Source organism: Rutidosis leptorrhynchoides, chromosome 5 (assembly GCF_046630445.1).
Source record: "Rutidosis leptorrhynchoides isolate AG116_Rl617_1_P2 chromosome 5, CSIRO_AGI_Rlap_v1, whole genome shotgun sequence".
Taxonomy (NCBI): Eukaryota; Viridiplantae; Streptophyta; class Magnoliopsida; order Asterales; family Asteraceae; genus Rutidosis; species Rutidosis leptorrhynchoides.
Window position 1 is genome coordinate 19,070,344 of NC_092337.1, and position 144,179 is coordinate 19,214,522.

Genomic DNA, 144,179 nt, shown 5'->3' on the forward strand with positions numbered 1-144,179 from the left:
TTAGTTTATCAAAATCAATCATTTCCGTTATAATAATAGGCCACAAGATTTTAGTTTCATAAATATCCGTACACTAGCAAGTGTATAAAAGCATTCTATAAGTTGTAGGCACCCGGTAACAAGCCTTAACGTTCATGTTTTACCCTCTGAAAGTACACCGAATCATGTGTGTTATATAAACCTCGAAGTACTAAAGCATCCCATAGTCAGGATGGGGTTGTCAGGCCCAATAGATCTATCTTTAGGATTCGCGCCTACCGTACATAGACAAGTAGTTTAATGTTACCAAGCTAAGGGTATATTTCTGGTTTAAACCCACATAGAATTAGTTTTAGTACTTGTGCCTATTTCGTAAAACATTTACAAAAACAGCGCATGTATTCTCAGTCCCAAAAATATATAAAAGGGAGCAAATGAAACTCACCTTAAATAGCAGTTGAAGTATTCCACGCAAGAAAGGAAAGTAAAGCAAGTAAGTGACCGAGATATCAACTAGAAGTAGTTCTTTAAGAGAGAAATGAGAGATTAAGGTGTAAGTTTGAAATGAGAAATGTATGTGGTATTTATAGTTGAAAATGTTAGGTAAAAAAAATTAAAATAAAATAAGTAAATCTTAAAAGTTAAAATAAGAAAAATTATTTTGTATTTTTATTAAAAGTAAATCTTAAAAGTTAAAATAAGAAAAAGTAGTTTGTATTTTTATTAAAAGTAAAATCTAAAAGTTAAAATAAGAAAAAGTATTTTGTATTTTTATTAAAAGTAAATTTTAAAAGTTAAAATAAGAAAAAGTAGTTTGTATTTTTATTAAAAGTAAAATCTTAAAAGTTAAAATAAGAAAAAGTAGTTTGTATTTTTATTAAAAGTAAAATCTTAAAAGTTAAAATAAGAAAAAGTATTTTGTATTTTTATTAAAAGTAAATCTTAAAAGTTAAAATAAGAAAAAGTAGTTTGTATTTTTATTAAAAGTAAAATCATAAAAGTTAAAATAAGAAAAAGTAGTTTGTATTTTTATTAAAAGTAAAATCTTAAAAGTTAAAATAAGAAAAAGTATTTTGTATTTTTATTAAAAGTAAATCTTAAAAGTTAAAATAAGAAAAAGTAGTTTGTATTTTTATTAAAAGTAAATCTTAAAAGTTAAAATAAGAAAAAGTAGTTTGTATTTTTATTAAAAGTAAATCTTAAAAGTTAAAATAAGAAAAAGTAGTTTGTATTTTTATTAAAAGTAAATCTTAAAAGTTAAAATAAGAAAAAGTAGTTTGTATTTTTATTAAAAGTAAATCTTAAAAGAAAAGTAGTTTGTATTTTTATTAAAAGTAAATCTTAAAAGAAAAAGTAGTTTGTATTTTTGTATTTATTTATTAAAAGTACATATAGTTTTTATTTTTATTTTGTATAAAATTCTAAAAAAAAAGTTGTTTAATATATTTCTAAACATTTTATTTCTATATTTGTTTAATTATTAAATACGAATTTTATATAAAAATTATTATTATATTTAGTTTTTATAAAAATTAAAATTTATGATTATTATTTTATAGTTTTTATTAGTTTTATAAATGTTATAATATTATTTATTATTTATTATTTAGTTAATTATATATTCTATTAACTAAATAACAAAAGTAATATAAATATTATATATATATTCATTGATGTAATTATGTTATATTATATATCATAATCTTATTTATAATATTTATAATTATATTATTTATTTTAAGCGTACATTTATTCGCTCAACGTTAAATTTATTCGTATATAACAACTCTAGGTATTTTAGTAAAATCGGAAGTCAAAAAGTGAGGGTTGTTATAGTACCTACCCGTTAAAATAAATTTCGTCCCGAAATTTAGTTTTTGCCATCAATCGGCGTTGTTCGTACCTAGACGAGGATATTTACGTTTTATCTGGTCTTCACGTTCCCAGGTAGGTTCGGGGCCTTTCGTGAATTCCAACGGATAGAATATTGTTCTGTTTCATGCATTTAAATAATACGAACCCTAATTTCTTACAGGTTCTTCTATAAAGTGCATTTTATCATTAATGCGGAGGTTATCTAAAGGATTAATAAGAGTGTCATTTGACTAGGTTATTCTCAAAAGGGATGATGGTGTTATACGAGCATTTTAGTAAACTGAACACATGAAATGTGTTATGAATAGTATTGAGCTTATTTAAAACTTTGAGTGTTTATGTCACAATATTAGGGTAGACAAAACATAGAGTAGTTCATGAAAATTATAGTCATGAAGTTTGATAGAGATCATCATTGTTTACAACAAGAATATTGTAATGATGAATATAAGTTGAAAAAATAAAGTTTTATCACTACCGAATAATATGGATAAAACGATTTGATTATAGGAAGCGTATAAACGAAGCTATTGTAAAAGAGTGAATGAGAAATTAAATGTTCGCCTTAACTTTTGACGTAGTCACGATTGATTTTCGGAATTCAAGGGATTAAAGGAAATCTTCGTAATCCATAAGATTTGATTCTCCGGTAATTAAGGAATTTGAAATTTTCTTTGATTAAATGAGGTGAATTGCTTCAATTGCTGTGTTTGGAATTTTGCTATAAATTAGCTTCTTCCTTTTCATTATTTTCACCACTTCTATACTTTCTTCCTCAATTCATACTTCCAAAGATTGTGAGAATGCTCCATCCAGTTCTTATCCTGGATATTTTTATGACTATCATTTCAGTCATTCTTCTTTTTCATTTACCACTAGAGGAATTTGTTTTCTTCTACTATTACCTTGGGGTTATAGTGTTTTTAATTCTCCCATGTCTTTACGTTGCAATACGTATTGATATACACGGTTTGTAATTTCGGTATTGTTATCGGGCTACATATTTTCCCTTATATGTCGGAGCTCTTTGCCTTTTTATTCTCCTCTCGACTCTAAGTAAAGCGAGTAATGGTCCAGAATTTGTAGGTATGAAGTTTCGAATGGACCTACTGTTCTAAGCGTAATATCACGATTTGATTTGGTAAATTACCAGAATTACTGAGGATAGAACTATCAAGAATATATTTTCTTGATATGTTTAGAGATTAAGTAGAATGTAAGAGTCGTGTAACATGGCAAATGATGATTATAAAGTCTATGAATCATCATCTTTCATTAAAAATTTAGCATGACTTACTGTAATATAATCATGTTGGCCTGACGTCATTATATTATACTAACTCATGCTTCAATTCTCAACACTACTTCAAATCATTCAAAATTTGAATTTAAATTTTACGGAATATAGAAACTTAAACAGTTTTCCTTTATGATGTAATAAAGATATTGCAAAGAGATAATTAATTGCGGACAAGAATCGTTATGAAGATATCTTTAGAAATATCGAGGATATTTATAACGAAATATATGATGATATTTTAGAATTTCTAAAATCGATGGATAATGAAGAAATTCTTCTGTAAGGATTTAGAATGCGTAAAAAGATCTTCTGTGATTTCCTTCAGAAATCGAATCATCTAGATTCTTTGGTTATAGGTTTAGTCCTTGGGATTTGTCCTTGGTCTCCTTCATGTTTTGCTCAATCCGTCTTTCAATACCAGATATTCTTTTGAGCTTTTCCAACACACAATTCTTTATTATCAAGCTTCTGGTCATTAAGGCCATCTACAGCTTTTGCTGCTTCATCAGCATTCTCAAGGTTAACTGATCTGAATCATTGATTATCAATCCGATATGTTTTCAAGGATTTTGAAGAATGTACAATGTAATATATTAATGTGAATGTTAGATATTTCTTGGGTATTACCTACCCGTTAAAATATTTTCACAATCAACAGTTTGTACAAAAGAATTTTTAAATACAATCTTTATGAAAATATACATACATATATATTTTCTTCAGATGTAATTATGGATTTAATAAGTTAATATAATATTAAACTCATTTGATTTACGGTTGAAACGAGAATAAATAATCTCCAAAACTTTAGAGATTACATAATCGTCGCGGAATATTTCTTTAATGAAGTTATGAATCAATACTTCATCGTTCATTGTTATTAATATACCTCAGTAAATGATGTTGATGCTCGTGGATTTCTTGTGAAATTCATAAGGCACAAATGATGTTTTCGAGAAATTTTTGAGTACATCGAAAAATAGGAGTGTAAAATCACACATGAATTTGAATAATACACTTAGTTTATTATGAAATGGAGTTTATTGTACTGAAACAGTGATTAATGATTGTTAAGTCATTAACGAAGGATGTACATCATAGCGTATTAGTGATATGAATTAACCAAGTAGTACATACTAGTTAAGATTCACACGTAATAGTTTAGTACGAAAAGATTTATTATTGTTCCAAACCATATATATATAAAGTATACATATATAATTCTTCAGGAAGAATGAGTCAATACATCTTAACTCATTATTACTAATATTCCTTAGTATCTATGGGCGTATGATGTCGATGTTTGAGGTACCGATTATGATGTTGAGACGTGGGATGCTGATGTTGTTGTTGGTGAAGCTGATGCTGTTGGTGGTGATGCTGATAGTACTGGTGGTGCTGGTGCTGCTGCTGGTGCTGCTGTTGGTGATGCTTGTGGTACTTGGTTAGTAAGTGTGAGCCTAGCTACCAAATCGCGCACTATTTCCTCCAGGGTTTCTACTTTACGCTCGAGTCTATGGATTTGTTCTACCCATTCCTCTGTAAGGTTTGTCAATTCTTGATATTTAGTTCGAAGTCTTCTAACTTCTTCTAATAACCCTTTCTGGTTAGAATTCGGGAGTAGAGGACGAATATTGTCGTTGGTTACATCGAGTCGACCTTCGAGGCGGAAAATCCTTGCGAAAAGAGTGAAAACGGTATTGCGAACAGGTTCGCCGGTAAGCGAATCGAGTACTCCGACGTTTGGTGGTAAGTTTGGCTCGTGATAAGGAGTACCTTCTTCATTTCTCCATAGGGTGAGTATTTCGCGAACCCATCCCCATTTTCTAAAGAAATCACGGTAATTGATCGGTGGGTGTGCTCCTGTCACGCTATCTTTGGAGCTAGAAGAACTTGAGGAATTAGGTGAGAAATCCATATTATGTGTTTGGAATAGGGTTTGATATGAAATGGGTGTTGAATATTGAATGATATATTCGTCTCCTTGAATACGTATATATAGCAGAAAGATTTCCGTAATTTACGGAGGAAATTTAGAAAAAGTGTTAGACAAGGTCTATTGGGAATAGATATGCTAAGATATGATTTGTCTATACTCCAATAATGGCAGTATGACGTGTCGAGATTATAAAATGATAAGTATGTAATCTAATAATCTTTCGATTAAAGACTTTCAATTCGTATACTGTGATAACCCAATGACATTTCCCGGTTCGCAAACCGATGCATAAAGGCATAAGGCATATAGGTTCGTGATATAACAGGGAGTTATATACGTTTGAGTATGAATTATAGGATTTCAAAAATCTTGGATAATATTTCATGTAATACATATGTAATACACAAAACCAGGATAGATGACTAAGTGAGTTGTTCTTAATAAGTTCACCACTTATTAAGTGCGTAAGTGACTAAGTGTTGTATGATCACTATAGTCAGGTTTGATATTGTGCACCATACCCAAACATCTATGCCACTGCCGAGTCACTTGAATGATCAATTGTTACCGGTTGGCCCAGGAATTCTCGACCAAAATCTAAGTTTGGCATTCGAAATCCACAAGCGTCCCATAGTGGTACCAAGGATCACCCTAGGCCTTAAGTAGCGTTGACGTTCGAGTAATTTCACATTATCGTGTATGTTATAATCTTAAGATTTAAGTATAGTTTCTAAGGTATAGTGTAGCATTTATCAATTAAAGGCAACAATTAAAGGCACTATGGTCAAGGAAAGTTGTAGTCCTACATTGCTAAGGTACCTAATTGTATAAGGCACACATAAAATACAATCCTGGTTCTCTACAACAACCTGCTCTGATACCAATCTGTCACACCTCCAAAATAGGGCCTAGGGTATTTGTGACAAATTATATCAAATCACAGTTGCATAAACGAGAACGACTCTATATGAGACGTTTTGAATAAAACATTTATTAATAAAACAGCGGAAGCATTAAAAGTTTTACATCAAATTTAAACTGAAATAATAATAATAGTCTTAATGCAAAGTAAATGTAATGAAATGAAGACTCCATGTAGCAGCATTCAATTCATCAGGTAGCAATCATGGCAATCATCTTATTCGTCACCTGAGACAAAACATGCTTAAAGTGTCAACCAAAAAGGTTGGTGAGTTCATTAGTTTATCAAAATCAATCATTTCCGTTATAATAATAGGCCACAAGATTTTAGTTTCATAAATATCCGTACACTAGCAAGTGTATAAAAGCATTCTATAAGTTGTAGGCACCCGGTAACAAGCCTTAACGTTCATGTTTTACCCTCTGAAAGTACACCGAATCATGTGTGTTATATAAACCTCGAAGTACTAAAGCATCCCATAGTCAGGATGGGGTTGTCAGGCCCAATAGATCTATCTTTAGGATTCGCGCCTACCGTACATAGACAAGTAGTTTAATGTTACCAAGCTAAGGGTATATTTCTGGTTTAAACCCACATAGAATTAGTTTTAGTACTTGTGCCTATTTCGTAAAACATTTACAAAAACAGCGCATGTATTCTCAGTCCCAAAAATATATAAAAGGGAGCAAATGAAACTCACCTTAAATAGCAGTTGAAGTATTCCACGCAAGAAAGGAAAGTAAAGCAAGTAAGTGACCTAGATATCAACTAGAAGTAGTTCTTTAAGAGAGAAATGAGAGATTAAGGTGTAAGTTTGAAATGAGAAATGTATGTGGTATTTATAGTTGAAAATGTTAGGTAAAAAAAAATTAAAATAAAATAAGTAAATCTTAAAAGTTAAAATAAGAAAAATTATTTTGTATTTTTATTAAAAGTAAATCTTAAAAGTTAAAATAAGAAAAAGTAGTTTGTATTTTTATTAAAAGTAAAATCTAAAAGTTAAAATAAGAAAAAGTATTTTGTATTTTTATTAAAAGTAAATTTTAAAAGTTAAAATAAGAAAAAGTAGTTTGTATTTTTATTAAAAGTAAAATCTTAAAAGTTAAAATAAGAAAAAGTAGTTTGTATTTTTATTAAAAGTAAAATCTTAAAAGTTAAAATAAGAAAAAGTATTTTGTATTTTTATTAAAAGTAAATCTTAAAAGTTAAAATAAGAAAAAGTAGTTTGTATTTTTATTAAAAGTAAAATCATAAAAGTTAAAATAAGAAAAAGTAGTTTGTATTTTTATTAAAAGTAAAATCTTAAAAGTTAAAATAAGAAAAAGTATTTTGTATTTTTATTAAAAGTAAATCTTAAAAGTTAAAATAAGAAAAAGTAGTTTGTATTTTTATTAAAAGTAAATCTTAAAAGTTAAAATAAGAAAAAGTAGTTTGTATTTTTATTAAAAGTAAATCTTAAAAGTTAAAATAAGAAAAAGTAGTTTGTATTTTTATTAAAAGTAAATCTTAAAAGTTAAAATAAGAAAAAGTAGTTTGTATTTTTATTAAAAGTAAATCTTAAAAGTTAAAATAAGAAAAAGTAGTTTGTATTTTTATTAAAAGTAAATCTTAAAAGAAAAGTAGTTTGTATTTTTATTAAAAGTAAATCTTAAAAGAAAAAGTAGTTTGTATTTTTGTATTTATTTATTAAAAGTACATATAGTTTTTATTTTTATTTTGTATAAAATTCTAAAAAAAAAAGTTGTTTAATATATTTCTAAACATTTTATTTCTATATTTGTTTAATTATTAAATACGAATTTTATATAAAAATTATTATTATATTTAGTTTTTATAAAAATTAAAATTTATGATTATTATTTTATAGTTTTTATTAGTTTTATAAATGTTATAATATTATTTATTATTTATTATTTAGTTAATTATATATTCTATTAACTAAATAACAAAAGTAATATAAATATTATATATATATTCATTGATGTAATTATGTTATATTATATATCATAATCTTATTTATAATATTTATAATTATATTATTTATTTTAAGCGTACATTTATTCGCTCAACGTTAAATTTATTCGTATATAACAACTCTAGGTATTTTAGTAAAATCGGAAGTCAAAAAGTGAGGGTTGTTATACAAGTGATATTCGTTTAAAAAATAAAAGGTGAAGACAAAAGACAGATTCGACGAATTGAAGACGCAAACGACCAAAAAGCTCAAAAGTACAAAATACAATCAAAGAGGTTCCAATTATTGATAAGAAACGTCTCGAAATTACAAGAGTACAAGATTCAAAACGCAAAGTACAAGATATTAAATTGTACGCAAGGACGTTCGAAAATCCGGAACCGGGACCAGAGTCAACTCTCAACGCTCGACACAACGGACTAAAAATTACAAGTCAACTATGCACATAAATATAATATAATATTTAAATAATTCTTATAATTATTTATATATTATAATAAATAATAAAAACCGTCGGCAAGAAAGACTCCAAACTGGTCTGAGCTGTAATTTCAATCTTCACGACTCGCGGAGTTTGAAGGCCAAAAATGCCGCGAGTCGCGGAGCCCCAAGTTTTGAAACTCCCTATAAAGCCAACCGAATTCTGAGCATTTTATCATCATCTTTTTCTTCTCCTCATTCATACGTAAAATATATATATATATTTATAATTTATATTTTAATTATAATTATAATAATAAGGGTATGTTAGCGAATGTTGTAACGGTATAAGTCGAAATTCTGTCCGTGTAACGCTACGCTATTTTTAATCATTGCAAGTTATGTTCAACCTTTTTACATTAATGTCTCGTAGCTAAGTTATTATTATGCTTATTTAATCCGAAGTAATCATGATGTTGGGCTAATTACTAAAATTGGGTAATTGGGCTTTGTACCATAATTTGGGTTTGGATAAAAGAACGACACTTGTGGAAATTAGACTATGGGCTATTAATGGGCTTTATATTTGTTTAACTAAATGATAGTTTGTTAATGTTAAAATAAAGATTTACAATTGGGCGTCCCTATAAATTACCATATACACTCAATCGGACACGATGGGCGGGGTATTTATATATACGAATAATCGTTCATTTAACAGGACACGGGAATGGATTAATAGCCACTAGAATAATTAAAACAGGGGTGAAATTATATGCAAGGACACTTGGTATAATTGATAACAAAATATTAAAACCTTGGATTACACTCAGTCGACATCCTGGTGTAATTATTAAACAAAGTATTAAAATCTTGTTACAGTTTAAGTCCCCAATTAGTGGAATATTTAACTTCGGGTATAAGGATAATTTGACGAGGATACTCGCACTTTATATTTATGACTGATGGACTGTTATGGACAAAAACCAGACGGACATATTAAATAATCCAGGACAAAGGACAATTAACCCATGGGCATAAAACTAAAATCAACACGTCAAACATCATGATTACGGAAGTTTAAATAAGCATAATTCTTTTATTTCATATTTAATTTCCTTTATTTTATATTTAATTGCACTTCTAATTATCGCATTTTTATTTTTATTGTATTTAATTGCACTTTTAATTATCGTACTTTTTAATTATCGCAAGTTTATTTTATCGCACTTTTATTATTCGCAATTTCATTATCGTTATTTACTTTACGCTTTAAATTAAGTCTTTTATTTATTATTTTACATTTGGTTTTAACTGCGACTAAAGTTTTAAAATCGACAAACCGATCATTAAACGGTAAAACCCCCATTTTTAATAATAATATTACTTATATATATATTTGTATTTTTATAAAAGTAAACTAATATAGTGTTAAGCTTTGTTTAAATATTTCCATGTGGAACGAACCGGACTTACTAAAAACTACACTACTTTACGATTAGGTACACTGCCTATAAGTGTTGTAGCAAGGTTTAAGTATATCCATTCTATAAATAAATAAATATCTTGTGTAAAATTGTATCGTATTTAATAAGTATTTCCTTGTAAAATTTAATAGTATTTTATATACACCTCGCGAAACATCACCACTCGTGGGAGAGGGTACTGTTTTAAATTTATATTTAGCGGGGCCTAAATCTTACTACTCCTTATAAGTAAGGGAAGTATGACCTAGAGTCGTATTTTTGAGATATCAGTAACATCGAACCTATATTGTAACCTAAGATAGTTAGGGAGTAGTGAATATTTATTTTGGGATTTTCTAATTTATAAGATAGATAAAGTAAATGCGATAAAATTTGTAATTCAGATAAGGTTAAAGTAAGTGCATACTATGACTTCATCAGTTATTATGCCGATATTATGGAATGCTGACTCATGAATAGGCAGAGGCCTTGTATTCATTACACTGGTCCTAAAAGCCCCTGTCATAAGACATGTCACTGGGTACTGCGTTAGGCTTGAAGATTCTGAATAGACAGCAACGTCCCTTACCCCCGACGCCCGTGCAGTCTGACTACAGGCATACACGTTTAGACGGCTCATCCAATTGAGCGACTCGGTTGGGTGACGTATTAACATTCCAAAATGGTCTAAACTTTCTTAAGCATAATAGAATACATGGTGTACCATATCCGAGAGATGTGATGTGTTTCAGTACTTTCGTTAATGATTGGTAAAAGATAGTTAGGCCCTTAAAAAGAGTTCAACCATAAAGAACACCATGGCCAAGTCAAGATGACTTCCATGAACACGTTCGGTTATCCTAACGGTCCAATCCTTTATGTGTCTAAACAAACAGTTCCTTAATTAACTAAGAATCCCTCAAGCGGGGTGCAATGCTTGAGATCGCGTTATGGTGCAGTGTACTGGTCAACACTAACCGTGTTCCATGGCCTTACTTAGTAGAGGTACAGCTTACAACAATCGTTGTGCTTCAGCGTGTACGTACGAAGTTTATATGCTTGGTGACTACACTAGCATGGTCTAGGACCGACAATGTACAAAGGGTCTAGTCAGATGTTTCACTACGAAAGAGTCCTCAGTCGGAATCCAAAGCTCGGTAGACTTACTACAACCGGTGTGCCTCGGTCGATCTTACGTTGTATCCGATAGACTTCTCTTACCAAGGGGTGACACAGATAGTGTACTCTGAATTGGGGTTCACGACTTCCCAATAACAGAGCCTATAACTACGTTCTATTAGTTGGAAAAGCGATTGAGTTTAAAGCATAATCGGCAATCACTTCGACAGCATACACAGACCATATTATTATTTCGGCATTATAACTGCTTACATCATAGCATACACTAAAGATAACTACTCGCTAATCATGGCAATAATATCATAAAACATTATATAAGATAAAGGATAGAAGTACCAGTAGATTAAACGAGTTCTGAATACAAAAGTGACAACTTCAAGACTCCAGACCGCTCCTAATACAATCTTCAACGTTCTTCTCCGGGTACTAGGTTTCCCGCACGGAGTCGAAGGCCTTGAGAGTATGACTAATATTGTACAAGAGAGAGAAAGAAGTGAATTGAAGTGTGTGTTGGAATGAATGACAAAGATCTTTTAAATAGACTTGGAATTTGCCAGCATACGCCTGGCAGGGCGTATGGCAGGGCGTATGGCAGCCCATTTTTGGCAGGCCGTATGCAAGGCAAGCCATATGGTGGCTCGTGTGGTGGCACATATATGGCAGGCCGTTTCCATACTGGCAGGCCGTATGGCAGGCCGTATGGCTTGCTGGTCAGCCTTGATTTCCTGGATCGTAACTTGATTTCTTGTCTTTCACCGTTTTCGCTCTAGAATCTTCGTTTTAGCTCCGATTCTCTTGATTCTTTTTGCACCGCCTTCATAATTACTTGTTCTTCAATTCTAACCGATGAAGTGGGTATTTTGCTGACAAAGTTCGAATCTTTCTTGTTTTTGGGCCTTAATACCGGGGTGAAAACGTGACTTTTTAGCCGATATCAACGGCCCGTGATCGTCAAAAGAGCTATGCCGACCTTAAACGTAAAGATCTCGAATTTCAAGTGGGAGACCGCGTAATGTTAAAAGTCGCACCTTGGAAAGGTGTAATCCGTTTCGAAAAGCGTGGAAAGTTAAATCCGCAATATATTGGCCCTTTTGAAATTTTGGAGCGTGTTGGACCCGTTGCTTACCGTTTGGATCTTCCGACTCAATTGAGCTCCGTTCATCCTACCTTCCATGTATCGAATCTGAAGAAGTGTTTTGCTGAACCAGAACTTGTCATACCACTAGAAGAGCTTACGATTGATGACAAAATCCACTTCGTGGAAGAACTTGTTGAGGTCATGGACCGCGAGGTTAAGACTTTAAAGCACAACAAGATTCCAATTGTCCGAGTCCGTTGGAATGCTAAACGAGGACCTGAGTTTACTTGGAAACGAGAGGATCAAATGATGCAGAAGTATCCTCACCTCTTCATGACTCTACTGTCTACCTCAGCTTAAATTTCGGGATGAAATTTTCTTTAACAGGTGGGTAATGTAACGACCTGACTTTTTTGACTTTTAATTATATTTATTACTTTCACGAAACTGCGTATTTGTGCGTACTGATTTGGATTATATTCTGGGATCATTAATTATGTTAATTACTTTCGTAATGCCTTACAACATGTTATTAAGTACTTAGTTACTTAACTTGATCCTCGAATGCATTTATGACCGTTAGTGTCACTTATCGTTTAAAACAAACTACGTACTTGGTACACGTTAAACTTTTGTCATAATTGGAATACTATGACTACGTAAACATAATTGTTATTTATTAATGACAATTACTTGGCTTGATGGTTTATTAATTACGCTTAGTGTTTACTAATGCTCACTAGTTAGCCTTAATGGACTTTTACTTTAATGGACTTCCATGGCCCAATCTTCTCAAGTAATGGACTAGTTAGTGGATTAATTAGTGGATAAATTAGCCCATTTAATTAATGAGTAACCCATGTAAGTAATAAAACAATGTTGGTGCATGCTTATGTACTAATACTTTCACTTTGTTGCATACCACCCAACATACCAACATTACCTTGTACTACCACCATGGACCACACCATGCCACCACCACATGAGGCTAAATGGTCCCCCCCTTTGCACCCCAAACCGTCGGCCAAGAGTGCCCATTACCACCATTTCATTTTTTTTAACTCTCATTTCATTTCACAAACACACACTCATTTCCTCTCAAGTTATTCTCTCTAGTTTTCTCTCTAAAAACTTTGAAGAACTTGTAAGTTCTTGGCTTCTTTTCTTTCTTTTTCTTCCTTTAATTCGTGATTCATCATCATTCTTGTTAAGGATTCAAGTTTTATAACTTGAATCTTGTTAAATCTTGTAGATTCAAACTTTGATTTGAAAGTCTTCAAGAACATGAAGGATTCAAGCTTTTTAGCTTTGAATCTTCATTATCTTGTTACATCTAAGTTTTATAACTTAAGATCTCTTTATTTATGATTAAAGATCAAAACCTATGTTTATGATCTTCATGTAACTTGTAGATCTAACTTTTTACTTTAAGGATCTTCAAGAACACTAGAAATCCAAGCTTACTAACTTGAGGTTTCTACAAAAAGTTAGTTAAGATCAAAGTTTATTAACTTATGATCTTCTTTAATTTGTTGTACTTTAGATTTGTGACTTGTGTTTTCATTAAACAAAAGATACAAGCTTACTAGCTTGAAATCTCATAAGTGTTGTAGGAATCCAAGCTTCCTAGCTTAGGGTTTCATTATTGTGTTTGATCTAAGTTATGTAACTTATTGTCATCTATCTTGTTAAAACAAAAGCTCATTAGCTTATGTTCATTTTACTTTACAAAATCTAAGTTTCATAACTTATGGTTGTGTAAAAGTTGAAAGTATAAGTTCTATGATTTAGGGTTTCACCAAGAACATAAGATCTAGACTTTTTAGTCTAAGGTCTTTAATATTTAGCTAAGATCTAAGTTCTATAACTTAATGTCTTGCTTATTTAGTTTAAATCAAAGTTTATAGCTTAATAAAACTTGTACTTGTGTCGAAACTAAGAATTTGATGTAACTTTGGTTCATCATCTTGCTCAAACTCTTAAATGAGTTGTATGTTATTTCTTAGTCTTGACTTTGTGTGTTGATGGTTAAACCTTGATTAAAGTGATGCTAAAATATCAAGAGTTGTACACTTGAGGCTTATACGCATCAAGGATGAGAACCGTGATGAGCATCAAACACCAAAAAACCCACCGGAGCACTTGTCTTTTGTTTTTCAGGGTCTGAACAGACTCCTGGGCTTCTGGAAAAGTTGATTTCCAGATAGTTCGGTTCGAGTAGATGATTTTTCGTTTAAGACTCGCCTAAATTCGATATACGGTTTAGGATTTATAGCCTTCCGAAAATCACTACGCCTTCGTAACGACGTGCTGAAAATTCTGACCTACTCGCGCTTGAACCGTCGCCACGGTCAAACGACATCGAGTTAGGATCTGAAAATTGGACAGCAGTAAGAGGACTCACATACGGAGCCTTGACCACTGACCACGTATCATTTCAGTTTGTATAGAGGTCGTAGCAGCTGAACAAATTCAGCCCTTTGTTTCGATCTCTATTCTTGTTGAAAACTTACTTTACTTTTTACGTATGATGATGATGATGATACTTAAGACTTAACTTATTTACTTTTAAACCTTTTGGAACGATTTACTGACTTAGTAACCTTTGACTTAGGTTGAGGACCTTTCGGACCGACTTACAACTTGCTTACTTATTCGTATCGACTTTACCGCACATTCACTGTGAGTTATAGCTCCTTTTTTACTTCAAGTATTTTTGGGACTGAGAATGCATGCGTTTTTTATGTTTTAACATACTAGACACGATTACTTTAACTTTATATATGTGTGGGTGACATAACGGCATAAACTTTCCCCTTAACTCGGTAACGTTTAGTCATTGGTTTATGAACCGGTGAACGCGAATCTTAGATATGGATCCATAGGGTTTGACATCCCCACTCAGGCTAGTCGCGCTAGCATTTAAAGGGTGTTCAATACTTCGTCTGTTTTAACGCACCTGCCAAGTGTACTTTTAGGGGGTGATATATTATTTTACGTTAAGTTAGTTACCAAGTGCTCACGATTAAGCATATACTTTTCATAATGTTTTGAATACGAAATCTCGTGGTCTACATTACATTGTTGATTACAATAAAACTATAGCTCACCAGCATTCGTGTTGACATTTTAAAGCATGTTATTTCTCAGGTGCTTAGACGCTGTATTAGACTCGCTGTTATAGACTTGCTGTGTTAGACTTCCGCTGCATTGTTTAGAGATGTCTCAATCATGAAACTTTTACTTTGCATTCACAACTTATGTTACATTTGAACAATGGCTTTGTAATGACCTTTGTGTCACGTACTTATGTTAATCCTTTCTATTCGTAGAAGCACATTATCTTTTGTAAAACATTTGACGTTGGTAAATACGTTATCTTTTTATGAATGCAAAACTTGTTTTTAAACAACATATAGAGTTGTAACCGTGTAATGATTATGTTGTTGATGATCCGTACACGTTGATTTTGTACGGGGCGTCACATGCTTCATCTTGTTCATCCGAAGAAGTTCGTTCTCAAATCATGCTCGCCCAACAAGAAATTGCTTTCACTCAAAAACAAAAACGTGAGTCGTCTTTAATGAAAGTAATGAATCGCGCCTTTCGGATTTTCAACACAACCATCAACCCTAGCTTGCCAAAGAAAAACCAAAAAATTCTTCAAAAGTATCGACAAAAAATGAAGACGATCATGTTATCCGACTAAGATGAAGAAAACGAAGACGAACAACACAACGAAGACGACGGCCTGACACCTCTCGAGTAATTTCATTTTTATAATAATAAGTTTGGTTTTTTTAATTTAATTATGTAATGTTTTTATTTAAATATGTAATGTCTTTTATTTTTAATTATGTAATGTTTTTATTTTTAATAATGTAATGTTTTTATTTTATTTAATAAAATGTTATTTAATAATTTTAAATTGGTTAAAGTTTGAAATGGAGTGTAAGATAGTGAGAGTTTAGTGAAATGAATGCGAAAGAAATGTTAAAGTGTTAGTGATGATGTGACGCTGATGTAGAGGAGGGAAGTTCAGTGAAAATGGGGAAGCATAGTAAGTGGCCTACGGAGTATGTTTTTTTGGCTGGCCTTTGGTTAGACGTCGTTATCGGTATTTGGTCATTTGTTAAAATAGAATGGTGACGTATGAATCGAGCTTCTCCTGTTCTCCACAAAACCTAACCGCCTTCATTGACGCTCGACTTGTTTTAGATTATTACTACTCCACTAATTTAACCAAATATATCCACTATCTTGAATGAATATCGTTTTGTGACAATAGATTTTGTTGTGCTCATTATAACTTATACTCTATAGTATATTTATATCAAACACTTATCTTTAATATATACTTTTTTTAAGCATACTTTTTAAATATAAATATTTGTATTACCATAGTAAATTATATAAAAAGACATCATCACTTGGCTTCTCGTATTATACACCATATGCCTAGAGAAATTTTTTTTATCTTACTATTTATTTATATGTATTACTCAGTATAAAATAATTGTCTACTTATAACAAAAAGTCACTTTTAAATTTCATTATATTCACTGTTTTACTCTCTCTCTCTCTCTCTCTCTTTTTTCGGCTCTCCGTTTTACTCTTATTTATTATCACTCCTAGTCATTTATTGTTTAAATAAACACAGTCAAAGCAAAACTCGATTTTATGAAATATATGTCAAATCTAATAATAAAAATCGTTACGAGGCAATATTTTTAAAAGGGATAGCATATTTATCCAGGATTAGGATATAATGGGGTCGATATTATTTGAGAGAAATGCTAAATTCGTAGAAGGAAAACTTTGTTGGGTACAGGTTTGTAAGGCCTATGGCCCATTTGACTCTTAATGATTAAAAGCCTGCTTCGAGTGATTAGTCTTCATATTAAAACATATAATCATATCAATCATTATCATATTAGTAGTAAGATTTATGGTGTATTCATCAAACTAGTAGTGTAACCATCATCGTCTATTACTATTATGTGTTTCCAAATATTTCTTCCAAAATGCAAATCGTATCTATTATTTTAGATTAAGTCGTATGATGGTAGTCTTGTTTTGGTATATTGACATTCTCACCGTTGAAAGAAATAAAGAAAGTTGTGATCCAATTTGAGTTGTATGGAATGGAATTCTAATTTCTTCGAATTGAGCATATCGTATGATGACGTGATGACCTGATTTAACACTTTTTGATATCGTAATCCTTTTTGGGCTTTAATTTTTTTTTTGAGCATATGAAAAAGTTATATTACATTTATTAAAAAAATATGATAACCATTCATCAATTATCATTCTATTAAGACTTTAACACGTTAAAAATTGAGTAAGTGCAAGACAGTTGTCACATACTATAAATGCTAACAAAATATAAATTAAAATGATACAAAAACTTTGAAAAGTGAACAAAAAATAAAAATCGTAATAAGTATATCATCATACAAAGTAGTAAATTTAAATATGCCTTCTATTTATAACTATTTCGTGCACCAACTCCAGATTAAAAAAGCAATAACTTATGGACAGTATACAAATTACGGTACTAATATTATGACGTTTGTTAAATTTGTTCTAACAAATTTAAAGAAAAGCAATTACATTTGTCATTGTAATCATGCATGTAATAGAATTATAAAAAAAAAAAAAAAAAAAAAAACAAAGAAACGAGATCCCATCATGTGTGAAATACCATCCGTCCCATTATATATACTTTTGCTATCACATAACATAATCCAAATACTAGCACGCACAATACTAAACGGGATATCGATGTCTCCTGTCATAAACAATATATAAATCAAATCAACCATCAAGTATATATATAGGATGAATAATATAGAGGTTGTGTAATGCATGCACCAAATTGAAGTATAAACTAAGGGTGATGATCCATTTACTACTAATTTTTGGCCATACACACCACCAAACATGTTTTACAGCCGGTGTTGTACAATATAACATTATAACGCATGTTTGGTGGTGATGTACAAATCACTCCCCATAAACTAACCCGTTAATCTCAAATTGACCCATTTAACCCACAAGGACTTGTTTATAATAATACTTACATCGTCGGGAAAGATATCTTTATCATTAGCTCCTCCTTGTTGGCCAACCTTGCCCGATTGGTCGGGCTTATCTTTATGAGTATGATTTAAATTCGTCTCTTGAGGTATGGTTATGTGCAACTCGCATTGTGGGATGGGAAACATGTAATTATCAACTGATATGGAAACATGTGCACCATCTTCAACTGGTATATATGGAAACATGTGCACCATCTTCAACTGATATGGAAACATGTTCACCATCTTCAACTGGTATGGCAACCGGCCCATTACCTTCTTTTTCCATTACTACTCTAATGAATAATATGACCCAACTCAAACCTGTTAAAATCAATCAATACAGTGTAATAAAAGTTACAGTAGTAGTTAAATAGTGTACTCATTCTAAAATCCACAACTATAAAAAAGCAATTTTCTACCACAGTTATGATCATGATCTTAACAGACAACAAGACACAACCAACTATAACCATTCAGTAATCAAAACTCAACCAAAATCCGATATGTTTATATCTAAAATACAATTTTAACTAAACATTTAAGTCTAAGTAAAATCAAGTTATACCTGTGTAAATCAGAAGCTACAATGCACTTTTTTTTTTTACAATAATAATGACTATGGAAACTTATTAAGCATAAACTCTAGTTATATTGATAACTGTTCAAAGTCATGGGGTGTACTCGTTTAAACATACAGTCACTTCAATACAGTGTTATATTAGGCCACCTATTACTAAAAATATTCCCAACCCAATTATTGTTTTATCTTCTTGAAAAGTTTTAAACTTTTCATGTTGTCTTGAAAACCAGTTTTTCTATGATCAAAAACTTCTTCTTTAATCAATCAATACAGTGTTATATTAGGCCACCTATTACTAAAAATATTCCCAACCTAATTATTGTTTTATCTTCTTCAAAAGTTTTAAACTTTTCATTGTCTTGAAAACCAGTGTTTCTATATATATATATGTATTAATGTTTTGAATGATACAAGAAAGTTTGTATCTTTATTGGATCATGATTTGACTGTGATAAAACAAATAATGTTTGTCCCATTGGTATGGATGGATACACTTATAGTATTAACAAGTGAACAACCATAACATACATATATAGACTATATTAATCAATTAAAATTAAATCGAAGAAAATATTGAAACAATAATACTAAAATCTAGTAGCTGATCCATAGAAAGGAATTAAAAACCCTAGAATCAGATAGATTGTATCAAGTCCCAAAAATTGAGCATTGTAAAGCTGTTTATGCTCGCAATTCCAAACCCTAACTTCATTATATTACAAATACAGAAAGCATACATTCTTTATCATGAATGTATACATATACATATACATATACATATACATATACATATACATATACATATACATATACATATACATATACATATACATATACATATATAGACAATATTAATCAATTAAAATAAAATCGAAGAAAATATTAAAACAATAAAACTATAACTACAGCAATAACAAACTTAATTATGATGATAAACAGAACCACGTTAGAGTTGAGGTTTAGATAAACGTACCGGCTAAAGGTTGAAATTCAAGCGTGGGGATTATACGATTTGATTACTGAGCGGAAAAGCAATAAAATTAGAGATGTTGAGAAGGAGGGAATACAGGTATTACGAATTTTTATACTGTTCTGGTGGTTTCGACTATCGTGATTTGTGAGATCTGTATGAACCAATTCGGCCCAATTCCAAAACAATTTAAAGATGAAACAATTTTCTAAACCGGCCCAATTCCAAAACAATACGAAGATAAAAGAGTGGGAGTATCGTTAATTTTTTGATACTGTTCTACTTAAAAAAGTAATGATACTCTTTTTTTTTAATTAACATTTAGTAAAATAATTTTTAAAACGTCAAAATAAAATAGATTATCCAAAATAGAAAATTGAGTTAAAAAGATTACCTTTTAATGAAATTTGCCATAAGCTTAAATCTAATCTAATTGGTTAATATTAATTTTAAAATTCACGTCTTTAAATTCGCTTTCTATATATATAATAAAAATATATTTGCGCCGATTACAAAATTAAAAAAAAAAAAAAAAAAAAAAAAAACTTATCGTGTCACTTCACTCTCAGTTTCTCTCTGAGACCCATTCCAGCTCATATAAAAAGACTTCGTCTTTAAGTTGAACTTGGCGAAGCCAGCATTTCAAATCGTTGGTGTCACAAAACAATTATGTTTTTTAGTTTCATCTTTTTAAAATGTAAATAATCACGTAATCTACAAGACGTTCTTTATAAATAAAGTTTCCTCATATCCACTTTAATCAGAGTAATAGTCCAATATTTTTTTATATAAATTTTGCTAACGTTTGAGATGTTGTTAATACACTTTAATTAATGTATTATACACACCAGTTACTTATTATTTTTAAAAGGCGGTTATTAAATTATACAACACATTAATAGATGTTAAGGCTATCATTAATAAAAAAAACTTATTTGTGAAATCATTTATATAAATAGGTCATCTAAAAGCATTTAAATATTAACATCCTTTCACGATAAATATTCTTTCTACAAATTTTCAAAAATATTCGTAATGTAGAGAATTTAGTTGTTAAGTAGTACTATTCCTATACGTGTAGAATTTAGATGTTAAATTAAATTAAATAAATCTTGGGTACGTTGTTACAGAGGAAAGAGTGAAGAGTAGGTTAAGATTATAAGGGTGAGGGGCATTTTTTGAGATTTCACGTTGCTGTTAGACAAATAGACCCATACCATTGGCTGCTAATAAATTTTAAGGAAATAAAAAAGGTAAAAGGACAACGAAGGACAAAGGAAACAGTAGAGTCACAGGGGGTAGAAGTAAGTTTAAGGATTGTATATAGGAGTAATGTATTATTATACAGACATAACCTAAAACCTTATTAGACTTCAACTCTGCTGTTCAATACAAGTATATCACAGTTTATAGCAAAGTGTAAATCTTTTTGGTGTTTAAGAATGATACGTATATGTTAGCAACGAAAAGTCAAACCCAATGGTTTAGCAACGTCAACCACTAAAAAACTAGATTAAACAAGGACCCATAACACTTTATACTTCACTTGAAAGGATTGAATACTAAAGACAAAAATAATATAAATCTTTAAGTATAAACCATCAAACAAACAGAAACAAATGTTTTGGACACTTTCTTCAACAAGATTCAGGTACTTGAATAAAAAAACTAATAAACCACAAAGGCAAATTTTCCAAGCGATCAAAAGTAAGACCAACATATCACAAAATGACAAAACGCTCAACCACTTCTAGCTTGACAAGCCAAAGCTCAAAACACAAATCCACAATCAAGTGTTTACTGAAACGGTTCAAAGATATGTCACAAAATGCTCGCTCAACCGCTTATAGTTGGGGGAGATAAGGCATGATTTATCATCCTTGTTTATTCCACCTGATATACATATACCACAACATTATAAAACACGAAAGAAATCAAATTAACACAAATTAAATTATAATAACAACACTATGAAGAAATCTGTTGCCACTAACCTTAAAATTTAGAACTCCTTGAAGCTGGATACGATTCTTGTAGAGTGCCTTGGCGCTAGCGCTGGACCCCATCCCCCTGCACCGCCAGCTGGTCATAAGTGATTGATTGCTAGTCCAAAAGTTCATCAAAAATTTCATCCTCATCAGAAAGCTCATCAAACGACCGAATATCAAGCTGGTATCGAAGTATGCCACCAATTCCACCAAACCCCTACAAAACTGTGAACCCTCTTGAGATTTGTTTGTAACAAACTCAAGTGTGCACCCAAACTTTTTATACTCGTTAACAATCCACTCGAGCAAACACAACTTTTCCTCAACTTCCAGCTCAGCATTCGTGGCCCCATCTCTAAAGTTACTCTGATCAGCTTCCTGGTCCTTGTTCAAGTGCTTTATGATAATTTCACCAGTGGAGCTATTTTTTAGCACAAAATGATTGATATCCAGATTTTCCCACACGATTAGAATTTCAACCGCACCCATCTCTAAAGCTTTCAATGTGTCTTCAACACCGAATACATATTTCCCAGTGTCCCGATTAACATGTTCAAGATACTTCCCAATCAAACGTAACTCTTGAGTAAACCTCACATTAGCCAGAATTTTGGAAGGAAGGTTAATAGCCTGATGATGTGCGTAGAGGTGTATACGAAATAGTTATATTTTTATTGCGAAATACTATTAAATACGATACATTTTTACACAAGTTATTTATTTATTTATTTATACAGTGGATATACCTAAACCTTGCTACAACACTTATAGGCATTGTACCTAATCGTACAGTAGTGTAGTTTTTAGTAAGTCCGGTTCGTTCCACAGGGAGCTAGCCAAGTTTAACGCTATATTTTTAAAACTAAATTTGTATATAAATATATATATAAATATAAGTAGTATTATTATTATAAAAGGGGGTTTTTACCGTTTAATGACCGGTTTGTCGATTTTAAAACTTTAGTCGCAGTTAAAATCTAATGTAAAATATTAAAAATAAATATAACTTAATTTAAAGCGTAAAGTAAATAACAATAATTAAAGTGCGATAAATAAAATGACAATAAATAAAATTGCGATAATTAAAAAGTACGATAATTAAAAGTGCAATTAAATAAAATGACAGTAAATAAAAGTGCGATGAAATATGAAATAAAGGAATTATGCTTATTTAAACTTCTGTAATCATGATGTTTGACGTGTTGATTTTAGTTTATTACCATGGGTTAATTGTCCTTTGTCCTGGATTATTCAATATGTCCATCTGGTTTTTGTCCATAACAGTCCATCAGTCATAAATATAAAGTGCGAGTGTCCTCGTCAAATTATCCTTATATCCGAAATCAAATATTCCAACTAATTGGGGACTTAAACTATAATTACACCAATTTTCCTTGTATATAATTCACCCCTGTTTTAATAAGTCCATTGACTATTAATCCATTCCCGTGTCCGGTTAAATTAACGATTATTAGTACTTATAAATATCCCGCCCATCGTGTCCGATCGAGTGGATATGGTTATTTATAGATACGTCCAATTGTAAATCTTTATATTAAATTAACGAACTATCATTCAATTAAACAAATATAAAGCCCATTAATAGCCCATAGTCTAATTTCCACAAGTGTCGTTCTTTTATTCAAACCCCAATTATGGTACAAAGTGAAATGTCCCGTTCTTATTGATTAAAAATGTTCCATATTAATTGATTTCGTTGCGAGGTTTTGACCTCTATATGAGACGTTTTTCAAAGACTGCATTCATTTTAAAACAAACCATAACCTTTATTTCATCAATAAAGGTTTAAAAAGCTTTACGTAGATTATCAAATAATGATAATCTAAAATATCCTGTTTACACACGACCATTACATAATGGTTTACAATACAAATATGTTACAACAAAATAAGTTTCTTGAATGCAGTTTTTACACAATATCATACAAGCATGGACTCCAAATCTCGTCCTTATTTAAGTATGCGACAGCGGAAGCTCTTAATAATCACCTGAGAATAACCATGCTTAAAACGTCAACAAAAATGTTGGTGAGTTATAGGTTTAACCTATATATATCAAATCATAATAATAGACCACAAGATTTCATATTTCAATACACATCCCATACATAGAGATAAAAATCATTCATATGGTGAACACCTGGTAACCGACATTAACAAAATGCATATATAAGAATATCCCCATCATTCCGGGACACCCTTCGGATATGATATAAATTTCGAAGTACTAAAGCATCCGGTACTTTGGATGGGGCTTGTTGGGCCCGATAGATATATCTTTAGGATTCGCGTCAATTAGGGTGTCTGTTCCCTAATTCTTAGATTACCAGACTTAATAAAAAGGGGCATATTCGATTTCGATAATTCAACCATAGAATGTAGTTTCACGTACTTGTGTCTATTTTGTAAATCATTTATAAAACCTGCATGTATTCTCATCCCAAAAATATTAGATTTTAAAAGTGGGACTATAACTCACTTTCACAGATTTTTACTTCGTCGGGAAGTAAGACTTGGCCACTGGTTGATTCACGAACCTATAACAATATATACATATATATCAAAGTATGTTCAAAATATATTTACAACACTTTTAATATATTTTGATGTTTTAAGTTTATTAAGTCAGCTGTCCTCGTTAGTAACCTACAACTAGTTGTCCACAGTTAGATGTACAGAAATAAATCGATAAATATTATCTTGAATCAATCCACGACCCAGTGTATACGTATCTCAGTATTGATCACAACTCAAACTATATATATTTTGGAATCAACCTCAACCCTGTATAGCTAACTCCAACATTCACATATAGAGTGTCTATGGTTGTTCCGAAATATATATAGATGTGTCGACATGATAGGTCGAAACATTGTATACGTGTCTATGGTATCTCAAGATTACATAATATACAATACAATTTGATTAAGTTATGGTTGGAATAGATTTGTTACCAATTTTCACGTAGCTAAAATGAGAAAAATTATCCAATCTTGTTTTACCCATAACTTCTTCATTTTAAATCCGTTTTGAGTGAATCAAATTGCTATGGTTTCATATTGAACTCTATTTTATGAATCTAAACAGAAAAAGTATAGGTTTATAGTCGAAAAAATAAGTTACAAGTCGTTTTTGTAAATGTAGTCATTTCAGTCGAAAGAACGACGTCTAGATGACCATTTTAGAAAACATACTTCCACTTTGAGTTTAACCATAATTTTTGGATATAGTTTCATGTTCATAATAAAAATCATTTTCTCAGAATAACAACTTTTAAATCAAAGTTTATCATAGTTTTTAATTAACTAACCCAAAACAGCCCGCGGTGTTACTACGACGGCGTAAATCCGGTTTTACGGTATTTTTCGTGTTTTCAGGTTTTAAATCATTAAGTTAGCATATCATATAGATATAGAACATGTGTTTAGTTGATTTTAAAAGTCAAGTTAGAAGGATTAACTTTTGTTTGCGAACAAGTTTAGAATTAACTAAACTATGTTCTAGTGATTACAAGTTTAAACCTTCGAATAAGATAGCTTTATATGTATGAATCGAATGATGTTATGAACATCATTACTACCTTAAGTTCCTTGGATGAACCTACTGGAAAAGAGAAAAATGGATCTAGCTTCAATGGATCCTTGGATGGCTCAAAGTTCTTGAAGCAAAATCATGACACGAAAACAAGTTCAAGTAAGATCATCACTTGAAATAAGATTGTTATAGTTATAGAAATTGAACCAAAGTTTGAATATGATTATTACCTTGTATTAGAATGATAACCTACTGTAAGAAACAAAGATTTCTTGAGGTTGGATGATCACCTTACAAGATTGGAAGTGAGCTAGCAATCTTGAAAGTATTCTTGATTTTATGAAACTAGAACTTTTGGAATTTATGAAGAACACTTAGAACTTGAAGATAGAACTTGAGAGAGATCAATTAGATGAAGAAAATTGAAGAATGAAAGTGTTTTTAGGTGTTTTTGGTCATTGGTGTATGGATTAGATATAAAGGATATGTAATTTTGTTTTCATGTAAATAAGTCATGAATGATTACTCATATTTTTGTAATTTTATGAGATATTTCATGCTAGTTGCCAAATGATGGTTCCCACATGTGTTAGGTGACTCACATGGGCTGCTAAGAGCTGATCATTGGAGTGTATATACCAATAGTACATACATCTAAAAGCTGTGTATTGTACGAGTACGAATACGGGTGCATACGAGTAGAATTGTTGATGAAACTGAACGAGGATGTAATTGTAAGCATTTTTGTTAAGTAGAAGTATTTTGATAAGTGTCTTGAAGTCTTTCAAAAGTGTATGAATACATATTAAAACACTACATGTATATACATTTTAACTGAGTCGTTAAGTCATCGTTAGTCGTTACATGTAAATGTTGTTTTGAAACCTTTAGGTTAACGATCTTGTTAAATGTTGTTAACCCAATGTTTATAATATCAAAAGAGATTTTAAATTATTATATTATCATGATATTATGATGTACGAATATCTCTTAATATGATATATATACATTAAATGTCGTTACAACGATAATCGTTACATATATGTCTCGTTTCAAAATCATTAAGTTAGTAGTCTTGTTTTTACATATGTAGTTCATTGTTAATATACTTAATGATATGTTTACATATCATAATATCATGTTAACTATATATATAACCATATATATGTCATCATATAGTTTTTACAAGTTTTAACGTTCGTGAATCACCGGTCAACTTGGGTGGTCAATTGTCTATATGAAACCTATTTCAATTAATCAAGTCTTAACAAGTTTGATTGCTTAACATGTTGGAAACATTTAATCATGTAAATATCAATCTCAATTAATATATATAAACATGGAAAAGTTCGGGTCACTACAGTACCTACCCGTTAAATAAATTTCGTCCCGAAATTTTAAGCTGTTGAAGGTGTTGACGAATCTTCTGGAAATAGATGCGGGTATTTCTTCTTCATCTGATCTTCACGCTCCCAGGTGAACTCGGGTCCTCTACGAGCATTCCATTGAACCTTAACAATTGGTATCTTGTTTTGCTTAAGTCTTTTAACCTCACGATCCATTATTTCGACGGGTTCTTCGATGAATTGGAGTTTTTCGTTGATTTGGATTTCATCTAACGGAATAGTGAGATCTTCTTTAGCAAAACATTTCTTCAAATTCGAGACGTGGAAAGTGTTATGTACAGCCGCGAGTTGTTGAGGTAACTCAAGTCGGTAAGCTACTGGTCCGACACGATCAATAATCTTGAATGGTCCAATATACCTTGGATTTAATTTCCCTCGTTTACCAAATCGAACAACGCCTTTCCAAGGTGCAACTTTAAGCATGACCATCTATCCAATTTCAAATTCTATATCTTTTCTTTTAATGTCAGCGTAGCTCTTTTGTCGACTTTGGGCGGTTTTCAACCGTTGTTGAATTTGGATGATCTTCTCGGTAGTTTCTTGTATAATCTCCGGACCCGTAATCTGTCTATCCCCCACTTCACTCCAACAAATCGGAGACCTGCACTTTCTACCATAAAGTGCTTTAAACGGCGCCATCTCAATGCTTAAATGGTAGCTGTTGTTGTAGGAAAATTCTGCTAACGGTAGATGTCGATCCCAACTGTTTCCGAAATCAATAACACATGCTCGTAGCATGTCTTCAAGCGTTTGTATCATCCTTTCGCTCTGCCCATCAGTTTGTGGATGATAGGCAGTACTCATGTCTAGACGAGTTCCTAATGCTTGATGTAATGTCTGCCAGAATCTTGAAATAAATCTGCCATCCCTATTAGAGATAATAGAGATTGGTATTCCATGTCTGGAGACGACTTCCTTCAAATACAGTCGTGCTAACTTCTCCATCTTGTCATCTTCTCTTATTGGTAGGAAGTGTGCTGATTTGGTGAGACGATCAACTATTACCCAAATAGTATCAAAACCACTTGCAGTCCTTGGCAATTTAGTGATGAAATCCATGGTAATGTTTTCCCATTTCCATTCTGGGATTTCGGGTTGTTGAAGTAGACCTGATGGTTTCTGATGCTCAGCTTTGACCTTAGAACACGTCAAACATTCTCCTACGTATTTAGCAACATCGGCTTTCATACCCGGCCACCAAAAATGTTTCTTGAGATCCTTGTACATCTTTCCCGTTCCAGGATGTATTGAGTATCTGGTTTTATGAGCTTCTCTAAGTTCCATTTCTCTCATATCTCCAAATTTTGGTACCCAAATCCTTTCAGCCCTATACCGGGTTCTGTCTTCCCGAATATTAAGATGCTTCTCCGATCCTTTGGGTATTTCATCCTTTAAATTTCCCTCTTTTAAAACTCCTTGTTGCGCCTCCTTTATTTGAGTAGTAAGGTTATTATGAATCATTATATTCATAGATTTTACTCGAATGGGTTCTCTGTCCTTCCTGCTCAAGGCATCGGCTACCACATTTGCCTTCCCTGGGTGGTAACGAATCTCAAAGTCGTAATCATTCAATAATTCAATCCACCTACGCTGCCTCATATTCAGTTGTTTCTGATTAAATATGTGTTGAAGACTTTTGTGGTCGGTATATATAATACTTTTGACCCCATATAAGTAGTGCCTCCAAGTCTTTAATGCAAAAACAACCGCGCCTAATTCCAAATCATGCGTCATATAATTTTGTTCGTGAATCTTCAATTGTCTAGACGCATAAGCAATCACCTCCGTTCGTTGCATTAATACACAACCGAGACCTTGCTTTGATGCGTCACAATAAATCACAAAATCATCATTCCCTTCAGGCAATGACAATATAGGTGCCGTAGTTAGCTTTTTCTTCAATAACTGAAACGCTTTCTCTTGTTCATCATTCCATTCAAATTTCTTCCCTTTATGCGTTAATGCAGTCAAGGGTTTTGCTATTCTGGAAAAGTCTTGGATGAACCTTCTGTAGTAACCAGCTAGTCCTAAAAACTGGCGTATGTGTTTCGGAGTTTTCGGGGTTTCCCACTTTTCAACAGTTTCTATCTTTGCCGGATCCACCTTAATACCTTCTTTGTTCACTATGTGACCGAGGAATTGAACTTCTTCCAACCAAAATACACACTTTGAAAACTTAGCGTACAATTCTTCCTTCCTCAATACTTCTAACACCTTTCTCAAATGTTCACCGTGTTCTTGGTCATTCTTTGAGTAAATAAGTATGTCATCAATGAAAACAATGATAAACTTGTCAAGGTATGGTCCACACACTCGGTTCATAAGGTCCATGAACACAGCTGGTGCATTAGTTAAACCAAACGGCATGACCATAAACTCATAATGACCGTAACGTGTTCTGAAAGCAGTCTTTGGAATATCATCTTCTTTCACCCGCATTTGATGATACCCGAAACGTAAGTCAATCTTTGAATAAACAGACGAGCCTTGTAGTTGATCAAATAAGTCATCGATTCTCGGTAGTAGGTAGCGGTTCTTGATGGTAAGTTTGTTCAACTCTCGGTAGTCGATACACAACCTGAATGTACCATCTTTCTTCTTGACAAACAAAACAGGAGCTCTCCACGGTGATGTGCTTGGTCGAATGAAACCACGCTCTAAAAGTTCTTGTAATTGGCTTTGCAGTTCTTTCATCTCGCTGGGTGCGAGTCTGTAAGGAGCACGAGCTATTGGTGCAGCTCCTGTTACAAGATCTATTTGAAATTCAACGGATCGATGTGGGGGTAGTCCCGGTAATTCTTTCGGAAATACATCGGGAAATTCTTTTGCGACGGGAACATCATTGATGCTCTTTTCTTCAGTTTGTACTTTCTCGACGTGTGCTAGAACAGCATAGCAACCTTTTCTTATTAGTTTTTGTGCCTTCAAATTACTAATAAGATGTAGCTTCGTGTTGCCCTTTTCTCCGTACACCATTAAGGGTTTTCCTTTTTCTCGTATAATGCGAATTGCATTTTTGTAACAAACGATCTCTGCTTTCACTTCTTTCAACCAGTCCATACCGATTATCACATCAAAACTCCCTAACTCTACTGGTATCAAGTCAATCTTAAATGTTTCGCTAACCAGTTTAATTTCTCGATTCCGACATATATTATCTGCTGAAATTAATTTACCATTTGCTAATTCGAGTAAAAATTTACTATCCAAAGGCGTCAATGGACAACTTAATTTAGCACAAAAATCTCTACTCATATAGCTTCTATCCGCACCCGAATCAAATAAAACGTAAGCAGATTTATTGTCAATAAGAAACGTACCCGTAACAAGCTCCGGGTCTTCTTGTGCCTCTGCCGCATTAATATTGAAAACTCTTCCGCGGCCTTGTCCATTCGTGTTCTCCTGGTTCGGGCAATTTCTAATAATGTGGCCTGGTTTTCCACATTTATAACAAACTACATTGGCATAACTTGCTCCGACACTACTTGCTCCGCCATTACTCGTTCCGACACCATTTGTTCCTTTCGTTCTATTAACCCCTGGTCCGTAGACCTCACACTTCGCCGCGCTATGACCATTTCTTTTACACTTGTTGCAAAATTTGGTGCAGAACCCCGAGTGATTCTTTTCACACCTTTGGCATAGCTGCTTCTGATTGTTGTTGTTGTTGCGGTTATTATTGTTGTTGGGATGATTGTTGTAGTTGCTGTTATTGTTGTTGTTGTTGTTGTTGTTGTTGGGCCATTTGTTGTAGTTGCGATTGATGTTGCGATTGTTGGGATAATTGTTGCGATTATTGTTGTAATTGCTGTTGTTGTTGTATTGGTGATTCTTATCACCGTTTTCCTCCCACTTTCTTTTGACTTGCTTCACATTGGCCTCTTCAGCAGTCTGTTCTTTAATTCTTTCTTCAATCTGGTTCACTAGTTTGTGAGCCATTCTACATGCCTGCTGTATGGAGGCGGGCTCGTGTGAACTTATATCTTCTTGGATTCTTTCCGGTAATCCTTTCACAAACGCGTCGATCTTCTCTTCCTCATCTTCGAATACTCCCGGACACAATAGGCACAATTCTGTGAATCGTCTTTCATACATGGTAATATCAAATCCTTGGGTTCGTAACCCTCTAAGTTCTGTCTTGAGCTTATTGACCTCGGTTCTGGGACGGTACTTCTCGTTCATCAAGTGCTTGAATGCTGACCACGGTAGTGCGTACGCATCGTCTTGTCCCACTTGCTCTAGATAGGTATTCCACCATGTAAACGCAGAACCTGTGAAGGTATGCGTAGCGTACTTCACTTTGTCCTCTTCAGTACACTTACTTATGGCAAATACCGATTCGACCTTCTCGGTCCATCGTTTCAATCCAATCGGTCCTTCGGTTCCATCAAATTCCAAAGGTTTGCAGGCAGTGAATTCTTTGTAGGTGCATCCTACACGATTTCCTGTACTGATAGATCCAAGGTTATTGTTGGTATGTAGCGCAGCCTGTACTGCGGCTATGTTTGAAGCTAGAAAAGTACGGAATTCCTCTTCATTCATATTCACGGTGTGTCGAGTAGTCGGTGCCATTTCCTTCAAAATAGTCAAATGGAACAAGTTAATCATACAGAATATTAAGAGTAGTTAATAGTATTTCGTAGCATAATATGAACTCATTTATAAAAGCTTTTTCTTCATATTAGCATTTTATAAGTTTAAATTCGGGTAGTACCTACCCGTTAAGTTCATACTTAGTAGCTAATATACAATTCAACTACTACAATTCTATATGAAAAACTGATTATAATAATATTTCGCGTTCAAACTTTTATACAATATTTTACAATACCGCTTATTTTACATAAAGCATGAAATATAGCACACAATAACTTTGATACAAGATAGTTGTGAAGATAATTCTAGCTAGTACACAAGTCGTTCAGCAAAGGCAATAAAGACACGTAATTCATACGTCCAGAAACAAGTCATGCATTCTGGTTTTACTAGGATTACTTCCCATCCTTGGTCTTGTGGAACATAACCGTTATGGCCGTTGATAAGACAGCGTGTTGTAATGTCGTCAAAGGGACGAGGGTTACGTAATGTCCAACAGTCCCGTAACAATCTAAAAACCTCATTTCTTACCCCAATTACCGACTCCGTCACTTGTGGAAACGTTTTGTTTAATAGTTGTAGCCCGATGTTCTTGTTCTCACTTTGGTAAGAAGCGAACATTACTAATCTGTAAGCATAACATGCTTCTTTATGTTGCATGTTAGCCGCTTTTTCTAAATCACGAAGTCCAATATTCGGATATATTGAGTCAAAATAATTTCTTAACCCGTTGCGTAAAATAGCATTTGGGTTCCCCGCAATATATGTGTCAAAGTAAACACATCGTAACTTATGGGTTTCCCAATGTGATATTCCCCATCTTTCAAACGAAAGTCTCTTATAAACCAAGACATTCTTGGAACGTTCTTCGAATGTCTTACAAACTGATCTCGCCTTAAATAGTTGTGCCGAGGAATTCTGACCGACTCTAGACAAGATTTCATCAATCATGTCTCCGGGTAGGTCTCTTAAAATATTGGGTTGTCTATCCATTTTGTGTTTTTATACTGTAAAATAGACAAGAGTTAGATTCATAAAAAAATACTTATTAATACAAGCAATTTTTACATATATCATAAAGCATAAGCACACTATATTACATATATTACACCACACGAATACAACTATCTTATTCCGACTCGCTCGTTTCTTCTTCTTCGGTTTTGGTTCGTTTTGCCAGGTTTCTAGGGATATATGATGTTCCCCTAATACGAGCCATAATTTTCCACATTGGTTTAGAAAAACCTGGTGGTTTAGAGGTTCCCGGGTCATTGTTACAACTTAAGGACTTCGGGGGTTGACGATACATATAAAGTTCATCGGGGTCGGAATTAGATTTCTCTATTTTTATGCCCTTTCCCTTATTATTTTCTTTTGCCTTTTTAAATTCAGTTGGGGTAATTTCTATAACATCATCGGAATTCTCGTCGGAATCCGATTCATCGGAGAATTGGTAATCCTCCCAATATTTTGCTTCCTTGGCGGAAACACCATTGACCATAATTAACCTTGGTCGGTTGGTTGAGGATTTTCTTTTACTTAACCGTTTTATTATTTCCCCCACCGGTTCTATTTCTTCATCCGGTTCCGATTCTTCTTCCGGTTCCGATTCTTCTTCCGGTTCCGACTCTTCTTCCGGTTCCTCTTCGAGAACTTGTGAATCAGTCCACGAATCATTCCAATTTACATTTGACTCTTCATTATTATTAGGTGAGTCAATGGGACTTGTTCTAGAGGTAGACATCTATCACATAATATCAAACGCGTTAAGAGATTAATATATCACATAATATTCACATGTTAAAAATATATAGTTTCCAACAAAATTTGTTAAGCAATCATTTTTCAACTAAACACGGTCGAAGTCCAGACTCACTAATGCATCCTAACAAACTCGATAAGACACACTAATGCAAAATTCTGGTTCTCTAAGACCAACGCTCGGATACCAACTGAAATGTCCCGTTCTTATTGATTAAAAACGTTCCATATTAATTGATTTGGTTGCGAGGTTTTGACCTCTATATGAGACATTTTTCAAAGACTGCATTCATTTTAAAACAAACCATAACCTTTATTTCATCAATAAAGGTTTAAAAAGCTTTACGTAGATTATCAAATAATGATAATCTAAATTATCCTGTTTACACACGACCATTACATAATAGTTTACAATACAAATATGTTACAACAAAATAAGTTTCTTGAATGCAGTTTTTACACAATATCATACAAGCATGGACTCCAAATCTCGTCTTTATTTAAGTATGCGACAGCGGAAGCTCTTAATAATCACCTGAGAATAACCATGCTTAAATCGTCAACAAAAATGTTGGTGAGTTATAGGTTTAACCTATATATATCAAATCATAATAATAGACCACAAGATTTCATATTTCAATACACATCCCATACATAGAGATAAAAATCATTCATATGGTGAACACCTGGTAAGCGACATTAACAAAATGCATATATAAGAATATCCCCATCATTCCGGGACACCCTTCGGATATGATATAAATTTCGAAGTACTAAAGCATCCGGTACTTTGGATGGGGCTTGTTGGGCCCGATAGATCTATCTTTAGGATTCGCGTCAATTAGGGTGTCTGTTCCCTAATTCTTAGATTACCAGACTTAATAAAAAGGGGCATATTCGATTTCGATAATTCAACCATAGAATGTAGTTTCACGTACTTGTGTCTATTTTGTAAATCATTTATAAAACCTGCATGTATTCTCATCCCAAAAATATTAGATTTTAAAAGTGGGACTATAACTCACTTTCACAGATTTTTACTTCGTCGGGAAGTAAGACTTGGCCACTGGTTGATTCACGAACCTATAACAATATATACATATATATCAAAGTATGTTCAAAATATATTTACAACACTTTTAATATATTTTGATGTTTTAAGTTTATTAAGTCAGCTGTCCTCGTTAGTAACCTACAACTAGTTGTCCACAGTTAGATGTACAGAAATAAATCGATAAATATTATCTTGAATCAATCCACGACCCAGTGTATACGTATCTCAGTATTGATCACAACTCAAACTATATATATTTTGGAATCAACCTCAACCCTGTATAGCTAACTCCAACATTCACATATAGAGTGTCTATGGTTGTTCCGAAATATATATAGATGTGTCGACATGATAGGTCGAAACATTGTATACGTGTCTATGGTATCTCAAGATTACATAATATACAATACAAGTTGATTAAGTTATGGTTGGAATAGATTTGTTACCAATTTTCACGTAGCTAAAATGAGAAAAATTATCCAATCTTGTTTTACCCATAACTTCTTCATTTTAAATCCGTTTTGAGTGAATCAAATTGCTATGGTTTCATATTGAACTCTATTTTATGAATCTAAACAGAAAAAGTATAGGTTTATAGTCGAAAAAATAAGTTACAAGTCGTTTTTGTAAAGGTAGTCATTTCAGTCGAAAGAACGACGTCTAGATGACCATTTTAGAAAACATACTTCCACTTTGAGTTTAACCATAATTTTTGGATATAGTTTCATGTTCATAATAAAAATCATTTTCTCAGAATAACAACTTTTAAATCAAAGTTTATCATAGTTTTTAATTAACTAACCCAAAACAGCCCGCGGTGTTACTACGATGGCGTAAATCCGGTTTTACGGTGTTTTTCGTGTTTCCAGGTTTTAAATCATTAAGTTAGCATATCATATAGATATAGAACATGTGTTTAGTTGATTTTAAAAGTCAAGTTAGAAGGATTAACTTTTGTTTGCGAACAAGTTTAGAATTAACTAAACTATGTTCTAGTGATTACAAGTTTAAACCTTCGAATAAGATAGCTTTATATGTATGAATCGAATGATGTTATGAACATCATTACTACCTTAAGTTCCTTGGATGAACCTACTGGAAAAGAGAAAAATGGATCTAGCTTCAATGGATCCTTGGATGGCTCAAAGTTCTTGAAGCAAAATCATGACACGAAAACAAGTTCAAGTAAGATCATCACTTGAAATAAGATTGTTATAGTTATAGAAATTGAACCAAAGTTTGAATATGATTATTACCTTGTATTAGAATGATAACCTACTGTAAGAAACAAAGATTTCTTGAGGTTGGATGATCACCTTACAAGATTGGAAGTGAGCTAGCAATCTTGAAAGTATTCTTGATTTTATGAAACTAGAACTTTTGGAATTTATGAAGAACACTTAGAACTTGAAGATAGAACTTGAGAGAGATCAATTAGATGAAGAAAATTGAAGAATGAAAGTGTTTGTAGGTGTTTTTGGTCGTTGGTGTATGGATTAGATATAAAGGATATGTAATTTTGTTTTCATGTAAATAAGTCATGAATGATTACTCATATTTTTGTAATTTTATGAGATATTTCATGCTAGTTGCCAAATGATGGTTCCCACATGTGTTAGGTGACTCACATGGGCTGCTAAGAGCTGATCATTGGAGTGTATATACCAATAGTACATACATCTAAAAGCTGTGTATTGTACGAGTACGAATACGGGTGCATACGAGTAGAATTGTTGATGAAACTGAACGAGGATGTAATTGTAAGCATTTTTGTTAAGTAGAAGTATTTTGATAAGTGTCTTGAAGTCTTTCAAAAGTGTATGAATACATATTAAAACACTACATGTATATACATTTTAACTGAGTCGTTAAGTCATCGTTAGTCGTTACATGTAAATGTTGTTTTGAAACCTTTAGGTTAACGATCTTGTTAAATGTTGTTAACCCAATGTTTATAATATCAAAAGAGATTTTAAATTATTATATTATCATGATATTATGATGTACGAATATCTCTTAATATGATATATATATACATTAAATGTCGTTACAACGATAATCGTTACATATATGTCTCGTTTCAAAATCATTAAGTTAGTAGTCTTGTTTTTACATATGTAGTTCATTGTTAATATACTTAATGATATGTTTACATATCATAATATCATGTTAACTATATATATAACCATATATATGTCATCATATAGTTTTTACAAGTTTTAACGTTCGTGAATCACCGGTCAACTTGGGTGGTCAATTGTCTATATGAAACCTATTTCAATTAATCAAGTCTTAACAAGTTTGATTGCTTAACATGTTGGAAACATTTAATCATGTAAATATCAATCTCAATTAATATATTTAAACATGGAAAAGTTTGGGTCACTACACAAAGCCCAATTACTCCGTTTTTAATATTTAGTCCAACATCACGATTACTTCGGCTTAAATAAGCATAATAATAACTTAGCTACGAGACATTAATTTAAAAAGGTTGAACATAACTTACAATGATTAATAATAGCGTAGCTTTACACGGACAGAATTTCGACTTACACACTTACAACATTCGCTAACATACCCTTATTATTATTAATCTTAAATTAAAATTATAATATATATATATATATATATATATATTATCGTGAGAGATAGAGAGTGAATTAGGTGTAAACCATTCGTCCGAAAATGCTAAAATTTATAGATGTGGCCAGGTATCTGCTGCCATGCGATCGCATGGCATTTGTGCCTTCTGGCCATGCGATCGCATGGCCTGGGAATCCAGCTCACAAATGTTTGTTTGCTAGTTTGCCAACGGTTTTATATATAATATAATATATATATAATTTTAAGAATTAATTATATATTATATTATATTCATGTGCATAGTTGACTTGTAATTTTTAGTCCGTTGCGTCGAGCGTTGAGAGTTGACTCTGGTCCCGGTTTCGAATTTTCGAACGTCCTTGCGTACAATTTAATATCTTGTACTTTGCGTTTCACGTCTTGTACTCTTGTAATTTTGAGACGTTTCTCATCAATAATTTGAACCACTTTGATTGTACTTTGTACTTTTTAGCTTTTTGGTCGTTTGCGTCTTCAATTCGTTGAATCTGTCTTTTGTCTTCACCTTTTATTATTTAAACGAATATCACTTGTAAATAGAACAATTGCAACTAAAAGCTTGTCTTTCTTGAGGGATAATGCTATGAAATATATGTTCGTTTTTAGCATTATCAAATATTCCCACACTTGAGCGTTGCTTGTCCTCAAGCAATATAGTCTTGAAATAAAAATACTAGAATCACTTCTTTATTCTTCACACTTTGTACATCAGTGATTTCTATACGGCGGTATGAACAATGATAGTAACGTTGTGGTTTACAGTCCCACATGACTATGAAAATTTAGATCCTTTTAGGAAATTGGATCTTTATGAAAATATTTGATCTTTTGAAAATTCAATCTAGCTTTTACCCTAGATAAGTATTCCGGAATAACCCTTCACCGGTGTTTGCAAATTGTTTTTGTGGGTTGTGTGGGTTTCATATTTAAAATTTTAGCTCAAAACTTGCTGTTTTGTGTCACCCACTTGCTAACCTTGTATTAGAAAAGCAACACATCCAGTATACTTGCTCCGTATATTACCTTTCGGTAAACTATCATCCGGTTGTAAAGGAAAGCGTTGAACAAGCAACTGTTAAGGCAATGTCCCGTGACATGCTTTTGATTATGGTCTATATCGTGTCGGATGCAATTACTATCCTTTGTAGGAGCAATAGTAAAGATCACCCTATAGTTTTTCGGTCTGACACAAGGTCCTGTCTTTGACCATGCTATGCAACTACCGTTCTTACGGTTGACACCCGATTTGGTTCAGGTGACCTAATGAATTCCAGGTGAATTCCTCGAATTTTACGTTCAATGGTAATGAACGCATTTAAAAATGGGTTTTCAGAAAACAAATCGGTTTGTAATTTGATCAAAATATTTTCTCGTTCAAGCTTGAGTTTAGATATCATCGAATTCCATGAGTTTGTAATTCTCAATCTTTAAAAGTCAATCTCAAGGATTGAGTATTATCAATCTTAAAAGCTGATTTTTGATCTTTAAGGAGATTATCCTTTCTGGGGATCTGATTCATTAGTCTTATAAGCTAATTTCCATGGTGCACCCCCCATTGTACGAGACAGATCCTCTCATGGTTAGGATAAGTCTGACCACTTGGCGACCCTGTTTGATGCTGAGGTCCGTGGATTTTCAGCTAATTTTCGAGAAAACTTTTCAAGGTTTTTCGTAGACTCTACAACTGGTCTGGATGACAACTTCCTGACCTAAATCAAGAAGCGCGTGTCTTTTTCTCGGAAGACTTTACTTCCTTATAAATTCTATTTATATTACAATAAACTGGGTAAAACTGATTAATATCGTCCAAAACAAAAGTATTTTCAATTATTTGTACAAAAATATGTGATATATGTTCTAAATAACTTGGTAAATTTTTCCCACACTTGGCTTTTATTTTCCTTTCTTTGCCTTTTTATTCTCTTCTATTCCATTTTAAATGAATTCAAGCATTTTGGGTTGTTTCTCAATTTATGTCCTTTCCGAGGTAACAATAATTTCGGTGTTAACACCTAGTTTTATCGTTCATAAATATGTATAAACATGATTTTGAATTCATTTATTTGAAAAAAAATTAAAAATTTTACTAGAATTGGGTAGTCAGTTTATAAGACTAGGGCTGTTCTTTATTATCAGAGAGCATTAGATTCTAATACAACTACTGCGTTACTAGTATTTTTAATGGTAACCAAGTGTATAAGTCAAAAATTTTAAAAATCCGAAAGAATTTAACTCCTTCCCACACTTAAGATCTTGCAATGCCCTCATTTGCAAGAAATCAGTAACAATTTAAATTATTGAGGGAAATTAGTGTAGAAACATGATTAAATTTTACCAAAGTTTCCAAACATATTGGCGTTTGTTTGCTTTTTTTTTAAATGTTTTTGGCATAGTTTAGATCAATAAGATTAAAAATAATGATAATAAAATTTCTCGTCCCGCCCTCGGGTAAAGCAATTTCGATTCAATGACCTAGTCTTCAACTCACGACGAATTTTAAAAATCATATTTTTGGCTTAGTGAAATAAAGTAAATTTTTGTTTTTAAATTCACACTAAACTTATATTTAAAATGCATAAAATTAAAAATTCATATTATTAAAATTTTTATACATACAAACTTATATTGAAAATATTAATTTTTTAAAAATACTTAAAAACTTAAATATATTGGTTTTAAAAATTTTACAATATTAATTTAATATTTATATATTAATTAAAAACAAGGTAAAAATTAAATAAAATAAAAAATCTTTTTGGTCTTTTTATCCCACTTTAATCAATCAAAGATTATCAAAAATATACGCCCCTCTTTTCGATAAGTAATTTCGGTTCCATAACCTAGTTTTACTCTTGGCGAATTTTTGAAATATTTTGGGTTGATTGATTAAAGATATTTATACCTTAAGAATAAACGGTAAATTTCGCAGTGATGTAATAAATTTTTGTACGATATCAATAATTTCGGTTACGCATACCTAATTTTATTGAATACCAATTTAATACTTTACAGTGAACGATTCAGCGTTTATTATCAAAATATTAAAAGTAATCAAAATAAAAATAAAAACTGTATATACTTACCAATGAGAAAGAATTCTCAGAGACCTGCTTTAGCCGACTCATAAGAGAGTCATGTGATTTGGTTATCCATAGCTACGTAAGCGTAACCTCGATTCTTCAATATCTTTTCTTCTAAACATATGAACGGTCCTTCTCTGCATAGAGTAACAAATTCGGTATTTGAATATGTTTGATTATTTGAACATTTACCTTCGTGTGACCATTTTCCGCATTTATAACATCTTTCAAGGTGTCATGCTCTTCTCTTTGTTGCGGATTTTGATTTTCCTTTACCAAAATGTATCTTATGATGATCTTTCCTGAGTTCTTTTCTTACTCCGTCCATTTTTTCTCTTATGAATGATACCAGTTCACTCGGAAGTGTGTCATTATTACGTTTAGTAATCATAGCATGTAGCATTAGACCATGGTTCAAATCAAAGGAATTCTTCATCTCGTAAAACCTAAAAAAATAAAAATTCAGAATGGAGGGAGAAGACTAGTTCTTTAGGGTTTGCTAGGGAAAGACCATTCGGACTCCATTCTCGGAAACTACACGAAAATAGAATATCTAACTCTAACAGAAATATATATTACCCTAAAAAGATTCGAACCTTCCCACACTTAGTTAGCTGTGGTATCGAAATTGTGATTAACTTCATCTTCAACTTCCATTGGACTATCTATGTAATGTTTAACTCTGTGACCATTAACCTTAAATTCAATCCCATTTGAATTTATTAATTCTACTGTTCCGTATGGGAAAACTCTTTTGACTATGAATGGTCCAGACCATCTTGATTTCAATTTTCCAAGAAATAGCTTGAATCGTGAATTGAAAAGAAGAACTCTGTCTCCTTCTTTAAATTCTTTTGAACTTCTGATTCTTTTATCATGCCATTTCTTCGTTCTTTCCTTATAGATTAACGAATTTTTGTATGCTTCATGTCTTAATTCTTCTAATTCGTTTAGTTAACTTAACCGTAGACATCTGGCTTCATGTAAATCAAGATTACATGTCTTCAAAGCCCAAAATGCTTTGTGCTCAATTTCTACTGGAAGGTGACATGCTTTTACGTAAACGAGTCTAAAAGATGTGGTTCCAATTGGAGTTTTGTAGGCTATTATAAAAGCCCAGAGTGCATCATCCAATTTCATGGACCATTCCTTCGGATTTGATCCTACGATTTTCTCTAGAATACGTTTTAAAGCTCGGTTGGTATTTTCAACTTGTCCACTTGTTTGTGGATGATAAGCGGTTGAGATTTTATGAGTTACTCCATAACTTTTGAGAACTTTCTCAAGTTGATTATTACAAAAATGAGTACCCCGATCACTTATTAAAGCTTTCGGTGTTCTGAACCTTGCAAAAAGACGTTTTAAGAAGTTGACTACAACTCGTGCATCGTTAGTTGGGAGAGCTTGTGCTTCAGCCCATTTAGATACATAATCAATGGCAACGAGAATGTAGAGATTATTATGAGATTTTGGAAATGGACCCATAAAGTCAATACCTCAAACGTCAAATACTTCACATACTTGAATGACATTTTGTGGCATTTCATCACGTTGACTTATTTTTTCGGCCCTTTGACATGCATCACAGGATTTGCAAAGAAGCTGCGCGTCTTTGAAAATTGTAGGCCAATAGAATCCAGCATCGTAAACTTTTCTTGCTATAAGTTGAGGCCCATAATGCCCTCTTGTTGGTCCTGTGTGACAATGGTTTAAGATTTGACTGGCTTCATCCCCGAATACGCATCGGCGTATTATTCCATCGGGACAACTTTTAAACAAATGTGGATCTTTCCAGAAATAGTGTTTTATATCACTAAAGAATTTCTTTCGTTTTTGGTACGACAACCTTTTTTCAAGGAATCCACATACTAAGTAGTTTGCATAGTCTGCAAACCATGAAATTTCATTATAATCTATCTTCAATAGATATTCAACAGGAAAGTTATCTTGTATGGCCGATTCATTTAGAATTTCTAATTCAGGATTTTCAAGACGAGAAAGATGATCAGTGGCGAGATTTTCTGCTCCCTTTTTATCTCGGATTTCAATATCGAACTCTTGTAAGAGTAAGATCCAACGGATTAATCGTAGTTTAGCATCTTGTTTCGAAAATAGGTATCTAAGAGCAGAATGGTCGGTATAGACCACCTTTTTAGCTAAAACTAGATATGAACGAAATTTGTCAAAAGCAAAGACAATAGCAAGGAGTTCTTTTTCAGTAGTTGTGTAATTCATTTGTACTCCTTGTAACGTCATACTAGCATAATAAATAGGTTGAAATCGTTTTTCAATCCTTTGTCCTAAAACGACTCCCATTGCAAAATCACTTGCATCGCACATAAGTTCAAACGGTAGACTCCAATTTGGAGTTATCATGATTGGCGCATTAGTGAGTTTTTTTTTAAGAATATTAAAAGATTTGATGTATTCATCTGAAAAGATGAATGGACCATCCTTTTCTAGGAGTTTATTCATAGAAGTGGCAATTTTAGAAAAATCTTTTATGAAACGTCGGTAAGAACCGGCATGCCCTAGAAAACTCCTAACTCCTCTAACATTGGTGGGATGTGGAAGTTTAGCAATTACATCTACTTTAGCTCTATCCACTTCAATTCCTTCCTTTGAAATTTTATGACCAAGAACGATGCCTTCTTTAACCATGAAATGGCATTTCTCCCAATTAAGTACTAGATTTGATTGTTCGCATATAATAAGCATTCGTTCAAGATTAACTAGACATGTTTCAAAAGTATCACCGAAGACTGAAAAGTCATCCATGAAAACTTCCATGCATTCTTCTATCATGTCATGAAAAATTGCCATCGTGCACCTTTGAAAGGTTGCAGGGGCGTTGCAAAGTCCAAATGGCATGCGTTTGTAAGTAAAAGTACCATAATGGCACGTGAATGTGATTTTCTCTTGATCTTAGGGTGCTATTGGAATTTGAAAGTATCCGGAGAAACCGTCAAGAAAACAATAGTAACTATTTTCGGCTAATCTTTCCAACATTTGTTCAATGAAAGGTAAGGGAAAGTGATCTTTTCTGGTGGCGTCATTTAATTTTCTATAATCAATACAAACACGCCATCTTGTTACAGTCCTAGTAGGAATAAGCTCATTTTTTTCATTTGTGATGACAGTCATGCCACCCTTCTTAGGTACGCATTGAACTGGGCTTACCCATGGACTATCAGAGATTAGATAAATTAAACCTGCATCAAGCAGTTTAATAATTTCTTTCTTAACAACATCTTGCATATTAGGATTTAGTCTTCGTTGGCGTTGCACATACGTTTTATGACCTTCTTCCATAAGGATTTTATGTGTGCAATACGAAGGACTTATTCCTTTAATATCATGAATCTTCCATGCAATAGCTGGTTTATGAGCTTTTAGCACAGAAATGAGTCAAGATTTTTCATTTTCAGTAAGAGAAGACGATATTATTACAGGTAATTCAGATTTACCATGTAAATAAGCATATTCCAAATGGTTTGGAAGTGGCTTTAACTCTAATGTCGGTAGTTCTTTGTAAGACGCAAATAATTGTTGTATACATAAAGTGTACATAAGAAGCTTGAAGTGGGGGTTTCGTTGTACATTTTAAAATGAAAAAAAATCTGATCTGGGGAAGTGGCGCGCCACGCGACCTTTTGGCGCGCCGCGCCATTTGTCTGTGATAGATTCCTTCTTTCTTTTAAATTAGATATTTTGAGGGCAATTTGGTAAATTCACAAAAGGGCCGACTTTAAGGCCTTAGATCAGTTTATGGAGCCTCATTAACTCCATTTCCATCTACTTCAACCTCATCCATTCAATTCTAGAGAGATAGTGATAACCTAGTGTGAGAAAACTCATTTTGGAGAAGAAGAAGAAGGAGGATTCTTGCTTAAGCTCAAGTTCTAAAGTTGTTCATCTACTTCCTAGCTACGTTTTGGTGGTAGTGGTATGTTCTAATTTTTATTTCTTGATTCAATTTTGTGTAAGGGTTAGATTTAGGGTTTATGGTGAACTTAAAACCCACTTTGTTAGTAAATTGGGTGTTTTGGGTGAATTTGGGTTATGTTGACTCAAAGAGGACTAACTAGGGTTTTTCAAGTATTAATTGTTATTAATGAACCTTAAGTAGTTAGTAAATTGCTAGCACACCTATATATATGTAAGTGGGCGTTGTGTGGGTTAATGGGTGACCCGAAATGGGTGTGTTGACCTTAAATTGGTCAAACGGGTCAAAATGGACCTAGGTTGGTTAATGTTTGTGATTAATGCATAAACTTAGTGTTAAAAGGTGTTTTAAGACCTAACTTGGCTAATGTTAGGGTTTTGGCGAAAGATGACCCAATTTTAGGGTTAAGTGTTCAAATGGGTCAAAATGACCTAGTAGTTGTGAGTGTTGTGGGTTTGACCAACTTGGATGGTTGATTGATTATATGTACTTTGTAATAGGTGCGTTACCTTGAAGTTCAAGCTTGGTTTATCGATTCACCGAAGGCGTAAGGTGAGTGGAATAATTATATGTGTAAGTTGATATTATGCGAGGTGTATATGAAATAGCTTATATTTTACTAGGAAAAACTATTAAATACGATACAATTTTACACAAGATATTTATTTATTTATAGAATGGATATACTTAAACCTTGCTACAACACTTATAGGCAGTGTACCTAATCATACAGTAGTGTAGTTTTTAGTAAGTCCGGTTCGTTCCACAGGGAGATCTTTAAACAAAGCTTAACGCTATATTAGTTTTAATTTATAAAAATACAAATATATATAAGTAATATTATTATTATAAAAAGGGGGGGTTTTACCGTTTAATGACCGGTTTGTCGATTTTTAAAACTTTAGTCGCAGTTAAAACCTAATGTAAAATATTAAATAAATAAAAGACTTAATTTAAAGCGTAAAGTAAATAACGATAATGAAATTGCGATAAATAAAAGTGCGATAAAATAAAATTACGATAATTAAAGAGTACAAAAATTAAAAGTGCAATTAAATACAATGACAATAAATAAAAGTGCAATTAAATACAATAACAATAAATAAAAGTGCAATAATTAGAAGTGCAATTAAATATGAAAATAAAGGAATTATGCTTATTTAAACTTCCGTAATCATGATGTTTGACGTGTTGATTTTAGTTTTATGCCCATGGGTTAATTGTCCTTTGTCCTGGTTTATTTAATATGTCCATCTGGTTTTTGTCCATAACAGTCCATCAGTCATAAATATAAAGTGCGAGTATCCTCGTCAAATTATCCTTATACCCGAAGTCAAATATTCCAACTAATTGGGGACTTAAACTGTAACAAGGTCTTAATACTTTCTTTAATAATTACACCAGGATATCGACTGCGTGTAACCCAAGGTTTTAATACTTTGTTATCAATTATGCCAAGTGTCCTTGTACATAATTTCACCCCTGTTTTAATAATTCCATAAACTATTAATCCATTCCCGTGTCCGGTTAAATGAACGATTATTCGTACATATAAATATCCCTCCCATCGTATCCGATCGAGTGTATGTGGTTATTTATAGGTACATCCAATTGTAAATCTTTATATTAAAATTAACAAACTATCATTTAGTTAAACAAATATAAAGCCCATTAATAGCCCATAGTCTAATTTCCACAAGTGTCGTTCTTTTGTCAAAACCCCAATTATGGTACAAAGCCCAATTACCCAATTTTAGTAATTAGCCCAACATCATGATTACTTCGTTTTAAATAAGCATAATAATAATTTAGCTACGAGACATTAATGTAAAAAGGTTGAACATAACTTACAATGATTAAAAATAGCGTAGTGTTACACGAACAGAACTTCGACTTCAAAACCCGTAAAATAACTTTTACATAACCCAAACTAATCTAATATAAAACTACCCTATACTATATATATATATATATATATATATATATATATATATATATATATATATATATATATATATATATATATATATATATATATATATATATATATATATATATATATATATATATTATATATTACAGAGGGATATTGATATATATATATTTTTTTCTGGCCAAAACTCGTTGCCTTTTATAGATGTGGTCTGATCCTGAGGCTCATGCGATCGCATGAGTTCTCAGTGTTAATCTCATGCGATCGTATGGCCAGCCTGGCCATGCTCAATTGCTTTGTTTGCTAGCTTGTCGACGTTATATTTAATTAAATATATAATAAATAAATAATTTATATAATTATTTAAATATTATATTATATTCTTGTGCATAGTAGACTCATAATTTTTGGTCCGTTGCATCGGGCGTTGATAGTTGGCTCAGGTCCCGGTTCCGGATTTTCGAACGTCCTTTCATATAATTTAATATCTTGTACTTTGCGTTCCGCGTCTTGTACTCTTGTAATTTTGAGACGTTTCTCATCAATAATTGGAACCTCTTTGATTGTACTTTGTACTTTTGAGCTTTTTGGTCGTTTGCGTCTTCAATTCGTCGAATCTGTCTTTTGTCTTCACCTTTTATTATTTAAACGAATATCACTTGTAAATAGAACAATTGCAACTAAAAGCTTGTCTTTCTTGAGGGATAATGCTATGAAATATATGTTCGTTTTTAGCATTATCAAATATTCCCACACTTGAGCGTTGCTTGTCCTCAAGCAATATAGTCTTGAAATATACTAGAATCACTTCTTTATTCTTCACACTTTGTACATCAGTGATTTCTATACAGCGGTATAAACAATGGTAGTAACGATGTGGTTTACAGTCCCATATGACTATAAAATTTAGATCCATTAGGGAAATTGGATCTTTATGAAAACATTTGATCTTTTTGAAAATTAAATCTAGCTTTTACCCTAGATAAGTTTTCTGGAATAACCCTTCACCGGTGTTTGCAAATTCTTTTTGTGGGTTTGGTGGGTTTTAGATTTGAAAATTTTAGTTCAAAACTTGCGGTTTTGTGTCACCCACTTGCTAACCTTGTATTAGGAAAGCAACACGTCCAGTATACTTGCTCCGTATATTACCTTTTGGTAAACTACCATCCGGTTGTAAAGGAAAGTGTTGAACAAGCAACTGTTAAGGCGATGTCTAATGACATGCTTTTAATTATGGTCTATAACGTGTCAGATGCAATTACTATCCTTGGTAGGAGCAATAGTAAAGCTCACCCTATAGTTTTTCGGTTTGGCACAAGGTCCTGTCTTTGACCATGCTATGCAACCACCGTTCTTATGGTTGACACCCGATTTGGTTCAGGTGACCTAATGAATTCCAGGTGAATTCTTAGGATTTTACGTTCAATGGTAATGAACGCATTAAAAATGGGTTTTCAGAAAACAAATCGGTTTTAATTTGATCAAAATATTTTCTCGTTCAAGCTCGAGTTTAGATATCATTGAATTCCATGAGTTTGTAATTCTCAATCTTTAAAGTCAATCTCAAGGATTGAGTAATATCAGGCTTAAATGCTGATTTTTAATCTTTAAGGAGATTATCCTTTCTGGAGGTCTGATTCATTAGTCTTATCAAGCTAATTTGCACGGCGCCCTCCCCATTTTACGAGACAGATCCTCTTATGGTTAGAATAAGTCTGACCACTTGGCGACCCTGTTTGATGCTGAGGTCCGTGGATTTCCTGCTGATTTTAGAGATGACTTTTCTAGATTTTTCGTCAACCTACAGCTGGTCTGGACGACAACTTCTTGACCTAAATCAAGAAGCGCCTGTCTTTTTCGGAAGACTTTACCTCCTTTTAATGATGGAATTGATTCATCATGTAGATCCATCTTTTCTTTCAAATATATTACAGTAAATCGGGTAAAACTGATTAAAATCGTCCAAAACAAAAGTACCTGCAATAACTTTACAGAAACATGTGATAGATAGTTTTTAATCGAATAACTTGGTACATTCTCCCCACACTTAGTTTCTTTCTTTGCCTTTTTATTCTCCTTTATTCCATTTTAAATGAATTAAATCGTTTTAGGGTGTTTCTCAATTTATGTCCTTTCCGAGGTAACGATAATTTCGGTATTTTCACCTAGTTTATCGTTCATAAATATGTATAAACATGATTTTGAATTCATTTAGTTGAAAATTTTTAAAATTTTCATAAAATTTAGAAAATAAGCCAAGTATAAACCCGAGAGAATTTATAACCCTTCCCCACACTTGAGATCATGCAATGCCCTCATTTGCATGAAATCAGACAATAATTATAAATTCACGAGGGTGATTAGTGTGGAAAAGTGATTAAAAATACCGAGTTTTCAATTACTAAGGTCGTCGAATGATAGATGGCGCGCCTCATCGTTCATTCCATTTTGTTTTATCACACATGTTTTTCTTCAAAAACGGTTGCTTTTCTGAACTGTTTGCTAATCTTTAAAAATGCGTCTTTTACCCTAATTTTTTATGCATGTTTATTAACGAGTTATGCACTAACCCAAACCTCGAATTTAACGTTAAGTGGGGTTAGTGTAACGACCCGTCAAAATCGCTATTGACGCGGCACATTAATCATTGATTCCACAGTGAGGTTTTGACCTCTATATGATACGTTTTGATAAAATATTGCATTCATTAAAATAAGTGACTTTCTAAACATAGAAAGTTATAAACATGTGGGCGAGTGCTTAGGTATAAGCAAAACCCCGAAATACATAAGTCTTTAATTTACAGGTTGACATCACAGTCCAATTATTTATTACACAACGCAGTTTTATTTTGAATGCAATACACTTTGTATAAAGTATGAGAGACTCCATGCAGGCAACAAGCACATCACAGCGGAAGCATTCTAAGGACCTGAGAATAAAACATGCTAAAAAGTCAACACGAATGTTGGTGAGTTATAGGTTTAATTGCTCGAGTCATAAACATATATAAAGATAGACCACAAGATTTCATCAAAAGTTTATCAATAGATTCTACGTAACAGAGTACCCTGGTAACTAAACTTAACGCTATAGTGATAATTACCCCATTCGTTTTAATACACGCAAACCAACGTATCTTAAACTCAAATAACATAAGTCCGTTAAAAGGCTAGCGCTCTAGCTCGGACGGGGATGTCAAGCCCTATGGATCCATATACAATTATTCGCGCCCACCAGTCCATATCCTATGTACTGGCAGCTACTAGTTACCAAAGCTAAGGGATTTTCGGTTTAACTCGGTGTAGAATTTAGTATGTACTTGTGTCTTATCGCGTTTAAAATAAATTGCATGTATTCTCAGCCCAAAAATATTTAAAGTATTTAAAAAGGGAGACTATAAACTCACAGTTCAATATTGAGACTCAATATTGTAGGCAAATTGCGTAGACGTAATGATGGTAGATGAATGTATGGTTGGCCTTGGATTCAAGAACAATACCCCGAACAATACCCAATATTTCCTTAGCTTAAAGCGGTTTGAAACCCGAATTAAAACACCCTCAAATATACCTTATTATTATTAAACTTAAATTAAAATTATAATTATAATATAAATATAAATAACTTACAGAATAAGGAAAAGAGTTTGTGAAGAAAATCGTTGAGCAAACTGGCGTATTTATAATACTTTTCGATTTACTGTAGCTCATGCGATCACATGAGTTTTCAGTGTTTTTGCCATGCGATCGCATGGCCGCCTTTCCCGTTTTGTTTGCTAGTTCGTCGACATCAAATAGTGTTTACTGTAGCAAATAGTGTGTTACTGTAGCAATAGTGTACTGTAGCAAATAGTGTTCACTGTAGCACTGTAGCAAAATACGGTTTCACTGTAGCAAATAGTCTTTTACTGTAACAAATAGTGTTTTACTGTAGCAAAGTCATTTTTACTGTAGCAAAGTCATTTTTACTTGTACATATATATATATATATACATACATATATATATATATATGTATATTTACATAATATTAAATCATATAGAGAATTGGTTTAAATTAGTCGAAATTTTCCGGGTCATCACATAACCTCCCCGTTAAAGAAAATTTCGTCCCGAAATTTTGAGTAGTACCTGTTTCATGAGCGATATCAGTGAACAAATGTGGATACTTTTGCTTCATTTGATCCTCACGTTCCCAAGTAAACTCGGGTCCTCGTCTAGCGTTCCAACGAACCCTAACTATCGGTATTTTGATTTGTTTTAATTGTTTGACCTCACGGTCCATGATTTCAACAGGTTCTTCGATAAAATGGAGTTTATCATTGATTCGTATTTCGTCAAGAGGAATTACGACATCCTCTTCAGCTAAACATTTCTTCAAATTTGACACGTGAAATGTGTTGTGAACACTACTAAGTTCTTGCGGTAGCTTTAATCGATAAGCAACTATTCCAATTCTTTCGGTGATTTCAAAGGGTCCTACATACCTAGGACTTAGCTTTTCTCGTTTACCGAATCGTACAACGCCTTTCCAGGGTGACACTTTCAACATGACTTTGTCGCCCACTTGAAATTCTAGCGATTTTCTTCTTACATCAGCATAACTCTTTTGGCGACTCCTGGCCTTTTTCAATCGCTGTTGTATTTGAATGATCTTTTCGGTGGTTTCATGAATAATTTCTGGTCCAGTAAGTTGTCTTTCTCCTACTTCACTCCAACATATAGGAGATCTGCACTTTCTACCATAAAGTGCTTCAAATGGCGCTGCGTTGATGCTCGTATGATAGCTGTTATTGTATGAAAATTCTGCCAACGGTAAGTGTCGATCCCAACTGGTTTCAAAGTCAATCACGCATGCCCGTAACATGTCTTCCAATGTTTGTATTATTCTTTCACTTTGACCATATTTCTGTGGGTGGTAAGAGGTGCTCATATCTAATCGAGTTCCCAATGCTTTTTGTAATGATTGCCAAAAACGTGATGTGAATCGGGTGTCGCGATCAGATATGATGGAGATGGGTACACCATGCCTGGAAACTACTTCCTTCAAATATAGGCGTGCTAATTTCTCCATACTGTTTGTCTCCTTTATTGGTAGGAAGTGAGCTGATTTAGTTAGACGATCAACTATCACCCAAATAGTATCATGACTACTTGCAGTCCTTGGCAATTTGGTAATGAAATCCATGGTTATTCTTTCCCATTTCCACTACGGAATTTCTGGTTATTGCAGTAATCCTGACGGCTTTTGGTGCTCAGCTTTGACCTTTGCACACGTCAAACATTTACTTACATAAGTAGCAATTTCTGTCTTCATATTAGGCCACCAATAAAACTTCTTGAGATCGTGGTACATTTTTCCATTTCCTGGGTGAATTGAGTACCTCGTTTTGTGTGCTTCATCCAGTACTAGTTGCCTTAGATTACCATATTTTGGTACCCATATCCTATCAGCAAAATACAGGGTTCTATAGGCTTTTACTTCAAGCTGTTTTTTTAACCCTCTACTCATTTCGCCTTTTTCATTTTCTTCTTTTAAAGCCTCTAACTGTGCTGCTTGAATTTGCTTTGTGAGATCAGTACGAATTGTAATATTCAAAGCTCGGACCCTAAGAGGTTTTACTCTTTCTTTTCGACTTAGGGCATCAGCTACAACATTAGCTTTTCCGGGGTGGTAACGGATTTCACAATTGTAATCGTTTAACAACTCTACCCAGCTACGTTGCCTTGATAAGGCTAAAAAGGAACATATATTTCATAGCATTATCCCCCAAGAAAGACAGGATTTTAGTTGTAATTGTTCCATATTCAAGTAATATTCGTTTATATTAAATAAGTGCGAAGACAAAAGGCGAAAACGAGATTTGAAGACGGAAAGGTCCAAAATGCTCAAATGTACAAGATACAATTAAAATGGTTCAAATTATTGATGAGGAACGTCTAAAAATAACAAGAGTACAAGTTACGAAACGCAAAGTACACGATATAAAATAGTACGCAAGGACGTCCGAAAATCCGGAACCGGGACCCGAGCCAAGAAGAAACGCCCGACGCAATGGACCAAAAATATCTAGTCTACTATGCACATAAATATAATATAATATATAAATAATTATTAAAATTATTTATATTTTATATATATTTAATAAATATGTCGACGAACAAGAAGACAAAAGATATGTGAGCTGTCCAGCGTGGCCATGCGAGTCGCATGGCAAATAGGCATAAACCCATGCGAGTCGCATGAGGATCAGAATCAGCTCACATTCTATAAATTGCCAGTTTTTCGTTCGTTTTTAACACCACACACACAAATACATAATAATACTCTGTAAGAATAATGTAATAAATAAATATATAATATATATATATATAATATAGATTAGTGTTATATTAGATTAGTTCGGGTTATGTAAAGGTTATTTTACGGGTTTTAAAGTCGGAGCTCTGTCCGTGTAACACTACGCGATAAATAATCAATGTAAGCTATGTTCTCCTTTTTAAATTAATGTCTCGTACTTAAGTTATTATTATGCTTATTTGAGCCAAAGTAATCATGATGTTGGACTAAATATTAAAGACGGGGTTATTGGGCTTTGTACCTTAATTGGGGTTTGGACAAAAGAACGACACTTGTGGAAATTAGACTATGGGCTATTAATGGGCTTTATATTTGTTTAACTAAATGAAAGTTTGTTAATGTTAATATAAAGATTTACAATTGGGCGTCCCTATAAATTACCATATACACTCAATCGGACACGATGGGCGGGGTATTTATATGTACGAATAATCGTTCATTTAACCGGACACGGGAATGGATTAATAGCCACTAGAATAATTAAAACAGGGGTGAAATTACATTCAAGGGTAATTGGTGTAATTGCTAACAAAGTAGTAAAGCCTTGGTTTACACGCAGTCGATAACCTGGTGTATTCATTAAACAAAGTATTAAAACCTTGTTACAATTCGAATCCCCAATTAGTTGGAATATTTAACTTCGGGTATAAGGATAATTTGACGAGGACACTCGCACTTTATATTTATGACTGATGGACTGTTATGGACAAAAACCAGACGGACATATTAAATAATCCAGGACAAAGGACAATTAACCCATGGGCATAAAACTAAAATTAATACGCCGAACATCATGATTATGGAAGTTTAAATAAGCATAATCCCTTTTATTTCATATTTAATTGCACTTTTAATTTTCGCACTTTAATTTCTGTCATTTTAATTATCGTTATTTACTTTACTCTTTAATTTAAGTTTTTAGTTATTTTTAATATTTTGCATTAGCTTTTAATTGTGACTTTAAAATATAAAATCGACAAACCGGTCATTAAACGGTAAAACCCCCCTTTTTATATTTATATTTATATATTGTTATATAAAAATAAAGTGTTTCATAAGCCCGTCTCCCTGTGGAACGAACCGGACTTACTAAAAACTATACTACTTCGCGACTAGGTACACTGCCTATTGTGTTGTAGCAAGGTTTTGGTATATCCATTTTGTAAATATTTAATTAAAACTTGTTAAATTTTGTAGCATTCCGTATTAAAAATATACACTATTTTGTAACCCCGTGCTACCACATCAAGTTTTTGGCGCCGCTGCCGGGGAGTCGGCGAAATATTTATTTACATTTTTAGAAAAAACAATATAAAATCTAAAAAAAAAAAAAAAAAAAAAAAAAAAATTTAAAACCGAAAAAAAAATATACTTATATATATTTTTAAGATTTTTATTTACAAAATTATCAAATATTTCTATTTTTAGTTTTATAAAAATATAAGTTTTTATTTAAACTATATAAATATTTTATATTAAATTTTAAAACAGAAAAATTAAAAAATAGAAAAACAGAAAAAAAATAAAAAAAAAAATAATAAGTAATCGGGCCAAGGTACTGTAGCAGCCCAACTTTTGGCCTGGATCCGAACACCATGCGAGTCGCATGATATTTCAACTGAACCCCATGCGAGTCGCATGAGGTCTTCTGACAGGCCACCATTCTACCCTAATTTCGCATTTATTACGGATTTTATTATTATTATTATTATAAACCCTAATCTATTTATTATTATTATATTTCAGTTTTTAATTAGTTATTATTACTTATAATTAGTTTTATTTTATTTAAAATTAATACTTTTATAATATAAATATAAAAATAATATTTTTATAAAAATATATAATTTTATCAACTTTTTATTTTCCTTTATATTTTGTATCTTTTATTTATTTTTAGCGTAATTTTTGTATTTTTATCATTCGTGCTTAGTTTTAAGTCTAGTTTTTGCCGTAGTTTCATTTTTATTTCTAGAATTTTTAGGCATTGCCGTAAAATCCCTTAAGTGCTTATTCCTTAGACTAAGATTTAGGTGCTTTAGAATTTTGCGACGCCGTTTTTCGCTTTAGTTTTAAATAGATTTTAGTGCCTTTAAGTAATTGCGGATTTCCTATAGAATTGCTTCTAAGCCTTAATACCTTTAGGCACAACTTTTTAGATTTAGTTTTTAGACTTTTAAGTTCCGACGTTTTATTTTCTTATTTTTATTTTTCGACGCCTATTTTTCTACCTTTTTATTTTTTCGACACTTTTCGACGCGCAATCTATTTCTTTCTTATTTCTCGACGCTTTAGTTTTCTAGGACTTAGAAATTTTCTCTACTTCTTATCTAATTCTCAAAACGGAAAGAAAAATTATTTAAGCGGTTAAGTTAATGGACGTTGACATTTTTCTGGTTCGTAGTAATAGTTGGATTTGTTAGTGGCTAGTTGTGGGCTTCCGATTTAAAGGGTCCTGGCTACCTGCTGCATCTTTTGGCTATTCGAAACGTGGGCAAAAATCAGAAAAGTCTATTAATTGGACAACTTATATAAGTTTTTCTATTTTTATAACTAATAGGATCATTTGTGAATGTAGCTAAAATTTGGCCGTCGCAATAAAATGGAAAATTTTGAAAACAAGGCCTTGGAAACTCTTTTTGAACTCCAAAATCAATTAAATCAATACTCTCAACCGAGTGTTGATGACAATTCGTTCAGTCAATCTTGGATCACAAATGACGAAACAATAACTGGTTTTGAAATCTGTGGAGATTATCACTCAACCTGGGAATGTTATTATTACGTTCCTATGGAAAATTACGTACCCACAGAACCTGAATGGAACGATTATGAAGAACGTAATTCAAACTGGGATTATTCCCAAGAATATATCCAAACTCAACAACCAGAAGACGAGGAAAATTACGTGTCCGAAAATTCTTTAGACAATATGAAAATCAAACTCGAAGAACTTAATGCTCAAAAGGAACAAATGAGAGAGTTTGTAAACCGGCAAGCTGAAACTCTATCAGATTACACACCTGTTGATCTGAGGAGTCGTGTGCAAGAAAATCTCAAATCATCGAATTTTGATAAATTCGGGAGCTCCGAAATCACCAACTATCCCGATGATACTTTTTATTCAGTCTTACCAAATTCACAACATATCGACACATTAGCCTCTACCGACGAAATAATCAATCCATCAATGGAGGATGAAGAAGAAGAAAGGGTGACAAATTGGTACTCTTGGGAAAATGATAACGTTGAAAATTTTACCCCCGAGGCCAAACCGAACTTTACCATCCCACAACTTTCCAACCCAATATTCTCAATAGACGAGTCATCTACTGAAGATGAACTACGAGCTGTAATAGATAATGACACCTCGAATTTCACCCAATTGGGTAATAGAGGTGAAAACTTTAATCCCGAGAATAAACGGAAGGACACTTTTGGAATTGACCACCCTATAGATATAAGTATGTCGGTGTATATCGATCCATTTGACCAAGAACCAGAAAAGAGACATATCCATTTACTAAAAGCTACACTTAAAAAAGAATTAAGTAGTGACGATCGGGTGAGTCTAAACTTTAAACCCATTGATATATTATACACCACCCGAGATGCAAATAACTGGCTCACTATTTTAATTCGTGGAACTTATTCCACCGATTTCACATGTCGTCAGCTAAGTGTGGGGAAGTCTAACCCCACTTAACGTTAAATTAGGGGTTCGGGTTAGTGCATAACTCGTTAATAAACATGCATAATAAATTAGGGTAAAAGATGCATTTTCAAAGATTAGCAAACAGTTCAGAAAAGCAACCATTTTTGAAGAAAAACATGTGTGATAATACAAGAAGGAATGAACGATGAGGTGCGCCATCTATCATTCGTCGAGCTTTGTAAGTACAAACTAGGTATTCTTAATCACTTTTCTACACTAATCACCCTCATGAATTTATAATTAGAGTCTGATTTCATGCAAATGAGGGCATTGCATGATCTCAAGTGTGGGGAAGGGTTATAAATTCTCTCGGGTTTACACTTGGTTTATTTGCCAAATTTTGTGAAAATTTGAAAAAAATTTCAACTAAATGAATTTAAAATCATGTTTATACATATTTATGAACGATGAAAACTAGGTGTTAATACAGAAATTATCGTTACCTTAAAAAGGACATAAATTGAGAAACAACCCAAAACGCTTGAATTCATTTAAGAATGGAATAGAAGAGAATAAAAAGGCAAAGAAATAAACTAAGTGTGGGGAGAATGTACCAAGTTATTCAATTAAAAATTATCTATCACATGTTTCTGTAAAGTTATTGCAGGTGCTTTTGTTTTGAACTAAATTAATAGTTTTACCCGGTTTATTGTGATACTTTTGAAAGAAAGATGGATCTACACGATGAATCAATTCCATCATTAGAAGGAAGTAAAGTCTTCCGAAAAAGACACGCGCTTCTTGATTTAGGTCATGAAGTTGTCGTCCAGACCAGCTGTAGGTTGACGAAAAATCTAGAAAAGTCATCACTAAAATCGGCTGGAAATCCACGGACCTCAGCATCAAACAGGGTCGCCAAGTGGTCAGATTTATCCTAACCATGAGAAGGATTTATCTCGTACAATGGGGGGGCACCGTGCAAATTAGCTTGATAAGACTAATGAATCAGATCCCCAGAAAGGATAATCTCCTTAAAGATTAAAAATCAGCTTTTAAGCCTGATATTACTCAATCCTTGAGATTGACCTTAAAGATTGAGAATTACAAACTCATGGAATTCAATGATATCTAAACTCGAGCTTGAACGAGAAAATATTTTGATCAAAAATACAAACCGATTTGTTTTCTGAAAACCCATTTTCAATGCGTTCATTACCATTGAACGTAAAATCCTAGGAATTCACCTGGAATTCATTAGGTCACCTGAACCAAATCGGGTGTCAACCGTAAGAACGGTGGTTGCATAGCATGGTCGAAGACAGGACCTTGTGCCAGACCGAAAAATCAAAGGATGATCTTTACTATTGCTCCTACCAAGGATAGTTCTAGCATCCGACACGTTAATTAGACCATGAACAAATGCATGTCATTAGACATTGCCTTAACAGTTTCTTGTTCATCGCTTTCCTTTACAACCGGACGGTAGTTTACCGAAAGGTAATATACGGAACAAGTAAACTGGATGTGTGCTTCCGATACCGGGATAGCAGTGGATTACACGAACCTAAAAGTTTTAAGCCAAAATATTGATCCACAAATATATTTTGCAACACCGATGATGTATCAAATCAGAAAACTTGTCTAGGGTAAAATCTAGCTTGAATTTTTAAAAGATCAAATGTTTTCATAAAGATCCAATTTCCTTAAGGATCTACATTTTTATAGTCATGTGGGACTGTAAACCACCTTTCAAATGTGCACTTTACTTTGAAAACCGAAAGTAAATCGGCTATTTGATTGTAAGTGTCGTTGACCTAAACCCAAGGCAACTGTGGATGACACACCCACCTTTAACCATGGTTCTATCATTACTATCATTGTTTATACCGCTCTATCAAAATCACTGATGTACAAAGTGTGAAGAATAAAGAAGTGATTCGTGTGATGTATTATATTTTTTCAAGACTGTATTGCTTGAGGACAAGCAACGTTCAAGTGTGGGGATATTGATAAGGCTAAAAAGGAACATATATTTCATAGCATTATCCCCCAAGAAAGACAGGATTTTAGTTGTAATTGTTCCATATTCAAGTAATATTCGTTTATATTAAATAAGTGCGAAGACAAAAGGCGAAAACGAGATTTGAAGACGGAAAGGTCCAAAATGCTCAAATGTACAAGATACAATTAAAATGGTTCAAATTATTGATGAGGAACGTCTAAAAATAACAAGAGTACAAGTTACGAAACGCAAAGTACACGATATAAAATAGTACGCAAGGACGTCCGAAAATCCGGAACCGGGACCCGAGCCAAGAAGAAACGCCCGACGCAATGGACCAAAAATATCTAGTCTACTATGCACATAAATATAATATAATATATAAATAATTATTAAAATTATTTATATTTTATATATATTTAATAAATATGTCGACGAACAAGAAGACAAAAGATATGTGAGCTGTCCAGCGTGGCCATGCGAGTCGCATGGCAAATAGGCATAAACCCATGCGAGTCGCATGAGGATCAGAATCAGCTCACATTCTATAAATTGCCAGTTTTTCGTTCGTTTTTAACACCACACACACAAATACATAATAATACTCTGTAAGAATAATGTAATAAATAAATATATAATATATATATATAATATAGATTAGTGTTATATTAGATTAGTTCGGGTTATGTAAAGGTTATTTTACGGGTTTTAAAGTCGGAGCTCTGTCCGTGTAACACTACGCGATAAATAATCAATGTAAGCTATGTTCTCCTTTTTAAATTAATGTCTCGTACTTAAGTTATTATTATGCTTATTTGAGCCAAAGTAATCATGATGTTGGACTAAATATTAAAGACGGGGTTATTGGGCTTTGTACCTTAATTGGGGTTTGGACAAAAGAACGACACTTGTGGAAATTAGACTATGGGCTATTAATGGGCTTTATATTTGTTTAACTAAATGAAAGTTTGTTAATGTTAATATAAAGATTTACAATTGGGCGTCCCTATAAATTACCATATACACTCAATCGGACACGATGGGCGGGGTATTTATATGTACGAATAATCGTTCATTTAACCGGACACGGGAATGGATTAATAGCCACTAGAATAATTAAAACAGGGGTGAAATTACATTCAAGGGTAATTGGTGTAATTGCTAACAAAGTAGTAAAGCCTTGGTTTACACGCAGTCGATAACCTGGTGTATTCATTAAACAAAGTATTAAAACCTTGTTACAATTCGAATCCCCAATTAGTTGGAATATTTAACTTCGGGTATAAGGATAATTTGACGAGGACACTCGCACTTTATATTTATGACTGATGGACTGTTATGGACAAAAACCAGACGGACATATTAAATAATCCAGGACAAAGGACAATTAACCCATGGGCATAAAACTAAAATTAATACGCCGAACATCATGATTATGGAAGTTTAAATAAGCATAATCCCTTTTATTTCATATTTAATTGCACTTTTAATTTTCGCACTTTAATTTCTGTCATTTTAATTATCGTCATTTACTTTACTCTTTAATTTAAGTTTTTAGTTATTTTTAATATTTTGCATTAGCTTTTAATTGTGACTTTAAAATATAAAATCGACAAACCGGTCATTAAACGGTAAAACCCCCCTTTTTATATTTATATTTATATATTGTTATATAAAAATAAAGTGTTTCATAAGCCCGTCTCCCTGTGGAACGAACCGGACTTACTAAAAACTATACTACTTCGCGACTAGGTACACTGCCTATTGTGTTGTAGCAAGGTTTTGGTATATCCATTTTGTAAATATTTAATTAAAACTTGTTAAATTTTGTAGCATTCCGTATTAAAAATATACACTATTTTGTAACCCCGTGCTACCACATCATGCCTCATATTGAGTTGTTTTTGATCAAAAATATACTGAAGACTCTTATGGTCGGTGTACACTGTACACTTGGTGCCATATAGATAGTGTCTCCATATCTTGAGTGCAAAAACTACTGCTCCAAGTTCCAAATCATGCGTCGTATAGTTCTTTTCATGAATTTTTAGTTGTCGTGAGGCATATGCGATAACTTTTGTGCGTTGCATTAATACACATCCTAAACCTTGGCGCGAAGCGTCACAATAGATCACGAAATCATCATTTCCTTCTGGTAATGACAAAATGGGTGCAGACGTTAACTTCTTCTTTAATAACTGGAATGAGGATTCCTGTTCTGTGGACCAATCATACTTCTTTTCCTTTTGAGTCAATGCAGTTAAGGGTTTGGCGATTCTAGAGAAATCTTGAATGAATCTTCAGTAGTAACCAGCAAGACCTAAGAATTGGCGGATTTGTGTTGGAGTCTTCGGTGTTTCCCATTTACTAATGGCTTCGATCTTGGCGGGGTCAACTTTAATTCCATGTTTACTGACAACATGGCCCAAAAATTGTACTTCTTGTAACCAGAAATCACACTTCGAAAATTTTGCGTACAATTCTTCTTTCTTGAGTATCTCTAGTACCAGTCTTAAGTGTTGCTCATGTTCTTCCTTGTTCTTCGAGTAAATCAATATGTCGTCGATAAAAACAATGACAAATTTGTCTAAATACGGTCTACAGATGCGATTCATTAGATCCATGAATACTGCTGGAGCATTAGTCAATCCAAAAGGCATGACTAAAAATTCATAGTGACCGTAACGGGTTCTGAACGCGGTTTTAGGAACGTCTTCTTCCTTTACTCTCAGCTGATGATATCCGGAGCGTAGATCAATCTTAGAATAACCACTTAATCCTTGTAATTGATTAAACAAATCATCAATCCTCGGTAATGGGTACCGATTCTTGATCGTTAATTTGTTTAATTCTCGGTAATCTATGCACATTCTCATAGATCCATCCTTCTTCTTGACGAACAGAATAGGAGCACCCCAAGGTGAAAAACTGGGACGAATAAATCCACGGTCCGATAATTCTTGCAACTGGTCTTGTAATTCTTTCATTTCTGAAGGTGCAAGTCTATATGGGGATCGGGCTACAGGTGCAGCTCCTGGTATGAGATCAATCTGGAATTCTACACATCTGTGTGGAGGTAGCCCCGGTAATTCTTCTGGAAATACTCCGGGATATTCTCTTACAACCGACATGTCATCAATGCTTCTTTCTTCAGTATCGATCTTCTTTACGTGTGCCAGAGTAGCATAACAACCTTTTCTTATAAGTTTCTGGGCCTTCATATAGCTGATAAGGTTCAGCTTTGAGTTACTCTTCTCCCCATAAATTATTAATGACGTTTCATCCTTACGAGGGATGCGGATTGCTTTCTCAGCGCAAACAACTTCCGCTCTTGTTTTGGACATCCAGTCCATGCCAACGATTACGTCAAAACTTCCTAATTCTACGGGTATCAAATCGATTTTAAAGGTTTCACCAGCGAGATTCATTTCGCAACCATGGCAAATTTTATCGGCTTTTATCAGTTTACCATTAGCTAATTCAATAGTATATTTATCGTCTAGAGGTAATGATGCACATTTTAGTTTAAAACTAAAGTCTTTACACATATAACTTCTATCAGCACCCTTATCAAACATAATAGAAGCTAGTTGATTATTAACGGTAAACATACCCGTGACAAGATTAGGATCCTCACGTGCTTTACTGGCACTAACATTAAATGCCCTCCCACGTGCGGGTTCTTTGTTCTTCTCCTTATTAGGGCATTGATTTATAAAGTGACCAGACTTCCCGCATCCAAAATATTTCTTGACATCGGTCGATTTTGTCTTTACTTTAGAAACGGTGGCATAACAATCTTTTGCCACATGTCCTTTCTTGTTGCACTTATCACAGACCACTTGGCAATAACCTGCATGATGTGTGTAACATCTTTTGCAGAACGGATGGGGTCCCTTATAGTTTGGACTTGCAGTTGCCCCATCTTGTTTACCTTTAAAAGTTTCTTGTTTCTTCAGGTGAGTACTTTTTCCCTTATAGTCTTCCCATTTCCTCTTTCCTTCAGTTGTCTTGACTTCGGTAATTGGTGCCTTAATCGACCTCTCTGTGATCTGGTCCATGAGTTGGTGTGCCATTGTCATGGCTTCCTGCATCGTATTCGGTTTGGACGATGTAACATTTCCTTTGATATTGATCGATAAACCGTCAATATACATTTCTATCTTTCGTTTCTCGTTTGGCACCAATTCGGGACACAACAAGGCTAGTTCCATGAAACGCTTTTCATAGTTATTGAGATTCGCACCGATAACCTTCAGATTACGTAACTCAGATTCCATTTTTCTGATCTCGTTTCGAGGACAGTACTCCTCGATTAGCATCTTTTTCAGTTCTTCCCAAGAGATATCATATGTTGTATCTATTCCTTCTGCTTTAGCATAATTGTTCCACCAAGTAAGTGCACCGTCTTGCAACGTGCACGAAGCATACTTTGACTTGTCTCCGTTTGCACAATTACTGATTTTGAAAACGGACTCCATCTTTTCAAACCATCGGGTTAGACCGACTGGTCCCTCGGTTCCACTAAACGTCTGTGGTTTGCATCCTTGAAAAGTTTTGTATGAGCATCCGTTTCGTGAGTTTGTGTTTACGGCTGCTGCTTTGGCTGCTGCTTCGGCTGTTGCTTTTGCTGCCTCGGCTGCAGCAATTCTTTCATTCACACATTTCTAGACTAGTTGCTCAAACTCAGCATCCGATATTTGAGACATGTTTCTTTAATAAACACAACAAATATAATTTAATCATATAGAATACTATAGGTAAAATGAGTTGTCAATAGTTAATCGTAGCATATTAATAATATGAACCGATTATTATAAAAGCTTTTTCTTCTTATTAGCATTTTATAATTATTTCTAGGGTATTACCTACCCGTTAAGTTCATACATAATAACTAGTACTAGGAATTAACTACTAAAATCCTAATAATATTCCACTATGAAAAATTATAGCGAGTTACTACGTTATTATGTAATAATAATAATAAGTATTAATAATACAAATAATCATTCCATGCATTTATTATTAATAAACCGAAATAATACAATACCATACAATACCGATATTTTACATATGATTATTCTACATAACAAGATAGAGTAGCACACATAAGCAATAGGATAGCGCATGGAAGATTTATGGTTGCGAGGTCGTTTATTCAGAACTATCAGAAACTTCTTCCCATTTGGTTCTCTCTGCCAATTGTTTGTGTGCACATGGTCCGACAGACATTCTGGCAGTGTATTTTATTTTTGGTTGGGGTTTTGAGGTACCCGTTGCCTCAGTGGGTTTAATACAATAAGGGTGGTTACGGATCGAATGGTCCTGTTCCTTTTTAATAATTAAGGACTTTTTATTATTGTGGTTGTTTTTATTATCTATAGCAAGTTGGAATTTCTCCTTAGTGATCTCTTTTATTTCATTAGCGAAATCCTCCTTCTTATTGATCTCGTCTGATGACGAACTGTCTGAGTCATGTGTAGGAGAATATGATGACGAACTGCGAGAATATGTACCGGTGGTCATGAACCGAAATCTGCCAGGCGTAATCAGCACAACCCGCCCGTCGGCGGTATATCTGGACCAATGTCCATATTTGTTTAGAAATGGACGATCCTCGTTTACTCCAGGGATCATGGGTCCATGCCAACGATACTGTGGCTCCGGAAAACTAAAGCTGGGTGGAGCTGGAACCTCCTCTGGGTTTACCGGGAGTTGAGATTCCCCGGCTAACACAATTTCTTCTTTAATAGGTATTGGAACGCCTTTTTCAGTTGTGGATAGAATAGATTCAGTGTCCGATTCCGAGTCGTACAAAATGATAAGATTAGAAGAAGTCATCTATCACATAATTGAAACAACAATTACGTTAGCATATAAATATATCACATATAATGTTTTTGACCAAATAATAAGCAAAAATCAGTAAAAACAGATATGGTCATAGTCCAAACTCACTAATGCATCCTAACAATTACCAGTTAAACACACTAATGTAATTTCTGGTTCCCTATGACCTCAAGCTCGAATACCAACTGTAACGACCCGTCAAAATCGCTATTGACACGGCACATTAATCATTGATTCCACAGTGAGGTTTTGACCTCTATATGATACGTTTTGATAAAATATTGCATTCATTAAAATAAGTGACTTTCTAAACATAGAAAGTTATAAACATGTGGGCGAGTGCTTAGGTATAAGCAAAACCCCGAAATACATAAGTCTTTAATTTACAGGTTGACATCACAGTCCAATTATTTATTACACAACGCAGTTTTATTTTGAATGCAATAAACTTTGTACAAAGCATGAGAGACTCCATGCAGGCAACAAGCACATCACAGCGGAAGCATTCTAAGGACCTGAGAATAAAACATGCTAAAAAGTCAACACGAATGTTGGTGAGTTATAGGTTTAATTGATCGAGTCATAAACATATATAAAGATAGACCACAAGATTTCATCAAAAGTTTATCAATAGATTCTACATAACAGAGCACCCTGGTAACTAAACTTAACGCTATAGTGATAATTACCCCATTTGTTTTAATACACGCAAACCAACGTGTCTTAAACTCAAATAGCATACGTCCGTTAAAAGGCTAGCGCTCTAGCTCAGACGGGGATGTCAAGCCCTATGGATCCATATACAATTATTCGCGCCCACCAGTCCATATCCTATGTACTGGCAGCTACTAGTTACCAAAGCTAAGGGATTTTTGGTTTAACTCGGTGTAGAATTTAGTATGTACTTGTGTCTTATCGCGTTTAAAATAAATTGCATGTATTCTCAGCCCAAAAATATTTAAAGTATTTAAAAAGGGAGACTATAAACTCACAGTTCAATATTGAGATTCAATATTGTAGGCAAATTGCGTAGACGTAATGATGGTAGACGACTGTATGGTTGGCCTTGGATTCAAGAACAATACCCCGAACAATACCCAATATTTCCTTAGCTTAAAGCGGTTTGAAACCCGAATTAAAACACCCTCAAATATACCTTATTATTATTAAACTTAAATTAAAATTATAATTATAATATAAATATAAATAACTTACAGAATAAGGAAAAGAGTTTGTGAAGAAAATCGTTGAGCAAACTGGCGTATTTATAATACTTTTCGATTTACTGTAGCTCATGCGATCGCATGAGTTTTCAGTGTTTTTACCATGCGATCGCATGGCCGCCTTTCTCGTTTTGTTTGCTAGTTCGTCGATATCAAATAGTGTGTACTGTATCAAACAGTACTGCAGCAAATAGTGTTTACTGTAGCAAATAGTGTTTACTGTAGCAAATAGTGTTACTGTAGCAAATCACCGTAGCAAAGTCGTTTTCACTGTAGCAATGTAGCAAAAATACGGTTTCATTGTAGCAAATAGTGTTTTACTGTAGCAAATAGTATTTTACTGTAGCAAAGTCATTTTTACTGTAGCAAAGTCATTTTTACTTGTACATATATATATATATATATATATATATATATATATATATATATATATATATATATACATACATATATATATATATATGTATATTTACATAATATTAAATCATATAGAGAATTGGTTTAAATTAGTCGAAATTTTCAGGGTCATCACAGTTAGACTTCCCCATACTTAGATGACGACATGTGAAGTCGGTAGAATAAGTTCCACGAATTAGAATAGTGAGCCAGTTATTTACATCTCGGGTGGTGTATAATATATCAATGGGTTTAAAGTTTAGAACCACCTGATCGTCACTACTTAATTCTTTTTTAAGTGTAGCTTTTAGTAAATGGATACGTCTCTTTTCTGGTTCTTGGTCAAATGGATCGATATACACCGACATACATATTTCTATAGGGTGGACAATTCCTAACATTTTCTTTCGTTTATTCTCGAGATTAAATTTTTCACCTATATTACCCAATTGGGTGAAATTCAAGGCGTCAATATCTATTACAGCTTGTAGTTCATCTTTGGTAGATGACTCGTCTATTGAGAATATTGGGTTGGAAGGTTGTGGAATGGTGAATTTCGGGATCGAAGTAAATTCTTCTTCATTAATGGTACTTATTGGTCTCACCATTTTGGTCTCGGGGGTAAAATTTTTAACGTTATCGTTTTTCCAAGAGTACCAATTTGTCACCCTTACTTCTTCTTCATTCATTGATGGATCGATGATTTTGTCGGTAGAGGCTAATGTGTCGATATGTTGTGAAATTGGTAAAACTGAATAAAAAGTATCATCGGGATAATTGGTGATTTCGGAGCTCTCGAATTCATCAAAATTCGATGATATGAGATTTTCTTGTACATGACTCCTCGGATCAACAGGTGCATAATCTGATAGAGTTTCAGCTTGCCGATTTACAAACTCTCTCATTTGTTCATTTTGAGCATCAAGTTCTTCGAGTTTGATTTTCATATAATCTAAAGAATTTTCAGGCACATAATTTTCCTCGCCTTCTGGTTGTTGAGTTTGGATATATTCTTGGGAATAATCCCAATTTGAATTGTATTCTTCATAATCGTTCCATTCAGGTTTCGTGGGTGCGTAATTTTCCAAAGGAACGTAATAATAACATTCCCATGTTGAGTGATAATCTCCACAGATTTCACAACCAGTTATTGTTTCGTCATTCGTGATCCAAGATTGACCGAACGAATTGTCATCAACATCCGTTTGAGAGTATTGATTAAATTGATTTCGGATGTCATAAAGAGTTTCCAAAATATTCTCGAGATTTTCCATAATGCGCTTATTACCAAATTTTAGCTACAATGTGGTGCATTTACTTAATTATCCTATTAGTTATAAAAATAAAAATTATATAAGTTATCAAATTAATAAACTTTTCTGCTTTTGCCCACGTTTCGAATAGCCAATATGTCACACCCCCAGTTAGGGCCTGGGTGAAATGTGACTTAATATCAAATCAACCAACATATTATAATATACGAGAACAATACTAAATGATAAAACAAACTTTATTGAGCACGCAGCGGAAAATGAAACGTAGTTACAATGATAGGAATAACAATAATGGAAATGTTCACATGCAGAAGTAATAAATGCGATATCTCTTGATCCTATGTCCAAGTAGCATCACATAAGCAGTAAGTATAAGAGCTTGAATCAAACAGCACCTGAGACAAAACATGCTAAAGTGTCAACCAAAAGGTTGAGTGAAGTTCATAGGTTTAACAAATAAGTTTGACCGTTTGTTTTAGACCACAAGATTTAATTTGTAAGGTTGATCTCCCGCAGGATCAAAAAGTTATGCCAGTGCGTGATATTTAGACTAAACGTTCAAGTTTGCCCCATGACAAGTTAGTTCTACTTGTCGGTTTAATTTCATTATCAAGCAATACAAAGATAACATCAAATGTATCGGGGACGTTACTCCCGATAGGCCTACCCCCAATAAATAAGCATGCCGCAGCACTTAAAAATATCACTGTAGGGACTTAGTCGGACATAGCCGAGTATAGCATAGTTTTAGTAGTTGGCACTTGTGTCTAAATTGTAAATAGTAAAAGCAGCATGTGTCTCACCCCAAATAAGTTAAATAAGTTTGCTAGCAATGAAGAGTGGGGCTATGAATTCACCTTAGTAATTCGATGAAGTAAGGTAGTCCTTAAAGAGAATGTATGGATGATCGAAGCACAAGATAAGTCAACCTAAGAATAAGTTGAGAATAGTTTAGATGTTTTGCCCGTATGAAGATAAGTTTAAGTATTTTCGTGTGTAGTAAGTTTAAAGATTGTTTATCGTTTTGGAAAGGCTTTTGCATATTAGACAAGCTTCCAATCTACCCACTTTCAATTTAAAATGGACTTTTCAGGTCATTAGGTTTCTGAGCACTAGGATCCGTTAAATTGGTCAATCCAGACCCTCCACCTAAGACTTTCGAGCTTCCATCCACATCGAGAAAGTTTAAGATCTATACAAGTCTAATATACCGATCCAATATGTTTTTAGGTGTGTATAGGAATACAACACTTTAGTTATTTTACTTATAAGTGTTTCAATATATATAAATATTATATATATGTAAGGATACATATATATATTTATTTTAAATTTTGTTTTAGATCAATAATAGCATCAATTAATTATCTAATAATATTAACAAGTGTAATATTGATTTAATATCAGTAGGTAATATGTATAAAACATAATAAAATTTTTATACACATTAATATTAAGTTTTGTGTATTAAATAACACTTTTTATTATTGTTTTAATAGCTAAAATGTAAATAAATAGGTAAACAAATTAAACATCACATTTTATATTTTTATTATGTTCTACTGATCAAAATAAGCTTAAGAAAAATTTATAGATTTTTGTTATGGTGTTTAAGTATTTATTTTCCATTTTCCTTTCGGTTTGTAATAATACAAAGTTTATAAAGAATTAATTATTAAATGAACCAAATTAATTCAACCAATATTTTTTCTATGCTTATAATGTTACAACAAAGTCAGAAAAATTATTTATACATTTATATAAATAGTTTAACTATTTAATCATACTATTGTGTAGTTTTTAGTTTTAATAAAAAAAATTAAATAGAAATACATAACCATTAATTCTACAAATATTTTTATAACTTTATTAATAGTTATTAAGTAGTTTTTAATAGTTATCATGGTTAAAAACCTGCTGTAACATGTAATTTCATTTTATTATAAAAAACAGTTTAATCGGGTACTGTAGCGTTTTCAGAAGAAAATTCAAATTAAATATTAAACATGCGAATTTAATTATAAAAAAAAATTATAATTACCCTTACATATGATATAGCAAGCGACTAAAATAAAATTTTACAAAAAAATTCGTTTACTATTTAATAAAAATCATTTATGTATTTCGGTTTATAAAAAAAATCAGTTTTTGATTTTTAATAAATACTATTCCGACTTTATAATTCATGAAACTAATTTTTATAGACATTAGGATACTTAACACTAATTATCATGTATTTACATTTTTTATTAAAATTAATTTCGTATTTAATTAGTTTTTAACATAAAAACTAGCATAAAACTATATAAAAACTTAATAAAAACTATATAAATTAATTAGGGGACTTACAAAAAAATAGTTGCTGAGACTTGGGAGAGTTTCTTTCAAGTTGAGAGTGTGTTTTGAGGTGTGAGTTGAAATGAAACAAATGGGTGCTATTTATAGTGAAAATAAAGTTGATAAAATGAGTTTTATAATTTTTTTTTAGTCAACAATAGGTGGTACTAGTTTATACCTTATTTTTAGTCAACATAAGGATGTAATGGTTTAAGATTCTTTAGTCTCATTATTATTACTATTATTATTTTTACATTTACTACATTGATAAGTATTATTTTCTTTTTACTAATTCATGACTTGTATATATTTAGTTCCCAATTGTTTTATTATTTATATAAATGTCACTTTTTATTTATTACTTACAGGTTATTAGTTATAATATTACATAAATGCATAAATTTTAATTAGTAGCGAGTGTCGACTAACAGTTTATTATTTTCATCTTTTATTAACTTGTCAATTATTGCGCAAAGTTAATTAATATGTTTTCTAACTCTTAACACTTAACAATTGTTGATTAAAGTTTGATCATTAAGTTTTAATTATATTGTTTGGGCATTTAATATTGAAAAAATATAGAATGGAAAAATGAGGGTCGTTATAGTACCTCCCCGTTATTGAAAACTTCGTCCCGAAGTTTTTAGGTAGTTTTCTCGTTTGCATCAGCAGTTGAGAAGAGATGGGGATATTTCCGTTTCATATGGTCTTTGCGTTCCCAGGTATATTCGGGGCCTCTACGCGAATTCCACCGGACTTTAACGATAGGTATATTGCTTTTACGCGTTTGTTTGACCTCTCCTTCCATGATTTCTATAGGTTCTTCAACGAAGTGCATTTGCTCATCAATGCGGACATCATCCAGAGGAATAACGAGTGTGTCATCGGCAAGACACCATTTAAGATTTGAGACATGAAACACATCATGTACTTGACTAAGTTCGGTTGGCAGTTCTAATCGGTATGCCACGGGACCGACTCTTTCAGTGATTGTGAATGGTCCAACATATCGTGGACTGAGTTTACTTCGCTTACCGAAGCGGACAACACCTTTTCAAGGGGATACTTTCAACATGACTTTATCTCCAACTTGGTATTCGATGTCTTTTCGTTTCTTATTGGCATAGCTTTTCTGTCGGCTACGGGCAGTTTCTAAACGTTGCTTGATTTGAACGATCTTTTCGGTAGTTTCGTGAATAATTTCAGGACCAGTTAAATGTCTGTCCTCAAGTTCATCCCAACATAAAGGGGATCTACACTTCCGTCCATATAAAGCTTCAAAAGGTGCAGCCTTAATGCTGGAGTGATAACTGTTATTATAAGAAAATTCAACCAAAGGTAGATGTCTATCCCATCCTTTGCCGAAATCGATTGCACAAGCACGTAGCATATCCTCCATAGTTTGAATGGTTCATTCACTTTGACCATCGGTTTGCGGATGATAAGCTGTACTCATGTCGAGTTGAGTTCCAAGAGCAGATTGTAAAGTTTTCCAAAATCTAGAAACAAATCGACTATCGCGATCAGAAATGATCGAGATAGGAACACCATGACGTGAGACGATTTCTTTAATATAAAGCTGTGCTAATCTCTCCATCTTGTCGGTTTCCTTGATCGGTATGAAATGTGCAGATTTAGTAAGACGATCAACTACGACCCAAATAGTATCGTTACCGTTCGAAGTCTTAGGTAACTTAGTAACGAAGTCCATAGTGATACCTTCCCACTTCCACTGCGGAATGTCGGGTTGTGTCAACAGACCAGAAGGCTTTTGATGTTCGGCCTTGACTTTCAAACAAGTGAGACACTTACTAACATAAGTAGCAATATCGGCTTTCATGTTAGGCCACCAGTAGAATTCCTTCACATCGTGATACATCTTACTGGAACCGGGATGGATAGAATATCTAGTCTTATGTGCTTCATCCAAGACTAGTTCGCGAAGATTACCAAAACGAGGAACCCAGATTCTATTGCCAAAGTACCGTGTACCATTAGCTTTCACTTGAAGTTGGTTCTCAAAACCAATAGGTCCTTCACCTTCGATAAGTGTCGGTCTAATAGCTTCCAATTGAGCTTCACAGATTCGTGAAATAAGATTCGATTTGATTTTTAGGTTTAAAGCACGAACACGTTTAATATCGTCTTTTCGACTAAGGGCATCGGCAACTACATTCGCCTTGCCAGGATGATATTTCAGCTCACAATAATAATCGTTCAATGTCTCGAGCCATCGACTTTGCCTCATATTCAGCTGTTTTTGATCAAAGATGTGTCGAAGACTTTTATGGTCAGTGTACACCGTAAAGTGATTACCATAGAGATAATGTCTCCATATCTTTAATGCAAATACCACGGCACCTAACTCTAGGTCATGTGTGGTATAGTTTACTTCATGTTTCTTCAACTGTCTAGATGCATAGGCGATAACCTTCTCTCGTTGCATTAAAACACAACCAAAGCCATGCTTTGAGGCATCGCAGTAAACAACAAAGTCGTCGGTACCTTCAGGTAAAGAAAGAATCGGGGCTGTGGTCAACTTCTCCTTCAGAATCTTGAAAGCAGATTCCTGTTCTTCGGACCACTCAAATTTCTTCCCTTCTTGAGTCAGCTTTGTAAGAGGTTTGGCAATGAGAGAAAAATCTTTTATAAACCTTCGATAGTAACCGGCAAGTCCCAAAAATTGACGAATATGCTTTGCAGTCTTTGGTATCTCCCAGTTCTGAATAGCAGTAATCTTAGCTGGATCGACATGTATTCCGTTTCTATCAACAACATGTCCGAGAAATTGTACAGTTTTGAGCCAAAACTCGCACTTAGAAAATTTAGCATAAAGTTGTTCCTTTCGTAAGAGTTCAAGAATCATGCGCAAATGTTGCTCATGCTCTTTCTCATTCTTCGAATAGATCAAGATGTCATCAATGAATACGATGACAAATTTGTCAAGATACGGTTTACAAACACGATTCATGAGGTCCATGAACACGGCAGGAGCATTAGTTAAACCAAAAGGCATGACACAGAATTCATAGTGCCCATAACGAGTGCGAAAAGCAGTCTTAGGAATATCGGATTCCTTGACCTTGAGTTGGTGATAACCGGATCTTAAATCAATCTTTGAATAAACACTTGACCCTTGAAGTTGGTCAAATAGATCATCAATACGTGGCAACGGATAACGGTTCTTGATAGTAAGATTGTTAAGTTCGCGGTAATCAATGCACATCCTTAATGTACCATCCTTCTTTTTAACAAACAGAATAGGAGCTCCCCAAGGGGACGAGCTTGGACGAATGAAACCTTTATCCAATAGTTCTTGGAGTTGGTTGGATAATTCCTTCATTTCGGAAGGTGCTAAACGGTATGGTGCTTTAGCAACAGGAGCAGCACCAGGAGTTAAATCAATTTGGAATTAAACTTGTCGAGGAGGTGGAATACCCGGAAGATCTTCGGGAAACACATCGGGAAAGTCTTTAACTACTGGTACATCTTCAATTCGCTTCTCTTTCGATTCAATCAGATTAACGTGGGCTAGAATAGCTGGATAACCTTTCATAAGGTATTTGCGGGTTTTAATACAGGAGATAATATTGAGATTGGAACCACTCTTTTCACCTTGGATAATAAGAGTCTCTCCATTTCCTAATGGAACATGAACGGTTTTATCGTAACACATGATCGCAGCTCTTAATGGACGTAACCAATCCATTCCAACTACGACATCGAAACTTCCTAGCTCGACCGGCAAAAGGTCTATCTTAAATTCTTTGCTGGCTAAGATTAGGTTGCAGTTTTTATAAATTTTATCAACTTTCATGATCTTTCCATTGGCTACTTCTACTAATCGTTTAGTTTCTAAGGGTTGAGGCTTTTCAGTAAATAGGGTACAAAATTCATTAGATACGTAACTTCGGTCGGCACCAGTATCGAATAAAATAGTTGCGTAGCAATTATTGACGAGATACGTACCCGTGATGACCTCATCTTCATCTCGGGCTTCAGCAGCAGTAATAACAAATGCACGACCCTTTGCAGCAGTAGTATTGGCTCCAGTAGCAGGATTATCTCTCTTCTTAGGGCAATTTGGACTAATGTGTCCCTTTTCCCCACAAGTATAACAAGTAGGAGGAGCTTTGGCAGGAACAATAGATTTATTCTTTGGAGGAGTCCTACACGTCTTAGCTACGTGTCCCACTTTCTTACACAACGAACAAGTGGCAGTGCACTGCCCCGGGTGATGCCTTTCACAACGAACACAAAAAGGATAAGTGCCCTTATAATTCGTCCTTGTACTATCCATAAGCTTTTTACTAACATTCTGAGTTGAACCTTGAGACGGCTCAAACTTCCTCTTACCATCATTACCCTTGGTTTCAACTTGCTTATTGGCCGACGCCCTTCTTCTCTTGGCCAACATGAGATTTTGTGCCATGAGAATCACAGCATCCAAAGTAACCTTCTCAGCAGCAATAACATTCCCTTGAACATCCTCGGGAAGACCTTCAATATACCGCTCAATTCTTCTAGCTTCAGTAGGAAACATTTCAGAACATAGAGTAGAAAGCTCCAGATAACGATTGGTATAATTCTCAATGTCAGTACCCTTGACCCTGAGTTCCCAGAACTCAGCTTCAAGCTTCTGAACTTGACTCCTTGGGCAGAATTTGTTGACCATCATACTTTTGAGTTCGTCCCATGGAATTGCATTAGCATTATCAATTCCTACGGACTTGGCATAAGCAGTCCACCAAGTTAAAGCATTACCACCCAATGAGCTAGTGGCATACTTTACTCGATCATCATCACCACAGTTGCAAATACGGAAAATAGATTCCATCTTTTCGAACCAACGAACTAGTTCGACAGCTTCTTCGTTTCCCTTAAAAGCGGGAGGGTGACAGTTTGTAAAGTCCTTGTAGGAACAAGGTTTTGGTTGAGTATTAGCATGATTAGCTTGGGCATTGCCTTGGGCAGCAGCGAGTAACTGTTGGAATTGCTCAGTAGTTAACACAACGTTGTTAACGGTAGGTGCAGCTGAACGAACCATGATGTCACTACATAAAAGTGAACATATGTTTGATAAGTTTAACAAGTTATAAGTTTGAGTAATCACAAGTATGAATAAACTAAAGTATTGATATCGCATGATATTAATAAAACACTTTATATTATTAGAACGAGGCATTAAATAAGCCTTTATTACACGATTCGGAAATAGAAATTGTTTAAGGCACAGCCTTTACATAGATGGAAAATAGGAAAAATAACTAGGAAATATTAAGATTGAAGTAGTCTTCATATTTCGTCTCCAACCTTCTTCATAAACTCCTCAACTTTCTCATTTTTCGTCTTTTGTTTCTCATAGAGATACTCGAAGTTGTCATAAAGGTTGGTAACACGACTGTTTACGGCATTAGTGTTGTACTCTCTTATGGCAAGTTGTTCGTCGACTCGACCTTTCTCCATTTTCATTCGGACATCAACATCCTCCTTGAGGTAAGCAAGTGATTGCTTTCCCCAGCGAGTGTTGCGTTCTTCCTCGCACTTTAGCATCAGCAACTCCTTTCTTAGCTCGACGTTTTCTTTCATAAGTTTCTTCATTCGACGATCCACTCTTTCCATGTGGCGAAGTAGACCTCCAATGTTTCTCTCGGTATCGTTTCGTAATCTCATGATTTCATACTTAGGACCATCATAAAAAGGAGATCGGGCTCTCTTCCTTGATGGACCAACTTCTTCATGCCGTTTTCCCTTATCTTGGGTTCTCGGAGTTGGGTAGTATTGAGGAGACCCATGTGAATCTAAAATAGTATTCGGGCTATAATTCAGCGGTGGTGAAGCAGGACTATAAAGAGGACTTCGAACTGGTCTCGAAGTTGAAGAGTGTCCAACACCTACTTCGGTGGTAGGGTTGTGAGTTGCTTTGTTGGGCTTGTTAACGCTTGAGCTTGACATCCTATCATTAGGAAAGAGACCTTGATTAGAATCTTTGAGTCAAGTTTATTAAAGCATAATTGTTAAGATTATACGACAATCCTAAGTGCTTTAAGTCTAAGGCAGGAAAGGTTATAGTTTCCTAGATTGCTAAGGCACCCTAGTTAACAAGTAAGGCACACATAAAAATGCAATCCTGGTTCTCTATAACAGTCTGGTTTGCTCTGATACCAATCTGTCACACCCCCAGTTAGGGCCTGGGTGAAATGTGACTTAATATCAAATCAACCAACATATTATAATATACGAGAACAATACTAAATGATAAAACAAACTTTATTGAGCACGCAGCGGAAAATGAAACGTAGTTACAATGATAGGAATAACAATAATGGAAATGTTCACATGCAGAAGTAATAAATGCGATATCTCTTGATCCTATGTCCAAGTAGCATCACATAAGCAGTAAGTATAAGAGCTTGAATCAAACAGCACCTGAGACAAAACATGCTAAAGTGTCAACCAAAAGGTTGAGTGAAGTTCATAGGTTTAACAAATAAGTTTGACCGTTTGTTTTAGACCACAAGATTTAATTTGTAAGGTTGATCTCCCGCAGGATCAAAAAGTTTTGCCAGTGCGTGATATTTAGACTAAACGTTCAAGTTTGCCCCATGACAAGTTAGTTCTACTTGTCGGTTTAATTTCATTATCAAGCAATACAAAGATAACATCAAATGTATCGGGGATGTTACTCCCGATAGGCCTACCCCCAATAAATAAGCATGCCGCAGCACTTAAAAATATCACTGTAGGGACTTAGTCGGACATAGCCGAGTATAGCATAGTTTTAGTAGTTGGCACTTGTGTCTAAATTGTAAATAGTAAAAGCAGCATGTGTCTCACCCCAAATAAGTTAAATAAGTTTGCTAGCAATGAAGAGTGGGGCTATGAATTCACCTTAGTAATTCGATGAAGTAAGGTAGTCCTTAAAGAGAATGTATGGATGATCGAAGCACAAGATAAGTCAACCTAAGAATAAGTTGAGAATAGTTTAGATGTTTTGCCCGTATGAAGATAAGTTTAAGTATTTTCGTGTGTAGTAAGTTTAAAGATTGTTTATCGTTTTGGAAAGGCTTTTGCATATTAGACAAGCTTCCAATCTACCCACTTTCAATTTAAAATGGACTTTTCAGGTCATTAGGTTTCTGAGCACTAGGATCCGTTAAATTGGTCAATCCAGACCCTCCACCTAAGACTTTCGAGCTTCCATCCACATCGAGAAAGTTTAAGATCTATACAAGTCTAATATACCGATCCAATATGTTTTTAGGTGTGTATAGGAATACAACACTTTAGTTATTTTACTTATAAGTGTTTCAATATATATAAATATTATATATATGTAAGGATACATATATATATTTATTTTAAATTTTGTTTTAGATCAATAATAGCATCAATTAATTATCTAATAATATTAACAAGTGTAATATTGATTTAATATCAGTAGGTAATATGTATAAAACATAATAAAATTTTTATACACATTAATATTAAGTTTTGTGTATTAAATAACACTTTTTATTATTGTTTTAATAGCTAAAATGTAAATAAATAGGTAAACAAATTAAACATCACATTTTATATTTTTCTTATGTTCTACTGATCAAAATAAGCTTAAGAAAAATTTATAGATTTTTGTTATGGTGTTTAAGTATTTATTTTCCATTTTCCTTTCGGTTTGTAATAATACAAAGTTTATAAAGAATTAATTATTAAATGAACCAAATTAATTCAACCAATATTTTTTCTATGCTTATAATGTTACAACAAAGTCAGAAAAATTATTTATACATTTATATAAATAGTTTAACTATTTAATCATACTATTGTGTAGTTTTTAGTTTTAATAAAAAAAAATTAAATAGAAATACATAACCATTAATTCTACAAATATTTTTATAACTTTATTAATAGTTATTAAGTAGTTTTTAATAGTTATCATGGTTAAAAACCTGCTGTAACATGTAATTTCATTTTATTATAAAAAACAGTTTAATCGGGTACTGTAGCGTTTTCAGAAGAAAATTCAAATTAAATATTAAACATGCGAATTTAATTATAAAAAAAATTTATAATTACCCTTACATATGATATAGCAAGCAACTAAAATAAAATTTTACAAAAAAATTCGTTTACTATTTAATAAAAATCATTTATGTATTTCGGTTTATAAAAAAAATCAGTTTTTGATTTTTAATAAATACTATTCCGACTTTATAATTCATGAAACTAATTTTTATAGACATTAGGATACTTAACACTAATTATCATGTATTTACATTTTTTATTAAAATTAATTTCGTATTTAATTAGTTTTTAACATAAAAACTAGCATAAAACTATATAAAAACTTAATAAAAACTATATAAATTAATTAGGGGACTTACAAAAAAATAGTTGCTGAGACTTGGGAGAGTTTCTTTCAAGTTGAGAGTGTGTTTTGAGGTGTGAGTTGAAATGAAACAAATGGGTGCTATTTATAGTGAAAATAAAGTTGATAAAATAAGTTTTATAATTTTTTTTTAGTCAACAATAGGTGGTACTAGTTTATACCTTATTTTTAGTCAACATAAGGATGTAATGGTTTAAGATTCTTTAGTCTCATTATTATTACTATTATTATTTTTACATTTACTACATTGATAAGTATTATTTTCTTTTTACTAATTCATGACTTGTATATATTTAGTTCCCAATTGTTTTATTATTTATATAAATGTCACTTTTTATTTATTACTTACAGGTTATTAGTTATAATATTACATAAATGCATAAATTTTAATTAGTAGCGAGTGTCGACTAACAGTTTATTATTTTCATCTTTTATTAACTTGTCAATTATTGCACAAAGTTAATTAATATGTTTTCTAACTCTTAACACTTAACAATTGTTGATTAAAGTTTGATCATTAAGTTTTAATTATATTGTTTGGGCATTTAATATTGAAAAAATATAGAATGGAAAAATGAGGGTCGTTATACAATAGATGCAGCAGGGAGCCAGAACCCTTTAAATCGGAAGCTCACAACTCAGCCACTAACAAATCTAACTATTACTACGAAGCAGAAAATTTGGATGTCTATCAATTTAACCGCTTAAAATAATTTTTTGTTTTTGAAATTTTAGAGAAGAAATAGAAAATTTTATGTCCTAAAAACTAGATCGTCGAGAAATAAGAAAGAAAAAGAGCGCGTCGAAAAAGGTCAAAAAATAAAAATGTTGAAAAATAATAGGCGTCGAAAAATAAAAATAAGAAAGTAGCACGTCGAAACTTAAAAAGGAACTAAAAACTAAGAATTAAAAGTTGCGTCTAAAAATATTAAAGCTTAAAAGAAAAACTATATCCCAAATGGCAATAACTTAAAAAGGTACTAAAATATAAAAACGGCGTCGCAAAATTCTAAAGCACCTAAATCTTAGTCTAAAGAAAAAGCACTTAAGGGATTTTACGGCAAAGCCTAAAAATCTAGAAATAAAAATAACTACGGCAAAAACTATATCTTAAAACTAAATACGAGCGAAAAATACAAAAATTACGCTAAAACAAATAAAAAGGTACAAAATATAAAAATAATCTTAAAGTTGTAAAAATTACAATTTTTATAAAAATACTATTTTTATATTATTTATTTTATAAAAGTGTTAATTTTATAATTTAATAAAACTAAATAAACTAAATATACAAATTAAATAAAAACTAAATTAACTAATTAAATAAATAAAACCTATTTAGGGTTTAAATAATAATTATAATAATAAACTCCGTAATTAATGATGTTTTAGGGTTTCCTGTGGCGTGTCAGAGACACTCATGCGATCGCATGAGAATTTGCTCTCGGGCTCATGCGATCGCATGAGCTAGGGTTACCGGCCAGGCCTTGGGCTGCTACAGTACCGGGCCGAGAGTTTTATTATTTTTTTTTTCTGTTTTGCTGATTTATATATTTATAATATATTTATATAAATTAAATAAAACTTATATTTTTACAAACTAAAATAAAAATAAAGAAAATTTATAAAACTTAAATATATATATATTTAACAAACTATTAAAAATATATAATTTTTGTTTTTCTTTTTATATTTTTGAATTTTTAAAACGTATTTTTACAAAAACGTATTTTTATAAAAGTAAAATAAAAATCTTTTTTTTTTTAAATTAGCGTTGCGCTTCCGGCATTTAAGCAAGAATGATTCCCCGGCAGCGGCGCCAAAAATACTTGATGTTATGCGAGGTGTATATGAAATAGCTTATATTTTACTAGGAAAAACTATTAAATACGATACAATTTTACACAAGATATTTATTTATTTATAGAATGGATATACTTAAACCTTGCTACAACACTTATAGGCAGTGTACCTAATCGTACAGTAGTGTAGTTTTTAGTAAGTCCGGATCGTTCCACAGGGAGATCTTTAAACAAAGCTTAACGCTATATTAGTTTTAATTTATAAAAATACAAATATATATAAGTAATATTATTATTATAAAAATGGGGGTTTTTACCGTTTAATGACCGGTTTGTCGATTTTTAAAACTTTAGTCGCAGTTAAAACCTAATGTAAAATATTAAATAAATAAAAGACTTAATTTAAAGCGTAAAGTAAATAACGATAATGAAATTGCGATAAATAAAAGTGCGATAAAATAAAATTACGATAATTAAAGAGTACAAAAATTAAAAGTGCAATTAAATACAATGACAATAAATAAAAGTGCAATTAAATACAATAACAATAAATAAAAGTGCAATAATTAGAAGTGCAATTAAATATGAAAATAAAGGAATTATGCTTATTTAAACTTCCGTAATCATGATGTTTGACGTGTTGATTTTAGTTTTATGCCCATGAGTTAATTGTCCTTTGTCCTGGTTTATTTAATATGTCCGTCTGGTTTTTGTCCATAACAGTCCATCAGTCATAAATATAAAGTGCGAGTATCCTCGTCAAATTATCCTTATACCCGAAGTCAAATATTCCAACTAATTGGGGACTTAAACTGTAACAAGGTCTTAATACTTTGTTTAATAATTACACCAGGATATCGACTGCATTTAACCCAAGGTTTTAATACTTTGTTATCAATTATGCCAAGTGTCCTTGTACATAATTTCACCCCTATTTTAATAATTCCATAGACTATTAATCCATTCCCGTCTCCGGTTAAATGAACGATTATTCGTACATATAAATATCCCGCCCATCGTGTCCGATCGAGTGTATGTGGTTATTTATAGGTACATCCAATTGTAAATCTTTATATTAAAATTAACAAACTATCATTTAGTTAAACAAATATAAAGCCCATTAATAGCCCATAGTCTAATTTCCACAAGTATCGTTCTTTTGTCCAAACCCCAATTATGGTACAAAGCCCAATTACCCAATTTTAGTAATTAGCCCAACATCATGATTACTTCATTTTAAATAAGCATAATAATAATTTAGCTACGAGACATTAATGTAAAAAGGTTGAACATAACTTACAATGATTAAAAATAGCGTAGTGTTACACGGACAGAACTTCGACTTCAAAACCCGTAAAATAACTTTTACATAACCCAAACTAATCTAATATAAAACTACCCTATATATATATATATATATATATATATATATATATATATATTTTATATATATATATATTTATTATATATATATATTTATTATATATATATATATATATTATATATATATTTATTATATATTACAGAGGGATATTGATATATATATATTTTTTCTGGCCAAAACTCGTTGCCTTTTATAGATGTGGTCTGATCCCGAGGCTCATGCGATCGCATGAGTTCTCAGTGTTAATCTCATGCGATCGCATGGCCAGCCTGGCCATGCCCAATTGCTTTGTTTGCTAGCTTGTCGACGTTATATTTAATTAAATATATAATAAATAAATAATTTATATAATTATTTAAATATTATATTATATTCTTGTGCATAGTACACTCATAATATTTGGTCCGTTGCATAGGGCGTTGATAGTTGGCTCAGGTCCCGGTTCCGGATTTTTGAACGTCCTTTTGTATAATTTAATATCTTGTACTTTGCGTTCCGCGTCTTGTACTCTTGTAATTTTGAGATGTTTCTCATCAATAATTGGAACCTCTTTGATTGTACTTTGTACTTTTGAGCTTTTTGGTCGTTTGCGTCTTCAATTCGTCGAATCTGTCTTTTGTCTTCACCTTTTATTATTTAAACGAATATCACTTGTAAATAGAACAATTGCAACTAAAAGCTTGTCTTTCTTGAGGGATAATGCTATGAAATATATGTTCATTTTTAGCATTATCATAGGTATATAATGTATTTATTTGTTGTAGCATGAGATGTGAAGTGTCGATGTGCTAAGACACCACATTTCACGTGACGAGTGAAGTGTCGATGTGCTAAGACACCTCTCAAAGCAATGTGACGGGTGAAGTGTCGATGTGTTAAGACGCCACCCGGGGTGAAGTGTCGATGTGTTAAGACACCACCCGGAGTGAAGTATCGATGTGCTAAGATGCCACTCCAAGAGATTAACGGGTGAAGTGCCGATGTGTTAAGGCGCCACTCGAGGTGAAGTATCGACGTGTTAAGATGCCACCTCAAGTAAAATGAAGAGTGAAGTGTCGAAGTGTTAAAACACCACTCGGGATGAAGTGTCGACGTGTTAAGACGCCACCCAGGGTGAAGTATCGACGTGTTAAGATGGCACCCGTGGGGTTAGTGTACGAAGTGTTAAGTGCACTAATGGTAGTTATGAACTCCGACGGTCTTTAAACACCGTTCCTTTGTTCGATTGGTTAACCATGGTTATTGTGTTATAGTGTAAGCATATTATATTTGTTCAAGTTAAATATGCTATTGTTATGCTAGTTTGGTTATTGGAGGTTATAGCTCGTATTTATGACGATAAGCTAATTGTGTTTGCTAGCATGTATACGGTATGCGTGTAAGTGTTTGCAAATAGATATATTATATATGTATGTGTGTAATTATTGCATTCACTAAGCTTAGATTACCCTCTCGTTGTTTATCTTTTTATAGGCTCCGGCGTGGACAAGGGTAAGGGCATTATTTTGAATTAGAGATCCCGCTTTGTTGATTGGGGGACGTTTTTTGGATTGAGTTAGCTTTTGGAGTTTGACCGAGACTTGGGTAGTTTAACCCCAAACACCGTGCTCGTAGTGTCGTTTGGAAATTAAACTAATGTGGTCGAAACTAAAACTTTTGTATGAAACTCGCAAAATGGCCGATGTGGGCCCCACTTTGTAAAACTTATTTTATGTTTGATTCGTGTTAGTTTTACATATTGGAACTTGTTGTTAAAAGCGTTTCGTCTAAATATGTCGGGAGGTGACCACTCTTTTTCGCGTTTAAAGACTTTTTGGACAGACCAGTTTGGCGCGCCGCGCGGCCATATGGCGCGCCGGGCCAGTTGCTGAACAAACAATTTTTTTTTTTGAGATTTTAACGCGGGTTGGTCGTGGTTTGGTTTGGGTTGTTACATTCTTCTATTGATGATTTGTATCGATATCTGTCTTCTTCTTTTAGCATTTGAATTTCTTCTGTTGTTGGTTCATATCCATTAGCCATGAGTGTAGCTAACATTTCAGCTTCATCAATTGGTTCAGTTCCTTCTCTTAAAGAACATTCTCCTGTTCCTTGTAATTCTGAAAATTCCTCTAACAATTCTGCATGTGAATCTATAGTTTGAATATAATAACATGTATCATCTGCAGATTGCGGTTGTTGCATGGCTCTATCTACAGAAAATGTAACACTCTCGTCCTCTATACTTAGGGTCAGTTTCTTACCGAACACGTCTATTATTGCTTTAGCCGTGTTTAAGAATGGTCTTCCTAATATGAGAGGAACTCGAGAATCTTCTTCCATGTCCAGAATAACAAAATCTACTGAAAATACTAAAGTACCAACTTTAACTAGCATGTTCTCCATTATCCCTCTAGGATATTTTACTGATCGATCGGCTAGTTGTATACTTATTCTTGTTGGTTTCAATTCTCCAAGGTCTAGTTTAGCGTATAGTGAATACGGCATTAGATTTATACTAGCACCTAAATCTGCCAATGCTTCTATTGAACTAAGACTACCCAGAAAACATGGAATCGTGAAACTTCCTGGATCTGATAATTTTTCTGGTATCTTATTCAATAGTACTGCAGAACAATTAGCATTCATAGTAACAGCCGAGAGTTCTTCCATTTTCTTTCTATTTGTGATTTGATCTTTCAGAAATTTAGCATATCTAGGCATTCCTGAAATCAAATCAATGAAAGGAAGATTTACATTTATTTGTTTAAACATATCCAAGAATTTGGATTGCTCGGCTTCAAGTCTCTCTTTTCTTATTTTACTCGGGTAAGGAAGTGGTGGTTGGTATGGTTTAACATAAGGTTTAGCCTTAACTGTGTTATCTTCATTAACCTTTTCAACTACCGATTCTGTTTCTTTCTCTTGTTCAGATTGTGGTTCTTGTGGAGTAGGAATAGAGTCATCAGAAATTACAGGTATTTCAGGTGGTTTAAGTGTAATACCACTTCTTGTGGTAATGGCTTTAGCTGTTTCATTCCGGGGGTTAGCATTTGTATCGCTAGGTAGACTTCCCGGTTTTCTTTCACCTATCAACCTTGCTAGGTTGCTCACTTCTTGTTCCAGATTTTGAATAGAAGCTTGCTGATTTCTAAATGCTTGCACATTTTGTTCATTAGTTTGTTTCTGAGATGTAAAAAATGGAGTTTGAGATTCAACTAGCTTCGACATCATATCTTCAAAATTTGACTTTTTATCATCGGTTTGTGGTGGTATGTTTTGAAAAATAGGTCTTTACTGATTGTAAGTATTATTGGATACTTGTTGATTGCTAGGACCTTGTTGGTTGTTGTATGGAACATTTCGGTTATAATTCTGGTTTTTATTGTAGATTGGTCTTGGCGGTTGATAATTATTCTGATAATTATTTTCAGGCCTTTGGTTCATGTATGAAACATTCTCTCTTTGTTCCATTGTTTGTTCAATACTGAGACAATCTTTTGTCAAATGTGGTCCTCCACACTGCTCACAACTAATTCGTATTGAGTGAATATCTTTAGTTATCTTTTCCATTCGTCTCTCGACAGCATCTATCTTTGCAGAAATGGAACCAAAGTCATGGCTAGATTCGGCTCTAGCCGCTTTAGATGATCTAACGATATCTTTTTCTTGATGCCACTCATGTGAGTGAGAAGAAGTGTTATCAATAATTTTGTAAGCTTCAGTTGCGGTTTTCTTCATAATGGAACCACCAGCTGCTATATCGATGTCTTTTCGTGTAGTGATGTCGCATCCTTGGTAGAATATTTGTACTATTTGATAAGTGTCTAAACCATGTTGCGGACATCCTCTCAATAACTTTCCAAATCTTGTCCACGCTTCATATAGAGTTTCATTTAGCTTTTGTGTGAACGTAACAATTTCTCCTTGAAGTTTCACGGCTTTAGATGCTGGAAAAAATTGTTTAAGAAAATTTTCAACTAAAACGTCCCATGTATCAATCGCCCCTTCAGGTAACGATTATAACCAATCTTTGGCTTCTCCCTTTAAAGTCCAGGGAAATAACATGAGATAGATCTATTCATCCTCCACTTCTCGGATTTTAAATAGAGTACATATCCTATCAAAGGTACGAAGATGTTTGTTTGGATCTTCCTTCGGCGCACCACTAAATTGGCATTGATTAGTCAACATGTGTAGGATTTGTCCTTTGATTTCATAATCTGGCGCATTAATGTCTGATTGAGTAATTGCGTGACCTTGGCCAGTGCGTTTAGCTCTCATTCGGTCTTCCATACTTAGAGGTTCCAGATTTTCCATGATTGAATTTGTTGAATATGAATCACTAAAGGATTCTGATTTAATGGTTTGTTCCTCGACAATCTATGTTTGAATGATTGGTGGTTCCGGAGGAAAGATTAATGGTTCAGGATCTCTGAATTGTCCCTGAATATCCTCCGGATTCTCAATTGTGAGATCGGGTTCAAAAAATGGATTATCGGAAATTTGAATTGGAGTACTTGGTCGACTGGATGACGATTCTAAAGAAAAATCAACGGCGACAATATTGGCTAGATGTCTTGATCTGGTTACAGGTGGTGAACGTATGAAAGGTGGTAAACGTTTTGCTCGGTGCAATAACTGAATATCCTATTAGTTATAAAAGATAAAAATTATATAAGTTATCAAATTAATAGACTTTTCTGATTTTGCCCACGTTTCGAATAGCCAATAGATGCAGCAGGTAGCCAGGACCCTTTAAATAGGAAGCCCACAACTCGCCACTAACAAATCCAACTATTACTACGAACCAGAAAATTTTGGATGTCTATCAATTTAACCGCTTAAAATAATTTTTCGTTGAAATTTTAAAAGAAAATAAAGAAAATTCTATGTCCTAGAAACTAGAGCGTCGAGAAATAAGAAAGAAAAAGAGCGCGTCGAAAAACGTCGAAAAATAAAAGGTCGAAAAATAAGCGTCGAAAAATAATAAAATGCAGCGTCGAAACTTAAAAGTCTAAAAACTAAAATTTAAAACTTACGTCTAAAGGTATTAAAGCTTAAAAGGAATTCTATATCCAAAACGGTAATAACTTAAAAAGTACTAAAACTTTAAAACGGCATCGCAAAATTCTAAAACATCTAAATCTTAGTCTAAAGAAAAAGCACTTAAGGGATTTTACGGCAAAGCCTAAAAATCTAGAAATAAAAATAACTACGGCAAATACTATATCTTAAAACTAGTTACGAGCAATAAAAATACAAATTACGTACTAAATAATAAAAATATACAATTTATAAAAAGAGACAAAAAAATGATAAAATTACTAATTTTTGTAATATATATATATATATATATTATTTTTATATTATTTATTTTATAAAAGTATTAATTTATATAATTAATAAAACTAATTAAAACTTAAATTACTGATGTGTAAAATCTAGTATATAAATTATCTCTGGAAATATGCCTGGTTTAAAGATTACTACACACTAACGGGCAGTGTACCCGATCGTGCAATAGTATATAAATGGTAATTCCAAGTATCGTTCCAAGGACAGTATCAACGTGAGAATTAAGTTTGCAACTAAGAAAAGTAAACTAAGTTAAGCTATGAAAATCGAAAGTACGAGATAGTTTGTTTTGCGGCTATTTAACGATTAGCCAAATCAAGAAAGCTTTGAAAATAAAAGACAATATTTTTGGTTTTTAAGTTTAAATAAAATAAATGCAGACTCGACAGAAAAATAAAGATATTTGAATTCAATGGATAAAAGAATGTTCGCCTAGATATCCTATTCGCAGTGTTGGATGATTTGTTATTAAGCACTAGTTCTATTAATCAATGCACGCAATTACAGAGTCGGTTTACCCAGAGTTCTCTTTTAGCAAACACATCAAACTAGGACTTATTGGCTTAGGGTTCCCTTTCACCAAAAACCATCATTCATTTGTGACTTAGTAACTAGCTAATTATAAGATTAAGATTCAATTGGTTACGCGTTCGCTCCACACAATTCACCCCTATTTTGGTTAATTACGTTACACGGTTTACCCCCTTGGTCCAGTAAGCACCCAATCGGTTAAGACAAATCAATTGGAAATTAGATCACTAAATTGAAACAGGGTTCCCTTTGTTCAAACAAGTTTCACTAATCAACCTAGTAACAATAATTAACACCCACAAGAATGGTTCTTTAATCAAAACTCATAATTAATCATGCATCAATCAATAAAACATTAAAGTATCATCCAAACACTTGCAAATATTCAATCTAGACAAACATTAAAGGTTTTAGCCTACAATCATGGCTGAAATCAAAATAGTAATCAAAAACATAGAAGAATTCATTGTTGATAACAAACGAATAAAACTAATTAAAGATTGAATCCTGAAGAACACACGAATCAAGACTTGATTCCGGAATGATTGGTACCTTAGAATGACCTTGAAGATCTCCAAAAATCACCTAAGTTCGTCAAAAAGTGGCTGGAATTCGTCAGGATACGATTATTCTAAATTAGGGTATTTTTCGGCCTTTAAATATGGGAAAAATCTGGACCCGGGCCTCAACTCGCGCGGCGCGCCAAGTACCCCGCGAGGCGCGCCAATTGTCTGGAAACTCACATTTTGTTTTCTGATATGCTCGAACTGTTTTTATAGTTAAATGGCGCGGCGCGCGCCTATTTGGAGCGGCGCTCCATTATCAGATTACTGAAACGAGCTGAAAATCATCATACTAACACCAAAACTCGAACCGAATCAAACCTTTTCACTTGTAAACATCGAAACACATCCAAAACCATCAAATAACATCAAATTTAACCTTCTTGGTCTCGGAACTCAAACTTTCACAACTTTAACCAAAATAACTCCAAATCGTATCCAAAAGGACCAAAATGTACCCGATATCGCTAAGGAAAATGCATATGAAATACACGATATCAAACAACCCCACACTAGAGTTTTGCTTGCCCTCAAGCAATGAAACTCGATAATAATCTTCTACAATGAAATAACGTCCTCAAAAATATATGTAGAACCAAACGAACAAGAACCAACAAGCAACTAGCGTGGGCACGATTTGGAGTAAATAACAACCATGGTTCCCACTTGCATTCCCCCTTGAAACTTCCCAAACCACAAACAATATGTAACGGATATAGAAACCAAAAGTAATCTCGATAACGTACCATCATGATGAAGTAGAGAATCTCGAATCATAAGTCTTCAATAGCATCGGGAATCAAACGGGAACCAAGCACCAAAGATGTAACAATCGAACCATGTGTGCCAAGAGAACGTACGGGCTATCCCGCAATTGGTCAAGCCAAGCCTCCCACAGTACCTAACATCGCGAGATGTCGGTAGAAAATAATGTGCTTAGGAGGATACACATTACGTCCAGATATCATCGATGGTTATGAGGTAACCGTCTAATCCGTTAAGTCAATCATAAAGATTGAAGTTCATCAGGCTTAAAAGCTGATATCTTACCTTTCCGGAGGTTATCCACTGGGAATCTGATCAATCACTGACATTTTGTGTATCATGGTGCGCTACCCATTTGGCTAGCAAATCTCCCTCATTGAGATAAGCTTTGACTACCAGTTTCCCTGTTTGATGTTGAGGCCTGGTAGATTTCCAGTCGATTTTAGCAATGACTTTTCAAGACTTTTCGTCACCCTACAACTGGTCTGGACTACAACTTCTGAAATAAATCAGCAAGTGTGTTGTGACGATCGCTCCAAATCCATATGGACGAATACGTCATTCATTGATTTCATTGCGAGGTATTTGACCTCTATATGATACGTTTTGTAAACATTGCATTCTTTTGAAAAGGCATACCATAAATGAATATTTAATTCCAAGGTTTTCGACATCTGATGATTTCTACATATAGACAATCACCGTAAATAATAGTTTACAATAATAATACTTCCGTTGACAATGCAGTCAAAATAGATACATGATGATGGTTTTGTGAATGCAACGTTTTCTTGAATAAAGCATGCAAGACTCCATGCACATAGCTTGTATATCATGTAAGCAAACAGCGGAAGACTTCTAGGGAACCTGAGAATAAACATGCTAACAAGTGTCAACACAAAGGTTGGTGAGTTCATAGTTTTAGTGTTTCGTATAATCTGTATATAAAAGTGGATCACAAGATTTTAGTTGTTTCATCCAGAAATGTTTATCAATAGATTATATAAAAGTGGATCACAAGATTTCAGTTGTTTCATCCAGAAATGTTAATCAATAGATTATATAAAAGTGGATCACAAGATTTCAGTTGTTTCATCCAGAAACGTTTATCAAAATATTCTACGAAATTGAGCACCCTGGTAACTAAACTTTAACGTATATATAATTTGTACCCTTTGTATAATCATCTTAATAATACACGCAAACCAACGTGTACGCTTCTCAAATAGCATACGTCCGTTAAAAGGCTAGTGCTCTAGCTCGGACGGGGATATCAAGCCCTATGGATCCATATACAACTACTCGCGCCCACCAGTTCTTATAACTGGCAGTTACTAGTTACCAAAGCTAAGGGATTTTCGGTTCAAACTCAGTGTAGAATTTAGTATGTACTTGTATCCATTGCGTTTAAAATAAAGTGCATGTATTCTCAGCCCAAAAATATATGTAAAAAGGGATCAAATGAACTCACTGTTTTATATTGATATACAATATTGCAGGAAAGCACGTAGACGCATTGGATATAATAAGCACGAGGTTTGATTCACAAAAATACCCCCGAATATTACCCATAACCTCCTTGGCAATAACCCATATTTTCCTTAGCTCTAGCTTTCTCGGAAACTCGTTTTGAAAAATTACTTGGACAGCACTCCGTCGTAATATTTTATGTACATTATTATTTTTGTATCGCAAAAATAATAACACTAATAATAAAAATAATAAGATTAATAATAATCTTATTATTATTATTAATAATAATAATAATAATTATAATAATAATAATAATAATAATAATAATAAAATAAATAAATACGGAGTAAAAATAATATATGTGTGTGTGTGATTTATCTGGCCAAAACTCGAGAATTTATAGCACTTGGCCTGAAATCTGGAGTCATGCGACTCGCATGGAAATGGCCTTCTGGCCATGCGACTCGCATGAGGACCAGGGACAGCTCACATTGTTTTTGTCCTAACATTTGTCGACATAATAAAATATAAATATAATATATATAATTTAAATTAATTAATTATATATTATATTAAATTCACGTGCATAGTTGACTTGTAATTTTTGTTCCGATAAGTCGTACGTTGTCACTCGACTTATGTCCCGGTTCCGGTTTTTCGAACGCCCTTTCGTACGCTGAGAAAACTTGTACTTTACGTTTCGTGAATCGTACCTTTGTCAAAATATAGTCTTAAATCATCCATAAAATATACCACTGTAGCAAAGTTACTGTAGCAAAGTCAATTTTTACTGTAGCAATTCACTGTAGCAAAGTCAATTTCACTGTAGCAAATAGTGATTTTCAAAAACACTGTAGCATTTTGGGTAATGTGGCAATTTGAAAACACTGTAACAAATTAGTGTTTAACTGGTTCATCTTAAACGCTTTAGTTAACTTATCTAAATATCAATTGAATCAATAAACGAATGTTACTATCGTTTATTATATATATGTATATATCTTTTTAATATACATAAATCAGTTTTTAAATACACATTGGAAGTTATTTATAAATAAATTTTAATAATAAATATTTCAACTTATCATATACATTCAAATAGATATTTAAACTAATAAGTTTAGTGTACGGTATCAAACAATTAATACATTGTTACCTTTTCATGTTATAGTATATATGTATCTATTTACATATAATTGTTCGCGAATCGTCGAAAACAACCGAAGGGTAATTAAATATATAAAAGTAATTCAAAAATTTTGAGATTCAGTTTTACAGACTTTGCTTATCGTGTCGGAAATGTTAATCATACAAAGATTAAGTTTAAATTTAGTCGAAATTTTCGGGTCATCACATGTGTCGTTCGGGAGACTTGACTCCCTTTAGGATGGAGTGGATTCATCCTGTATGGTCATAAAAGGTGGTCGAGCGCATACATTGTCCTTGTTAGGAGAAACAATGAAGACCGCCCTATAAAGTTTTCGATCTAGCGTATGGCCCGGCTTCGACCACACGATCCAATCACCGTTCATACGGTTGACACCCGTTTTTGTACAAGTGACCTACGTATGAACTGAATGTTCATGTAGGATTTCACATTCAAAATAATGAACGTGTTTTGAAAGTTCAAGACTTTCTCCTCTAACGGTACCTCATCGTGAAATGATGGGTAATGAAATGGCACGCTTAAGAGGTATACGTACCAAGTAGGATGGTCGGAAGACTTTACTTCCTTAGTTGAGTGGATCTGAGTCACTCGGAAGTGCCAATCTGTTTCAATTGACACCAGTTTTGAAAAATCCCGAAAACCTTCGGGTTCCATAGCTTTTGGCTATGGGTTGTGTTGTCTAAGCAAACACAAGCACGTAGCTATTGCTCCTAAAAAGGACAGCACTGGTGAAGCTCAAGGCTCCTCTTCCCACAGTATCACATCATTTATATGATGCAATAATAAAATGATATAGTTTCGGAAGTATGCTATATCAAGTAACCAGAAGTTTTTGATCTGGCACGTGATTCGGTCACAATCACGCTATGCAATCACCGCTCTCTCACGGTTTACACCCGTTTTGGTACAGGTGACCTACTATTTAGTTCCCCGAACTAGTAGGATTTCATGTTCAATGGTAATGAACATGTGGAACAACTTTGGCTTCTTTAAACATCATAAAATATAAATACCAAGCCATACTAAAACAAGGGTTTTGGTCGAATTTTTAACTACATTTTATATATTTTTTTTTTTTTTTTCACTAACTAATTTTTCATTTTTTTTTTTTCCCTAAATTTTTCAATTTTTTATTTTACGACCAAAACCCCGTGAAACGTCAAGTCTTTTAAATATCAAAACCAAAATAATGATGATTCTATTAATAACCAACCCGAGAGATTTTACATCCCCCACCCCACACTTGAGATCAAGTAATGTCCCCATCACTTGAGATCAAAAATGGATTAAAATCAAAAGGGTAAGAAAAATAAAAACTTATCGAGCATAACCACAGATCGTGGAATGACAGTGACAGATGGCGCTGAACTGACTGCCAGCATAAGAACATCGTCCATTCCCGATCCTCACACCAATACCATCATTAAAGTAGTTTTGCTGAACTTAATGCCAGACTTGAAAAACCGTTTCTCCAACACACCTAAGAAAAAGCAAAACACACCAAATACATAAATGGGAGCAAGGTGGTACCACCCGGTACCGAAACGCCTTGCCCCTAATAAAGTCTCAAATACATCATACGAAAAATAAAAATATCAAGTACAACCAAATCGAAACGGAAATAGTTTAAACAAATACAACAATAATACGTGCAACACATCAATCGCTTCCCGGCCAAAAATCTCTCAACGGGTCCCAAGTCACGCCATAAGTATCTTGGCACGCTTGATACGGGTCATAAGACGGATCCGGTCTCGGAGGCGTCACGGCGGTGTAATCCGGAATGGTGGTTAACGTAGGAATGTACGCATCCGGCACACGACGCATCTGCCGTTGGAGCTGCCTCTGATGAATTTCCCACTGATTGTGGGCCCGAATCCCTCGAACATCATACTCTATCCTGTCAACACGGTCGCCCAAATTACCAACCTCTGTCCGAACCTGACCCAAACTCGTGTTAAGCGACCCATAGTTACCCTGATGCCACGTCATCAACTCCTGATTATGACGGCGCTGTTCGTCATACATACGCTGATTATGCGCAACCTGATCATTATAAAATGTACGACTATCTTGGAACTCAAGATGCAGCCCGTCAACACTATTCACCAACCCATTAAAAGCTTCCTCATCGGGAGTCCATACTCCCCGAACATTACCACTAGAACTCCCTGCTTCATACGTGGACCCAATACCACGTCCTCTACCTTGACCTTGCTGTTGCTGTTGCTGTTGACCCTGTGGTTGTTCTTCATCCTCTACCAAAAACCAACCGTTCGGTCCTCGCCTAATAAAATCGGCTTTAGCGAAAAACAAAATGTTTGTTACCATTGCTTCGACCCCCGCGATAGTACACCTATCAGTAGGCACAGAAAATGCCTCAGCTATACGTGTCACAAAATGGCCCCCTAACAACGGGCGCTCGGGACGATTATCTTCACCGATTTCCTGAAACCAGGACCCCAACATAGTCGGCACATCAATTGCCTCTCTCGCTTTTATCTGCTGGAGGATCCAAAGATCCTTTCGTTTAATTTTGTTTGCATTTCTCCGGGCCATGAACATAGTAGCAATCATTTTAAAAAGAATACGGTCCACCGGACGTCGAAGATTAGACTGAATACTTCTACTAGAACTGAACGCTCTAACCCCCGGATTAATAATCGTCGGCCAATACTCACTTTCACTAAACTCGCCGTCACCGAAAACCCGGCACCCCAACAAATGGTACTGTAAATCTATATCATCATTTAACTCGGGGTACAAACCCAACGCCCGAGCTAACTCAACCTTACTCATTCGACGGTCCGCCCCGCCAAGCCTAAATGTCAAAAAGTCTGAATCACGAGGAGCAACTCGGGGTCGACAACTTACGGTCGAAAAGAACTCAACAGTAAATTGCTCATAAACATCTTCGTTAATCTCAAACAGACGCTCATACGGTCTCAACTCATTACCGCTATAAGTAACCCATAAGTAACCACGCAATTCTCGATAAGCATGAACACTTTCATTTCGAAGTGGCGTCCAATCCAAGTAGTAAGTTTGCTCAATCGGACGAGCAAGATTGATGTTAAACCTTTGTTCCAAATCCTCAATATTACCAACTTGGGTCAACCACAATTCAGGGTTGTTCGGTGGTTGCTGTGGTTGGTTACCTCTTGTTCTCTACATTCATGAAACAAGTAAGAAAACAAACACAAAACTCAAAAGTTAGTGTTAGTTATCATAATAAGCACCAAACACCTTTACAATCAATCCTTGTTTCATGTTAATTCACCTTCAAAAACAATTACCAACTAAACAAAACAACTCTTGTGAAAACTTGTTCAAAAACACACTCTCAACCAAATCACATTATCCATCAAAACAAATAACTCATAACCTTATTCATCAAACAACATAACCAAAACATGACCAACATGATTACTTATAACTCTTTTAAATTCCAAAAATCCAATAACTTCATCATGTTAGCAACTTTTATCAATTTCAACAACCATTAAACAAAAGCTTTATCTCAATTAAAATCATATGTTTAATCATCACTAGCATGGCATATCACATAATTGGAACAATGTAGCATAAGTCATTCAAAACAAAGTGACCCGCCCATATGGACACTACCCCACACTAGTTCAAAAACATATGAACAATTCAAAGAACATCACACTTTCAAGCAATAAACCCCTTTTTACTTACAAAATTCGGACCTTTAACCCTACAAACCCTAGGTTCATGTTAAACTTCTAAAAACACCAACTTTAGCATAAAATCAAAGCATATAAACAATATCTAACAAAAACCCATGACTAATTGAATCATATAACCCAAATTAAAGCAACCCCACACTAATTCATCAAGACAATTAAGAATTAAACAAGCAATTAACATATAATAAGATGAAATTAGTAAAGAAAGGAACAAATTCGGACCTTCTTAGGTGCCATTCTTGAAAGATTAAGGTTACTTGAAACAAGAAATTAAACTTTGTAGAATTGGGGTTTTGAAAGATCAAAGGATTTGTAGGTGTTTAAGAGATGTAAGAATGAAAATAATTGAAGTAAAAGGGTATAAAAACAGCTGGTATCCCGTTTCTAATATATGTGGTTGAGAAAATTCGGGTGTGATTTTAATTAATAAGCAAAATAGCTGGCCGACACCAGGTGGCGCGGCGCTCCAGGAGATCGCGCGGCGCGCAGGGATTTCGCGCGGCGCTCCAAAGTCTCGCGCGGCGCGCAGAGTAACTAAAAATTGATGCCGAGCTGTTTTCAAAAACTGGTACTTCAGATATACTCAAGTGGCGCGGCGCGCCCCTTATTGGAGCGGCGCTCCATGTACTGTAACTTCAAAAATTCGTTCTTTAAAGCCTCTAAACCCAGTTTTCTCGCCATAAAACAACCAAACCAACCCCAATAACAATCTAATCATGATCATGTTGCACATATTATGAAACAAGCACAAAAATTTACAAACTCTACAACAATGTGAACCTTATTTAACGAGTCGTTCACTCGACTCGTCCCCAACTTTAAGTGGCGTTGGGATCGGGTTCAACGTGAACCTCGTCATCAATCACTAACGGACCATCAAAATACCTCTTCACACGATGTCCGTTAACCTTAAAGGTGATACCATTCGCATTTTTCAACTCGATCGTACCATATGGGTACACCTTAACAACCTCAAATGGTCCCGTCCACCGGGACTTAAGTTTTCCCGGTAAAAGCTTTAACCTTGAGTTAAACAAAAGCACTCGATCGCCTTCGTTAAACTCTTTTGGACCCTTTAACTTCCTATCATGCCATTGCTTGGTCTTTTCTTTATAAATCAATGAATTCTCGTACGCATCAAGGCGTAATTCACCAAGCTCATTCAATTGCCCCGCCCTTAGGCGTCCGGCTTCCTTCAAATCTAAATTGCACTTTTGAAGTGCCCACATAGCTTTATGCTCAATCTCCAACGGGAGATGGCACGCTTTCCCATAAACCAACCGATAAGGAGTGGTACCAAGTGGCGTTTTGAAGGCGGTTCTAAACGCCCACAAAGCTTCATCGAGCTTATTTGTCCACTCCTTCGGATTCGAACCCACAGTTTTCTCAAGAATACTTTTAAGAGCTCGATTTGTATTCTCAACTTGTCCGCTCGTTTGGGGATGGTATGAAGTAGAAACTTTATGGAGAACTCCATATCGCTTCAATACCTTCTCCATTTGGGCGTTACAAAAATGAGTACCCCTATCACTAATTAAAGCTTTAGGAGTTCCAAATCGAGAGAATAAACGCTTAAGGAACGAAATCACAACTCGTGCATCATTTGTGGGTAAAGCTTGCGCTTCAGCCCATTTAGACACGTAGTCAATGGCAACGAGTATGTAACTATAATTCTGAGATTTCGGAAATGGCCCCATAAAGTCAATTCCCCAAACGTCAAATACTTCGCAAACCTGGATGCTTTGTTGAGGCATCTCATCACGTTTGGTGACTTTACCGGCCCTTTGGCACGAATCACATGACTTACAAACCAGGTGGGCATCTTTGAAGATTGTCGGCCAATAAAAGCCGGCATCATAGACTTTACGCCCCGTAATTTGGGGTCCAAAATGCCCACCGGTAGGCCCACTATGGCACTCAGTCAAAATACGCATACACTCATCACCGGAAACACACCGGCGGATAACCCCATCGGGACAACAACGAAAAAGATAGGGATACTCCCAGAAATAGTACTTAAGGTCACTGAAAAATTTCTTCCTCTTTTGATGTGACCACCCTTTCTCCAAAAATCTCCCAACTAGATAATTAGCAATGTCCACATACCACGGCTCATCAACCTTATCTACCTTCATGAGATATTCGTCGGGAAAATCATCACGAATGGTCGTCTCATCGAGAACCTCACGGGAGGGGTTCTCGAGACGTGAAAGGTGATCGGCCGCCAAGTTTTCAGCACCCTTTTTATCCCGGATCTCCACATCAAATTCTTGCAAAAGCAAGATCCATCTAAGAAGTCGTGGTTTTGCATCCGGTTTAGCAAAAAGGTACTTTAGAGCAGAATGGTCCGTAAAGACAATAGTCTTAGATAAGACTAAGTAGGACCGGAACTTATCAAACGAAAAGACCACCGCAAGGAGCTCTTTTTCAGTGGTAGTATAATTTAATTACGCTCCTTGCAAGGTCTTGCTTGCATAGTAGATGGGTCGGAAATGCTTCTCGACCCTTTGACCCAAAACTGAGCCAACAGCGAAATCAGATGCATCGCACATAAGCTCGAACGGAAGGGACCAATTCGGAGCAATTATGATTGGCGCATTGATGAGTTTCTCCTTCAAAAGCTCGAATGCCTTTTGGCATTCGTCGGAGAATTTCCACGGGGTGTCCTTTTCAAGGAGTTTATTCATCGGGTTGGCAATCTTAGAAAAATCTTTAATGAATCGCCGGTAAAAACCGGCGTGCCCGAGAAAACTCCTAACACCCTTAACATCGGTAGGGGGTGGAAGGTTCTTAATAGCGGTAACCTTTGCGGGATCCACCTCTATACCGTTTTTAGAAATCTTGTGCCCGAGAACGATGCCCCCTTGAACCATGAAATGGCACTTCTCCCAGTTGAGCACAAGATTAGATTTTTCACACCTGACCAACATCCGTTCTAAATTAAGAAGGCATGAATCGAAAGTGTCACCGAAGACCGAGAAGTCATCCATGAACACCTCCATGCAATCTTCTATCATGTCATGGAATATGGCCATCATGCACCTTTGAAAAGTGGCCGGAGCATTGCAAAGGCCAAAGGGCATGCGTCGATAAGAGAACGTGCCATACGGGCACGTGAAAGTAGTCTTCTCTTGGTCCTCGGGCGAGATAGGAATTTGAAAATAGCCCGAGAAACCATCGAGAAAGCAATAGAAGCTGTTTCCCGCCAACCTCTCTAGCATTTGATCCATGAAAGGTAGTGGGAAGTGGTCTTTACGTGTGGCGTCGTTCAACTTACGGTAGTCGATACAAACACGCCACCCCGTGACAGTCCGGGTGGAAATTAACTCATTTTTATCATTGGTGGTAACAGTCATACCACCTTTCTTAGGTACACAGTGTACCGGGCTAATCCATGGACTGTCAGAAATCGGGTAAATCAGACCTGCATCAAGGAGCTTTATGATCTCTTTCTTCACGACATCTTGCATGTGCGGGTTCAACCTCCTTTGGCGTTGCACCACAGGTTTGGAGTTATCCTCCATTAGAATCCTGTGGGTGCAATAGGAGGGACTAATACCCTTAATGTCGTGAATCTTCCATGCAATGGCCGGTTTATGGGCCTTTAGCATGGTTACAAGCTCATTTTTCTGACCTGCTGAAAGAGAAGAAGAAATGATTACCGGAAGCTTAGATTCCTCATGCAAGTAAGCGTATTCCAAATGATCTGGAAGTGGCTTCAATTCAAGCTCGGGAGGTTCTTCAATTGAAGACTTGCTCCGGTAATCTGAATCACGTTCGAGTTCTTTGAACTCCTCTTCAGTCGGCTCATAGCCGTTTTCCATCAAGGTGGTTAAAAGATCCACCTCCTCGACCTGCACATCCTCATCAATCTCAACCAATGAACATTCTCCTGAACCCTGTAACTCTGGGAATTCCTGCAAAAACTCAGACTGGACATTCACAGTGTTAAGAAAATAACATGTATCATCAGTATAACCAGGGTATTTCAAAGCATGGTCGATTGAGAATGTTGCACTCAAATCATCTATCCTAAGGGTCAACTTTTGGCCATAAACATCAATCATACACCTAGCAGTATTCAAAAACGGCCGACCCAAAATAAGTGGAATCCTTTCATCCACTTCCATATCTAAAACCACGAAATCCGCCGGAAAAACTAACGACCCGGTCTTAACTAGCATATTCTCTATGATTCCACGAGGGAATTTAATAGAGCGGTCAGCTAGCTGCACAGCCATACGCGTGGGTTTTAACTCCCCGGGGTCTAGCTTTAAGTAAATAGAATAAGGCATTAAATTAATGCTAGCCCCCAAATCCGCCAAAGCCCTCATACAGTCCAAATTACCAAGTAAACAAGGAATGGTAAAACTTCCAGGATCTTCAAGCTTCTCGGGAAGCTTGTTTGCAACAACCGCTGAGCATGCGGCATTCAACCTGACTGAAGACACGTTCTTCAGCTTCTGCCTGTTAGTCAGCAAATCCTTAAGAAACCTCGCATACTTAGGCACACCTGCAATAACATCAATAAAAGGCATATTTATGTTAACTTTTTTAATCAAGTCCATGAACTTGGACTTTTCGGCCTCTAGCTTCTCCAATCGCTGTTTCCTCGGGAATGGGAGCGGTGGTTGATACTCTCTAACTACCGGTTTAGCAGCAACAGTAACCGGTTCCTTAACAACTTTTTCAGCCACCTGTTCCGGCTCCTTTTCCCTTGCCGGTTCACTTTCAACAACCGGCTCACTATCATTAACTAACGGTACCCTCAAATCATACTCGTCGGGCTTCCTCGGTGGATAATATGCTAAACCACTTCGGGTGGTGATAGCATTAACATGCCCGTTTTTCGGGTTAGTGTCCGTCTTGCTCGGTAACTCCCCCGGTTTCCTCTCACTACTCTTATTAGCAAGTTGACCAATCTGCTGTTCAAGATTATGAATAGTTGCTTGTTGATTTCGAAACATTTGGTCATTCTTTTCATTATTCTGAGTAACGGTAGTGACAAGTTGAGTCTGAGATATCACTAACTTCTCGATCATAGCCTCAAGGTTGGACTTTTTCTCTTCTACCTGTGGTTTCTGAAAATAACCGGGAGCTTGCTGCTGAAAACCTCCACTAGAACCCGGTTGGAACCTCGAACCCTGATTACCTTGCGGATTATAAGGATTATTGAAATTCCTATTAAACTGAGCACGTCCCTGAAACTGATTGTTATTCTGCTGACTAATATAGTTGACCTCTTCTTTCTGATTCATAGTCAAACCCGCATCACAATCTTTGCCCAGATGCAAACCTCCACAGTATTCACAACCAACCTTCATACCATGAATATCCTTGTTCATCTTCTCCAAATTCCTACCAAACGAATCCAACTTAGCACTGAAAGACCCAAAATCATCATAAGCACCTGTACCTGTAGTCTCTGTTCTCTTAACTGAAGCTGAAGGGTAAGATTCATGATCCTGATGCCACTCATGAGAATAAGCAGCTTGCTTTTCAATGATCTCTAACGCCTCTTCTTCAGTCTTATCCATTAACGTACCACCTGCAGCTTGATCAATACTCTGACGCGTAGGAATATCACAACCTTTGTAGAAAATCTGAACCTTCTGTAAATCATTCAACCCGTGTTGCGGGCACGAGCGTAACAAAGTAGCAAAACGGTCCCAAGCATCAAACAATGTCTCACTGCTCTTTTGTCTAAATTGAGAAATATCTGCTTGAAGTCGAGCAGCTCGAGATGCGGGGAAAAACTTCGACAAAAACTTATCCTCCAAAGTCTCCCAAGATCTAATCGTACCCTCAGGTTGCTTATCTAACCATCTCTTAGCTTCTCCCTTAAGAGTCCAAGGGAAAAGTCTTGTCTTAATTGAAGTGTCGGCAACCTCATGTAGCTTAAACAAGTTACAAACATCATTAAAATTACGAAGATGCTCGTTAGCATCCTCGGTATCTTTGCCATAGAATCGGCAATCAGAAGAAATCAAATTCAGGATCGGCCCTGTAATTTGAAAAGGCTGAGTAATATTCGGTTGAGTAATCGAATTGCCTTGGCCTCCTCGGGTGGCCTTTAACTTTTCAGCCATAGTCTGAGGACTGGGTGCTTCTCCTTCGGCCATTTCTTCAGTTTCTGTAGTATCAGATGAAGCGTAAGAGTCTTCTTCGTTAAAAATTCCAGGTGGTGTCTCGGGCACCACAGTCTCAGAAGTACTACCCAAATTAACGTAAGTATCACCCGATAAAACTGATGAATCCACTGTTAACTTTTGCTTCTGACTTAAAGCTTTAAACAACTCTCTTTCAGGCTCGTCAAATGGTTTAACAATTGGAGAATCTGAAGAACGCGTATGTTGCATGCACTACCTGTAACTGCAAGAACACAGCTAACAAACCGATTAAACGCACCGACTCAATTAGAATTAAAATAAAATAAACAATTAAAATTAACTAAAAACAAACTTAATTTTCAACACAACTGTCCCCGGCAGCGGCGCCAAAAACTTGATGTGTAAAATCTAGTATATAAATTATCTCTGGAAATATGCCTGGTTTAAAGATTACTACACACTAACGGGCAGTGTACCCGATCGTGCAATAGTATATAAATGGTAATTCCAAGTATCGTTCCAAGGACAGTATCAACGTGAGAATTAAGTTTGCAACTAAGAAAAGTAAACTAAGTTAAGCTATGAAAATCGAAAGTACGAGATAGTTTGTTTTGCGGCTATTTAACGATTAGCCAAATCAAGAAAGCTTTGAAAATAAAAGACAATATTTTTGGTTTTTAAGTTTAAATAAAATAAATGCAGACTCGACAGAAAAATAAAGATATTTGAATTCAATGGATAAAAGAATGTTCGCCTAGATATCCTATTCGCAGTGTTGGATGATTTGTTATTAAGCACTAGTTCTATTAATCAATGCACGCAATTACAGAGTCGGTTTACCCAGAGTTCTCTTTTAGCAAACACATCAAACTAGGACTTATTGGCTTAGGGTTCCCTTTCACCAAAAACCATCATTCATTTGTGACTTAGTAACTAGCTAATTATAAGATTAAGATTCAATTGGTTACGCGTTCGCTCCACACAATTCACCCCTATTTTGGTTAATTACGTTACACGGTTTACCCCCTTGGTCCAGTAAGCACCCAATCGGTTAAGACAAATCAATTGGAAATTAGATCACTAAATTGAAACAGGGTTCCCTTTGTTCAAACAAGTTTCACTAATCAACCTAGTAACAATAATTAACACCCACAAGAATGGTTCTTTAATCAAAACTCATAATTAATCATGCATCAATCAATAAAACATTAAAGTATCATCCAAACACTTGCAAATATTCAATCTAGACAAACATTAAAGGTTTTAGCCTACAATCATGGCTGAAATCAAAATAGTAATCAAAAACATAGAAGAATTCATTGTTGATAACAAACGAATAAAACTAATTAAAGATTGAATCCTGAAGAACACACGAATCAAGACTTGATTCCGGAATGATTGGTACCTTAGAATGACCTTGAAGATCTCCAAAAATCACCTAAGTTCGTCAAAAAGTGGCTGGAATTCGTCAGGATACGATTATTCTAAATTAGGGTATTTTTCGGCCTTTAAATATGGGAAAAATCTGGACCCGGGCCTCAACTCGCGCGGCGCGCCAAGTACCCCGCGCGGCGCGCCAATTGTCTGGAAACTCACATTTTGTTTTCTGATATGCTCGAACTGTTTTTATAGTTAAATGGCGCGGCGCGCGCCTATTTGGAGCGGCGCTCCATTATCAGATTACTGAAACGAGCTGAAAATCATCATACTAACACCAAAACTCGAACCGAATCAAACCTTTTCACTTGTAAACATCGAAACACATCCAAAACCATCAAATAACATCAAATTTAACCTTCTTGGTCTCGGAACTCAAACTTTCACAACTTTAACCAAAATAACTCCAAATCGTATCCAAAAGGACCAAAATGTACCCGATATCGCTAAGGAAAATGCATATGAAATACACGATATCAATTACAAATTAAAACTAAAAACTAAACTAATTAATTAAATAATTAACCCTAATTAGGGTTTATAATAATAATAATAATTAATACTCCGTAATTAATGCAGAACTAGGTCAAATATGGCGTGTCAGACAAGGCCATGCGATCGCATGGATATCGCGTTATATTTTCATGCGGTCGCATGGGTTAGGGTTACAGGCCAGAATATGGGCTGCTACAGTACCAGGCCCGAAAATCTTTAATTTTTTAATTTTTTTATTTTTATAAAATATTTATATAAACAAATAAAAACTTATATTTTAAAAACTAAAATAAAAATAAAGAAACTTTATAATTTTATATATATATTTAACAAACTCTTAAAAATATATATATTTTGTTTTTTTTTCTTTTTATATTTTTGTATTTTTAAAACGTATTTTTACAAACGTAAATTAAAAATCTTTTTATATATATATATATAGCATATCGCTTCCGGCGTTTAAGCAGTCCCCGGCAGCGGCGCCAAAAATACTTGATATGCGTAGAGGTGTATACGAAATAGTTATATTTTTATTGCGAAATACTATTAAATACGATACATTTTTACACAAGTTATTTATTTATTTATAGAGTGGATATACCTAAACCTTGCTACAACACTTATAGGCAGCGTACCTAATCGTACAGTAGTGTAGTTTTTAGTAAGTCCGGTTCATTCCACAGGGAGCTAGCCAAGTTTAACGCTATATTTTTAAAACTAAATTTGTATATAAATATAAGTAGTATTATTATTATAAAAGGGGGCTTTTACCGTTTAATGACCTTGTCGATTTTAAAATTTTAGTCGCAGTTAAAACCTAATGTAAAATATTAAAAATAAATATAACTTAATTTAAAGCGTAAAGTAAATAACAATAATTAAAGTGCGATAAATTAAAGTACGATAAATAAAATGACAATAAATAAAATTGCGATAATTGAAAAGTACGATAATTAAAAGTGCAATTAAATAAAATGACAGTAAATAAAAGTGCGATGAAATATGAAATAAAGGAATTATGCTTATTTAAACTTCCGTAATCATGATGTTTGACGTGTTGATTTTAGTTTATTACCATGGGTTAATTGTCCTTTGTCCTGGATTATTCAATATGTCCATCTGGTTTTTGTCCATAACAGTCCATCAGTCATAAATATAAAGTGCGAGTGTCCTCGTTAAATTATCCTTATATCCGAAGTCAAATATTCCAACTAATTGGGGACTTAAACTATAATTACACCAATTTTCCTTGTATATAATTCACCCCTGTTTTAATAAGTCCATTGACTATTAATCCATTCCCGTGTCCGGTTAAATGAACGATTATTAGTACTTATAAATATCCAGCCCATCGTGTCCGATCGAGTGTATATGGTTATTTATAGATACGTCCAATTGTAAATCTTTATATTAAATTAACGAACTATCATTCAATTAAACAAATATAAAGCCCATTAATAGCCCATAGTCTAATTTCCACAAGTGTCGTTCTTTTGTTCAAACCCCAATTATGGTACAAAGCCCAATTACTCCGTTTTTAATATTTAGCTCAACATCACGATTACTTCGACTTAAATAAGCATAATAATAACTTAGCTACGAGACATTAATTTAAAAAGGTTAAACATAACTTACAATGATCAATAATAGCGTAGCTTTACACGGATAGAATTTCGACTTACACACTTACAACATTTGCTAACATACCCTTATTATTATTAATCTTAAATTAAAATTATAATATATATATATATATATATATATATATATATATATATATATATATATATATATTTATTATCGTGAGAGATAGAGAGTGAATTAGGTGTAAAACATTCGTCCGAAAATGCTGAAATTTATAGATGTGGCCAGGTATCTGCTGCCATGCGATCGCATGGCATTTGTTCCTTCTGGCCATGCGATCGCATGGCCTGGGAATCCAGCTCACAAATGTTTGTTTGCTAGTTTGCCGACGGTTTTATATATAATATAATATCTCTCTACTTATTAAAAGAGGAGTACATTAATGAAATAATATTTCATTTTAAGTCTTGAAATCAAATCTCATCCACTAGATTAAAAGTAGTAACCCTCATCTAACCATTGATTACTAAACCAAAATTTTATTACTAATCAATTTTTGAAATCACAATTCAAAGACTAATCTACCCTTAAAACAAAACAAATTTACAAAATTTAAAATTTGAATGGAATCATATTCTTCCCACTAATTAAGCATAGTTATCTTCTTACCAAATTAAGCTCCAAATTAAACGCATAGATTCATGAGTTTCATTAGTAGTACATATCAATCCATGTATTTTATTTTATATAATTCTATTTCTAATTAATTATATATAAAAAACGTACAGTTCATATTTAACTGAAATAATGATTTTTTATATAATTTTAATATTCTTCCTAATTCCTAAATCAAACACTTCATATTTTGTATGTTTTAATTTTTTCGGTATAGTTCATATACTTCATATGTCCCGGATTAAAAAATATCATATTTAAAGCTTAAATAATAAATTATAGGTACTGTATATTTTATAAAAAATAATACTAAATTATAGGTACTGATATAAGTCTATAGTTCATAGTTTATAGTTTATCATGATTAGGGATGGCAATGGATCGGATATGGATTGGGTGATGTCGTATCCATATCCATATCCATTTAGTTTTTGCCCATCCATATCCATATCCATATCCAGTGGATTAAGAATGGATATTTAAAAAAATGTTATAATATTCTAATATGCGATTAAAACAAAAACGTAGTATAGCAAAAATAAATATAAAATGACATAATTAAAATCTATCCATAAGATTATGTAATATTTGTCGAAGATATAACAAAATTTGTTAAATTCACTATAAAACATAGATTATGAAAAATTAAATATGAAATCTAAGTTTTTTTGTTAGATCTACGTATTTTATTGTAATATATTATAGTTATTTTATTATAGAGTTAAAAGCAAAATGTAAGTATAACTGTAAATGAACTTGTATTAGTAAATATGTAAGCATATATCTATATTTATGTATTTTTATATGTATTTCGGGTGGTAATGAATATATCCATGGATGAAACTTTTCATCCATGTCCATATCCATATCCATTTAGGTTCATCTACATCTGTATCCATATCCATTTAGGTTCATCCATATCCATCACGAAGAGGGTGGATCGGGTGGATATCCACTGGATCTGGTGAACATTGCCATCCCTAATCATGATACTTCTCAAAACTAAATTCCTCATCACTAAAGTATGAACGCAGGTATTCAACATACCCTATTCCCATCTACAATTTGCTCAATTTTTTCCTTAAATGGATCAATGGATCAATTTGATTGCACCAGTTAAGTTTTCACCAATATTAGGGAAGGGTTTGACTAAAAAATAGGTAATTGCTTATTATCCGCGTGAAAACTCTCAAATTTGATTTTAATTCCATTCCTTTCTCAATCTATTCTTATGTAATTGAAATTGTTCAACAATACAGAATGTTTGGATGTTTTTATTTCAATCTCTACACCAATCTCTTCCTAATTTAACTCGATTGATTTTATCTCAAAAATTTTGGGCCGTGTTTTTTTAATCGAATTAGGGTTTCGAGTTTAACAATCATGGGCTATAAAAGGAGATCATTTCTCATTCATTTCTTCACTCTCATTCCAAACTACCAATTCATTCTTTATATTTTCTTTCTCAGTTAACCCAAATGGCTGCAAACCAAGAATTTGTCCCTTTGAATATGTTGAACAATGAGTTGACTAACCCTTCAGTGCGAATCAAGGTGTTCTCGGTCTGGAACATAACCTACTGGACGAGTCCCGACATTTTAGCATCCATTGAGATGGTCTTTATCGATCGCGAGGCATTAATTCTAATTGGTTTATTCATGTATTCGAAATTTTCAGTGTTACGGATTTCATATTAGTAATTGCTAATAAGACTATGTTAATCACATATAAACTAAATAGTAGTGATCTATTTGTATACTACGTATTCTTGGTTTTTATGCGGTTATGAAACAAGGTAACAAGATTGTTGCTACAATTCCGAAAAGGTTGATTGCATTCTTTAGTAGAACATTTATTGAAGGGAGTTTTTTGCATCTATCTGGTTTTGTTGTTGTCCCCTACGAACAACGCAACTATAAGATGGCATATGTGGAAGGTACTAATGTTGCGACAAACTACTGTTCGCAGGGCTGCACCTTTTGTGATACCGCAAGATGGTTTTGTGTGTGTGTCACATGAAGATGTTAATGAATGGATTGTTGATCCATCAATTGCTTTTGGTAAGTATCTAATATTAGTGCTTATGCTTTATATAAAAAAAATTATAATAAAATTTTCACATGATTTTGCATATAATTTGAATTCAATGTTAAATGGATTTGTGAATCTTTTGTATACAGATGTTCTCGGACAACTGGTCCACAATAGTCCTGTTGAAATCAAATGGGACAAAGGAAGTGCTAAAAAGTCAATCTCTTTTTACCTTCGCGATTTGGCGTATGATTACTACATATGTTGAATTTTTAATACATTATGTTCCTTTGATAAAATCATTAAATTATGAGTTATCAATACATGAACTAATACTATTTGAATGCCTATGAGTTATCAGTACATGAACTAATACTATTTGAATGCTCAATGCAACTTTATATTTGTCTTTTATCATTTGTAACTATGCTCTTCAAATGTGTTTAAAATTGATTCTCGATGATCTGTTGTGTATCAATATAGCTTCCTAAATAAGATATACATATATTGTCTTAAAGTGTTTTATGTACCTTTTACAGTTTTATGTATTATAAAGTTATTTATAATAAAAATAGAATAAGCAACCGGAATTTCTATATGTATAATGTGGTCAACAACTTTCGGTTGTTACATCCTAATAACATACCGCGTATTTTTTTCCTTACCCATTATATTACATTTACTATATTGATACAATATAACTTTGGTCAAATCCTATTTTCCATTATAGGAATGCATAAATAATTTACAAAATACAATTCAACAACTCAATGAAGAGCTTCAACAACAACATGCATCCGCTGAAAAGATTTGTTAATTGCTTATTTAATTATATTTACATATTGCTAGATTATTTTTCCATCTACAAATGTTATTAATTCTTATTTATGTTAATACAAAATTTTAATATATAAAATTATATTGCAGATGTTGAAAAGTCATCACGTCAACCCTGATAATTTTTTAAATAATAAGTAATTACAGTTATATGTAATACTTGTCAATTTTTGTAAATTAAACCTTGATGCATATACAGATCCTATTAATTTTGGAGCAACATACAATGTATGGTATCAAGACCATGATCGACTGGTATTAAGTCTTCAAAAAACGATGATGACACAATGTACTGATAAATATATTGATCCGATAAACAAACAAATATTGGAACATTATATTCAATTATCCAATCTATAATGCAATGCAGCAAGAATCAATGTACTCTGCATCTTTTTCGAATCTTGGATGTCTCATGTACAATTTCTTGCTTGGTTAGATGGATTAAGGCCCTCAAATATAATTAAGGTTAGTAATTAATTAAAAAGTAGTAATTAATATAGATATTCATTACGCCATGCGACTACCAAGTCTTATATTAAAAAATATATATATTAACCTATTTAATCATTTTGACATGCAGTTAATTACTAACCACGTGGAACTAAGTGAAGAGCAAATTGGAAAGATGGAATCGTTAAAATATATGACCCTCCAAGAAGAAATGAAGATTACAAGTAAGGTCCAAAATTTAGAAGATAATTTAGCTGATTCTTTTTCGGGGAAATGCGTTGTTGATAAAGGAGACTTTTCAGCAATGAACAATTTCTCAAATCAAATGTCTGAAAATGTTGGAAAAATATCCGTTGTTAGCAGCTTCTATGATCAGGTAAATTATCTATTATGACATTAAAATTTCATTAGGTTTAATAATACTTGGTGTTGAACTATTGCTGTGAATTTAATTAAATTAATCTTCTTCTACAAGCCGATAAATTATGTATTTCAACCCTTGAAAAATTACAACCTATACTCACTATAAGGCAAAGAGCTTTGGCATGAATCGCACTTCACAACTACCAAAAAAGATTAATTTCATTTGATCACCAATGGCAAGCAATACCTATATAATAGTTTTAGTATTCGTTTTTCCGGTATTGAGAACTTGAATAAAAGTTTATGCCAAACAATTGTTATTTCTTGATTTTATTAATATTATAAGGTTTATTACAGGCCCATCATTTAACATATCAATTACTATATAAAATAAAATGATTATTTCATAATCGCCCATTGATTAAATTCTCTTACAACTGTATATTTTTAACTTAACCCGCGAAGTCGCGGGTCTTTAACTAGTATATATAATTTTAAGAATTAATTATATATTATATTATATTCATGTGCATAGTTGACTTGTAATTTTTAGTCTGTTGCGTCGAGCGTTGAGAGTTGACTCTGGTCCCGGTTCCGGATTTTCGAACGTCCTTGCGTACAATTTAATATCTTGTACTTTGCGTTTCACGTCTTGTACTCTTGTAATTTTGAGACGTTTCTCATCAATAATTTGAACCACTTTGATTGTACTTTGTACTTTTTAGCTTTTTGGTCGTTTGCGTCTTCAATTCGTCGAATCTGTCTTTTGTCTTCACCTTTTATTATTTAAACGAATATCACTTGTAAATAGAACAATTGCAACTAAAAGCTTGTCTTTCTTGAAAGATAATGCTATGAAATATATGTTCGTTTTTAGCATTATCACCTGATTGAAGCCATTCTCACCACCGTAACACAAATCTACAACTTTCAAGATTTTAGCTTTAAGACGAGGATCAAACATGTCAGACTGACTAAGCTCGGTTTTAAAATTAGTAGAACCAGCAATAACAAGCCCATAAACATTTGGTTGATTAGTGGCGGGACTAATAAAAAATTGTGTTGCCAGCTCAGCAGTCTTCCTCACATAATTGTGACATTTCTCCATTCGAAGACGTGCAAACCGAGGAGCCGATTGCCCTCCACTCCCATGTTTTTGGGGTAAATCAACCGTGAATTTGTGTACAACTTCCCTAGTGTTACCGCTCAGTGTCCCAAAAAGTGCCCCGTTACCATCCATGACTATGAAACCAAACTTATCATCATCTTCCAACAGTTGACTTAAAGCTTCAGTGTGAAACTTGTTGTCACGAAGATATAGTGAGGCGTTAATGGGCTTAAACGGTTCAAAGTCGATAGTGACCTTTTTCTCCTTTCCATCATCAGTTAGTATAGTTCCGGTGTAGAGTACGAGCCCATTTGGAGGAACCTTGTTGTATAATTTGAGTCTCTGTTGGGCAGATGTTATGGCACCTAAAACAGAATGTCGGTTCACTCTGCTCTTAATATTTGAAGTGGTACCGAATTCGTCACTGAGCATGTTGGTGACTCGCGATATTTGATGGCGCGGGGGCATGATAAGTGAAATCATACTAGTACCGTTGCCTCTTGCAGCTTCCAATGCTTTGATAAGCTTCTTCATCTTCCATATCTTAATGTTCTTTTCAGTTTCTTGATCATCTGACATTGTAATTGATTATCTGCTAATGAGAGAAAATAGTCACAAAGTATTGAAACCTTTATAAATTATGAAATACTCTGTATTAAAACCAAACTAACATGGTAAGAGGCTTATTATAAACGAATCAATCTCTTTGAGCCTAACATATTAAGTAGGGATGAAAAAAAAAAAAAAAACCGAAAAACTGAAAGTGTATCGATATCGTATCGGTACCGGTATTAAAATACCGTATCGATAGTGTTCAGTATTGATATCTAGTTTACACAAAAAGCATTTTCAGTATTATGCAGTCCGGTATCAGTATTCTCGATTTGAACACCTTAATACAAAGTGAATATTAAAGGTCATGAGGTATTATGTAACATTGTTCGTGACAGACAAACAATATATAATATAAAAAATAAAAAATATGTTACTATCTTTTCATGATATCGTGTACGTATAGAAATATTACATTCGCCCAAAAATAATAATATACATACCCTTAGGGCATTATTTAGCCAAACCCATATAATAAATACTCCTATGTTAACGTAGTTATTGTTATAATAATAATAATAATAATATAGATATGGATAGTCAATTTTGGTGTATACATATAGTCAATTTTGGTACACAAAGTATGTATTTTTATATTGAGATTTTAGGCTATAAATACTCATGAATGCAAGCATTAAACTTGCACCATTTCTCACACTTACAAAGTGTTTCTTTCTTTCTCTCCATTATCATCTTTGTTCTTACACTTCATTATTAGTATTCTAAATCAAGAATCAAATCACTAAAGGTAGTTATAAGCCTACTGAATTATAACATCAAGAATCAAACCACTAAAGGTAGTTATAAGCCTACTGAATTATAACATCAAGAATCAAACCACTAAAGGTAGTTATAAGCCTACTGAATTATAACATCAAGAATCAAACCACTAAAGGTAGTTATAAGCCTACTGAATTATAACACGTTATCAGCACGATAATCTTAATACTAAATATGGTTGGCTCTGCCACCAAAATGATATATGGTCGGTTATACCACCAAAATGATATATGGTCGGTTATACCACCAAAATGATATATGGTCGGTTATACCACCAAAATGATATATGGTCGGTTATACCACCAGAATGATATAGGTCGGTTATACCACCTGAAAAAAATATATGGTCGACACTGTCGCCAAATTTTCATTTATGTTTACTAATATTTATATTTTTGTTATATAACATTTATTTATGATTGCTTACACATGGTCGACACTGTCACCTATTTATCATTTATGTTATATTAAATTTATGTTTAATGTTTATATACTTATGAATATAAATTGACTCTAATTTATCATGATGTTTGTTTTAATTTTTGATAATAGAAAATGTCGAATCTGGAAAAGCTTAAATTTACTCCTTTAGAATCAACTGGAAACAACTACATGCCATGGGTTATAAAAGTAAAAATGCATCTTAAATCAATGGGCATTCTTGAAACCATAAATGAAAACAACACTTGTTCTGAAAAAGAACAAGCTACGGCATATTGCTTTATTCATCAACATATTGATGAATGCTTACAAAATAATTATGTGACTGTAGAAGATCCCCATGTTTTATGGGAAGGTCTCAAAAGCAGATTCAATAATCAAAGAGAAATTTTACTTCCAGCTGCAATGGAACAATGGAGAACATTAAGGTTCCAAGACTTTAAGAAAGTAAATGAATACAGCTCAGCTCTGTATAATACATGTTCACAACTTAAATTCTGTGGACATGAAATTAGTGATGCAGACATGATGGAGAAAACTTTCTCCACAATGAATGCTGCAAACATCACAGTGCAAAGAAATTTGAGAATGCTAAAGTTCAAAACATATCCTGAACTTAATTCATATCTCTTAGTTGCAGAACAAAATGATGAGCTATTAATGAAAAATCAGCAATCCCGTCCTACTGGTACACTTGCAATCCCTGAAGCAAATATTGCAAATAATTATAAACAGGGACAAGGACGCGGGCAAGGTCGTGGTTATAATAACCATCACCATCATCATGCCAAAAGCCATAACTATGGTAGAAACCATCCTTATGGTAATGGTAATGGGCGTGGACGTGGTCGTAGTCGTGGCCGTGGTGGTCAAAGAAATAGTAATCCACGAAAATATAAATATCAACCACAAAACAAGCCCATTAAACAAGATGTTGAAGAAAATTCTTCTAAAAATTCTGAAGAATCTTGCTACAGATGTGGTAGAATGGGCCACTGGGCTAATACTTGCCGAACATCTAAACATCTTGTTAAGATGTATCAGGATTCGCTGAAAGGTAAAGAAAAGGAAGTAAATTTTGTGGATAATATTGATCCAACAGTCACTGAGAAACCATCTGATTTATATGAAGATTTCTTGAATGTTTAAGTTGTGTGTCTTTTGAAAAATAAACGATTTAATATCGTCTGTCTTTGTCATTATGTTTGCTAAATGTTTCAGTACTATCTATTTGCGTTTAAAATATTGTGTAATATTAATGTACTCACTATTTATTTCTTATATATGAAGTTCAATATGAATTTTGCTGGAATACAACATCAATCAAGTGGTGGAGATCTCTGTATAGCAGACAGTGGAACTACACACACTATACTTAAATCCGAGAAATATTTTATTGATCTAAAACCAACGGAAGGAACTATACATACAATATCAGGACCTGCTAACTTGATAAAAGGGATAGGAAAGGCAAACTTCATACTACCAAATGGTACAAAATTTTTAATAAATGATGCCTTATTTTCTCCCAAGTCAAGCAGAAATTTATTGAGTTTCTCCGACATATACCTTAACGGGTATGATTATCAGTCAGTGACAACAGAAAATGAGAAATATTTAAGTATCACTGACAAGAGTCATGTGGTTGAAAAACTGCCAAGACTTAGTTCTGGATTACATTATACACATATAAATGTACCAGAAATACATATGGTAGTTAACGAAAAATATATTGATCCTGGTGTATTAAGTTTATGGCATAACAGATTAGGCCATCCAGGATCAACAATGATGAAAAGGATTATTGAATGTACTCATGGACATCCACTAAAGGATAGAAAAATCCATCATGATACAATGGTTCCATGTACATCTTGCTCTCTTGGAAAATTGATAACTAGACCCTCACCACTTAAGGTTGAGAAAGAATCACCAATGTTTCTTGAAAGAATTCAAGGTGATATATGTGGACCAATTCATCCACCATGTGGACCATTTAGATATTTCATGGTTCTAATAGACGCATCTAGCAGATGGTCTCATGTTTGTCTGTTATCAAGCCGTAATGTGGCATTTGCAAAATTTCTTGCCCAAATTATTAAATTGAGAGCTCATTTTCCTGATTACACCATTAAAAGGGTGAGACTTGATAATGCTGGTGAATTTACATCTCAAGCATTTAATGACTATTGCATGTCTATAGGAATTGTTGTTGAACATTCTGTTGCTCATGTGCATACACAAAATGGTTTAGCCGAGTCATTGATTAAACGTTTACAGTTAATCGCTAGACCATTGATAATGAGAACAAAACTCCCTGTATCTATATGGGGTCATGCAATTTTACATGCTGCTGCATTGATTCGCATCAGACCAAGTGCAAGTCATAAATATTCCCCCCTACAACTTGCTTTTGGTCAAGAGCCAAATATTTCCCATCTTAGAACATTTGGTTGTGCATTGTATGTTCCAATTGCGACACCACAACGTACAAAAATGGGTCCTCAAAGGAGGTTGGGAATATATGTTGGATATGAAACATCTTTAATATTAAGGTATATTGAACCTATGACAGGTGACGTTTTTACAGCACGTTTTGCTGATTGTCATTTTAATGAAACATTGTTCCCTAGATTAGGGGGAGAAATGAAAAATAAAGAAAATGATGTTTCATGGTGTGAACCTCAATTAAAGTATCTTGATCCTCGCACAAAAGAATGCGAGACAGAAGTTCAAAAGATAATGCATATACAAGAACTTGCAAATCAATTGCCTGATGCATTTACAGATACAAAAACGGTGACAAAATCATATATACCAGCAGTAAATACTCCAGCTCGAATTGAAATTCCAAAAGCTGGCAATAACGTCACTCATGAATCTTTGCCACGTCAGAAACGTGGAAGACCAATCGGTTCAAAGGATAAAAATCCTCGAAAAAGAAAATCAGCTGATAATGAAGTAAAAGAAAGTGTTCAAGAAGAACCACAAATCAGTACTCCTACTGCAGAGGAGATTGATGATGTCAATACAGAAATTGCAATCAATTATGCATATTCAAAAATATTATGGAACCGAAATGAAATGAAAAATCTTGATGAGAAATTTTCATTTAATGTTGCATATGACATCATGAATAATGATGATGATCCAGAACCAACATCTATGGTTGAATGTCAAAATAGACATGATTGGGCTCAATGGAAAGAAGCAATACGAGCTGAATTAGAATCACTCAATAAAAGAAAAATTTTCGGATCCATCATTCTCACTCCTAAAGATGTGAAACCTGTAGGATACAGATGGATTTTTGTCCGAAAAAGAAATGAGAAAAATGAAGTTACAAGGTATAAAGCTAGACTTGTAGCTCAAGGTTTTTCTCAAAGACCGGGAATTGATTATGAAGAAACTTATTCTCCTGTTATGGATGCAATTACTTTTAGGTACTTAATCAGTCTGGCAGTTTCTAAAAATTTAGAAATGCATCTCATGGATGTTGTGACTGCTTATCTATATGGATCACTTGATAGTGATATATATATGAAGATACCTGAAGGATTTAAGGTACCAGAAGCATCAAATGCAAAACCCAAAGAAATGTATTCGATTAAATTACAAAGATCTTTATATGGGTTAAAACAATCGGGACGTATGTGGTATAACCGATTAAGTGATTACTTGATAAGCAAAGGGTATACAAATAATCTTACTTGCCCTTGTGTTTTCATTAAGAAAACAACATCCGGATATGTGATCATAGCTGTTTATGTTGATGATCTTAACATCATAGGTACAAATAAAGAGATCCATGAAGCCATTCAACTTCTAAAGAAAGAATTTGAAATGAAAGATCTCGGAAAAACCAAGTATTGCCTTGGTTTACAAATTGAGCATATGCCTAATGGTTTACTTGTACATCAAACAACATATACTGAAAAGATTTTGAAACGTTTCAATATGGACAAGGCAAAACCATTAAGTACTCCTATGGTTGTTAGATCACTCAATGTTGAAGCTGATCCATTTCGTCCATGTGAAGATCAAGAAGACATTCTTGGACCAGAAGTGCCATATCTTAGTGCAATTGGAGCTCTTATGTATCTTACAAATTGTACAAGACCTGACATTTCTTTTGCAGTTAATTTGTTAGCAAGGTTCAGCTCTGCTCCTACCAAAAGACACTGGAATGGGATCAAACACATATTTCGATACCTTCGAGGAACTACTGATTTAGGATTATTTTATTCTAACGAATCAAAACAAGATTTGGTTGGTTATGCAGATGCAGGTTATTTATCTGATCCACATAAAGCTAAATCTCAAACTGGATATGTATTCCTAAATGGAGGTACTGCAATATCATGGCGTTCTCAAAAACAAACACTTGTTGCTACATCGTCAAATCATGCCGAAGTGATTGCATTACATGAAGCTACTCGAGAATGTTTTTGGTTGAGATCAATGACACAACTCATTACTGATTCTTGTGGACTAGAACGCGATAAAAGTCCAACAACTATCTATGAAGATAATGCAGCTTGCATAGCACAGATGAAAGAAGGGTATATCAAAAGTGACCGAACAAAACACATACCACCTAGATTCTTCTCATACACTCAAAATCTCATTAAGGACAACCAGATTGAAATGAGATATGTGCAATCTAGCAAAAACTCTGCTGATCTTTTCACGAAAGCACTTCCAACTGCTATTTTCAGAACACACGTTCATAACATTGGCATGAGACATGTTCAAAAGATGTAACAGCTGAAGCGATGTCTACTTGAGGGGGAGTCAACTCCATGCTGCACTCTTTTTCCCTTAGCTAAAGTTTTTTCCCACTGGGTTTTCTTTAGCAAGGTTTTTAACGAGGCAGTAATTTATAGTTGATCTTCAACAAAATAAAATTGCTATCCAAGGGGGAGTGTTATAATAATAATAATAATAATATAGATATGGATAGTCAATTTTGGTGTATACATATAGTCAATTTTGGTACACAAAGTATGTATTTTTATATTGAGATTTTAGGCTATAAATACTCATGAATGCAAGCATTAAACTTGCACCATTTCTCACACTTACAAAGTGTTTCTTTCTTTCTCTCCATTATCATCTTTGTTCTTACACTTCATTATTAGTATTCTAAATCAAGAATCAAATCACTAAAGGTAGTTATAAGCCTACTGAATTATAACATCAAGAATCAAACCACTAAAGGTAGTTATAAGCCTACTGAATTATAACATCAAGAATCAAACCACTAAAGGTAGTTATAAGCCTACTGAATTATAACATCAAGAATCAAACCACTAAAGGTAGTTATAAGCCTACTGAATTATAACAGTTATTCGTTAATGTTGATTGGCTTTTTAAAAAAATGGTGTATGTATAGAATGTATGTGTAAATAAAAATTTGTTTTTGGGCCAATGTGTAATACTTTACAACTTCAGGGGTCAATGAATATTCTGCAACTGTTTATAATTACCCAAATTGTGCTCCATATAAAATTGATCGGTTCCTAGGGTTTCTAACGCATTCCATAAAGTTGACTCCAGTGCAACCTGCGGCCGATCATCTGCTTACAGTTGTTCATGTAAGCACCTTTTCTCCTCAGTACTGTTCATATAATTACAGTCTCGCTCTTGTATTATTTAGTAGTATTTTAGTATTTTGGCTTTACATCATCAGATTTTGCGCTCTATTTTGAGATTTTTGTTTGAAATTACATGTTATTATGTGCGACATCTCGACTTATAGGATCTGATTCATTTGGATCTGGTGATTTTTGGTATTTAGGGTTTATCAAACTCGTTATTTTGTAGGGATTTTGTCGAGTCATATGGCATAATTATTTTAATTAAATTGCAGTTTTAGTTTTTTTTTTTTTTTTTTTTTTTTTTTTTTTTAATTTTTGTTTGCTAGGTTGAATCAACATATTTGACTGACTTTATGAGAGACATGGGTATATTTTATCTGATTGAAATCAAATAAGCTTTATAGTTTCCTATTTGTGCGATGTTAGGGTTACGTTTTGAGCTACATCTGTATAGTATATTCTTTTTATTTTATACATTTTTGTAAGGAAAGCATAGTTTATTTTATTATCTTAGATTCTTAAACTATGTTATATCTCATATAAAATTTATTTGGTTCATGTGTTACACAGTGCAAGTTGTAGATAGATTACATCTATAGTAAAATAGTAAATGCCCCTTAACTATTTTCTGCCTTTAGCAGATAATCACTCATTCACAATGTCGGATGGTCAAGAAACTGACAAGAACATTGAGATATGGAAGATCAAGAAGCTTATCAAAGCATTGGAAGCTGCAAGAGGCAATGGTACCAGTATGATTTCACTTATCATGCCCCCACGTGATCAAATATCTCGAGTCACAAAGATGCTCGGTGATGAATATGGAACCGCATCAAACATTAAGAGCAGAGTGAACCGCCAGTCTGTTTTAGGTGCCATAACATCTGCCCAACAGAGACTAAAATTGTACAGCAAGGTTCCTCCAAATGGGCTCGTACTCTACACTGGAACTATACTAACTGATGATGGAAAGGAGAAAAAGGTCACAATCGATTTTGAACCGTTTAAGCCCATTAACGCATCACTATATCTTTGTGACAACAAGTTTCATACTGAAGCTTTAAGTGAACTATTGGAATCTGATGATAAGTTTGGTTTTATAGTCATGGATGGTAACGGGACCCTTTTTGGGACGTTGAGTGGTAACACAAGGGAAGTGTTACACAAATTCACGGTTGATTTACCCAAAAAACACGGGCGTGGAGGGCAATCTGCTCTTAGGTTTGCACGTCTTCGAATGGAGAAACGTCACAATTATGTGAGGAAGACTGCTGAGCTGGCAACACAGTTCTATATCAATCCCGCCACTAGTCAACCGAATGTTTCTGGACTTATTCTTGCTGGTTCTGCTGATTTTAAAACCGAGCTTAGTCAGTCTGACATGTTTGATCCTCGTCTGGGTGCTAAAATCTTGAACGTTGTAGACGTGTCTTACGGTGGTGAGAATGGATTTAATCAGGCTATTGAACTGTCTGCTGAAATTTTGGCTAATGTGAAGTTTATACAAGAGAAACGTTTGATTGGGAAATATTTTGAGGAGATTAGTCAGGACACTGGGAAATATGTATTTGGTGTTGAAGATACTCTGAAAGCTTTAGAGATGGGTGCTGTTGAAATTCTAATCGTGTGGGAAAATCTTGATATTAATCGTTTTGTGCTGAAAAATAGCTCCACGGGTGAAATTATGATAAAGCATTTAAACAAGGAACAAGAAGGTGATCAGAGTAACTTTAGAGATGGGGCCACGAATGCTGAGCTGGAAGTTCAGGAGAAGTTGTCTTTGCTCGAGTGGTTTGCTAATGAGTATAAAAAGTTTGGGTGCACACTTGAGTTTGTTACAAACAAATCTCAAGAGGGTTCACAGTTTTGTAGGGGGTTTGGTGGAATTGGTGGCATACTTCGTTACCAGCTTGATATTCGGTCGTTTGATGAGCTTTCTGATGAGGATGGGGAAATTTATGAGTCTGACTAGCAATCAATGACTTATGACCTGCCGGTGCAGGGGGATGGGGCCCAGAGTCAGCACCAAGGCGCTCTTCAAGAATCGCATCCAGCTTCAAGGAATTTTCCAAAAGGTTAGTGGCAACACATTTCTTCATTGTGCTATTATTATATGTTAAATTGTTAACTGATGCCTAATGCTATGATGAATCATGTGTTTTGAGTTATCTTTTCCACTTTGATAGTGTATAGAACAGTGAAAAAATAAGTTAATGTATTTATTTTGGGATGGACTTAGTAATTGGTGTCTAAGTTATGGGATGGGTATGGGCTTAGTAATTGGTGTTTATATGTTTGATGGTATGAATGCAGAACCACTTTTAGGGTTATTAAAGTTAAATGGTGGTGTAGATCAGATGTAAAAATACTCTTGGTAGCCACAGAACAGGAAAAACCGTATAAAAAAGGTTGAATGTTGGTGTAGTAACATTTTTGTTTCATGTTTTGATATTTTGTGGTGTTACAGTTGGAATAAATACGGATCATCATATCATGCCTCATCTTCCCAACTAGAAGCGGTTGTTGCACGTGAGCATATCTGACACATCTTGAACCGTTGCAGTTTTTGCACCTTGGCTTGTGGAACATAATTGTAAGCATATAATAATTTGGTCTAGATTGGTGAATTTGTGTTTCCGTTATACTCTTCTCATTATGTAGTTCCATGTGGATCAATCTTTTCTTAATTGTGTTTTTGACTATTTTTGTTGTTTCCTTTTTTATTTGCTTGGGAAATTTGCCAGCTTGGTTATTCTGTTTCTTGCAAGTGCCATATGAAGAAAATGTGAGAAACACTGTTATTCTCTTTGTTTTGTTGGATCTTTAATACTTATATAAAAAATTATGATTTGGTCTTCGTAGATATTTTCTGAAAAATGCTAATGGTAGCCCTTTGGTTATACTTAAGTCTTAAGGCCTGTTTACAAAGGCCTTAATGGGCTGAATGTTATGTAGAGCTCATTCGGTCACCAACATGTGTTGTTTACTTTGGGATTATTCTTAATTCATGGCTGACCGAACATATATGCATCCAGCTACAAAAGTAGTGTTGTCCCCATACAACCAAATTATTTCCTCCTCTACCCTCTACCCTCTTACGCAATTTTACCCCAATCAAAACTTCCATAAATCACATCCCCATCGATATTCAGTTTCTAATCCATATTTCTAGATGCGTATGAGACTTCTGTGTATTGATTGGTAAATTTGATAAAACCCAGACAAAATTGTATGCATGTTTTTGATTTATAATTACATCGGTGCTCACTTCCATTTGCATTCGACAACAATAAATCTTGATTTGTTTTCAAGACCCTGCTTTTCTTCAAGTAAATATATAAACTGTATATTTGTATTAGATTTGTAATTTGACAAAACCCTAGACAAAAATTAAAGTCGGATATCCGAAGAAATACAGTAATAGATTGTACTCAACAATTTTATGTTTTGTATATATATATATATATATATATATATATATATATATATATATATATATATATTTCAATTTGAAGCTTCTACGATTATAGAAGTGTATGGATTGTTACTTTTATGTTATTCTACATTAAAAAAAAAGTGACGTAACAGTTGCTATGGGGTAGTTTTTAATGTAAAAATATACTACAATTTTATTAGTTTTGAAGGGTAATAAAGTCATTTAATATCATTCAGCCTTTTCATACAGCATAAAAAGTAAACAGTAAATTGTATTATCTTCTTTCTGCAATTTCTTCATGACATCTATACCCATATAGAGATTAATGAATAAAAGAGTAAATAGGCCCTTCATCTAGATTGATTCCAATATTAAAGCTAACAACTTTCATGAATAATCATCCCTAACATATTTATAAAAGAAAAGTGATTATTAGAAAAGAATATTGACACTTCACAATTAATTCAAGTTTGTTATAAAATATCTAGATTGTGTTATAAAATATCTAGATTGGATGTTAATTTTATTATTATTATTATATTTCTTGCATAGTAATATTTTATACTATAAATAGACATGTATGGTAACCATTTAAGGTGTACCATTTCTCTTGAAATATCAATATCAATATTTCTTCTCTCCTTCTTATCTCTTTTTCTCTCTTTGTTCTTATAACCATTAAAGGTAGTTATAAGCCTACTGAATTATAACACGTTATCAGTACGAAGTGCTCCGTATAATCAAGGTTTATCTAAGCAAGCACATGTCACTAATCAAGGTAAGAAATTATCTAACTCTTATTAACTTCACTAACATTTATATTTATGTTATTTAAGTTATATATGGTCGGTTATACCGCCTAAATTATATTTTCTGTAATCTAACTCTTATTAACTTCACTAACACTTATATTTATGTTATTTAAGTTATATATGGTCGGTTATACCGCCTGAATTATATTTTATGTAATCTAACTCTTATTAACTTCACTAACATTTATATTTATGTTAATAAGACCTCATGATTGTACGCAACACGTCATTTGACAACACGGTACTTTATGTACGCAACACGTCATTTGACAACACGGTACCATGGGTCGAGATTAATTCCGATCAATACGAATACGATGGGATCTTTATATGTTATCTAACATTTATGATTACTTATGCAATTAATCATTATTTATTTCATGCATACTAATGTTTATTCTTAAAATTTATTATTTATGTATAATTTCTTATTTTGGTTGATCGTTTATGGTGTCTGCTCCAGAAAGTAAGCTTCAAAGATGAATGGTAGGTAAGGGTTTGTTTGTTTTATGGATCCTGATTATTTTACTCCATATAATTTTTTTTACCAGTTAAAAAAATGGGGAAAGCAACACGTAGGCTACTAACCCAACTACCCACTTTCAGTGAAGGAACATGTGGTCTAGTAACTTTAAATATCCACTTTCAAAACGACTAAAATAAGGTGTTTCCATAAAATAAAAAAAAAATTCGTGATTTTGATTTTAGATACCAAGTACATGAAGAAATATTGGTATGTAAGGAAGTGGGTGATTTTAGATACAGAGAATGAACCAATGAAAAAGATAAAGAGTAAACATACAGGTGGGTGTTATGTAAATACGTGTCTCACCAATAACCTCTCACTAATAATCTTGTCAACCTAACACTAAGAAAGTAGTTGAATCTCAAAAGAAAGTTACGAGTTCAGAAAGACAAAAGTACTGTTCACCGAGTCAACAAAAATTAAAAAGGGTAATATAGAAGTAATAGTAGAAAAAGATAATCGAAACATTAGTTACTCCGTAATTTCTATTTTAACATGTATAATTTATTAGTATTATTAAATTATGTGATAATTAAATCTAACTTTGGAACCAAGATAGATGTTTAGTTATATGCGAAAGTGTAGGATATGTTACCTAGCTCTATTCGTGACAACAAAATAATTACTCGTATATTTTGAGACATGCATGAGTAAATCAAGGATTTCGATATGTGCAAAATACTAAATTACTAACATGATGCATTTAACTCAGTAGAAAGTTCTTTTTAAACAAAAAGTTTTTTTTTATAATTTACGGGTAACGTAAAAAAAAAAGTTTTTTTATGGAACAACAGTCGTTAATTATTACTCGGTTACTTCTCAAATTAAAGTACGGAGTAGATTTGTTTAAAAAAAAAAAAAATACTTTTTCCAAACTTGTCAAATGTTTTGTTAAAAACGTGACCGTTGAAAAAAAAAAGAGGTTGAATAATAAAACTTAAAAAAAAAAAAAATTATTTTTTTAAGGGTGTGCATCAAAATGGCCCGTTTAATAATGGGGAGTTAAAAATATAGTCAAATTGTTTCAACGAACAAGAGTTCAATTGGATGTCTCTTAAAATATATATATATATATATCTAAAGCTTCTACTATGACTCTATTTCCGGAGAGGGAAGGAAATGAGATCTTTTCAATTTTAAAGGAATGATTGAATGAAAAATATCAACGGCTTCCGTTCCTTTGTTTTCTAATACTAATAAATTAAATCTATTTTCATTTCATTTCTCCTCAATAATTTGGTAAGGCATACTAAATCTTTTGAATATAGGGAGATGGATGAGTGGTTGTAGTACTCCACAAAACCCATGATATACAAACAAACAAATAATTAACCAAGATTTATTCGATATGCATAGTTTCGGAAATTACAAACCATTATATGTGAAAATAATATTTTCAGATTAATTACATGAATATTGAATGATATGATATGTTTAAACACATTATACTACTCGTATATCACTATCAAATATTAGAAATCACATCATCTAAAAATTCAAATGAGTCCTTGAACATGGATGCCAATTAAAACATCAGTGAATGCAATTATGCAAACATAATTGGTGTTTAAAAATGGAAATGCAGCGCATATGATAAAAAGCGAATATGATGAAAAGCGCAGCGTATATGATGAAAAGCGCATATGATGAAAAACACAGTACATATGATTAAAAGCGTATATGGTGAAAATGATATATGATGAAAAAGCACATATGGTGATTTATGAAAAAAAAAAAAAAAAAAAAACACATATGGTGATTAATGGAAAGCACATATGGTGATTAATGAAAAGTATATTGTGAAAAGGAATCACAAATGTTTCTTGAAAGAATTCAAGGTAAGATATATGAACCAATTCATCCATCATGTGAACCATTTTGATATTTCATGGTTCTAATAGACGCATCTAGCGGATGGTCTCATATTTGTATGTTATCAAGCCGTAATATGGCATTTGCAAAGTTTCTTGCACAAATTATTAAATTGAGAACACATTATTCTGATTACACCATTAAAAGGATGAGACTTGATAATGCTGGTGAGTTAACATCTCAAGCATTTAATGATCATTATATATCTACAGGGATTGTTGTTGAACATCCAGTTGCTCATGTGCATACACAAAATTGGTTTAGCTAAATCAATAGATAAACGCTTGCAGCTAATAACTAGACAATGATAATGAGTACAAAACTCTCAATATTTATATGTGGACATGTAAATTTACATGCTGCGACATTAATTCGCATTATACCATGTAGAAGTCATAAATATTTTCACTTACTACTTCATTTTGGCCAAGAGCCAAATATTTTCTACCTTAGAACATTGGTTATGCAGTGTATGTTCAAATTGTATCACCACAACACAATAAAATGGTTCTTCAAAGAAAGATGGCAATATATTTTGGATATAAAACATCTTCAATCATAAGATATATATTGAACCCATGATGGGTGATATTTTTACAGCACGTTTTTGCTGATTGTCATTTTAATAAAACATTGTTCCCTAGATTAGGGGGAGAAATAAAAAAAAATGATGTTTCATGATGTGAACATCAATTAAGGTATATTGAACTCGCACAAAAGAATGTGAAACGAAAGTTCAAAAAAATAATGCATATGCAAGAACTTGCAAATTAATTACTTTATGCATTTACATATATAAAAAAAAGGTGACTAAATCATATATACCAGCGATAAATGCTCCAGCTCGAACTGAAATTCCAAAAGTTGGCAATAATGTCACTGTTGAGTCTTTGCCACGCATCAAACGTGGAAGATCAATTGGTTCCGAAGATAAAAATCCTCGAAAAAGAAAATCAGCTGATAATGAGGTAAAAGAAAGTGTTCAAGAAGAACCACAAATCAATATTCCTTCTGCAGAGGATATTGATAAATGTAAATACTAAAATTGCGATAAATTATGCAATATTATGGAACCGAAATGAAATTAAAATCTCTATGAGATATTTTCATATAATGTTACAATGACATCATGAATAAAGATGATGATCTGGAACTAAAATCTGTCATTGAATATACAAAATGGACATGATTGAGCTAAATGGAAAGGAGCAATACGAGCTGAATTAAGATCGCTCGATAAAAGAAAAGTTTTCGGATCAATCGTTATCACTTTTAAAGATGTGAAACGTATGGGATACAAATGAATTTTTATCCGAAAAGAAATGTGCAAATGAAGTTACAAGGCAAAACTAGACTTGTAACTCAATATTTCCCACAAAGACCAGAAATGAATTAGGAGGAAAACTTATCCTCCTGTAATGGATACAATTACTTATTAGATACTTAATAAACCTGGTAGTTATTTAAATGCATCTCATGAATGTTGTTACTACTTATCTGTATGGATCACTTAATAGTGATATATATGAATATACCTAAAGGGTTAAGGTATCATAAGCATCTAATGTAAAACCCAAGGGAATATATTCCATTAAATCACAAAGATTTCTAAATGGGTTTATACAAACGGGACGTATGTGGCATAACCGATTAAATGACTACTTGATAAAAAAAAAATGGGTATACTTATAAACTTATTTTGCACGTATGTTTTATAAAAACAATGTTCGGATATCTGATCGTAGTTGTTTATGTCAATGTTCTTAACATCATATGAACAGATAAAGAAATCTATGAAATTATTCAACTTCTAAAGAATTATTTTGAAATAAAAAATCTTGAAAAAACCAAGTATTACCTTGGATTGCAAATTGAGCATATGCCTAATGGTCTACTTGTACATCAAACAACTTATACTGAAAAGATTTTAAAACATTTTTTAAAGATAAAACCAATTGGTTGTTAGATCACTCAATATTGACACTGATCCATTTCATCCCCAAGAAGATCATGAAGATATTAACGGATCAGAAGTTCCATATATTAGTGCAATTGGGACTGTTATGTATCTTACAAATTGTACAAGACCTGACATTTCTTTTGCAGTTAATTTGTTGACAAGGTTCAACTCAGCCCTTACAAAAAAAGACATTGGAATGGGACAAACACATATTTTGATACCCTTGAGAAACTGCTGATTTAAAATTATTTTATTCTAACGTTTCAAAACAAGATTTGGTTGATTATGTACATGCAGGTCATTCATCAAATCCTCATAAAGATAAATCTCAAACTCGATATGTACTCCTAAATGGAGGTACCACAAAATCATGGCGTTCTTAAAACAAACACTTGTTGCAACATCATCAAATCATGGCGAAGTGATTGCATTATATGAAACTACTCGAAAATGTGTTTGGTTGAGATCAATGACACAAATCATTATTGATTCTTGTGGACTAGAACGCTATAAAAGACTAAAAACTATCTTCACCAACAACTATATATGAAGATAATGCAGCTTGCATAATACAATGAAAGAAGAGTATCAAAAGTGACTGAACAAAATATAAATACCGACGAGGCGCCAAAGCCATAGACGGTCTTAACGGTCATAAGTTTGATGGAAAAGAATGGTATGTTGGTAAGGCTCAGAAAAGACTACAAGGGAATAGGAATTGAAACAAGGGTTTGAGCAAACCATGAAGGAGACTGTAGACAAATCACAGGGGCTAAACTTGTACATAAAAGATTTAGATGATACAGTTTCAAATGAAAACCTCAGATTCTTCTCATATACTCAAGATCTCGTAAAAGATAACCAGATTAAAATGAGATACGTTCAATCAACAACTCTGCTGATCTTTATACCAAAGCACTTCCAACCGCTATTTTCAGAACACACGTTCACAATATTGGCATGAGGCAAGTTCAAAAGATGTGACGACTCAGCAATGTCTACTTGAGGGGGAGTCAACTCTATGCTGCACTCTTTTTCCCTTAGCTAAAGTTTTATCCCAATGGGTTTTCTTTAGCAAGGTTTTTAACGAGGCAGTACTAGTTATTCTCTAATAAAATTGTCATCCAAGGGGGAGTGTTATAAAATATCTAGATTGTGTTATAAAATATCTAGATTGGATGTTAATTTTATTATTATTATTATATTTCTTGCATAGTAATATTTTATACTATAAATAGACATGTATGGTAACCATTTAAGGTGTACCATTTCTCTTGAAATATCAATATCAATATTTCTTCTCTCCTTCTTATCTCTTTTTCTCTCTTTGTTCTTATAACCATTAAAGGTAGTTATAAGCCTACTGAATTATAACAAAGTTAACAATGTTCAATTTTTTGTGTTTATCAAGAAATGAAGTATTCTATGACTTAGATAAGAAATGGAATGCATACTATAAGAACTAAATAACGTACGAGCAGAGATGCCCACCAAATATATATTAAACAAACAGAACAACCATTGAATCAATTATTGTGAAAAGAAATGTGAAGTGATTTACCAAGTCTTTATCGTTATTATAAAGTTAAAATGTAAGAGTAATAAACAATTGTTACAAATTACAATGCCGTCTTTGATGTATACACATTTCATTTATCGTTTCGTATTCTACTCCGTGTTATTTAAAACGTATTTCCATATACTTTTCAAGGGCATTCAACAAATTGAATGTCAACTTATGGGTTGCAACATTTAATGAATTTAAGGGTTCAAATGTCATATGTCATAACCTAGGGTGGTGATCTTGTCGTGTCCTCAGATAAGCAACCACATATCACAGTCACTTAAAAATCATAAAAAATAGTTGAAAAAATTTAAAGGCCACACATTATATTATTGATGAATCACGAATTTCATGTATAGTACGGAGTACATAATTGTCTCAGGAATGGAAATAGATTTTCCACATCCACTTATGTATATACAAATAGTTAGACTACTACTACTATGATAATTCTTTTTAAATTTTAACAAGTCCATGATCATTATTGGCCACACAAATCCGAACTGCAAAGATCTAAAACAATACTAAAACCAAAAAATTAAACTCTCTAAAACATCTAACCTCATCATACCAATTAATCAATCTATTCAATGCAAGTCGAAGAAGGGAGGGAAGGTGTACTAAACATAGTTGAGGAGGCTTTTCGTCGATGACGTGATATTAGTTTCGTTTGTTTGTTTCTTTTTTCTTATGTGGTGTCCCTTTGTCGCGTTTAGTTGGCGTTTCTTGTTTTTATAGGTTCGGTTGGTTGTGTCGTCTACTTGTCTGGTTCTTTTGTTGTTTGGTTGTTTTAGGCTTTTTTTAGTTGTTTGTGTTTTATTCGTTTAAGTTTGCTCGACCCTTGCTCATATGTTTTGTTTAGGTTGACCCCAGACTTGTTTTCTTTTCTCGATTGTATGTTGGCGGGCCCTTCATCGTTTTTTCCCGCCAATCAACCTATATAATAGCATAATAACACTTCAAAGAATTATTAGGTTAAAATGATTAAAGAAAGATCATTTTCATTATATAACTCGAAAGATACCCCGACATGCACATGCCACTTTTCTATTTATTAATTAACTAGTGAAATGACCCGTGGAATCACGGGTTTGTTTAAACGAATGACATGTTTTAGGTATTAAGTAAATGTAAATGCTAAAGTCATTAGTTTAATGACCCGTAAAATCACCGATTCCGACTAAAAAACTTGTTGTTGTCTTTACAAACATATTGCGACATGTATTTTCGCATACATATATAACGTAATTAATCTCGTAAAAAGAACATATATTTGAATATTAAAGATATATTAATAATAATTATAATAATAATAATAATAATAATAATAATAATAATAATAATAATAATAATAATAATAATAATAATAATAATAAAGTTTGCTTAAAAATTAAGCATTTACATTTTTAATAATAATTAATAATTATTCGTAATAACAAATGTCTCTTAAAATAATTTATTTTAATTATAAAATAAATAGATTTATGACATCATCTTAAGGGCTTAGATTTTTTTTCTTTTAATTTTTTCATAACAAAGTAATTAGCTTAATAATGAAATCATCATTATAGTATTTTAATAGAAACTATAGATTGTATATCTAAAGTTGAAATGGGAAGGTGGAAGTGGACTGAATAAAAAAAAAAAAAAAAAAAATGTGTTGCCTTGTTTCAGGTACCATGACACCTATTCCTTGGTAAAAAGAGAGATCCACACCCCACCCATCACTCACAAATTGCAATCCAATCAAACAAGAATTCCCCATTTGGCATAATATTGGTGACTCCAAGGTTGGAGAATTCGGATCTCAGGGAGATCTCGTTTGGACTTTTTTAGGGAAATCTTGGCATCTCGGAATAATCTTGGGGAGATCTCGGACGTTGACTTACGTTGACTTTATAGTTTTTTTAATAAAAATATACATAAAAACATAAATATATGCATATTTATATACGTTTTTACTAGATTTTACAAAAATATCCGAGAAATGAGCGAGAAAATTTTAGAAATTACGAATTTCACAAGAAAATCTTATAAATTAGCAAGTAAATCTTACAAAATTGGCAAGAAAATTCGAGAAATCGTAGCTTTGACTAAGTTTGACTACGTTGATCGAAAAATCTCGAGAGATGAACATCTCGTCTCGGTTGCCTTCTAAAAACGAGATCTCGGGAGATTTACAACACTGGCCGACTCCAATCAAGGGTTTTGTCTTCTTTATTTTATTTTAATTTTTTTTTTTTTTTTTTGCAAAAAGATATTTTATTAATATGGCCCAAAATCCAGATCAAAATACAAAAAAGCATACAAAGGCAATAGCCTAAACCCCTAACATCAGAATAGCAACAGCACTTTCAATGCTCCTTTCCACTCCACTGCACTTTCCAAATAAAGAAGACAAATTTTCCAACTTCATATAAATTTTCCAACTTCACCCTCGTAGTTCTTGTTTCGCCCCTTTGTTTAATTCTATTGAAACCCACACAAAAAAAAACTCTGCCTGATCTATTAATTTCTAGTGAAAAAATCATGGGGTTCTTTTGAATTTTGTTTTTGAGCTGTCCAAATTGAAAAAGGCTGTGCCTTTTTTATTAAATTCAACTTGGTTATGCAAATTTGAGGTGGATTAAATGGCGACTGAAGAACTGAGTGAAGTCAAATTTAGGTTATCTGATGGTACTGATATTGGACCAAGCAAATTCGGTCCAATTACAACTGTGGGATCTTTAAAAGAGCAAATTATTTCACAATGGCCAAAGGTAAATCAATTTCATCGTATATTACATCTTTTTATAATTTTTGATTTTAGAATGTTTCTCTACTGTTTATTGCTGTATTCTAAGATTCTTTATTGTCCGTTAGTTGTATTTGGTTAAGTTAGTGATACCTTGATTTTGATTTTTGTTGTTCTTATTCTTTTGTTGGTAATAAATCTTGGATTTGAATGTAGACAAATCATTTACTGATGCCGATTCTAATAATCAGAATTCGAAAATTGGAACAGGGTTAGTAGATATTGACTGTACAACTTCAGTTAATTTTGTGCAAGAACTTTATATGTTGTTTCTCATTTCCTAATTTATATTTCATGATAACTTGATCTTTTATATGTTTTATAATGTCATCCGAAAACCGTATACTTCATGATAATTTGATCTTTCTTATGTTATATATTTTAAAGTTTTATTCTCACAGCAATCTTTATGTTTTTTGGCAGATAAAGAAAATGGTCCTAAAAAAATAAATGATGTGAAGCTAATTAATGCTGGAAAGATACTGGAAAACAACAAAACTCTTATTGAATCAAGATCTACGGTTAGTGAAATCCCGGGAGGTGTCATCACTATGCATGTTGTTGTTCGCCCTCCAAAGGCTGACAAAACCAATGGTAAATTGCTCAATGACAAAAAAAGTTTTCACAGACAAATTTTTTTTTTTTTTTTGGGTAAGCGAGGAAACCCTCCTATAAACGAGCACATTGGCTCCCCCATAGAAGGTAAAACCTCAGGTAATCAAGCCCCCCGAGCGCCAGACCTGGTACCGGGTGAATTGCGCATTATGCGCACCCTCTAGTCACACTCTCTTTTTGAACAATTTGGCATAGCCAAGGATTGAACCCGGGTGGTGTGCTTCATTGGGCAACTCGGTGGCCACTCAAGCAAGCCTGAGTGGTTTCACAGACAAATTTTTAATTTCATGCTTTCTTGAATTTGAAATGTAATCTGTAGTACCTTATAATGGGTACAAATCATAATCGGTAATCCTTTGTGTGGGTTAAATATGTCAGGTCAGTTTGACCTGAAACCCTTCCTGCCCATTTTGGCATGATAAATATAGCTCTATTTAAACAATTAATGTGTACCCAAGGAGTAATTTTTAATTTGTATGCATTAATTAGTAGACCAACTTTTTTTCTTACCAAATTGGCCTAACTTACTATGAATGCAAATAGGGAATTATATACACCACATTCAAATGCCATTTTGTGTGTGTTTTTATGTTTATTCGTTGACATCAAAATGGGAACCATACTTGAAGTCCGTGAACTTTGACGTACTTCCATGTATAACATATATAAATTTTATCTCAAGTGAGACCAAGCTTCAAGCTTTCTAAATATTACACGATGAGGGTTAGCATAATACTCCAATTTATTGAAGAGTTGGAGTTTATACGTAGGTTTCTCGCTTTATTTTGTCATTGAAATGACACATATATAGTTATATAAACTTGAACGGTTAGTTAATAATTTTTATCAAATTGCATTTCTAAGCATTTAGATATTAAATATTTAACATTTATAACCATTTAAATATTATGACAGGTTATCTAACAATATACGCTCCGTTCAGGTATATTTGTTTGTGTGGCGATGAGGAGAGTTTCATTGTTTCAATAACATTAACGTATATCGTAAACCATAATAATAAACATGAAAAATGACCAACATCGGATTTGAAATCCCTCACATATCCAAAGGATATTGAAATTCCGTGTTAATGGGATTTCCCAAATCCCTTCCAAACAGGGGCGGATCTATAGTCTGTCAAGTGGTTGCACGGGACACCACTGAAATACACGGGACACCACTGAAATACACGATGCAGTGGAAATTTTTTGGGTTTTTAACTAGTGATACCAGTAGATAGTGTAAATTTTTGTGTGTGACACTGCTGAAATAAGCTATCTAATAGAATTTTTTTTTTTTTTTTTTTTGGTTTTAACTGATGACACCAGTGACCACCATTCCTAGATCCGTCACTGCTTCCAAACATCTCTAACCAAACATAGGATTTCATGGGAATCAAATTCAACGAAAATCCTAAAACCCAAACGCACCCTAAATTTCAACCAAAATACTTTACATAAAATCTCTTAATTTTGGACTTGTAATTTTCATAATATACATACATCGAAACAGATCGTACATTAAATCTATCACCTATACCTGGTTCATCTCAGTTTGTACGACCATCGGTTATGGTGCCGGATTTCATCTTCAACATCTCATATCTGAATTTCCGGCCAAAATCTTGAACCACCGACCCGCAACACTCATTTTGGTTTCGACAAAGTAGTAGCACTCCATTTCCATTTTTTCATATGGTTTTTGCTTTTGGTCTGCTTTGCTTACAAGGAAAATAAAGAGAAGATAGAAGACAAGAGCTTCTATTGGTATTTTTATTCTTTTCTTGTTCTTTTGTTATTCTGTATTATTTTTTGAGGTCATTTAATTATTTGATGTAAGGTCTGGAAATGAATTTTTTTGGTTATTGTGCTTCTCATTTGTCTTTGTTTTTTTGAAGTTATTATCACTCATTGATCCATTATAAACTGGATTTCAAGAAATGGATTTTTTTGGTTTGCTCAGATATGTAGTTTTGTATGCATGTGGTGTATATGTAAATTTATATCTTTGAAAAATATGTTTTAATTTGGCTTAATTTCAGTACAGATGTTAGATTCGTGTGTATGAGGTCTTATTTTTTAGTTTAATTAAACATAATCAATTAAACTAAAAAAATAAAAAATTAGACCTCAAACACACGAATCTAACATTTGTACTAAATCAAGCCAAATTAAAACATACTTTTCAAATATATATATTTTACATATACACCACATGCATACAACACTACATATTTGAGTAAACCAAAAAAATCCATTTCTTGGAATCAGTTTACAATGGATCAATAGGTTATAATAACTTAAAAAAAAAAAACAAATACAAATGGGAAGCATAATAACCAAAAAAAATCCATTTCTAGACTTTACATCAAATAATTAAATGACCTCAAAAAATAATACGGAGTATTAAAAGAACTAGAAAAGAACAAAAATATCAATAGCTGCTCGTGTGTTCTATGTTCTCTTTATTTTCCTTGTAAGCAAAGCAGACCAAAAGCAAAAATCAGATGAAAAAATGGAAATGGAGTGCTACTACTTTATCGGAACCAAAAGTGAGTGTTGAAGGTCGGTGGTTCAAGATTGTGGCCTGAAATTCAGACATGAGATGTTTATGAAATTCGGCACCACAACCAAGGGTCGTATAAACTAAGATGAATCAAGTATAGGTGATAGATCTTAGTGTACGATCTGTTTGGATGTATGTATGTTATGATAATTACAAGTCCAAAATTGAGAGATTTCATGTAAAGTATTTTGATTAGGATTTAGGGTGTGTTTGGTTTTTTAATGTTTTCGTGGGATTTGATTCCCCATGAAATCCTATGTTTGGTTAGAGATTTTTGGAAGCAGTGACGGATCTAATTGGTTGTCACCGGTTAAAACCCCAAAAAATATTCTACTAGATAGCTTATTTCAGTGGTGTCACACAAATAAAATTACACTATCCACTAGTATCACTAGCTAAAACCCAAAATTTTCCACTGCATCGCTTATTTTAGTGGTGTCCCATGCAACCACTGGACACACTATAGATCCGCCTCTTTTTGGAAGGGATTTGGAAAATTCCATTAACACGGAATTTCAAAATCCTTCGGATATGTGAGGGATTTCAAATCCGATGTTGGTCATTTTTCATATTTATTTTTATGGTTAACGATCTGCGTTAATGTTATTGAAACTCTCCTCATCGTCAAACAAACAAATACACCTGAGCGGAGCGTATATTGCTAGATAACTGATATTGCACATTTCTCATATATTTATCATGGCAATATCCTTCATTTTTAGTCCATTTGGAGACGGTTTTGGTCTTTATTCGCGATAATTGGGAAGATTATGATTCGAGAGCCGAGAAGATCTTTTATACGCCTTTTTGATCATTTTGAGGTATGTTCCATGTTATTTTATTAGCGGTGCCTTAATATGATGAAGCAATGAGGTTTTAGGCATTTTTATGGTGTAAAATGATGAAGAATCTGTGCAAGTACTAAGCCGCAGCGCGGCCAGAAGGCCCGCGGCGCGGGTTATGCCTAATTTTGAGGGTCGAGCATTGTGAAAAAGGTTGGATTCTGGCTACGTTTTAAGCCGCGGCGCGGCTGTGAGGCCCGCGGCGCGTGTCGCATCTGGGTCGAATTTTGGGGGTATAAATAGGGAAATAAAACCCTAACTTTGGATCACTTTTTATCCTGACGAATTCCAGCAATTTTGGGGCGATTTTTAGTGATTTTTGGGGAATCCCAACATCATCTAATCAACTCAATCATTCCGGAAACACGTTTTGATTCGTCAATCGTTCAAGATCAAGATTTCAACTAGGTTTAATTCTTATCAACAATAATGAATTATCTTAATTGTTTGTTTTTGATTTCTTTTGTTGCCATGGTTATTGGCTAGTTATCTTAATGTTTGTCTAGACTCATAAACCTATGTATTGGATGCTACTTATCAGTTATTCTTTTAATTAATGATGATTTGATGTTTGAATTAAAGAACGATTCTTATTAAAGCTATTTTTCGATTCAATTGGTTGTGTATTTGTTTGATCGGACGAGAGTTCATTAATTTAATACATAAATTTACAATTGGTTTGTCTTAATTGATTGTTTGCTTACTCGGAGACGAGAGTAAATTGAATTCAAAAGGCTGGACGAAATAGGGGTGAATTATACGCAACGAGAGTTGGTGTGATTGTGATTCGAGTCTTCATCTCAGTCGAAATATTTGGTCACAATTAGGAGGTCTTAGGCTACGGGGAATTCCGTGTCGTGTAATCTTAATTGAAGTGTTTGCGCTGGAGAATTCCAGGTGAAACGACTAGATAATTTACATAAGTTAGATAATAGCTGGGGCTTAATCTAAATGCATCCAATACTAGGTGTAAAAGGTCTAGACAAACATTCGTTCTCCTATTTGTTTACAACTATCTTATTTTTACTTGTTTGTTTGCTTTAAAGCTTAAATCTTAAAGTACCAAAAATATTGTTCTTTCTTGTTATTAATTAAAGCTATCTTTGATTTGGCTAATCGTTAAATAGCCACCAAGACTATTATCTCGTAATTTTCATTTTTTAGATTAACTTAGTTTATTTCCATTAGTTACAATCTTAATTTTCACGTCTAAACTGTCCTTGGAACGAATACGGATTTACCAACTTTATATTATTGCACGATCAGGTACACTGCCCGTTAGTGTGTAGTAATCCTTTTAACCGGTATTTTTCATTATATAAATTATAGACGCGATTTCACACATCAAGTTTTTGGCGCCGCTGCCGGGGACAGTTGTGTCGAAAATTAAGATTGTTATCTAATTGTTCTTAGTTTAGTTTAGTTATAGTTTATTATTTCTTTTCGTTTATTCTCAGTTGAATCAGTGCGTTTAATCAGTTGTTAGTTGTGATTTTGCAGATAACAGGTAGTGCATGCCACATACGCGTTCTTCTAATTCTCCGATTCTTCAACCGTTTGACGAACCCGAAAGAGAGTTATTCAGAGCGTTAAGACAAGAGCAACAGTCTACAGTGGATTCATCTTTTTCTTTCTTCGAGTGCTAATATAATTAATTTGGGTAGTAGTTCTGAGACTGTGGTTCCCGATACACCACCTGAAATCAGAGAAGAAGAAGAATCTTACGTTTCATTTGATCTTTTCGAGACTGAAGAGATGGCTGATCAACCAGAACAACCAAATCGTCCTCAGACTATGGCAGAAAAATTGAAGGCCACCCGAGCTGGCCAAGGCAATTCGATTACTCAATCGAACATCACTCAGCCTTTTCAAATTACAGGTCCGATTCTGAGTTTGATTTCTTCCGACTGCCAATTTCATGGCAAGGATAGTGAGGATGCTAACGAGCATCTTCGTATTTTCAATGATGTTTGCAACTTGTTCAAGCTGCATGAGGTTGCCGATACTTCGATCAAGACAAGGCTTTTTCCATGGACTCTTAAGGGAGAAGCTAAGAGATGGTTAGATAAGCAGCCAGAGGGAGCGATTACCTCTTGGGAAGTTTTGGTGGATAAGTTTTTAGCAAAGTTTTTTCCTGCGTCTCGAGCTGCTAGACTTCAAGCAGATATTTCGCAATTCAGACAAAAGAGCAGTGAGACATTGTTTGATGCTTGGGACCGTTATTCTAATATGTTACGCTCGTGTCCGCAACACGGGTTGAATGATTTACAAAAGGTCCAGATTTTCTATAAGGGGTGTGACATACCAACTCGTCAGAGTATTGATCAAGCAGCAGGTGGAACTTTAATAGATAAGACCGAAGAAGAGGCACTAGAGATTATTGAAAAGCAAGCTGCCTACACTCACGAATGGCATCAAGATCATGAGTCAACTCGTTCAGCTTCAGTTAAGAGAACCGAAACCACTGGTGCATATGATGATTATGGGTCTATTAATGCTAAGTTAGACAAATTTGGTAGACACTTGGAGAAGTTGGAGAATGACATGCATGGTATTAATGTTGGTTGTGAATTTTGCGGGGGATTACACTTAGGAAAAGATTGTGATGCGGGTTTGACTATGAACCAGAAAGAAGAGATCGCTTATATTAGTCAACAGAACAACAATCAGTTTCAGGGACGTGCGCAGTTTAATAGGTATTTCAACAATCCCTATAATCCTCAAGGTAATCAAGGTTCGAGGTTCCAGCGAGGTTCTAGTGGAGGATATCAACAGCAAGTTCCCGGGTATTTTCAGAAACCCCAAGTCGAAGAGAAAAAGTCCAACCTTGAAGCTATGATCGAAAAGCTTGTGATGTCTCAAACTCAGCTTGTTACTACTGTTACTCAAAACAATGAGAAGAATGATCAAATGTTTCAAAATCAACAAGCGGCTATTCAGAATCTGGAGAAACAAATTGGTCAACTTGCTAATCAGAGTAATGAGAGGAAACCGGGGAGTTACCGAGCAAAACAGATAATAACACGAAGAATTGGCACGTTAATGCTATCACCACCCGCAGTGGTTTAGCATATGATCCACCGAGGAAGCCCGATGAGTATGATTTGCGAGTGCCGTTGGTTAAGGATAGTGAGCCGGTTGTTGTTAGTGAACCGGAGGGGGAAAAGGAGCCGGAACAGGTGATTGAGAAAGTTGTGAGGGTACCGGAAACTGTTGCTGCCAAACCGGTAGTTAAAGAGTATCAACCTCCCATTTCCGAGGAAGCAGAGATTGGAGAAGCTTGAGGCGGAAAAGTCCAAGTTCATGGACTTGATTAAAAAAGTTAATATAAATTTGCCTTTTATTGATGTGATTGCAGGTATGCCCAAGTATGCAAGGTTTCTTAAGGACTTGCTAACTAACAGGAAGAAGCTGGAGAACGTGTCTTCAGTCAGGTTGAATGCCGCATGCTCAGCGGTAGTTGCAAACAAGCTTCCCGAGAAGCTTGAAGATCCTGGGAGTTTCACCATCCCTTGTTTACTGGGTAATTTGGATTGTATGAGGGCGTTGGCAGATTTGAGGGCTAGCATGAATTTATTGCCCTATTCTATTTACTTAAAGCTAGACCCCGGGGAGTTGAAACCCACGCGTATGGCTATTCAGCTAGCTGACCGCTCCATTAAATTCCCTCGTGGAATTATAGAGAATATGCTAGTTAAGACCGGGTCGTTGGTTTTCCCGGCAGATTTCGCGGTGTTGGATATGGAAGTGGATGAGAGGATTCCACTGATTTTGGGTCGGCCATTTTTAAATACGGCTAGATGTATCATTGATGTTTATGGCCAACAGTTGACCCTTAGGATAGATGATTTGCATGCAACTTTCTCAATCGACCATGCTTTAAAATACCCTGCCTACACTGATGATACATGTTATTTTCTTAACACTGTGATTGTCCAGTCTGAGTTTTTGCAGGAATTTCCAGAGTTACAGGGTTCAGGAGAATGTTCATTGGTTGAAATTGATGAAGAGTTGCAGGTTGAGGAGGTGGATATTTTGACCACCTTGATGGAAAACGGCTATGAGCCGACTGAGGAGGAGTTCAAAGAACTCGAACGTGATGTGGATTACCGGAGCAAGTCTTCGATTGAAGAACCTCCCGAGTTAGAATTGAAGCACTTCCAGATCATTTGGAATACGCTTATTTGTAGGAGGAATCTAAGCTCCCGGTAATTATTTCTTCTTCTCTTACTACAGGTCAGAAAACTGAACTTGTGACCATGCTAAAGGCCCATAAACCGGCCATTGCATGGAAAATTCACGACATCAAGGGTATTAATCCCTCATATTGCTCTCACAAAATTCTAATGGAGGATAACTCCAAACCTGTGGTGCAACGACAAAGGAGGTTGAACCCGCACATGCAAGATGTCGTGAAGAAAGAGATCATTAAGCTCCTCGATGCAGGTCTGATTTACCCAATTTCTGACAGTCCATGGATTAGCCCGGTACACTGTGTACCTAAGAAGGGTGGTATGACTGTTACCGCGAATGATAAAAACGAGTTAATTTCCACTCGGACTGTCACGGGGTGGCGTGTTTGTATTGACTATCGTAAGTTGAACGACGCCACACGCAAAGACCACTTCCCGTTACCTTTCATGGATCAAATGCTAGAGAGGTTGGCGGGAAACAGCTTTTATTGTTTTCTTGATGGTTTTTCGGGCTATTTTCAAATTCCTATCTCGCCCGAGGACCAGGAGAAAACAACTTTCACATGTCCGTATAGCATATTCTCATACCGTCGCATGCCCTTTGGCCTTTGTAACGCTCCAGTCACTTTTCAAAGGTGCATGATGGCATATTCCATGATATGATAGAAGATTGCATGGAGGTGTTCATGGATGACTTTTCGGTCTTCGGTGACACTTTTGATTCATGCCTTCTTAATTTAGAGCGGATGTTGGTAAGGTGTGAGAAATCTAATCTTGTGCTCAATTGGAAAAAGTGCCATTTCATGGTACAAGGGGGCATAGTCCTCGGGCACAAGATTTCTAGGGATGGTATTGAGGTGGATCCCACAAAGGTAACGGATATTAAGAACCTTCCACCTCCCACCGATGTTAAGGGTGTTCGGAGTTTTCTCGGGCACGCCGGTTTTTACCGGCGGTTCATCAAGGATTTTTCCAAAATTGCTAACCCGATGAATAAACTCCTCGAAAAGGACACACCTTGGAACTTCTTCGAAGAGTGCCAAAAGGCATTCGAACTTCTTAAGGAGAAACTGATCAATGCACCCATCATAATTGCTCCGAATTGGTCCCTTCCATTCGAGCTTATGTGTGATGCATCCGACTTTGCTGTTGGCTCTGTTTTGGGCCAAAGGGTTGAGAAACATTTCCGACACATTTATTATGCAAGCAAGACCTTGCAAGGAGCACAATTGAATTATACTACCACTGAAAAGGAGCTCCTTGCGGTGGTCTTTTCGTTTGATAAGTTCCGGTCCTACTTGGTCTTATCTAAGACTATAGTCTTTACGGACCATTCTGCTCTAAAGTACCTTTTCGCTAAACCGGATGCTAAACCTAGACTGCTTAGATGGATCTTGCTTTTGCAAGAATTCGATGTTGAGATCCGGGATAAAAAGGGTGCCGAGAACTTAGCGGTCGATCACCTTTCACGTCTTGAGAATCCCTCCCGTGAGGTTCTCGATGAGACTACTCTTCATGATGATTTTCCCGATGAATATCTCATGAAGGTGGAGGAATGTGAAGACCCTTGGTTCGTTGATTTTGCTAATTACTTGGTTGGGGGTTCTTAGAAAAAGGTTGGTCACATCATAAACGTAAGAAATTTTTTAGTGACCTTAAGTATTATTTTTGGGAGGACCCTTATCTCTTTAGACGGTGTTCCGATGGAATGATCCGCCGATGTGTTTCCGGAGAGGAATGCGAGCGCATTCTTGCCCAATGTCATCATGGACCGGCGGGTGGGCATTATGGTCCCCAAGTTACGGGGCGAAAAGTCTTTGAGGCCGGTTTTTATTGGCCTACTATCTTCAAGGATGCCCACCGAATTTGCCAATCGTGCGATGCTTGTCAACGGGCGGGCCAAATCACCCAACGAGATGAGATGCCTCAAAATGTTATCCAAGTTTGCCATTGATATATTGGGGATTGACTTCATGAGCCCGTTCCCGAAATTCATTAATAAGCTCTACATTCTTGTTGCCATCGATTATGTTTCAAAATGGGTCGAAGCGCAAGCTTTGCCCACTAATGATGCACGGGTTGTAGTTTCGTTCCTTAAGCAACTCTTTTCTCGATTTGGTGCCCCAAAAGCTTTAATTAGCGATCGGAGAACTCACTTTTGTAATGCCCAACTTTATGGGGTGACCCATAAAGTTTCTACATCTTACCATCCTCAAACCAATGGGCAAGTCGAAAACACCAACCGAGCTTTAAAGAGGATTCTTGAAAAGACAATTGGTTCTAATCCAAAGGAGTGGTCGTTTAAGCTTGATGATGCCTTATGGGCATTTAGAACAGCGTACAAAGCGCCAACCGGAACCACTCCTTTTCGGTTACTTTATGGTAAATCGTGTCATCTCCCAGTGGAGATTGAACACAAAGCTTTTTGGGCTCTCAAAACGAGCAATCTTGATCTTAAGGAGGCGGGTCGCCTTCGTTTGAGCCAATTAAATGAGTTAGAGGAGTTAAGGCTAGATGCTTATGAAAACTCGTTGATTAGTAAGGAAAGGACAAAGAAGTGGCACGATAGTCGTTTAAAAGATCCTAAGGAATTTAAGGAGGGGGATCGTGTGCTTCTTTTCAATTCACGGTTCCGTTTGTTTCCCGGAAAGTTGAAGTCTAAGTGGTCGGGACCATTTATTGTTCGTAAGGTTTATCCCCATGGGGCGGTTGATTTGGTTAACTCGAAAGGGGAAGAGTTCAACGTGAACGGTCATCGGATAAAACATTATGTCGATGGACCGCAAGAGGTGGATGATGAGATTAAACTCATCTTTACGTCTAACCATGCGTGAAAATCTTGGTTATAACCTTTGTTGTAGATTTTGTATAATAATTTTTGTAGTTTGTATTTTTCATGCTGGAAACAGGTACAATATGATCATTGGTTAAGGCATTGGTTGTGGATAATTGGGTTTTTGGTTGGAAAAACTTAAAATTTGTGAAAGAAAATCCGGCTGTATTAAGCCGCGGCGCGGCTGGGGACCCCTCGGCGCGGGCTAACACTTCAAATGAATGTCGACAGTTTTTAAAAATTCAGGGATTTTTGATTCATTAAGCCGCGGCGCGGCTAGTGTACCCGCGGCGCGGGACTTGTCTGATGAAAATTCCAAATTCGTATTTTTATATAAAAGAAAATGGGTCAAACCCGACCCAAAGGTTATACCCGACGGGAAATTAGTTTATTTAGGGCTATTTGCTGAATGAAAAACACACTTCTCCTCTCATACTCAAGCACGAATTTCAAATCTCTCAAACCCTAATCTTTAATCTTCATTCTTTGCTTAAATTTCTTCATCAAATCTCTAATCCATGACACCTAAGGTCCGATTTTAACTTTCTTTATCTTGTTCTTGCCTAATTACATGTTTATTTTATGATTAAATTCGGATTAAGTTTAGAATTAGTGTGGGGTTGTTAATTTTGGTCTTGAATGCTTAAATTGATCATGGGTCTTTGTTGAATATGATTAGTATGTATGAAATTCATAATCTTTTTGTGTTTTTAATGCATATCTTTGATTCTAGGGTTCATGGTTAATTTGATTTCGAATTAGAGATGAATAATTGGGGGAAATTGGGTATGGGTTTTTGTTAAATAAGGTTGTCTTGAATGATAAGTGTGGGATGTGTCAATTTGGCCGGGTCATTAGGGTTTTAGTCTTAATTGAATGGTTTTCTTATAATTAATTTGCTTTATATGATATAGATGTCATGATATTGATGCTATGATGACTTGGTGCTAGTTTGTTTGTTGGATTTTGGATTGAATTGCTAAATTTTGAGTTTCAACTTATCTTTCCACTAAGGTTAATTGCTTCGAACGTCTTAAGTGTATGTTGAGATGTACTAATGAATGATAATTGTTTGAGTACTTGGAAAAAGTGATTAGTTATGATTGATTGCTTGTGATTTTGATGTTGGTCATAATTGATTTATGCTTGTAGAAGTTTGTTGACCACGGTTGACTTAAGCTTGAAATGTGGATTGTTTGAATATGAGCAGGGACTAATCTTTAATGCTAATGGCAATGTTTGCTTTTGTGTTTTGTTTGTTTGGTGTTTGTTAATACAGAAGCAAAGAATCTCAAATGCTTAAAGGGAGGAAGAAAGCTTTTGGAAATTCAAACCAATCCTAAAAATTGGTTACAAGCGTTAAGGGATGATGAAGAGTATGCCGGAAGGTTTGGATATATTAGAAGGCGTCTCATCACCGGTACTTGGTATTTAGACTGGGCCCCGCTAGAACAAGCGGGAAGACATTTGAGAACTCATCTCCAAGAGGTGCTTACATGCGTAAAACAATCGGGGAACCATTTCATTCACGCATGGGAGCGGGCGTTTTTGTGTACGGATGTTATTTATGACGAGTTGGTGTGGGAATTCTTTTCCACGTTAACTTTTAATCCTCGCCGTGCAGTTTCGGATGTGAGTTTCTTACAGTTTCGTTTAGGAGGAATGGATAGGGAAATGAGTAGGTTTGATCTTTGTCGGGCATTAAATTTGTACCCCGAAATGGATGATTTCATTTTAGGACAGTATTTGAGAGAAACTAAATTTTATGGTGCCGAGTTCTTTAATGCACATAATATTGGTATCAACTGAGTGGGAAGAATCCGTTTGTGTCTAGTGGATCAAAGGGGTCGGACATTCGTGACAAAGATGCAAGATTGATTCAGAGGTTGTTGGGTTGCACGTTTTGTGCACGAGTGAATGGGTATGACAAGGTGACGAATCATGATTTGTGGTCCATTTATATGATTAAGCATGGACAGTTTGCTGATTTGGCGAATTTGGTGGGTGAGTATTTGCGTAAACATGCGACGGAGAAACAAATGACAAAATCACTTTTGGGTGGTCATTATGTTACTAAAATTGCTCGGTTTTTCAATATTAACTTCACTCGCTGTACACCGGCTCGTGATTCAATGAAACCATTCGGAGTTCAATTTTATATTAATGCACAAATTTTGATGTGGAACTCGAATCGGTCTATGTTAGTTGAATATGTTGAACCGTCTCAACGAGGGGGGCGAGTGGTAGTGGTGCGCGACATGATGATGATGAGGAAGTCGCGGCTCGCATCCACGAGTGTTTTGGTTCCGAGTCAGAGGAGCCTTATGGTTCGGGAAGTGGTCAGCCTTGGGGTGTTTCAGAGACAGTTTGGAATGATTTGGTTTCGAGGGTTGATAATGTTCAAATCGGTGTGTCAGATAGATTTAATGATTTTCGGGAAGAACAACGGTCGCATAATGACCGTATGTGTGAAAGTCAGCAGCGGGTCGATGAGAGGTCGGCCGAGTCCTTACATGACCAGCAATGGATTGCGTATGGGAACGATTGGCAAAGGCACAATGCTCGTCTTTTCTACTTCAACCCGGATCATTATTATGGTACTACTGCTCAGACACCCGTGTATTATCGTAGTCCAGTTTGGCCACGAGTGCAGGCCCCGATTTATAGTGAGCAGGAAAGGTTGGAAGATGCGCATCAGAGGTTTCAGCAGCAGTATCCGTACGGCAATTGGCCGTATGATGGTTTTTTCAGTGATGAGGGCCTGCGAGCCCGATGATCATGTTGTATTTTGTTTGCAAACATTTTATTTGGTTCTGTACTTGGATAATTATTTACTTTAATTATGTACTGTAGACTTATTCGGGGACAAGGCGTTTCGGTACCGGGTGGTGCCACCTTGTCCCGTTTTATGTAGTTTCTTTTATGTTTATTAGGTTTGCTGGTGAAACGATTTTCAAGTCTGACATTAAGTTCAACAAAACCGCATGAGTGATGATATTGGTGTAAGGATCGGGAATGAACGATGTTCTTATGCTGGCAGTCAGTTCAGCGCCATCTGTCACTGTTATTTCACGATCAGTGGTTAACTCGATAAGTTTTTTTTTTATTTTTCTTACCCTTTCGATTTTAATCTATTTTTGATCTCAAGTAATGGGGACATTACTCGATCTCAAGTGTGGGGTGGGGATGTAAAATCTCTCGGGTTGGTTGTTAATGAAATCGTCATCATATTAGTTTTGATATTAAAAGACTTGACGTTTCACGGGTTTTGGTCGTAAAAAAAATTTGAAAAATTTAGGGGAAAAAAAAAAAAAAAAAGAGAAAAACTAGAGAAAAAGAAAAAAAAAAGAAAACTAATTGAAAATTCGGCCAAAACCCTTGTTTATGATATGGCTTGGTAATGTATGGCATATTTCGTAATTTCAAAGAAGCCAAAATTGTTCCACATGTTCATTATCTTGGACATGAAATCCTACGAGTTCGGGGAACTCAATAGTAGGTCACCTGTACCAAAACGGGTGTAAACCGTGAGAGAGCGGTGATTGAATAGCGTGATTGTGACCGAATCACGTGCCAGATCAAAAACTTTTGGTTACTTGGTATAACATTCTTCCGAAACTATATCATTTTATTATTACATCATTTAATGGTGTGATACTGTGGGAAGAGGAGCCTAGAGCTTCACCAGTATTGTCCTTTTTAGGAACAATAGCTACGTGATTGTGTTTGCTTAGACAACACAAC

At 34.0% G+C, this 144,179-nt stretch overlaps 2 protein-coding genes and 1 pseudogene across 3 annotated transcripts; 2 read left to right on the plus strand and 1 right to left on the minus strand.

Annotated features, from left to right (window-relative positions):
* Nucleotides 1-21,833: 21,833 nt before the first annotated feature.
* Nucleotides 21,834-109,569, minus strand: LOC139848428 (eukaryotic peptide chain release factor subunit 1-3-like; annotated as a pseudogene).
* A 6,747-nt stretch (nucleotides 109,570-116,316) lies between these two features.
* LOC139850697 (eukaryotic peptide chain release factor subunit 1-3) lies at nucleotides 116,317-119,125 on the plus strand. Of its 2 annotated transcripts, none has more exons than XM_071840252.1 (3): nucleotides 116,317-116,420; nucleotides 117,065-118,498; nucleotides 118,891-119,125. In XM_071840252.1, exon 2 carries the CDS (start codon nucleotides 117,082-117,084, stop codon nucleotides 118,393-118,395), a length of 1,314 nt encoding a protein of 437 aa, XP_071696353.1. In that variant the 5' UTR covers nucleotides 116,317-116,420; nucleotides 117,065-117,081; the 3' UTR covers nucleotides 118,396-118,498; nucleotides 118,891-119,125. The 2 variants fall into 2 exon arrangements, with proteins under 2 accessions (XP_071696353.1, XP_071696354.1); XM_071840253.1 differs by having other exon boundaries at nucleotides 116,360-116,420; nucleotides 117,062-118,498.
* A 9,882-nt stretch (nucleotides 119,126-129,007) lies between these two features.
* On the plus strand, nucleotides 129,008-133,961 carry LOC139850719 (membrane-anchored ubiquitin-fold protein 3-like). Its single transcript, XM_071840274.1, has 4 exons — nucleotides 129,008-129,352; nucleotide 129,598; nucleotides 129,811-129,981; nucleotides 133,290-133,961. The coding sequence occupies exons 1-4, from the start codon at nucleotides 129,224-129,226 to the stop codon at nucleotides 133,376-133,378; spliced, it is 390 nt and encodes a 129-aa protein (XP_071696375.1). The 5' UTR covers nucleotides 129,008-129,223; the 3' UTR covers nucleotides 133,379-133,961.
* Nucleotides 133,962-144,179: the final 10,218 nt, after the last annotated feature.

Excerpts from the sequence above, each read along its gene's own strand:
- LOC139850719 (XM_071840274.1), top strand. The coding sequence starts at position 129,224 with ATGGCGACTGAAGAACTGAGTGAAGTCAAATTTAGGTTATCTGATGGT. Across the intron at positions 129,982-133,289 it reads AAAGGCTGACAAAACCAATG|TCCATTTGGAGACGGTTTTG; the intron begins GTAAATTGCTCA and ends CTTCATTTTTAG.
- LOC139850697 (XM_071840252.1), top strand. The coding sequence starts at position 117,082 with ATGTCGGATGGTCAAGAAACTGACAAGAACATTGAGATATGGAAGATC.